The following is a 144,179-nucleotide window of genomic DNA, read 5'->3' on the forward strand; positions in this document are numbered from 1 at the left end:
GTGACTCACCAGTTTGTATTCCCACCAACAGTGCAAGAGGGTTCCCCTTTCTCCACATCCTTGCCAACACTTGTTGTTTCTTGTGTTGTTAATTTTAGCCATTCTGACAAGTGTGAGTTAGTATTTCATTGTGGTTCCGAGATTTGTGTCTCCCTGATGATGAGTGATGTTGAGCATCTTTTCATGTATCTGTTCAGATGTCTTCTTTGGCAAAGTGTATAAGACAAGATTTTTAAATGTTCATGCTTATGACTTAAAAAAGTAACTAGATTCTTACTAAATAACATTTCAGCTAAACATTTCAGGATTAATGGATGTTCATACCAATATTAATTACTCAGTCTATTTTACCAGTATTAGTCCTGAGAAATCTGTATACTTTCCCTTTGTTTCTTTAGTTCAACAGGATTTTACTTCATATTTCCTAATATGTTTGACACATAGGTCCCTTAGCCAAACTTGCCGAAATGAAAACAAAATCTCCTTTAGACATAGTTCGTCTCATTGCATGAACAACATTTGCATATATTTCCTGTATCAATAGGCTTTTGGGAGAGTTCTAAAAGCAAGAATATGTAGAGAAGTTTGCCTTTTGTGTCCTCTGTTTCATCTAGTAATTTATAATGAATCTATTTCACAATCTCATAACAAGTCAGGTATTTTGTAAAGCTAGACTCATCTAAAATCTGGATTTAAACCATATATCTGGTAAAGGATTGATACCCAAAATATATAAAGAAGATATATACCTCAATAGTAAAACAAAAACAAAAACAGCCCCATTTATTTTTTTTAATTTTTTTTTAACGTTTATTTATTTTTGAGACAGAGAGAGACAGAGCATGAACGGGGGAGGATCAGAGAGAGAGAGGGAGAGACAGAATCAGAAGCAGGCTCCAGGCTCTGAGCTGTCAGCCCAGAGCCCGACGCGGGGCTCGAACTCACGGACCGCCAGATCGTGACCTGAGTCGAAGTTGGACGCTTAACCGACTGAGCCACCCAGGCGCCCCAAAACAGCCCTATTTAAAAATGGGCAGGGGCACCTGGATGGCTCATTGGTTAAGCATCTGACTTTGGCTAGGTCATGATCTCACAGTTCATGAGTTCAAGTCCAATGTCAGGCTCTGGGCTAACAGCTTCGAGCCTGGAACCTGCTTTCGATTCTGTGTCTCCCTCTCTCTCTGTTCCTCCCTTGCTCATGCTCTGTTTCTTTCTCTCAAAAATTAATAAATTTAATAAAGTTTTTAAATGGGCAAAGGACCTGAATAGATATTTTTTCCAAGGAAGATATTATTTGCTAACAGGTACATGAGAAAGTGTTCAACATCATTAATAATCAGGAAAATGCGAATCAAAAGCACAACAAGCTATTACCTTACACCTGTTAGAATGGCTGTTATCAAGATGACAAGAGATAACATGTATTGCCAAGAATGTGGAGAAAAGACATACCTTGTATACCTTTGGTGGAAATGTAAACTGGTACAGCCACTATGAAGAACAGTATGGAACTTCCTCAAAAAATTAAAAATGGAACTACTATATGATTCAGAGATCCCACTTCAGGGTGTATTTCCAAAGGACATTAAGTCACTCTCTCAAAGACATATCTGTATCTTCATATTCATTGCAGCATTATTTATATTAGCCAAGATAAGGAAACAACCTAAGTGCCCACTGAAAGACGAATGGAGATAGAAAAGGTGGCATATATACACAATGGAATATTATTCAGCCATACGAAGGAGAAACTCCTGCCATTTGCAACAACATGGATGAAACTTGAGGGCATTATGCTAAGTGAAATAAGTCAGAGAGAGACAAATACCATACAATCTCATTTATATATGGAGTCCAAAATAAATAAACAAACAAAAAACAAAAACATACTCATAGAAACAGAGAACAGATTGTTACGTTCCAGATGTGGAGGTGGGGGAAATGGGTGAAGAGGGTCAAAAGGTGCAAACTTCCAGTCATATTATAAATAAGTCCTGGAGATATAATGTGCAGCAGAATAACTATAATTAATAATACTCTGTCATATACTTGAAAGTTGCTCAGAGAATAGACTTTAAATTGTTCTCATCACAAGAAAAAAATTTAACTGTGGGGTGATGGATGTGCGAACAGAAGTTGTTGTGGTAATCATTTTGCAATACAAACTTAGATCATCATGCTGTACACCTTAAAGTTATACAGTGTTGTATGCGATTATATCCCAATAAAGCTGGAAACAAAATCAGGATGATAATAATAAGACACAGGATGTTGGAGGATGAAACAAGACTTTAATTGAATTAACATGTTGTAAAGAAACGCAAAATGACATTATTTATTATTACTCCTGTTGTTATTATTATTCCGATATTTTTCATTACTCTGGAAGAACCTGATTTAAACAGTATAAATCATTCACATGAGGTCTCGTGATGCTGTATATAGGCTAGAAAGCACACCAGTAGAAAGTTGGAGAAAAGCTCTAAAAACAATTTATTTCACTTGTTATGACAATGGACCTGACTGATCCTATAAAACTTAACAGCTCTTGACTTGCGTGAGGGTAACTATAATCATTCCTACTGATTTTTGGAGAAAGAGTAACAAATGAGATCTGGTAGGTTTTACAGGAACGCATGCAAGACATTTTTAAATCTTAAAACTTTTCATTCAGAAAGGCAGGGCTACACAGTCAAAGCGAAGGCAGTACAAAAGGCAGCACAATCTCCCCTTTACAAAATACGTGCCTGGAGGAAAAACATACCCTTGAAATTTAAGAGTTGGTTGCATCTTAAGTAGCATTAGATTGTGTTAGTAGTCTAACAGGTAGTTTGCCCAAGGACATTTTGGCATTCCTTCCATGCTTTGCACAGGCTTCTAAGTACTCTTGAGAAATCAAAGTTATGTTCAGTATTTAATGTTTGTAGTTGACTCTGTATAAAAGATAAAGGGAAACCATTCGTCTGACTGCCCTTCCTTATAGTTTTACAACATTCGCTTTTGAAGAGTGATAATGCTATGCACAGTATATTATTGCCTTAATTTCAAGAAGTGAATTTCCAGAAGGTTGAGACCTCTTTCATCTTCAGCCATCCTCCCTTTCCAGCCCACTTTCACACGTTGTCTTTACTTCTGTGACAGGAACTGCCATGCTCCTTCCTGAAATTTTTATTATTTTATTTTTTGAGAAATTTATTTATGTATTTAAAGCAGGCTCAACATCCAATGTGGGGCTTGAACTCACGACCCTGAGAGCAAGAGTCCCATGCGCTAGTGACTAAGCCAGCCAGGTGTCCCTCCGTTCTGAAATTTTTAGAGGTAGAGATAATTAGGAGTAGTGTGGACCAGCTCTAGAAATGGCCTAGAGAAATGAAGCATCAATCTCCAGCATCAGCTGGTTTCTGGCTGCACTGGCAATGTGCCAGAAATCAAAAGCAGGATTGGATCTTAGTGTCCAAACTGTCACTATATAACTGTCACCATAGAATGCTCTTTTCCTTTTCTTTTTTTTAAATTAATTTATTTATTTCTGAGAGAGAGAGAGAGAGAGAGAGAGCGAGTGAGGTGGGGAGGGACAGTGAGAGGAAGAGACAGAATCCCAAGCAGGCTCTGCGTTGTCAGCTGCAGAGTCAGATGCGGGGCTCGAATCCACAAAAGGCGAGATCATGACCTGAACTGAGATCAAGAGTTGGACACTTAACTCACTGAGCCACCCAGGCACCACTAGAATGTTCTTTTTCATGCCGATGTTTTGAGTACCTACCTATCTGCCCATAGGTTTGGCCTTCTCTAGTTGTTTCAATTTCAGTACAGAGAATAAAATCTTACTCCTACAAAGTTTTACTATATATTTTATTGGTCAAGGGGTGTGAGTAGGAGAGTAGAATGCAATGTCTGTATAGTAATACCTTTGTTAATAAATAGGACTCACTGATAAAATTTGGGGGGGGGGGGGGAGAAACGTAACAGAAATCAAAATGTGAGTGTGCCTGCCAAGATATCAGAACTCCTGAAGAGGGGAGGAAGGATACTTTGCTGTCAGCTTCAGAGACAGCACAAGTGTCTCCATTTTGGGCAATTGGAGGTTAGCTGGCCCAGGGAGAGTGGGTGGGTTTGGGAGTGAATGGTATATGTTGCTTGAGAAACAGTAGAGTAAATGGGAGAAGTCCTTGAAAGATGCAAATCAGGTCTCCACTCCAGCTGGAGATGCTGAAAAGCTTCAGTTAGACTTGCCTTAGGCTCCCTTCCAAATCCTATGGAACCACTGGCAAGCAACGTAAGCAACCAAACACAAGCATTTCTGTCCCTCTGCTTGAGGGTACCCTGCCCATCAGTGTCGGTTAAGTCCTTGCTGTAATCATTCTGTGGCATTCGCAAGTCTGGTACCAAATAAGTCTCAGCTGAGTCAGTGTAGAAGGAATGTTTTAAAGAGCTCAATCAACACACTCTTTGAAAAGTAACCCAGTTTATCCTTGTTTAATTGGGAAACAGGATTAAAAATATAAGAAAATAGAAGTCTTCCCTAGGTGAGTAAAGACTTCAGGTAAAGAATACTGTGCCTTGAAGACAAATGGAGGCAAATTATGAGACCTCATGACCTCCTCAGGACCCACCTATTTATCTCAACCAATCTATGCTCAGACGTGTGTTTTGTCAAACAGCTAAAATTTCAAACAACATTTTACGCGACATGAGTTTTTGGCTTTTTTTTTTAACACTGGATTTCTTATATATTTTCTCAGCTCATAGACAATTTTTTAAATATTTACTTATTTATATTGTGAGAGAGAGATAGAAAGCAAGTGGTGGGAGGGGCAGAGAAAGAGGGAGACAGAGGATCCCAAGCAGGCCCAGCAACTGTCAGCACAGAGCCTGAGCCTGGGGCTTGATTCCACAAACAATGAGGTCTTGACCTGAGCCAAAACCAAAAGGCAGGCGCTTAGCTGAGTCACCAAGGCACCCCTCTCACAGGTAAATTTTAAATTAAACTATCATTATATAGCAACACTCAAATCCTTATCAGAAATAATAAGCCGTTGTAATAGAAATAAAATAGAGCAAAACAGAGAGAGAGTAATACAATTCTATTCATATTATTGAATGGTAATTGCTGCTCTTTACTTAAAAATTTGCATCAAATTAGAAGTTGACTTTAATGATAAATGCTCCCTTGGATGACTCAGATGTTACTTATTTTAAAAGTTTCAAGGTTATCAGTGGAGAAGTCAGGTTGCTAAAAAACACAGTTAATGTATCCTTGAATAAGACTGAAAACTTGTCTGATAAGTCAGATAAGGGACCCTTTGAACAAGATGAAGCTGTCTGGGAGGCTAGTATGTAAGTTTGTGTTTAAAAAGTGAATAAAATGTAAAAATAAAATCTGGTGATTTCAGGACTTAACTACATTCATAATTAATGTTCTTACTCTTGCAATTAAGGTTTAAAATTTATTTAAAAATGCATGTGTGACCATAGTTTATACATATTTTAATGTTTCAAGAGCAATTTCTTTTAACATATGCTTGGTTTTTTAAACGTGAAGATAAATGTGATAGGGAGGAACTGGAAAGAGGAAGACAAATGTAAGTTTGTTTCAGAATATTTTATTTTCACTATGACTATGAAATATTCCAAAGGGAATTACATCAGTATGTTCATTCTATTACTTAGGAACCACAATTAATTTCCCTAAAATGTAATTTTTCTTTGTAATACATTTTCCAGTACATTGCCTTTTAATCTCAAAAATACATTTTACATGTAAATCAAAATGGTGACACAGTTTGCTTTTCTTTTGCTGGGACGATTCAGAGACTGGAAATTACCTGATGATGGGTCTGGCAACAAAGAGACAAAGAGGTGAATAAGATCACAGTTTCGTTTTCTGAAGTTTGCTTTCCTGATGTGTACTCCGATGCTCCTAGTTGTTAAGTCCACTTTATGGCTCTAGAGGGGTGGCTGTTTCCAGTGGGTGGCCGTTGGTGAAAGTACACTGTTTTGTGACAGGACAGTATTTTCTAGAAAAGTCAGTAGGTGGAGAGACGGCTTCATGTATTGGTCTATTTATAGTTTTCAGTGGAAAAAAATTGTGGGCACCTGTTTAATAATCTGCATTAGGAAATGTAGAGTCATTGGAGGTTTAATAAAATTTTCATTGATGGTAATTGTGAGTATGAAAGAAGCCAGGGAAGCCTCCAGTTATATCTTCTTATATTTATTAGTATTATCATCTTACAGTTGTTGATATGTATCTTCAGGTCGCTGACAGGAGGAGGACCCTTACAAGGATGGGGAGATAGTATCCCACAGAGGGGAGTTTATTTGACACTCAGCAATAACAATTCTATTTTAAGTTCTATGGAGAAAAATGTTCAGGTATTGATCCAGCTTGTATTTTTCAGAATACTAATAAAAAAAAAAAAACAGTAACAAAAAACAAAAAAAAACCCTCTAAAACTGAATACAGAATTCAACTTTTGACTGTAACGAGTAAAATGCTGCTACTTGGAACAAGTTATTATTATTTTTTTAAACAGTGGATTAATTTAAGTAAAAAACAACCCTCACAGAATCTCTTTGTTCTACACGGAGAATTAGTCATTGTGTTTCGCCTTTTGATGTACTGTGGCACTAAGGATCCTCACATAGATTCTATTCAGCTTTGCTAATGTTCTATCAACTCTGGGACCTACGGATGAAACCTAAAGAGATAATGTGGCTCTCGCTGCCAAAATCAAGTTTTCCCTCAAAGCACACAGCATGTTCCCATCTTCCACTCTTGGGCATTTCCTTTTCACAACAGGTCCCCTAATGGATATTAGACCAAAATAATAATAGCATGGCAGTCAAAAATATATTGTCTCTTTTCAAATGTTGCCCTACAGAGACAAAGAGAGTGTGCTAATTTCCCTCCTTTTATTCTCACTCAAAAAAGTTAATAGTAGCTGAATCCCTGACAATCAGCACTCAATCAAATAAACAAATAAATCAACAACAAAATTATTTTTAAGATATATGTGATCTAATCTGTAACTGAGAAAGGCCAAAACAGCATTCGTTTTATGCAGACCTCAAGCAACTCAATTTCTGAAGGATGATTTTAATGGTAGCCTTCACTAAAATGCATATTTTAACAAGGCATATTTACAGTACATAATAAATGTTTAAATTAGATTAATTAGTATGTATGGTTGAGGCCTTCCTAGTGTTTAGAATTATTTGCCTTGCTAAAGTAGTAAATCTAGATGAGCTGAGCACTCAAATGATTCCAATAACAACACTTGGCATTTGTGTAGTACATTATATTTTCTAAGTACTTTATAATTACAGTATTAATTAGTTAAGTGACACAGTGATCTTGTGAAGAGGTCTACACCATTATTCCCTTTCACAAATGAGGAAACTTTAAATGCAAAGGACACAGTAATTCACATAGCAAGTAAATAAGGTTAAAACTGAAAAACCTTTGGTGTGACTTGTCCGGGTCTGATGTTCCATTTTACTAAGAATAATTTGTTTTGATGTCATGTCCTTTTTGCTTAATCCCAAATACACATTTTATGAAAGCTAAAAGACTAAGAATAGAAAAGGTGGTCCTTAGTTTCAGCGCACTTTGTCTCCCAAAATAAACTTGCATTGGTCCTGGAGTCTGAGTTGTTTTCCACATTTCTTTTTTGGCTAGTTTGTTGTTAGCTCATACAGATGCAACTGACTTTTTGTAGGTTGATTTTGAATCCTGCAAATGTACAATTTATTTGTTAGTGCTAATAGCTTCTTTTTTTTTCTTTTTGTGTGTGAAGTTTTAGGTTTTTGTCCCTTTTTTTTAATGTATAAGACCATGTCGTCTACAAACAGAGAAAATTTTGCTTTTTTCTTTCCCATTTGGATGCCTTTTATCTCTTTTTGCCTAATTCTTACCTCATACCATATAAAAGTAACTAAAAGTGAACCCTAGACTTAAATATAAGAGATAAGACTATAACATTCCAGAAGAAAACATGCAATAAAATGGTTGCATCTTGAGTTAGGCAAAGATCTCATATGCAGGGCACAAAAGGCACAAGCCATAAAAGAAAAAAATGAAAAGTTGGCCTTTATCAAAATAAAATAAATTTTTCTTTTTGAAAGCCACTACTAAGAAAATATAAAGCAAGTCACTGACATGATGAATGTGTTTCCACAAAACATTTCTGAACAAGGATTAGCATGTTTAATACAGAAAAATTTTACAACTCAATACTTAGAAAGTAAAAGCTATATTTAAAAATGAGCAAAAATTTGAGCAGGTACTTTTATAACAAAAGATATGCCAATGGAAAATAATTATGGAAATGCAAATTAAAACCACAATAATTTAACACTCATGAGTGGCTCAAAAAAAATTTTTTTTTTAATTTTTTTAAGGTTTATTTATTTTTGAGACAGAGAGAGACAGAGTATGAACCGGGGAGGGTCAGAGAGAGAGGGAGACACAGAATCTGAAACAGGCTCCAGGCTCTGAGCCATCAGCACAGATGCCTGACGCGGGGCTTGAACTCATGAACTGCGAGATCATGACCTGAGCTGAAGTCGGCCGCTTAACCGACTGGGCCACCCAGGCGCCCCTCAAAAAATTTTTTTAAAGACATGCCCGAAACTGGTGAGCATGTAGAGGAACAGGATATCTCACATGTTGCTAATGGGAATGCCAGTAGTTTGGAGAAAAATTAATTTCTAATATGGTTAAACATGCAGTTAACTATGATCCTGCAACCCAGTTCCAGAAAAAAATGAAAACTCTTGTCCACACAAGAAACTATATGTGAATTTTCATAAGACCTTTATTTATCATTGACCAAAACTGGAAACAAGCTGAATGCCTATCAGGAAAAACAAACTGTGGCACATTCATGAAATGGAACGACTCATCAGTGAAAAGGAGTGAAATGCATGCAACGTCGTAACAGAATCTTGTAAAAACACTTTTTGCTAAATGTAAAGAAAAAAACATAAAAGTCTGGGATCTATTTATGTGGCTCTATGGAAAAGGTAATACTATAGGAACAGAAAACATTATCGGTGGTTCCCTAGGGGAAGAAAACAACTAAAAAACGGCACAAGGGAACTTTTGGGGGCATTGGAAATGTTCTATATCTTGATTGTGGACATGATCACACAATTGTATATTATCTGTGAAAATTTATTAAACTTTATGCTTAAGAAGAGTGAATTTTATTGCATGCAAATTATTATCTCGATCAACCTTACTAAAAAAATGAATTTAAAGGCCAATGAAAGAGGACTTAAGGAATTGGTTTAGAGTAGTAAATTATAGTTAAAAATGTGGCATTCTGTGTAGCTATCAAAAAGAACAAAGTGATTTGTGTATACATTTTTGATGAATTTACTTAAGCATATCATTAAGTTAGTGGAAAAAAAAGGTGCATACCAAGAGTGTATTATGAAGAAATAGAAAATCTGAATGGACCTAAAAACTGATAAAAGACTGAATCAGGTATCAGAAACCTAACAAAGAAAGCCCAAGACTAGATGGTTTCACTGATGGAGTCTATCAAATATTAATTAATTAATTAATTTCTCTAGCAAACACTTGAAGAAGAGTTAACATCAATCCTCCTCAAACTCTTCCAAAAAATTGAAGAGAGGGAAACACAAACTTATTCAGTGAGGTCAGCATTACTCTGATTGATACTAAGCCAGACAAAGAAACTACTGGAAAACAAAACTGAAGACCAGTATTTTTTATTAATATGCAAAAATGTTCAACAAAATCTTATCAATCAATATTCAGCAGTATACTAAAAGTATTATGCATACTTTTAGTATATACCAAGTGGAATGTATTCCTGTAATGCAAAATGGTTTGACGTATAGAAATCAATGTAATAGACTGTATTAACAGAATGAAGGCAAAAATGTAACATTATCATCTCTATTGATGGAGAAAAAGCATTTGACAAAATACAATGCTCTTGTATGAAAAAACACCCAACAAACAAGAAACAGAAGGAAACTACATCAATTTAGTAAAAATCAATATCAAAATTCCACAACTAACATCATACTCAATGGTAAAAGACAAAACTTTCCCAAGGTCAGGAACAAGGCAAGGATGCTCACTTTCACCACTTCTTTCAACATAATACTAGAAATATGGGCTAGAGAAATTAGGCAAGAAAAAATAAAAGCTATCCAAACTGGAAAGGAAGAAGTAAAATTGTCTTTGTTAGAGATCTAATATTTACAAAACACTAAAGATTCCACACATGAATACACAAAACTGTTAGAAATCAGAAAAAAAATAATGTTAAGTTACTGGATACAAATCAACACATAAAAAGCAGTTGCACTTTTTAAATTTTTTTTTACTGATTATTTATTTTTTAATTTACATCCAAGTTAGGATATGGTGCAACAATGATTTCAGTAGATTCTTTAATACCCCTCACCCATTTAGCCCATCCCCCTCCCACACCCCCTTCAGCAACCCTCTGTTGTTTTCTATATTTGAGGATCTCTTATGTTTTTCCCCCCTCCCTGTTTTTATATTATTTTTGTTTCCCTTCCCTTGTGTTCATCTGTTCTGTGTCTTAAAGTCCTCATATGAGTGAAATCATATATTTGTCTTTCTCTAACTGACTAATTTCGCTTAGCCTAATACCCTCTAGTTCCATCCATGTAGTTGCAAATGGCAAGATTTCATTCTTTTTCATTGTGGAGTAATACTCCATTGTATATATATACCACATCTTCTTTATCCATTCATCCATTGATGGACATTTGGGCTCTTTCCACACTTTGGCTGTTGTTGATAGTGCCGCTATAAACATTGGGGTGCATGTGCCCCTTCAAAACAGCACCCCTGTATCCCTTGGGTAAATACCTAGTAGTGCAATTTCTGGGTTGTAGGGTATTTCTATTTTTAATGTTTTGAGGAACTTCCATACTGTTTTCCAGAGTGGCTGCAGCAGTTAAAAAGCAGTTGCATTTCCTTTTTTTTTTTTTTTTTTAAATTTTTTTTTTAACGTTTATTTATTTTTGAGACAGAGAGAGCATGAATGGGGGAGGGGCAGAGAGAGAGGGAGACACAGAATCGGAAGCAGGCTCCAGGCTCTGAGCGGTCAGCCCAGAGCCTGACACAGGGCTCGAACTCACAGACCGTGAGATCATGACCTGAGCTGAAGTCGGACGCTCAACCGACTGAGCCACCCAGGCGCCCCAGCAGTTGCATTTCTATACACTAACAATAAACAATTTGAAAAGAAAATAATTTTACCTTTAAGAGTATCAAAAAGAATAAAATACTTAGGAATAAACTTAGCCAGGACACCAACATTTGTTTATTGAATATTATAAAATATACTGCTGAAATAAACAAATAAATGAGAAGACATTCCATATTCATGTTTCAGGAGATTTAATATTATTAAAATTTCAACATTATCCAAAATGATATACAGACCTCATGAAATCTCTATAAAAATCCCAAAGGCATTTTTTGCAGAAATAGAAAAATCCATTCTCATATGTATATGGAATCTCAAAGGGTCCTGAATAGCCAAAATAATCTTGAAAAGAACAAATTTGGAAGTCTCAAACTTCCTGATTCCAAAACTTATTGCTAAGCTATGATAATAAAAAACAGTATGGTATGGGCATAAAGATAGACATACAGACCAATGGAATAAAATTTCAAGCCCAGAAATAAACCTTTGCATATATGGTCAAGTGACTTTTTAAAGAAGGGCCAAGGCATTCAAAGGAGAGAGGACAATCTTTTTAACAAATGATATTGGGAAAACTGGATATCCACATGCAAAAGAATGAAGTTGGATTTTTACCTTATACTACATGCAAGAATTAACTCAAATGAATCAAAGACTTAAATGTAAGAACTAAAACTATAAAACTCAGAATAAAACATGGGGAAAAGCTCCATGATATTGGATTTCCTGGATATTATACCAAAGCACAAGTTACAAAAGTAAAAATAGATAAATTATCTATCAAAATTAAAAATGTTATACCTCAAAAGACATAACCAACACAGCAAAAGGTAACCTATGGGATGGGAGAAAATATTTGCAACTCATATACTTGATAAAGAATTAATATTCAAAGTATATAGAGAACTAATAAGGCTCAACAATAGCAAAAAACAAAACAAACAAAAACCTCAATTAAAAATGGGCAAAGGGCTTGAGCAGATATTTCTCCAAAGAAGATATACAAATAGCTAAAAAGCATATGAAAATACAGTCAATAGTACTAATCATTACAGAAATGCAAACCAAAACCATAATGAGATACCATCTCATACCCGGTAGGATGATGATTATCAAAAACCAAACCAAAGCAAAACAAAACAAAACAAAACAAAACAGAAAGTACCAAGTTTTGGTGAGGTTGGTGGAGCATGTGGAATGATTGTGCACTGTTGGTGTTAATGTTAAATGATGCAATCACTGTGGGAAACAATGTGGCTCTTCCTCGAAAAATTGAAAAATAGAATTTATCATATGATCCAGCAACTCCACTTTTAGGTATATAACCAAAGAATTGAAAGCAGGTGTCAAAGAGATATTTGTACTGCTCATGGCAGCATCATTCAAAATAACCAAAAGGTGGAAGCAACCCAAGTGTTCATGGGTGGATAATGGACCAACAAAATGTGATATATGCATGCAATAGAATATTATTCAACCATAAAAAGGAAGGAAATTCTGACATATGCTACACTGTAGATGAACCCTGAGGATGTTATGCTAAGCGAAAAAAGACAACCACAAAGAGACAAATGCTCTATGATTCCACATATATGAGGTACCTAGAATAGTCAAATTCATAGAGAGAGAAAGTAGAATGGTGGTTTCCAGAGACTGTAGGTAGGGAGGAATAGGAAATTGTTTAGTAAGTATAGAGTTTCAGTTTTTCAAGATGAAAAGAATTCTGGAGGTTGCACAACAATGTGAATATACTCAACATTATCACACTGTACACTTAAAAATGGTTAAGATGGCAATTTTATGTTATGTAACCACAACTTAAAAAGTATTTAAAAGGTGATAAAAAAAAGCAAAGTGCAGAATAACAGTCATTTGTATGCACCATTTATACAAATAAATTATAATTAAAAAATTGAATTAGGGCAAAAGAACTAAGAGTAAGAGAAAAATGGAAAAAAATTAATCTTGCTTTATTTTTTAAGTTTATTTATTTTGAGAGAGAAGGAGCTTGAGCAGGGGAAGGGCAGAGAGAGAGGGAGAGAGGATCCCAAGCAGGCTCCACATTGTCAGCACGGAGCCCGATGCGGGGGTCAGTCCCACGAACCCTGATATCATGACCTGAGCTGAAATCAAGAGTCTGACACTTAACTGACTGAGCCACCGAGGCATCTCACAATTGTGTGTTTTATTTTCACCTTTGGTGTGTTTTGGAATTTTGTACCTGAGCATGTATTATCTCTACTTCGATAAAAACACTTAGAAATATAGATTGATGTAGGTATGTAGATAGATGGACTGACAGGAGACAGAGAAATAGATGGGTAGATGGATATGTAATTGGGACGGACCATATGAAATTGCTATTTGATCAATTTTGACGCGCAAAGAAGGCACTCTCATACAATTCAATGAAATACAGGAATTAGCAGATGAAAACAAAAGTAGCTTAGTTAATATTTAAAATCATTTCCAATTTTGATTTTATGAATCCAAAAAAGATAGCTTCAAAATATAAGTCTCAATTTAGTGTTAAAAAGTTAGAAGTCTATTCAGTTTTTGATGTTATATCCCAAATTGCTTCATTTGCAATTCTGGTTGCAAGTATTGGTTTTTGTGGAGCATTTTAGCTCATAGAATTTCTAAGATTAGAATTTAGGCTTTACTGCGTAGTTTATTTACAGCACATTTATTGAGACTTAAACAATACAGACATATGTAGCTTCTTAAAGAATATTTCTAGACAAGTCAACTTTGTTGATTATCCTAGAGTGTTTTCCATGTACTAAATATATCAAGGGAGATAATTTGAATGTTATAGAAGTCGACTTGCCCTTTTTGGATCCACATCAGTTTAAAAGATGCAGAGCAGAAAAACCATGATTGTAAAATGGGAAGAAGCTTAGAGTGTTTGGTTCAAAAATCTTTCTTTGCCTGTCATGGAGCTCATGTTCCTTAGGCAGATAATGTATAGTAATAGTTGAAGGCTATAATAAATATCCTTTCTTACTAATGTATTACATTTTATTAGCTAGATCAATATTGCTGTAATTTCCACCCATTAGCATCTCATTGCTGTAAAGTACATAAAAATATTTACATTAACACTGATCAAAATTGCAACGGCGTATATTAAAATATGAATGACATATAATCAGAATTTTCTGTTTCTACTGCCTCCAGTTATTTGTGACCCCAGATATGAAGTTCAAGTTTATACTTAATAGCACAATTATGTAAATCTGTAATTCTAACACTGAATTACAGCTGGTAATGATCAATAATTATATTTATGTATGATGGGAAGTTAATACTGCCACCATAGATTAATGTAAACAACAAAATTATTTCTGTAGTCGAGAGCTAACAAATCATCATAAACAAAGAGAACTGAAACAATCTCTTTAGAGCCTAATTTCTCCAGCAGAGTAAACAGATTTTTTATTCCCAATGAATGTAAAGCCTCCAATGAAAGAGAACACAACTCTACCAAAATATCATGATGGTTGAATGTTTCACTACACTTATTGATTCTTATTTCAGTCTTCAGAAAAGGGACAGTATTCGGAAATATCTACAACCAGTGATTTATAAAATCCAATTTGGAAAACATACACATATTTCTGTACATTATAGACTTCAGAGTCTTTCCAACAAAAACAGACGGTTTTGCAAATACATCAGAAAATTGTACATAGTTATTTTGTTGTCTGACCCTATCTTGAATTACAACCACAGTTGTAAGAAACAGATGCTTGAAATATTCCAAATAAGAGAGATTTTAAGTGTCAATAATTATGAATTTCTGAATCAGGGGGAAGACCTAGGAATCATGCTACAAATCTTTGTGTTCTTAGTGCTGTGTAAATAGTGTGTACTTGATAAACACACATAGATACAGAAGAGTCCTACTGAAATACAATGAAAACTGAAGAACAGTGGCAAGACTGTAAAACTATTATACTCCTCGCTAAGACTCAATTCAATGCCTTATTTCTGATTTCACTAATGAGGTTAAAGGAGGCGGGATTGGGATTGTCTATAGGAGGGTTGGTATTTTACATCTGTTTTATTCATTCATCAATCACTTATTTTTAGCTAATGTTTATATAATGCTCCCTAAGGGCCAGGACCTGTTCTAGTTTGCACATAAGAACTTATTATTTCTCACAATCACTCTGTGCAGTAGGTACTACCAATATCTCCATTTTACAGATGAGAAACCTGAGGCACAGGGGCTTTCTAAGCTCATACAGTTAATAAGTGGAGGAGGTAGGATTTAAACCTGTTTTTCCTGAAATGAAAATCATGTTCATTGTTTCATACTATGGTGCAAACACCGAATTATTGGTGTTATGCAGTAGAACACTAGTAAAATACAATTTTAGCTTCTTAATTTAGGCCAAGCTAGATTATTACACATCACTGCACTCTGCTTAAGTGTGCCTGATTTTCAGCCCTATTGACACTTGGGAGTCACACAGTAGTTTGTTTGGAAGGTTGTCCTGTGTGTTATAGGATGCATGGCATGTCCCTGATTTCTTCCCATTAGATGCTGGTAGCAGCTCCCCACTTAGTTGTGACAACCAAAATGTCCCCTGGGGGCTAAATCACCCCCAGTTGAGAACCATTAAATCTTAGCCACATCCTAACAACTGCATATGGTAAAATGAATTTTTAATAAATGCTTTTCAATAACATAGAACACTTACTCAATAAAAGTCAGATATTATCTCTATCCTCAAGCTACCTAGGAAATGTCACATCTTGATACTATCAAGAATGAGTCTGGAAAATGAACATTGATAACAAGAATTAGTCATTTCCATGTAACAACTTCTCATGATGTTACCAGTGATGAGTGGTCTTCCTGTCTTCTATGGATTCTAATCTCTGACATAGCTTGTATTTCACTGTGACTGTATTGACTATACAAATAGACATTGGAAGGAGATCATTTCTATTCCTCCTAAATCATTGACACAAGTGTCTTATTGATCCAAAGACCAACTATTTCTGAATTAGTAAGTTAAAACGTTGTTTATGAATGTATTCCTGTCTTAATTTATTTTAATTTAAAAAATTTTTTTTAACGTTTATTTATTTTTGAGACAGAGAGAGACAGAGCATGAACAGGGGAGGGGCAGAGAGAGAGGGAGACACAGAATCAGAAGCAGGCTCCAGGCTCTGAGCCATCAGCCCAGAGCCCGACGCGGGGCTCGAACTCACGGACCGCGAGATCGTGACCTGAGCTGAAGTCGGACGCCCAACAGACTGAGCCACCCAGGCGCCCCATATTCCTGTTTTAATTTAAATAAAGTTCTAGTTTCTTTTAATGGTCACCTTAACAAAATAATTCCATTCACTCTCATGCTATAGAAACTTTTCTTGGGTTGGCAGTAAGGAATTATTGGCTGATAGGCCAATTTTCTCTGAACAATCCTAGCCACTATTTTAGAAAGGGGGAAAAAAGCAGAATAATTCTACTCCTCTTGCAGAAGTTCTTTGTGACATGGTGTTTTCCTCACACCGTAGATGTTCACCTAGTGATTTCAGATTATAGACTTACATTTCTTACCTGGTCCCTGTGGGACTTCTCAGGCAGCTTAACCAATGTTAAACTGGTTTATTCTCCCTTTTCTGTACAAAAATGTTTCTGAGACAATACATTTATGTGACATTTATTTATTTGAAAAAAACATACATATAAAATTTGTTATTTGCCAGTCACTGGTCTAGGAGAGTCAAAAGAATTAGCTAATTTAACTCTCACAGTACTATGAGGTAGGCACTATTTCTAAAATGGTCTCAACTTCAAAAACAAAGAAACTGTGGGACAGAAGGCTTAAATAACTTGCCCAACATCCTTGGCTAATAAGTAGCAGAACCAGGATTTAGACCTAGGTGGTGTGGTTCCAGAACAGGCACACTTGGCTCTTGGCCACCCTCCAGAACATTCTGAATCATTTTTTAAGGGAGTCCATTTCTTTTTTAACTTGAAAACACCTCTACATTTCTGCAAAGAAAGATTTGCTATTATTCATACTTTTATTAATATAAAGATTCCCATTTAGCAGATAGCTGAGGTTTTTGAGTTGAAGCTCGAATCCTAAATTTGCAAATGGAGATGTGTGTGTGTGTGTGTGTGTGTGTGTGTGTGTGTGTGTGTGTCTGTGTTTTGGACCAAACAAAGTTGTTATAATTACATTATTTGCCAACATTTAAAGCTCTGGGAAATTTCTCAGAAAAATATGGATATTGGGTTTTCCTTGAAATAATTAGAAGATAAGAAAATAACAGATTTAATTTTCCTATATGGCAACAATCTGTCACAGCTAAGCAGCTGTCCTTTTTATATAGGACCTGTAAGCCCCAGCACTTGTATCTTGCTAGTCAGTCACGCTCATGATGTTTCTTGATGGTTTCTGTGGAACTTTAAGACCCCTGATCTAGTCGCTGGAAAAACCAAAAAGAAGCAAGACATCTTAGTTCTCAGAGGACATAGGACTCCTGGGAGGTATCATTTCTAGAACTTGAGAATAAGATGAGATATTAGGCTCAGAAAAATGTTCAGAGCTCAATGATTACATCTGGGTTACAAATTACAATATTGTGATTATTAAGAAAACCCTGAATTCAACTGAATAAAAAGTAAAAATCTTACTGGCTTTATTCAATAATTCCTGAATTGGGCAGCATCCAATCTAGCAGATCAAAAGGAGCTCCAAGGGGCTGTGCATAATGAAAGACTTCTACAGGCACAAGGGAGCAAGAACAAGGAAGTTGTGCTAGTAAACTTGGTTGTGGCAAGGTCACCTTGCTTTAGGGTTCTACCAGGAAGATTACTTCACTAATGCTGATCAAGTAATTCCTGATTTGACTAGTTTAAGATTCCATTTCCGGGAGAGCTGAAAGTGCAATTAAGTCTCAGTTTGGTGATGTGGGGGTTAGCATTAATGACTCCATTTTGGGCCTGTTGTCTTGCTTTTAACATGGTTTGTAAAAATATATATTTGGTTATTCACATGACCCAAATATACTTCTTATATATTCAATCTTTGTCCATAGGTCCTGACTCACAGCTCCCCAAACCCTTGGGATCTCCTGATTGATAAGGGCAACAGAGACATCTTATGTCATAGTATTTAGTTCCTGAAAATGCTTCAGAGCCAAAGGGTGAAATCGGTAGCTTGTTATGAGTAACAAGCCCCTTTCCACCACAACAGGCTTTATGTTAACGAAGTAACTTTTGGAAAGCACCTGGGCTGGTTGCCAGTGGGACTAACCACTAACAAAGGGGTGGGACTTTCCGGCCCAACCCCCTGATTTACAGGAAAGAAAGAGGGCTAAATGCTGAATCATCACCAATGGTCAATGATTTAATCAATCGTGCTTGTGTAATGAAGTCTCCATAACAACCCACGAGGAGAGAGTTCTGAGTGCTTTCAAGTTGGTGGAGGTCCTGGAGAGGGCATGGAAGCTCCCTGTGCTTTCCTTATACTTCACAGCTCTTCTTCTCTTCCATCTGGTGGTTCCTGAGCTTTATCCTTTTATAACAAACCAGTGATCAAGTAAGTAATTGAGTTTCCTAAGTTCTGTGAACCTTTCTAGCAAATTAATCAACCCAAGGAAGAGGCTGTGGGAACCTGTGATTTATAGCCCTTTGGCTGGAAGTGCAGGTAACAACGTTGGTTTGAGACTGGCATCTGAAGTGGGTGGAGGTGGGGGAGAGTTGGGAGGGGTCTCGGAAGGTTGTAGATGAGAACAGTTTTGTGGGGCTAAGTCCTCACCCTGTGGAATAGGATGCTGTCGCTGGACAGTGTCTGAATTGAGTCAAATTTTAAGACTCTAAGCTGGTGTTGAGCATTGTTTGTTGGTGCAGGAAATTCCTAGCCCTGCCTGTGGAAATTGGGTCCCAGAACCCTATTAAATAGGAAAACCGGTAAGTCTGACCATGTAAAATTTACCATGCCATTACCTTATGTAGGCACCATATCCTCCCCTTGATAAGAAATAGGAACTAAATTAGCTAGTGGGGCAGCAGTGATTGTTAAGTTGGACCAGATGTGCAAGGGAGATTTGCAGACGGCTTTAATTTTATCTTTCCACTATTGAACATGCAAAATGTCCACTATTTAGATGTAATTATCACTGTATTCCTTGCCTTTGTATATTACCTGGGCTTCATTTTTGTCAAAGAATTCTATAAGAATGTAAGTTCTATGTGATTCTCTGGAAACATATATTAACGCTTTTTCTCTGAATTCCATGAAAGGAGAACATATATAAGAATTTACTAAAGAGGAGAGGAGAAGGCTATTAAAAATGTCTTTGACTTCACTTAGCTAGACCCTGGAATTTCACAAAACTTAACAGTGGTTAATTGGTTTACTATTGAATGATGGACAGTTAAGGGAAGAAGCTGATAGCTGGGAGACCGTAAAGAGTCTGCAAGTGGGCGGAAGTATTTATGTGACAAAATCTTAGTAGAGCGGTCAGTGGAAGGCTTTAAACCTGAATCCAAGGGTACTTGATTATAGATAAAAAGTGAGAGTTAAGAAAGAAAGGACTTGTGAGTGAAGGAAAGAATCTCTAATGCCACAATCAGCCTGTTAGCATTGTCTCCCTAGCAAACCAGAAACTGAGAGACCTTTAGTATCATAGTTGTGTCAGTCGCTTCATGGATCCCATTTTCAAGGAAACGTTTTGCAGGAACTTTAATGCCTTACAGAAGAAGTTGTTGTAATTGCATGGGTGTACTCACAGGTACTCAGCTTTAGAAATAGTTTATACCAGGGGTGCCTGGGTGGCTCACTCGGTTGAGCATCAGATTTTGGCTCAGGTCATGATCTTGCGGTTCATGATTTCAAGCCCCACACCCAGCTCTGTGCTGACAGCTCAGGGCCTGGAGCCTGCTTCAGGTTCTGTGTCTCCCTCTCTGTCTGCCCCTCCTCCACTTGTGCTCTGTCTTTCTCTCCATCTCAAAATTAAATAAACATTAAAAAAGTAAAAAAAGAAATAGTTTATACCATAGTATTTTTATTAATGATATTTATGAAGCAAGATGAGGCATTGAGAAATTACAGGTAAGCCAGGCCTATTCTGCCAGAAGCAGATCAATTTGAGAACTAGAGATTAAAATATATTTAGAGATTAAAATCAATGTGTGCAATAAGGGAAGATGAGCCAAAGCAGAATGAATGAGGAGAAAGTATTTGCAGACTTCTGGTTAAAGACATCATCAATACTCAAATGAAGAAAGCTTGGTCATTAGCTTCCAATTTGCAGGACATTTATAATTAAAGATTTTATACTTGGTGATAAGTCAGCAATTATATATTCTTAAATATATTCATTTAAGAATTCTGTTTCATAAATTCTCTATATCTTAAAGTGTGAATTTTGTTCTTGTTTATTCACCTTCCTATGGCCATTTTAAAGTACAGAATTAAAAGGTTTTTTTTTTTTTTTTTTTTTTTTAAGAATCAAAGAGAAACCATACTGGGTTAATCTGCCTGGTATCTAGAGACTCTATTCTTGTGCAAAGACAGAGCAGACCAGGTCAGTGGCATCCCAGATAAGGAGGTTAGACCAAAAATATGACTGACTAGGTAGAGTTCCACGGCCTGGGCAGGATGGAGAGAATAGTTGTTTGGAGACCTTATATCTTTGCCATGGCAACATGATGATGGTGAAAAAATATTCCTCAGGTTGTATTTTAATAGTCGATATTTGAAAAAAGTCAGACCTAAGTTAGATGGTTCAAACCCAAGTCATCAATCTAAGGCCTCCTGGGAGAGAGGAAGATTAGGCACTACATCAGTTATCTATTGCTGCACAACAAGCCAACCCCAAATTCTGAGGCTTGAAACCATAACAATTTACTGTCTATCATGAGTTTGGGCAATCTTTGGATGATCTTGACTCTTGGTTTCTCATGTGATTACATTTTACTGGAGAATCTGCTGGGCTAGAATATCCAAGATGGCAGGTGTTGCACATTGTTGGCTGGTGAATCTCATCTCTCCACGGACTGCTACCCTTCAGGGGTCTAAATTGACTACTTACCTAGCAGTCTTAGGGCAACCTAGTCTTAGGGCAACCTAGCCAGAGGTTGAAGACTGAAGGGGCAAAGTGTCCTGAGACCCAGAGTCTGGTACTTGAAAAACTTTAATTCAGTCATATTTATTTATTAAAACAAATCCTAAGATTGGCTCAAATTCACTGGGTGGGGAAATAAATGCCATCTCCTTCTGGGAGGAGCTAAAAAGAATCTGGACATGGAATAGAGACCTTGAATCAATAGTAGGCTTAAAAACCAGGGACCCAAGAAAATTTTTATGAGTTAGAAGACAAGAAGTCTAGAGCAATCTTAAAGGCAAAGTGTGAGTGCTCATAGCAAATACTGAAGTGTTATTCCTGTGCTTACTTACTAGTGTTTTGGGTATACTTGAAGATGTTTAGAGGGCGTGAATACCTGCAGAATGTGGTCTAAGCAGGGATTTTTCTGGGGTAACACGGTAACTTAATTATATACTTAAATATTTGGTTGGGATATGTACCATCTTCATGAAGTAATGTCTTCATGTCTTTCACTCTAACAGTATAACAAAGTTTCAAGTGTTTTGGCTACAAAATAACTTTTCATTCATACCAAAGCTATCTGAATGGGTGTTTCCTACCACACAGTTACATGCTTTTCATTGAAAAATGATACTGTAATAGCATTCTTTGGAGCAGATGGTAGCTACATTTGTGGTGAGCATAGCATCACATATAGAGAAGTTGAGTCACTATGCTGTATACCCTCAACTAATGTAACATTGTGTCAACTGCTAGAAGGAAAGAAAGAAAGAAAGAAAGAAAGAAAGAGAAAGAAAAACTCGGGAGGATTGTTTTCTCAGGATCAGAAGACAATTATACATGGATCTCAGAACGCCAGGAATTTTTTTCTTATATCTTGGAGTTGTGTGATTATATGATTTCTGTTTTCTAGTTGCTACTCAGTGGTACTGAACGCAGAGGACCCAACATTACTCTGGTGGTGATTTCAATAAAATAATCTCAGCTCTAAGCCTTTCTTATTTTAAGTTAGTCTTAAGTACAGCTTTGTATAACCACATGAATTGAGGAATGCCTGGTTTGGTATTTTGTGTTGTCTACAACTTACTAGGTTTATCCATACATTAATCATTATATTATGATATAATGATCAAACATCCCCAGCTACACAGAGCCCTGAATATATTTTATGAATGACAACGATAATCTAAGTTCACTCTTCAAATGTCTAGTGTATTCTTAGAGTGGTCTAGTTATTTATCCCAATGAGATCTTAACTTATTTTAGTTTTATTCTTCATTTGACTTCCTAATCATGGCAGATAATAGGTCTAAATTACCTTCCTTAAATTAGATGAGAAAGATAGGATTAAATTGCACTTGTGCCCAAAGTATCATTTTTCACTTAAGAAACAGCATCAATGATGTCTATACTTCCACTCGTGTTAAATTCTCAGTTTCCCACCATTGTGCAAAGGTAAGCTTTTTTTTTTTTTTTTTTTTGCATTTCTTGGAAAAACAAGGACACACCGCTTCCCATATTTAGCATGCACGTATGCACTTATATCAGGTTTAGGTGTGACTGCATATTACATTTCCCCTATAATAGTAGGCTAAAATGTTAATTTTTCTCCAGCGTTTAAAGTTAGGTAGGCAGAACAGGGTGGTCTGGCAGTCCCAAATGCTACTTCAGGTTATAAGTTTCTTTTAGATCATCTTTCTATCATTCCTAGACTGAGCCCACGGAACCCATGTGGTTAGTGGAACTCCGATTGTCACATGCATGTTCTAGAAAGCAGGAGAAAGGGAAAAGCGATAAAAGATAACTCCCTCCTTAAGTATATGATACTTTATTTTAATCTTACTGACTCAATCTTAGTCATATATATACATCTGCCAAGAAAGCTGGGAAAGGCAGTCTTTTAGCTGGATGCATGACTTCTGTTAAAAAAGAAGAGGAGAATGGATATTGAGAAGCAACCATCAATTTTTTCCATGGTACTTAGTAAGAATTAATGGAATTAAATTGAATAGAAATCAGAGATTTCTGATATGTGCTTTAAGAATCATTACCTGACGAGGTGTTTGAAATCATTCTCATTATTTGGTGTTCATGTTGTTGAACGTGTAACCTGAATTTAGATTACCAGAAGTTGCTGTAACCTCTTAAAGTATGAATCTGTTTATCTTCAATTTCTGTGCTGAAGGCAACAGCTGCATCTTACCAATGAACCCCCATCTGATAGAAACATGTGTCTGATTTCTATTTTAGTCTTGGCATAGTAACTGTGAAAGATTTTGGTTGGCACTTAGTTATATTGCTAATATGTCACTGACTATTATTGCTACGAAACCAGCTTTTCTGTCACATCTCTTATCATGTAGCATATCTATAATCCTTATAAATAAGCTAGAATTCTACCCTTTTATAAAAATATATATCTTAATTCTGTGTCTAAACATATACACTCCCTCTGACTTGTGCATTTCACATTGTCTGCTATTTTCACTTAAATTCTAATACCATTATTTAAAAATTGTCAAACAGCCAAGAAAGACTGAAAAGAAGGAAATCAACTAGAAAATTACTGAGTTGGCAGCACTGTGTAAAAATGATCAAACTGTATATGTGTATTATTTTACACACAAGAGATGATTGTTTTGTTTCCTTTCTTTTGGTTTCTCATAACATTAAAGCTTAAAATTTGTATATACTCAAAATTTTGTTCTACACCCCCTGTAGTTAAAATATTATCAATATCCTGAAATCAGAATTACAAGATGTTTAAATTGTTTTTCTTTTCCTTAAACAAAATGCCCTTCACAGTCTTCTGTGGCTAATATGCTATTGACATCATTGAATATGTTCTTTATTTCAGATACTTTATTTTTCATTTCTAAAATTTCCATTTCATTCTCTTGAAAGGTTTAATTTAGTATTAAATGTTTTGTTCATTTCCTTCATTCTCATAAATACATTTATCACAATTATTTCATAACCTGTTAACTCTAATAATTTGGTGATTTGTGGACCTATCTGTTTGTTTTTACACTTTTTGGTTTTTAGGCATGTGGTTCTGTCTTTGTTGTGCCAAGTGACTTTTGATGGAATGTCAGATATTATATATAAAAATCACGGGGGCTGCAGATATTATCTTCAGAGAGAGTACACCCTTTATTTTTGATAGGTAGAAGGAATCAAAGATAATCATCCAAATAAATGAAGGAGAAGGCTGCTTTGATGAGGTGTGGCAACCGTGATGTGGCTTGGCTGATCCTGGGTTCACCCTGGACTCCTAGAATCTCCAGTGGATGGGCTTCCCCTTTAGGGGCCCCATTCTCTTGACAGGTCTCATATTCTGATTTTTATGTTCTGAGGCAATATAGACCTCCAGCTACTTTTCAGGTATTTTATTTTTTAGCTTTTTTAAAAAATTATTTATTTTTTATTGTTTTTATTTTACAGATACAGAGCAAGTGAATGGGGGGGGGGGAAGGAAGAGGGAGAGAGAGAATCTTAAGCAGGCTCCACACACAGCACAGAGCCTGACATGTAGTCTGATATGGGGCTCAGTCCCATGACCCCGGGATCATGACCTAAGCTGAAATCAAGAGTTGGGTGCTCAGCCTACTGAGCCACTCAGGTGCCCCTGTGTGTTAGCTTTTAACCATCTACTCTGCATAGTCCCAGAATTTGGGTTAAACCCATTCATATTCTTGAACCTCCTTTCCAAATATTTATCAAAAGCTCTGTTGGTTTTTCTTTTCCCAGGAGTAACACTCTATTAGTTTAAAATCCAATTCTCAGGCTCCTGCTTAAGCCCAGGATAGGCACAGGCCTCATGGTAAAGGCAGCTGCAAAGGTCAGCTTACTCACTCATGATTTTCCCCTCTCTAGAGTTTTAGACCTTCCAGTCCTTGGTGCCTCATCAGTTTTCCAGCATCTTCAAACAGATGATTTGCATGTTGTGTCATTTTTTTCCTCCAATTGTTCTCTGAGAGAGCTTTACTCTGCCCAAATCTACTCAATTCCATCTGGTATGATCTATGTTTTTGTACTGTTTGTTCATTTTATTTTAAACAGTATACCATATGGACATCTTGGAAATATACCTACCTTTGTAGTGTATTATTGATACACAAAATATCAATCAATGGTCTGAATGTATACATTTTTTTTTTAAGTTTATTTATTTTGAGATTGGGGAGCAGAGAGAGAGGGAGAGAGAATCCCAAGCAGGTTTTGCACTGTCAGCGTGGAGTCTGACACAGGGCTCAAACCCATGAACCATGAGATCCTGAGCTGAGATCAAAAATGGGATGCTTAACTGACTGAGCCACCCAGGCACCCCTGAATGTACACTTACATATAGGGAGGTATATTACTTCATGAATGGAAGCATAAAAAAATATTGTCACAAAATATATAGTCTTAATAAAATTCTTTCAAAATTCTTAAGCTTTGTTAAATCTGTGCGTGATATGAAGTCTTTAAAATGAGTACTTCAATCTAAAAAGCATATTCATGCATTCATAAAAATTTACTGTTTGAAATGTTTCTCTGGCAGAATTGGGAGAGAGGAAGAAGGTACACTTTGTGCGCTTTGCTCTCCCCTGAAATCTAATGTTACCCTATTTTTAAAAAGTTTATCTGGTTAACATCCAACTTTTACACCTGTATAATAAAATAGGTTTTTGGAAATTGACAGATCTAAAATTTTGAATTCTATCTGTAGCTTTTTCTCTTTGAGAAATCTCCTCTATGCCTATTACTTGAAGCACCAGTTATACAGTAGTGATGATTCTCAACCCATGTAACTCTTTGGGGCTCCAAATTTGTACATAAAAAGTCACCAAGTTACTGTGACTTAAATGTCACCTGGGTATGTCAGACTCCAGTTGCTGAAACTTTATTTCTACCCTGACTCTCATGGTACCTAATGTGCGGTAAGCGCACATACTCTATGTTGACCGATTGAATGAATGAATGACACACCCATCCTTCTCCAATCTAGAATCCTCTTCTTTATTCCTTCCTTTGGCAAACACAGGAAAACCAATCACCACTTGTAATTAGCCCAGGTTCCACATATCACTTTCTGTTACTCATTTAAGATGAAAAATATCTCTCCTTTTTTCTGTTTCTTTGTTCTAATTTCTGTCTTTTCCATGAGAGGTGTTCTCAAATATCTGAAACTACTGGTCTTTCCATATGTATTAAGAATAAAGCAAAAAATCTGGAAGCTCTGTATCTGTTGTCAGGGATTAATGAGTGGGTGATTTCATACCAGGATTTGGGAGCAGAGACCTGTCATTTATATTGGAGAAACCCTCATATAACAGCCTGTCTTTACTGGTCATTCAGTTTCATCAGAAATGAATCCTCAGGGCTCCTTTCTGTGACCTATAGACCCATAGACTTGATGGAATATATTCTGGGAGTGATTTTCTCTCTGTCTCTCTCTGTCTCTCTCTCTCCGTGTGTGTGTGTGTGTGTGTGTGTGTGTGTGTGTGTGTGTGTGTGTGTTAGGGATGGGGGTGAGCTCACCATATAAACTTTTAGTTAACAGTATCATAAGTCAGTCTCACCCTTTGCTGTTTCTAATGTCCCTAAATCTACAGGTTGTTTAAATTTCTCCAGAGACTAAATCTCCAGCCTCTGTCACATGGAGAGACAACTAAGTGGCCTTGCTAGTTGGTGAAGTCCTCAGCAGGTTTTTCATGTTCCCATAATACCCCATGTATAACTCTATTACAGCTGTCATAGTATACTATACTATGCTAAACATTAGTTTCCCCTTCTGTTTTCTGAGTATGGATTCCTTAAAACTAGACTATTATCAAATGGACAGTATTTAATAAATATTTAAAGAAATGAAATGATTAGAGATATATTTATATTATATCATTTATTTATTACTACTTGATTATATTTATTTAATTCCTGATATATTTTTAAACCATACTCCTTCACCAAATGTTTATTAGTAAGTGTCCCACATGGTTTTAAGGAGTGGTGATTGATCAGTCGACAAAACAGTGCCTTATGAAACTTAGAGTCTAGGGATAAGAGAAAAAAAAGAAAAGAAATGTAATAAATATTTAAGTTATATGATGAATAGATAGAATTTGATAAGTGCTATGAAAAAGACCTACTAGAGCAAGTTGAGAAGGACTGAGAGTGTTGGAAGAGGAAGTTTAGTTTGTGGTATTAAAGTTGTTCCTTAGGCAATGTTGATGAAATTAGAGCAAAGCTTGGAAGAAAAGTATTAGCTAAGAGAATATCTGTAGGAAGAATAGTCCAGATAAAGAAAATAAATAGAGCATTGGCCCCAAAGGAGAAAAGGTTAGTGTGGCTGGAGTGGAATGAGCAAGAAAGAGGGAGAGTGATGGAAAATGTGGTAACAGAGGAGCAGGACCCAGTTCATGCTGGGATTTTTAGGCCATCACAAGGATCTTGGCTTTTATTCTAAGGGAAATGGTGAGTCATTGCTGAATATTGACAGTGATGTTTCATGATCACAAGTACATTTTATAGGAAGACTCTGTTTGCTATGGTAAGAGTGGACTGTAGCAGGGAAGGGTGGACACAGGGTGACCTGGTAGAAAGGTACTGCAATAAAAATGAGACAACATGGTCATTCTAACCAGGATGGTAATGTAGAAGTGAGAAATGGTTAGATCTTCGATATTTGAAGGTGGATCTGATGAGGTTTGCAGATGGATTCAACATGGCTTTTGGCCCAAATAACTGAAAGATAAAACTGTCATCATCTGGGGCACAAAAAGGCTGTAAGTAAAACAGATATGGGGTGGGGAGAAGATCAGATTTGAACACATATTGGATTTGGCTCTTAAACATTTACATGGGTATGTCAGGTCATCAAGTCAGGACAGATATTTAAATTGGAAACATATTGGAGAGTTTAAGCACCCAGATGCTCTTCAAAGCCATAGGACTACATGAGATCACCAAGTAATGGGACATAGTTGGAAAAGAGAAGATAGAGGAGTGCACTCTGGGGAACATTCAGATTAATAGGCCTGGGAGAAAAGGAAGAACCAATAAAGGAAACAGAGGAAGAGGCATTCATCAGGTAGGAGGAAAACCAACAGACTGTCACCTAGGAACCAGGTACAGACAGGAAGTGTCTCAAGGAAGAAGGACTAATCAACTCTGTCAATTGTTGGTAAGTCACATAGGGAAGGAACTTGGAATTGATCAATGGATTTACAATTAGGGAATTGTGATTGAAAAGCAGAATTTGGTGGAAGCGGTCATGCTGTGGTGATGATCTAGACTAGGTTAAGAAACCCACTCTTGATTTCAGCTCAGGTCATGATCTCACAGTTGCTGGGATCGAGCCCCATGTCGGACTCTGCACTGACAGTGAGGAGCCTACTTGGGATTCTCTCTCCCTTTCTCTCTCCCCCTCTCCCACTCATGCTCTCTCTCTCTCTCTCTCTCTCTCTCTCTCTCTCCTTCTCAAAATAAATAAATAAACATTAAAAAAAGAAAAGTGTGTTGAGAAGTTTTCCTGAAAAGGGAACAAAAAAAAAACAACAAAAAAGAAGTTTGTCTAAAGATGTAAGTCATAGTGGTGTAATAATCAGAATATGATTTCCTGTGTGCTGATGGGGAAAGTCTAGCAAAGAGTGAACAATTGATATGACAGGAGAAAGTGAGGAGCACATTCCTGGGGCTCTGTCCATGAGGAGGGGGGAAAGATGGGAACTAGTGTGAAAGTCAGACTTGAATTGAGAAAGGAGCCTGGGAGTGGCATGAGTCCCGCCAGGCAGGAAGGCAGAGTATGTGAGCACATGTAATGGTAATGTGGGGAGTAGACTCTTCGGAGGTTCTTTTCTGATTGCTTCAGTTTTTTTCAGTAAAGGAAAACAAAAATGTCATCAGCTGAGAGTACGGACAAGAAAGGGGGTGTTGAGGTTTGAAGAGTGAGAAGCCATGAAATACATGTGTAGGAGAATAGAAGTATAAACATACTGGAGACATATTTACTGACTACATGATATTATTAAGGGCCCACTGTAGTCAGTAAACAGGAATATGAGACCAGTCAGCATGATGGAATGTGACTCTCTAGACAGACAGATTCAGCTGCGTAGTTGTGGGATTTAACCAAAATCAAGAGAGGGGCAAAATCATTAAGGGTATATGTAAGGAAATGCTTTTAATGCTTGACCATGGAGATTTTTTATGTTTGTTTTGTTTGGATTCCAAGTTAAATTTAGAGAAATCATACAAAATTCTTCTTTTTGTAAACCAAGACAATATTCCCTGGAAATGGAATGATAATAATAATGGATCCAAACAAAAACCCAATTTTAATATTTAAAGTTTAAATACATCCTTGAAGTTTCTTCATCTCTTTTTAGATCTTCAATGAGATATCAGTATTGATATTTCAACAATTGATTATTTTGTGTCTATTCTCTAAGTGGAAGCATTATTAACAACCATGGCTAGTAAAGTAATGATGTTTAAAAACAAGGACTGTGACTGTCCAGTCATTTGAAGCATCTCTTCTGGAGCGGATAATTAAGGAAATGTTGGAATAGGAGAGAATAATGGGTACCACACTGAAGAGCATTGGATTTACTTTCAAATCTCATTTTCAGAATTGTTATTAGGACTATATATCTGTACATTTGACCCTCAGACAACATGACTTTGAACTGCATGAGCCCACTTATGTGGATTTTTTTTTCAATAAATATAGCACAGTACTGTAAACGTATTTTCACTTCCTTATGATTTTCTTAATATCAGCACCCCTAACCCCTGCATTGTTCAAGGGTCAACTGTGTATCCATTATTTAGTTGACCATTGAAATTATGCTGAAAATCTAGAAAAAAATGAAAACCGCATATTTATTGAAGTGAGACATCTTCCGTCTTTCAATGATCCTGATTCTATAAGAGGCAATGCAAATGAATGTGTATATTCTTTATGCCAATGAATGTTTTTTTTTTGTTGTCTATGCAGTATGGCCCAGTTTTTGACAGGAACATGTAACTGATCTTTATAACCTGGTACTTAATTGCTTCTTTCCTATAAGATTAAGTAGAAACCTTTTAATCTGTAAAACAGCATTCTCCTTGGCACTAAAGGAAGTCTATTTCAAAACAATTCTATTGAAAGGGCTCTTAACCTAATGCATAGGAATTATTGTTTACATGACATATTGTTGGCAAAATGTGTGTGTGTACACTTAAACATACACTTGTGGGTAGAGATTGCTACCTTTCATAAACCTTTCAAAGGGATCTTTGACCTCCCCCCCAAAAAAAATAAGTGATATAACTGACAATTCCATGATAAAGGGCTTTTTCCCTATGTTCTAAAGATGAGTAATTCTGTTGCATCCTTACGTCCATTACACAGAGTAAAAATGTGTATGTAGTAGTTTTAATTTGCATGTAATGAAGCTGGATTACTAAAGGGACAAATGTATGTACCCAAATCACCCAAAAGGCAACAGTGTCCAACACAAAAGCCACATTAAAAAATTCCCTCTCCAATGGACTAACCAGGAGCATGCAGTTTTTCAGCTGTGAGCAATTGGCTACTGATAACCTTGTTCATTAACAAATCAAGCAGCTGTTCAGATCTGCAGAAAAGCCCCCATGTTGTCCCTAAATACTCCAGTACAAAATCAGTGTAAACCAATTAAGTTACACAATGGGAAAAGCATCAGATGTGTAACTGATGCTTCACTTAGCCTCAGCCTACTCTTCTTTTAGATTTCAATAATCCTCAACCTCCAGAAAATGATAAATTTCACATCAATCTTGAGTAAATATTCCAGAGTCGATTCTACTGTGTACAGAGAAACATATTTTAGAAATCTTCTAAATATTTGGTGGCTACCTGAACTGGAATTATTTTTGTCCACTGAAAAAAATAATTTAAATCAGTGACTAGAAGTAATCTGTGGTCCAAAAGGTTATTATTTATGTTAAGAAATACTGTTTGTACTTACAAAGTTGTCAATTATCTGTGGAAGAAATGGTGGAGGTATTTATTATTCTGAAATTATATTGTAATTGAATCAAACTGTCAATATGTACTCGGCACACTTAAGATACGTCAAAAAGAAATCTTAATTAGGATTTTGGGGGTGTGGAAAATTTAGCACACAAAAGTATACACATTATATTTTTCACACCAATGGAATCAATAAAACATATGGCCTACCTTCGTCTTTGTGGCTAGCAGTATTTTGAAGTAATTCATCTCAAATCTCAGTGTGCAAGAGCTGAAATAATTTTACCTATCGCTTTTTAGTTCATCTTTATAATCTGTTATTTATTCTCTTTTGTTTGGGTAGTATCAAAATTGTGGTAAATATTAATCTTAAAAATCACAGCATTTTTAGAACTTCAAAGGATTGTCAAGGTTCTTAGGTCCAACTCCTTTATTATACTTCCTCAATAAAAAACTCATTAGGAAAATAATCCTATTTTTCACAATCATTTCTAAAAGGAACACAGATTTCTATGCTCTGTCACCCAGCCCAGCTCTTTCAGTGAAAGGAATGACCTTGAATTGAACTGTAGAAAGTACATGGAAGAAAAGTTTACTGAAGAAGTTTAGTAAGGATACAGGAGATTAATGCATATATTTGTGTTGGACACCCTTGCCTGTGCTGCATATTCAAAGTGATGGGATCATGTTATTTATTATATTTTTCAGATCATTTGCAATGTTAATTTACATGAGTTTGATATCGCTTTTGTCTTTTAGTTATGTGTTATTCTGAGAAATCCCTAGGGAAGCAGAGGATTTATATGCTTTGTGTACATGTTCCGCAGACTAAGCGCTCTGGCATAATTATTTTTGGCACTCGCTAACTGATTAAAACATCCAATTTAACTCATGATCAGTAAGATTAAACCTTTTTAATATACCTCAAAAGTAAATTATCATTTACTACTCAAACATCCCTTTCTGCACATGTCCTCAATAAAGCTTTTCTTTTTTCGTTAATGTACCTTTTAACGAGGATTCCCTTTTATTTCTTCCTTTGGGCAAAACTGCCTTACCCTTTATAGAGAGGTAGGAACAAAGATGAGATGGAGGCTGACTAGATAAATACATGGATTTTTAATGTTACACCAATTACAAGCCCTCGTTCTTGTTGTATTTTGTAAAGAATTTGCTATTCAAGAAGACATGCCCCTGCTTTGGGTTTATTTGATGTACAGACAAATGAGAACAGTTAGAAAGAAATAATATTTGAAAAAAAAATCATTTATACGACTTGGTGAAAAAACTGCCTTTTGTTTAATTTTAAATCAGTTGCTTTTCAAAACTTGAGGTTACATTTCAGTTTTGCAGTGAAACCCATTTAATGGAATATCCAAAGCGCATAGCAATATTACAACAATTTGAAGGGAAGAAAATGTTCCCAAGGATGACTAAGTATGATCTAATCTTAAATTAGAATATTGGCAGTTTGCTGGTCCTCTCCTTGCCGAGGACTCTTGCACTGGATCATCACTGTAGGGAGAGATGAGGAAAGTAAAATGCCCTACATAACGTGTGCTGGTTAAGTCAGGAGCTCATGGAGCTTTAAAGCAATCACAGGTGTAAGCCCCTCACACACACACCTCACACGCTGAGGGAGGTAGGGGGCAGTCAGATTAGGAGAATCCTCCTGTGTGGATGTTAGAGTGTTATTGTGTACAAATGTTGTGGTTACTGCCTTTTATGCATAGGATTAACATCAAATGAAACAAGAATTATGGAGTAGGGCTTTAGATAGAAAATAGGTCAAGTCAATGCAATAAATATCCTGTCAGAATTTTGATCCAGATTTACAAATACTTCACCAGATTGCTAATAAGCTTGTAGCCCAGCATGTAAATATTTGAACAGTATGAAAAATGCATCTGAGTTAAACAACACGACTATGCCCCAAATAGGTTGAACTACTGTAATGTTGTAAACCAGGCAGAAGGGAGACTTTTCTGGAATACGTGGTAGATAGACCAAAAACATTGCCAAAGTGGTTTCCTAAATTGTCAGGAAATCAAAATCTCAAAATAAGTAAATCTAGTAGTTGGTTACACAAATTCTAAGAGCTAGAAGAAACAAGCTTACAAACTTTGTGTAGATTTCCCATTCTTGGATCTAGAAGTGTTGGAGTCTTCTGAAAAAAATTGGCCACGCATAAAACTATCTTTGAAATTGCCATATCCATGCAGTGGTCTCCCCTCCAAGACAGATTCTGGATGTGAGAATAATTTGAAGACCCACTAACAAATGTGATTTTTTATTAGGTGTGTTTGTGCCAGCCCTTTGGATGTTAGGGGTTGCACATAGGCAAACATTTTGGTGGGCATTTTCTCCCTCTCTCCATTTCACATAAAATTAAAGAGTAATTTAGTGTTGAAGTCCAACATATGAATCCCTAGGTTAGCATATTAGTTTCAGCAGTTATTAAAGCTTGCATAAGACCAATCACATTTCCATTGTACCATTGTAACTAATTTATGGTCTTGATTTCCACCCCCTCCCCGAACTTTCTGACCAAGCATGACATTAAAGGCTCCAAGGAAAACATTTGTTTAAAAGGTGAAAACAATAGTAGTAAATGTTCTGCTTTTTCTCCTCTGGTTCCAGCAGCAATCATACCAAATTTCTAGTATATTTACTTGTTGCTAATTGATGAAATGTCATTCTTTTCTATTAAGAAGCGAGTTCAATTATTGATCCCATCATCTGTAAAAAGGCAATTTGCTATAAGTTTCCAAGTGTGTGATTTGTTTTTAACTAAGAAAGAAAAAACTTTGAACATGGGAGAGGGTAAGCTTGTTGTGCTTAAATTTTCATAAATTGGCAACTTTTGGCACAGATGCCAAAGAGAGAACAAGAATAAATGTCTCAAGCCTTGGTTGTTAGGGTCTGATCACAAGCGTTGTGGTGTAGAATTCATGGATTATTCATGTGTAATTACAGATAGCTATTGTGCTCCTTTAAATCATCCCTATGGCCCATTATGGCCCATAACAACTGAAATAGCAATTGTCATAGTAAGGTTTGGGCTCTGTCACAGAGTGTGGACTCTAATCAATAATGATGAATGGTAAAATTTTACATCAAGCGGTCCAAAGTCTGGTTGGCCTCCTCCATAAATCTGTACAAACACTAAGCAGAGCAGCTGCAGGGTCTGGAAATTTAAAAGCCAACACTCGCCTTACCCCCTACATGCATTTACCTCTGTAAAAGTAAAAAAAAAAAAAAAAAAAAAAAAAAAAAAAAAGGGAGGGGGGGAGAAAAGGAAATGCTCAATATATCAATTCTAATAATTCACATGCTGTTAGAAGCATTTCCCCCCTATTTAAATGGGAGTGAACCCTAGGTTGTTTTCAAGGTCAATTTCAGGTGAAAGGGGGGTCATCTAAAGGTCACTTGAGCTCCCATGCAGGTCAATAACACCTCTTCACTTCCACAGCAGACAAGCGCTCACACCCAATCAATCCACCAGCGCTGCGGCTGCACCCAGTGTAATGAACAGTGAATAAATGTAGCCTATCATCACAAAACATGCTTTTTAAGTACCTTTCCTTTTCATGTAAAACCTCTCGCTGTCAAATTCTACATTCACTCATCCAGCAGTGAGTAGCAAAAGTGAGAAATCAGACTCTCATTGGGGTTGGTAAAAGGTCACAGCTGACAGACACGGAGGTTAAACTGCCGAGTTAAAATACTGTTCATTACCCACTGCAGCTTTTTGCTAACTACACTTCTTTGTGTTATAGTCAAGCAGTACATCAATATGCCCCTCCTCTTAATTTATTAGCAATTGTTGAATTGTGTGGGGTAGGGGCTAAAGGAGAAATTAATGTCTTATATGTGGCATATCTTTATATACGCATATATATTTTGCTTTTGAATATTCCAATTCCCTGTTTTAATACTCAATACCCTGTACAGCATGGTGTCTACTTGAGATGTGCCCTAATTATTAGGGAAACATAATTCCTAAGATCATAAGAGACTGGGTAATCTGAATTCCAAAGGCCCAGGGTTGGTTGTTTGGAGACCATTTTTATTCAGATATTTTTTCTTAAATGAATTGTATATGAGACCTTTTGATGTTTTTCAGTCAAAAAAAAAAAAAAACCTGGTTAAATATATGGGAACTTGTAATTTCCACCAAAACATGTAAAAAATACGTGTTAAATGTACACAGTGTTTCAAAATAATTCATTTTATCAAAAAGTGTGATAGTCTTATGTTGACAAGGGTAGCACCTATCAAACACATTGTCAACCCAGAATATAATCTATTATTTTTCCAGAGAAGTGCGTCATACCTGTATTCCCCCCTCCCCCAATTCTGATGGAGTCAAAGGAGCCTTTAATAGTGGTGAGTAATCACTGGAGTTTAAGAGGAAACAGTACTTTTAATGAATTCAGTTGACTAAATGAAACGGTTTGGTGTGAAATCTGAATGGATTAGTACAATTTTCCAAAAATGAAATTTCATTCTTTGATTAATTAACACGTAGGTGGAAGTCCCTTTATTGAAACACAGAGGCTTTGTATTTAAAGATACCAATATGAAAACAAGTTGTAGAGTGTTCCAGCACAAAATCACAAATCATGAATAAAATAAAGGTTTATTTACATGCTCTCTCCAACAATAATTTGACTCAACAAAATTACCATTATCTATTTACATCTTTAAAAAATGCATTCTGAGATTTATTCTAGAAAAATATATCTTTTTCCCCCTCCTGTATGCCTTCTCTCTCAGTGGGACTGAAAATAAAATGTTATGACTTAAATCACAAGAGGCTAACATCATTTTTAGCAACAAGGGCTGCATAATTTCAAGACTATGAGTGAGTGGCTGACTTTAACTAAAATGTTTCAGTTCTCTGCGTATATAGGTACATAAATAATTCAGAATTAATCCCTGCAGAGGGGACAATGGGAATCGTAAATTATCCATGTGCCGTCCTCAACATTAGAGGCAATGAACCTATAGTAACAAACTATGAGTGTTACTCATTACATACATTTCACAGACACCTTAACCTTTTGAATATTAATTTCCCTCTGCAGCTTGTAGCTAGGCAGTATCATTTTTTTATTTTTCCTTCCCACTCCTCTTGCCTTCATTTCGTTCTCTCACGAAATCTCCCAAACCGTAGTTAAGCCACAGCTACTGAGTGGATGTATTGGAATACATTGATTTGTTATAGAAAGGAGTTTTTTTTAAGCTGAATATTTTTTGTTTTGTAAAAACCCCTCAATATCAGAGGTAGCCTTTCTGTAGAATGCAAGGTGAGGTGTATCAGTCAGGCTGTCTTTATAAAAATAAATGGGCTTGCAAATCTGGACAAATCTGACTCCACTGTGGTTGATAGTGTCCTTCAAATTTCACAAATATATATCATACTTTTATTTTTAACTAAAAATATATTGAACAGTTGTCACAATTTTCATCTAAAGATGAAAATAAAGTAAAAAAGAGAGGTATGATAGTTCCTAATTATAAAATCAATTAAATTACAAAATTTAACTGTTAAATTAGGGAGTTTATTTTTTTTAAGACTTAATGAGATATAATTGTGGGTATTCTTATTTTTGTCTCTAAATTCCCCTCCCAGGTAAAAATATCCTGATTAGCTTTAGAACTCTTATTTTGAATGACAGAGTAAAGAAAAGATTCTTTCTAGTCTAATTCATTATGCCCATTCCTGTCTATTAGATAAGATAAATCGAAATGCTTATCCTAAAAAATTATGAGAAGTAACATTTATAAAATAAATATAAATATTTGTAAGGATATATATAAATATAGACAAACATGCATGTATTAGACATGTATGTAGATGAACTGATATGAACCCTATTATAAATCTCTACGTTTAACTGAACTATACATCATATGAAGGTTGTCTAGACACAGCTGGAGTGAAATTCAACAAAATTGTTTGTGCATCAGGCTTTTCAGAGATTTCAACATGCCCTTCCCCAGCATAGTTGCATGACTTACTCCTCCATCTTGTTAAGATCTTTAATTACCTCTCTGTACCTTCTGTCAGTGCCTAGTTTAAAATTACAAATCTACCAGGGGTCCCTGGGTGGCTCAGTCAGTTAAGTGCCTGACTCCTGATTTTGGCTCAGGTCATGATCTCAGGGTTCTTGGGATGGAGCCCTGAGTCGGGCTCTGTGCTGAGAGCTTGGGATTCTCCCTCTACCTCTCTCTCTGGCCCTCCGCACTGTCTCTCTCTCAAAATAAATAAATTTAAAAAATGAAACAAAATAAAACCCACTAATATCCAAGATGTCTCTTAGTTTCCTTTCCTTGCTTTATCTCTGCAACTCCTGTAACTCTGACATAATGCTGGAAAATTTTTGAGGACAGGAAGTTTTGTTGATTTTGTTCTTTGCTGTATCCTGAATGCCTAAGAGATAGTAGGAGCTCATTAAATACGCTAAAGAAATGAAACATGGTAGTAAATTTGAGGTGTCAAGAACTATTTGAAAATCACTCTAGTCCCAGCATGGCTGACTAATGGGGCAAATCGTGATATGAATTTAAGGCAACACTGCCTTATTTCTTGGGCATCTCCCACAACTTGCACAAAACCTTCCCTTTGGGCAGGCATTGCCCTTGGACTCTCCCTGCAACTGCTTTTATTGAAATTAAAACTTGTTCTCACTAAAAGTCCGTTATCATTCATTGACAAATTGCACTGTACATGTTAATTTTGTTCCATAGAATGCATTTGCACTTTAGGCCTTATCTCATACAGTCAAAGGATTTGTTTTCTATGAAAGAAATTTCCAATAGAGACAATTAAGTTAGGCAAAATACTTTGGTTTTCCTTTTGGTTTGTTGCAATCTTGATTTTAGGTCTTCAATTCATGTTATGTAAATTTCCATCTTTTTCACCACAATTCTGCATATGGTTCATTTAAATTAACCAGAAATAGCCTTAGTACCAGTGCCTGAGGTGTGGTCAACAGTTGGCTCATTCATTGGTGTGCGCGCGCACACACACACATAGACACACACACACACACATATACTTTTTCATGGGAGGCAAGTAACTAATTCTTTGTATTTTAAATTCTTTGTAACAAATTGTAGTTTCTTTTTAAAAAGCAGACATTTTTTCCCTAAAGGTCAAAGAGTTCTTTGAAATTACATTATACCTGGATTTAGATTTTATTTTGGAAATGGTATTTGTAGATGTGAAGAAAATCAAAGAAAGAACTTTACCTCAAACACTCAGGCCATCCGTCCCCAATTTTACCCCAGGAGAGTGTTGGCTGTTTTTTTTTAGGACTGAGTTATAAATTTTATCCTATCATTTTGACATCAATGATATTGGTGTAAAATAATGATTAGGAAATAATTCATAAAAAACAAAATATGAATTCTTTTAAAATTCAATTTTTATGAACTAACCACTGGTGAAGCTATACTGTCTAATTAAACTGTTATTCCAACATTAATGTGGGATTATGAAAGCAAGGACCCAATACGTAAGTAAATCGCAGCTTTTTTATAGCAGGTAGTGACTGTGTTGTTTGAATATGTGTTTTGAGACACAACCTCTTTTGTAACCCGGTCTTTCATGTGTTGAGCAGGAGTGCTCATCATTTAGTCTGCTCTAAAGACTGTATTGTGGCAGGAATGAATCTCATTACTTGATTACAGCTTCGTGAGGAGTATAACATTTTAATTTTCTATAGGTTCTACTTCAGGTCTAAACTTGGAAGATAATATTAGCCATTCAGGATGTTTCCTATCCATTCCTATGGATGGAAATCTATGCCTCTGGGGTTGTGCAGTGGTTGACCCCCCCATTGGGGTCACAATTGTTATCTTGCTCCCTGCCTTTGCTATTACCTAAACTGGCATTTGCAGAGGGCATCTATTTACCTAAAGAATTAGGCTTTGGGACCAACCACATCCCTCCTGTATTCTTCTGGACCTACAGGGCCTCTCCTTTTCTTCCAGCTCTTTGAATGGCCTCATTAATGCACAAGACATTGCAATTGTTTTGCCTCTCTCTTGGGTCACAGGAAACTTGAAGCTTTCCCCCTGACTTACTGGATCATGTTTTGTGTCAGAACTATATGGCTAGACACCTCACTGAGCCATCCTTCTGCTCCATCTCCTGGACCATCCATGCTGGTTGAGAGGGTAGCACTAGGGTGATAGAGCTTTTCTGACCACTACGTTAAATGGTGAGGGTTAAGCACCAGTCCTCTTTGTCCTTTGGTTTTCCCAAACACATTTTTACAAAACGAATTATGTTCTCCTCTTCTCTTATTAATCTTTTAAGGAGCAGGACAATGGATCCTAAGTGTAAAACAGATATTTAGGGTGGAATTACTTTGAGTACTTGTAATTATACTTCATGATGCCATCCAAATTTTTAGAAAAGACTATTACAGAATAGGCATGTTTACATATCTAATCAGCTATCAAGTTAAGGGTCATTACTATTGAAACTGTGTTACCCTGCAATGAGATAGGTGGTATTGGGGCAGTTACTTCTGTTTGGAGCAGAGGAGAACAGAGCACATTCTTGTTCTATAGGAAGTCTTGATAGCATGGGAAAAAGCAGACTTCTCTGTGACTTATCCCAGAGTAATCTTGAAGAGTACCGAGTAGTGTCAGTTGATTTCAAAGTGAGAAAACCAACTCAGTAGGGTTCTGAGTTGTAACTGATGAGGAGTCAGGTATCCCTTAGTGTAGAGGAAAGTAGTTTCCTTAATTCCCTGTTTTCTTCAGGGCACCATTTCTAATAGTAGCCAGACTAAGATTTAGCAGGCAGATATCTTCTTTTGAAACATGAATGTTTACATTCTCATAATTTTATCCTCTTCAGGGAAGGAACAGGATTAGTGAACGCATGTCCTAGTTATTCACGTTCATCACTTTTATTCCCTAGACCCAAAATATATGAATATAGTGCTGAGGGGCTAGCAGTTTACTTTCCTTTAAAATTTAAGAGCAAAACAGAGAAAACAAAGAGTTATAGGAAAACCTGCAATTTAGTGACATTCCATAAGCAAAAGATTCAATAATACTGTTGAAATAACTTCATAGTGAATTCAAACTGAATAATCCTGGGTGGCTCATCCAGTTAAGCATCTGACTCTTGAGTTTGGCTCAGGTCATGATCTTACAGTTCGAGGACTGAGCCCCACATTGAGCTCTGTGCTGACAGCATGAAGCCTGCTTGGGATTTCTCTCTCTCCATCTCTCTGCCCCTATCCTGCTCAGACATGTGCTATGTCTCTTTCTCTCTCTCCTTCTCTCTCTCTCCAAATAAATAAACATTAAAAACAAAAACAACAAAAATCTGAATGATCCTATTCAATCAGGTAAGTCTTGTAAATGGACTCAAAGGGGTGAAAAATTGCAATGTCTTTGTCAAAATTTAAGTTGGCTAAGATACAAGATAGATGAACACAGGGCAAGGGAAAATAAAAAGAGAGGGAAGCAAGAGACTCAACTATAGAGAACATACTGAGGCTTGGTGGAGGGAGGTGGGTGGAGGATGGACTAAATGGGTGATGGATATTAAGAAGGACACTTGTTGGGATGAGCACTGGGTGTTATATGTAAATCATGAATCACTAAATTCTACACCCAAAACCAATTTTACTATATTTGTTAACTAACTAGAATGTAAATAAAAACTTGAAAAGAAGTTGAGGTGTATAGTATTATCACACTATTAAAATTTATGTTCACATTTAAATCAATTCCATTTCTATGAAAGGAGAATCAGGATAATTTAGAATATAAAATTAAATCACATTGCCAAAGAACTCTTTCTGTATGGTTTGGAATGAATACACCAAACATCTAGCCTTTTTTTAAAAAATTATTTTGCATACAGTAAATGCTAAATAAATGCTTGAATCACTTTAGAAAACCATCTCTCCTCATATCCGTAAGTGCCCACAAATTATTTCTTCCTGAAGGATTTTAGATGAGTCTGTGAGGACATACTATCCTTAACAATAGAATTTATTGGTTTAAAACATGTCAATGTAGTAATATGATAAATAAAATTATGTAATCTGCAAATATCTGGCAGAGAGCTACATAAATAGTTAAACATTAGTTTGTCTGAAAGTTACATGAATAGAAACAAGAAAGTGTGTAATGAGATCAGGAAGCTTCTAAGCATCTGAAAATAAAGGTGCTGCCACAGAGACGAAAAAAATTTTTGAAAATGCAGTCTGATGACATCAAAGGAGGTATTTACTTCTTCATTTTGGGGTTCCCAGTTTTTACTGTTCCCATTTAGAGGCTACACAGTAGCTCCTATCATCTACTTAAAACCTAAATGTTCATCCTGTGAAAATAAATATCTGAATTATGCTATTGTAGGGAAATTTATATATAAATCAACATAATACTGACTTCAATAGCAAAAGAATAGTTACTGAATCATTAATTGTAGCCATGAAAAATCTAGGCATTGATAATAGTACCCTTTTCTTTACTTATATAATTGTTAAAATAAGCTCTATTCAGAAATGCAAATTATTTTTCAATGCAAATACAAAGCAAATGTAGATGTTTTTCCAATGTATCAATGCTTTTTTAATATAGCAGAAATAAAGATGTTATGTATAATATTATAATGATATATTTTGTGACAATGTTACATGAACACTTCTTAGTGAAATTGATGAAAACATGCATGCTATTAAAAATCAACTTAAAAAAACAAGCTAAACTTAAAAAAATGTTATAGTTGTGACATATAACCACTAGGATATTTCTAGAAGTGGTATCATACTTAACACCCAACTTTGCCTTTTTTCACTTTCACACTTATAATCTTGTGTTCTGCCATGATCAAACAGTGTGCCCAAGGCTACTGCTTCTCTGAGATGGTATTTCTGGAAATGACCTTATAATACTATCAGAAATACTGCTGCCAACTTTGATAATAGTGGGCACAGAAAGGTCTAGGACTTTATTGTAGAGACAAGGCAAAACTACCAGAAAATGTTAAAATTTAGAGTCTCTGAAGTTTTACCCCCCCAAAAAACGTACACACAGTCACATACATGACTTCAAAAAAACTAACTTCCAGAGGTCAAGTTTGTATTATATATATGACAGTACAATTTGTTGAATGATGTAAAAAGTTCTCTATGCCTTGTATGTGCCTCAGGTACTCAGAACCCAGAAGTTTCTCTGGAAATTTAAGACCAATAATCCACCAATATTGATATTTTGGGGTATCTGCATTATAATTTTTTTTTCAGTGCATGATTTCTGAAGGGCACCATAAATGCTTCTGAATTCTTTCTTAAAGTTTATGGATAAACTGAATGGTTGAAAATATCTTAAAAGTTGGTGAGTCAACTAGAGAGAACCTGGTGAAGAATGTTCATCTACTCAACATTTTCCATAACCAACCTTAAGTCAAAAATTTGAAAAAGCAAACACAATAGCTATTTGAGTCATTCTTCAGCGTGTCAATCAGTGATAGAAGAAACCAATGCCAATAAAGGACCCAAGATTAGTTGAGATTTCACTGAAACATTTGGATTATAACAAATCCTTCAGGCTTAAATTAGGTAACAGTAACTGTCCCTTTCCATCATGGATTTAGACTACACGTTCCTTTATAGCAGGCATTTTATTTTCTTAATGATTACATCCCTGGCATCTAAGACACAGACATTCGATTCATATCAACTGAATTGATGAATGAGTGAATGAGTGAATGATTGAAGAAAGCAATTGAAATACTTTTTCAGCACGTCATCAAATTATAAGTACTTTACAGTTCTGCCTAGCAAAGCACGTTCTACTATAGAACATAATGTGAGAATAGAATGGGTAAAGATATAATAAATGGGATATTTGTTAAGAGATGCTCATTCAAAACAAATCTTTGCCTGAGAGGCAAATATGAGTCAAATTAGTTTTATCTTTTCACAGTGTTATAATTCAGATGTTGACTCTCAAGTGTTTCATTCTATTAAGGGAGCCCTCTTTATTTTTCTTAATCTTGCTGTAAATTTATATTGAAATTAAATAGTATACTTTTATTGAAAAAAACTCTTGAGTAGAAAGCTATTGTGTGGATATTTTAGTAAAAGAGTGAAGAAATCTGTGCTTGATTATTTATTTGTAGCTCTGTTAAATTATGTTAAAATAAAGCAAGTAAGCCCACATAACTAGGCCTTAAAGATTACATGATTTTTATTTTTAGAGGAAAAACCCCTCATAAACCACAGTCCAATTATTCAATTTTGCTTACTAATTATGGAAACTTCTCATTTCTTGGCCTCAAGCAGTAGATGATACATCTCTGAAGGGTGACACAAAATCTGTCACCATCTATGGCTCATTTTATTCAATGTAAATATTTTTGGAAAACAAAATAAATAGTTTAGAAATTCCTACATTCAGTATGGTTGATATATGCATCATTTCTGATATGTGAGCCTTCGTTCATACTGTCCTTTGGATAAGGTTGTGGGCTGTGCTTTTTCTCCCCTAGGACAGTGAAAAACACAGAAAGGCATCAGTTGGAACATAATTATAAACATGTTTTCTCATAATAAAAGCTGGTGTTTAAGCTATCAATAAAATTAGAATTAAATTGGGCCAATAGCTCATATTTTTAGAACCATCATGTGAGAAATTGTATCTCTTTCTTTCCTACATGGCACAAAAGGAATATTGCAGCATAACAAGTTGATATAAAGCTCCTTCTATGCTTTCTCAAGTGTCCTCTGAAGCAGCTCAAAATTCAGAGCCAAATTAGAATCTTCAAAAAAATGTTTTAAATGTTTAAGATTATAGAGAGGATTGATGAGACCGTGTGTATGGAATTTTCTATGCATTCATAGAATCCTGTACTAACTAGAAGTGTTAAAACTTCAAACAAGTTTCATAGCAAACATCACTTATAGGATGTGGAGCTCACACAGTTATTTGATTGGAGATAAAGACTTGAGGAAGTGTTTTCACTTTAACTTAAATACTAACCTAGGAAGACTGGCCCTATATTTATGGAGTAGTTATTCTTGCCATTTTGAATTTTTTCAGAAGTCCTCACTGCATTGTTTTAAGAGCTTTATGAGAAGTTAGGAGCTTGCTAACTTAGGTCTTGAGAATATATTCGTGTACTCTAAACGCACTTTTCGTGAAATCATACTTTTTATTTAACTATGTAGACTACTTAACAAGTATGAATTTAAAAGAAACTGATGATAGTGATTCCTTGTTTATTGTTATTGGTGGATAATATTGAAAACAATTTAAAATAAGTAAATTACTAGAATTTTTATCACCCTTCACGTCATGTATTACTTAAAAAAACAAAACGAAACAAAACATTATTTTTAACTTTTTGAGGAACCTCCGTAATGTGTTCCAGAGTGGCTGCACCAGTTTGCATTCCACCAACAGTGCAAGAGGGTTCCTCTTTCTCCATATCCTCGCCAATACCTGCTGTTTCTTGTGTTGTTGATTTTAGCCATTATGACAGGTGTGAGGTGATATCTGATTGTAGTTTTGATTTGTATTCCCTGGTGATGAGTGATGTTGAGCGTCTTTTCCTGTGTCTGTTGATGATATGGATGTCTTCTTTGGAAAAATGTTGATTCATGTCTTCTACCCATTTTTTAACTGGATTATTTGGTTATTATGGGTGGTGAGCTTGCTAAATTCTTTATAGATTTTGGATACTAACCCTTTATCAGCTATCTCATTTGCAAATAACTTCTCTCACTCCTTAGGTTGTCTTTTAGTTTCATTAATTGTTTCCTTCACTGTGCAGAAGCTTTTTTATTTTGATGTAGTATCAGTAGTTTATTTTTGCTTTTGTTTCCTGTGCCTCAGGAGATGTATGTATCTAGTAAGAAATTATCATGGCCATTGTCAAAGAGGTTCCTGCCTGTGTTCTCTTCCAGGATTTTTATGATTTCATGTCTCACATTTAGGTGTTTAATCCATCTTAAATATTATATGTATGTTAACTAGCTGGAATTTAAATGAAAAATTTAAAAACCATTTAATTATTTTGTGAAATCAAGGTGGGGAATATTTTGAGAATCGTGTTTAACTTGAAACAATAAATAATTTAAAAGATATAAATGTGAGACAAAATTAATAATATTTAATTAAAAGTCAGAAACAACTTCCTGACTGGGCATTTTTAAAAGAAGAATCATATATAAATATTTACAAGTTTAGATATTACTAAAGAGAGGACCTGGATAAATACCAGTCTAATAATGTGTTGCCTTATAATGATGTATTCTACAATACAGCAATAGAAGAGATTCAAGGGCTAGAATATTAACTTGTCAGATCCCATGTTTTGTAGAGTATAAACTACAATGCTTATGTAAGTAAGTATATTAAGCATCAAAATGACTAGACAAATCTTAAATAAAGGGTTATATATATGTGAATGAAGTCAATATAATTCTGCCTACTGCATGTTAGTTGAATTGGATGTTGAATGTTTTAACTTTAGGGAATATTTTAGACCATTTCAAGTCTTATAAAACTGATAGAACATCAGCTAGATTTCCTGTATATAATTTCCCTTGTTAAATATAAAAAATATAAATATAAATATAAATATAAATATAAATATAAATATAAATATTTTTTTCAGGATAAACAAAAGTTATTGAGCTGGAGGTGTCATGATAGGGGAAAGATCATACTATTAATATCAGCTGGATTATAAAATAAATGGGTACACATGGATACATCTCAGTGTCTTGTTATTTTTGTGCCTTGACTTCGTTTTATCTGTAGCATCTGTTACTACATAACATATTCTCTTTCCTCTCACTAGACCGTGTACTTTGTGAAAATAAGAACCCCATCTTGTTTGTTCATTTCTGGATCCTCAGAACCTGGTATGTAGTAGGATTTGAAAAATATTTGTGGAATGAAATAATTGACATTAAAATTTATATAGATGCATTTATCAAAACATCTATGGTCTTACATAAATAGAAAAGATAGTGACACATATTACTTCCAATGTTTGCCATAGTATTTCTCCCTTATGGTTCCTCTTGTTAGTTTATATTTATTGGTATATGTGGATGACTTCATAGATCTTTTCATTTTTTGTTGTTGTTTTCTTTTTTTTTTTGCATTTATAAAATACTTTAATCTTTCTTTTTTTTAATATGAAATTTATTGTCAAATTGGTTTCCATACAACACCCAGTGCTCATCCCAAAAGGTGCCCTCCTCAATACCCATCACCCACCCTCCCCGCCCTCCCACCCCCCCCATCAACCCTCAGTTTGTTCTCAGTTTTTAAGAGTCTCTTATGCTTTGGCTCTCTCGCTCTCTAACCTTTTTTTTTTTTTTTTTTCCTTCTTCCCCTCCCCCATGGACTTCTGTTAAGTTTCTCAGGATCCACATAAGAGTGAAAACATATGGTATCTGTCTTAGATCTTTTCAAAGAAAACATAGATATTAGGAAACTCACAGAACATTAAATTTATAACTAGCTATTTAAAGACTAGAGTAGGGAACAAGAAAAGATATCCCAAGCTAAAAGGAATGTGTTTTATTTTCCACTGAATTTTAGTTAGCTAATAATAATTTATGAACAAAATTATAGACTCATCTCTAGGGTATGCGGTTCCTGGGTGTGGTGGTTCTATAAAGAGCAGCAGAATGACTTTCTTTTCAATATGCAGTCAAGGATTACCTTTAGTCTAGGTATTTCAATGAAGAATAAAATAATTCTTTAGTTTTGAAGAGGAAAGAGAAATGGTTAAAGAGACAGGCAGGTTTGGGACACTAGGTGATAAAATTTACTTTGATTTAAAAACTTACACAAAAAACATTTTCATGATTTTAGCTCACTACTGCATCATTGATATTTAACACTTATTTATAAACAACCAAAGACTACATACTAATAAATATATTTCTGATAGATGAATTTCTTTTACCTTTTGGTATAATCATGTATTATTTGCGAGTATTTCAGATGCCATAAGATAATTTTTTTAAACCTTGTGAATTTGTTTTATGGATGAGACTAAAATCACATATTCTAATCTCACTTCATTTAATAATTTAAAACAAACTTCTGCTCCTCAGAACATATGGGTTCCTTAAGAATTCCTCAAGAATTGGTTTCACAAAATAGATAACTTAGGTAACAAATAGTGGGTCATATTGATTTTATTGTATGAGAGTTTTCAGTTTCTTAGAATTATGCTCCAGTTAAAGAACTTTGAAAGTACCCACAAAATGAAACAACACAGTTTTATAAAACATAAAGTTTTAATTAATGTTCTATGGAAAAGACATTAGGCTATTTTTTTCCACTAAATTTACCTAATTCTTTACATTGAATTAATCAGGATTAATCAGATATTTTTGTGTCATGAAATATTTCCAGAATTATACATTGGAGGTAATGATAATCCTGGAAGTAGACATGGAATTCTGTGTTTTATAATGATATTTAGCATTAAAAATTGAAGTGGTAATTATTAGCTCTTTCCTTCAATTGCCTGAGCATCTAGACTAAAAGTGACATTTTTACCATAGTTATTTTGACAAATAACTCAATTCTTTTATTCATTTTGAACATAATTTTTACATAAGCAAATTTCTAAAACTTTCGGAGCCATAATTCAATTGTAATTTACTGGAGAGAGATGTCATTTTAGAATAGACATTCTCATGTTGCATCCATTTATTCATAACTTTTCAATCCCCCACATGGCTAATATCCTTGTTCTAGATTATTTTTCTTCTTGTCCTTTATAAGTGAACTGGACATCTATGGAACTCAAGCTTACACCCCTTTTGTCAACACACACGTTCTAGCTTAAAATATCTGTATGAGATCTTTAATTCCCTGATCATTATTATTATTATTTGTTTGGAGATTGTTTTTATCACACTTAGACTTAATATTCCATACATAGCTACTTGGGCATCAATTTCAACCTTTAGAACTGTTAGCAGAAATACATAGGTCTTTGAAAACATGGGAAGCATTAAAGCAATGGGGACATTCTGGGCTGATATTTTAGTATTTGCCACAAATTTAGCTGGCAGTTACTTTAATTAAAAAAAAAAAAAAAGCTAGAGTAGAAAGTTATTCACCGGGAGGTAAGTGAAGACCACCAGGAATCGGCTAATAACTTATTCTTACATTAGACTGAACCTAGGTCAAAAAGGTAAGCATCTAGCTATTACACAGCCAACTTTATATCATTCAAGTCAAGCTTGAAAAAGCAGGTTTCAGATGTTGACTTTTGCTTTCCCCTGATATATGTGATCTTTGGAGGAGAAAAGGACAGCTTTAGGCTCTTGGTGCTGGCATTTTCATGTCTTTCTCAATACCGCAACCATGCTGTGTCCTTTGGAGATGTTCTTTTACTGGACTGCTCCCCAATGAAACTGGGTCTTGAAGTGTCAATGGTATCAAGAGAGATCATAGGATACCCCTCTAAATCTGCCTCTGGTTGATGTCAGTCCTGCTAGCCCTGTGGATTCTGGTCATAGCTGCCAACTTTCTCTTTGAAACTTCTTCCTTTTCATTATGTTTAGGTGCCTCTCAAGTCACCGAGCTTTGGTCCAGACTCAAAATCAAATTTCTTTTTTCTCGTCTCTCCCTGACTGATCTCAGAGATATTACAAAGCACATTAAATCTCCAAAGAGAGACAGCACTTAAAAGTGCTATTTCACTTTTGTGTTAACTCACAAAAGTCAGTATCTCTGACTGATCACCTATGAAAGAACCCTTAAAAAGAACAGTATCACATTAAAAATTTTTTAAAGCATTTTAAACTGCTCTTTGGGGTCTATCTTCTTTTAGACACTTCCACCTGATATAATGGTGGGGGTCGGTGGGTGGAAACTTGGTCTAAAAAATAATGATTAGCAAATTTAGGAAATTCTTTAAGTTTGGCTGGATACTTTTTGCTTTGTCAGAACTGTCAGTGCGTGCATTTCACCCTTCATTTGACCAGGTCCAATTACTTTATAAGAGTTTCTGTTTTTGAAAAACTGATTTCTTTTGTTGTTTTTTTGTCTCCAACAAAAGAAGTCATGGTAATACTAAAGGTAGACACAGAATTCTTTTTTTGTAAATGTAAAATTAAGAGTATTAATTTATAACAGTTATACCATCTTGAAAAATGTTAAGAAAACTAAAAATTACATGATGGTGAGATTTTATCGAAGAATGGGAGTCAGGTTAATCAGCTTGGCCAGAACATGGAAATGATCTAATAGTTGTTATAACTTACTTTGCTCTCAAAGAAGAAGATATTAACTTGAACATATTACCAAGAGGACTGAACATCTTGCCGAGTAGATAGAGCAAAGCTCAGAAAAATTAAGCTGGTCCAACCTTTCCAAAATCGTTTTTTTTTAAATACTTATATGTAAAAGTGGAATCTATAAGGCTTTAACTAGATCTTATGGCACAGCGTGAAATACCAAGCAAAGGTACGAGATTAACAATCGTTTTTATTATGTCAAGGGAAAAACAATAATTCTCAGTCTCACATACCAGTAAGAATTGTCCATTTATATGTGGAATCTAAAATAAACAAAGCAAACCAACAAAGGGACACCTTGTAGAAAAAGAGATCACACCTGCGACCACCAGAAGCAGGGAGTGGAGGAAGGAGGAAGGGAAGGAAGGTCGTGAAAGGCACAAACTTCCACTAATAAGATAAATTAGTACCAAGGATGGAATGAGCAACATGATGATTCTGGTTACCACTGCTCTTTGATATACCTGAAAGTTGGTAAGAGAGTAAATCCTAGGAGTTTTCATTCCAAGGAGAAAATCCCGCCCCTGCCCAATTTCTTGTATCTATATAAGATGATAGATGTTAACTTCCTGTGCTAATCGGTTTATAATATATATAAGTGAAATGTGTATGCTATATACTTGAAACTTATTCAGTAATGTATGTCAGTTGTAGCTCAATAAAACTGGGAAAAATTTTTGCTGAACTAAATTGGATAGAGTGCACCTGACATTACTTTTCTCTGCAATTTGATTGCTGTAGTCCGAGGTTGCTCCACTAGACACTGGGACTGACTCTCCAAATAAAGTGTTAGATGAATTCTTGATCTACCCAGTGAGTAATATTAGAAGCTTTTTGAAGAGTGCAACTGTCTTATACTCTTTGGGCTTATATTTTATATCAGAAATCCATCAGATATTACATCTACATAAACTCAGTTGATAGCTTCTGTAAAGGAATTTCATGTAGAAATGCATGGAATGTGAGAAAATGTTTGTTTTTGTAAATAAATGATAGGAAATCAGATGTTTGATCTGTGTTGTCATGTGGGATCCATGAGCATATATATGAAACCATATGTTTGGTGTCTAGAATTAGGACTATGATTATAGGTGCTCAATAAATATTTGCTGAATGCTTGAATAAGAAAAAAAAAATCATAAAGGGCTGGGAAGTCACATATAGGTTTGACTTCCATAGAGTGTTTCTTATGACTGAAATTTCCCAAACTAGGCATGAGAATTTTAGGAACATTTATTTGATTTTAATTTTTGCAAATGGTGTGTATGTGTGTGTGTGTATGTGTGATCTTCATTTTCTTATCTTTGTAAAGTGAACCTACTAAGAGGAGGAGGTCTAGAAACCAAATTTTGAAGTACCTGGTACATTTAATGTGAAAAATCGCTACAAAGTATGATTTCCCCTCAACTAAGATTTTACCTATTGTCTTCCACATGGGAAAAGCAAACTATTAACTACAAAATATTCTTTCTTCGGTAGTTTTTATTACTGGCATCAAATTGATATTTCTTTTTCTTCCCCCTTGGGTTTTAAGCAACTGCTAGAACCCTTTATATCTTAAACCTTGAGGCAAATTGCATATAAGTATTTATATCCTGAAGAATAACTTTCAAACTTTTTGTACTTTTGGATGGAAGAGATACTACATGTGAATCTAAGAACACTCTTGGAACTTACTAAGTTCTCATACATTGATATAGTACGAGGGTTTAGTTTATGATTCGATTTGCTCCAAGTCAGAGCATTTGACATTTTGATTTCAGATTTTACAAGTGTTGTTACAAATTCTACTTTCTAGCTTGTTCATTTGCACTACTTTTTTTAAGTGAACAGGAGTGCACATCATTGACAGATTTTCCACATTTTGAGATAAGGTAAATTCAAAATCAAACTTAAATCTATATTCTTAATTTTTTAAAATCTATCGGGAGAGAGCACAATGGAGCACAAGCATTAGTATATCATATTGTAGACCAATTATAAATCGGTGCCCATTAAATAAATAGTTAACATCATTGGACAAATAATTTAAAAGGCTTATAAATGCAAAAGGAATGCTTATCTAGTATGCTATTTAAAACTTAGAGGTGACTTGTATGATGACCATAATGTCAGAGGAAGATAGAAATAGCTGTCACATAAACTTATATAATTCCTAACTGGCAGACTGTTTGCTAAGTCCTCAATTTGAAAGAGTCATAAAATTAGATGTATTCTTATAATGTTGTCCTCTTGGTTTTTCTAAAAGGGAATATACCGACATACCATCTAATAGTCTTCTTAAATATTTTACATTGTATGTGTATTTTAAGTTTTGAAAAAGTAATAGTTACTTTTTTCAGATATATTGAGTGAACTAATGCGAACTTATGTTTCTAGCAAAAGAGCTGTCTTCACTAAAATTAGCGTGGTAATAGCCAACATTTTTTGAGCAAATGTTACGCGTTAGATACTGCTTTATGCATCCACAGGTATAAACTTATTTAATACTTACAACAGTTCTGTGGGGTAAATACCATCATAAGATCATTTTGAACCTAAGGAAGTTGAGGTATAAAGTTGTAGAGAAAATTCCCACGGTTACACAGCTCCTATAGGTTGGATTCAAAACCAATGCCCTTAATCAATGATTTATATTACCTATAAAATATTTGCAGGACTTCTCATCTCTGTCCTGATCTGTATGGCTTTAGTTGGCGTTGCTTTTCCGGAGGACAAACATTAAGATGAAACCGAAAATTTAGTTTATCATTTGGGATTTCTATTATTTTCTTATTACAAGATACAGGAAAATGTAAAGTCATTTCATAATTTTCTTGTTGTTTTTTGTGGTTTATTTAATTGCATCGAGATTTTTGGTCCTACACTGACCTAACTTAACAACTTAAATGGAGGCAAGCATACCCGAGAGAGGAGAGAAAGATTGATTGTACACACCTCATGACTACATGTATCTGTTCCCTAAAAAGTTGGTTTAAAGAAATGAAAATCCCAAATCTTAAGATATCTCTTAAAAACATTATAAGACATTTCAGTTGAAAAGCTATGTTAAAACATGAAAATTTGGGGTTATCAAATTATTACTTAGATTCTTAATAGTCACTGTCACAGATGCATAGTGTGACACACACTATAAGATCAAAAGGAAAAAAAAAAAGCATTGTTTCATTATTTCCGTTTCGAAATCTACAAAGGAAGAAGTTGGGCTTGATGGGAGCTGAAGATGAACATCAGCTGTAGAGGGGAAAAGTGCTGAAATAAACAGAAGTTTTTTATCAGGTAGTGCATTAAGTTTCATGCAATAAACTAATTAACTAAAAAAAAAAAAAAAAGCAATTTACACAGATGCCCCGTCAAACACTACAGGGGAAGCACAGATGGGGCACTATCAAGTAGCATAATGCTCCAGTACTCATTTATAAAATCTGCATAATTCTTCCAAACATCTGAAGCCCTGTAAAGAAACACATGCTAAATTTAAAAAAAATATATATTGCTCTAAATTCAAACACTCTTTTACATACTGCAATATATTTGAGTGGGTGAAGTTCTATTTGTGGGTAGTATTTGCCTCACATGCAGTAAAGTTTGGAGATGGAAACAAATGTACAGATACAGGGAATTCCCTGGAATAAGCAATATATCTGCCCGGTACCACAACACACACTGTTTTCAGCAGTCGTGCTCTACCTGGTTGAATCATTATAGGATATCTTGAGGAGTTGAGCCATTCACTTGTTCGAAGACAGGTGTAAAATTCAGGAAATTTTATCTATGCTGTAGGAGAGATTTATTTTCTCCTTTTAAATGATATTGTTTTTCAGGCTTCAAAAGCCCATTTTATTTAATTCATATGGATGTTCCTTGTGTTATAATGCCTTTTGGACTGATGTTCAAAGCGAAAGCACCTAAATTTAATAATCACTGCTAAGTGCACCCGTGCATTTTCCTCTAATGATATTAGTGAGCAAATTTATATTGTTTTGCTTTATGCTTATCTTTTAAGGGTGTATTTTTGAAAATGACTCTAGTGCCCTGAGCGGTGTGTGGACCAAACATTAACTAAGTGCCTGACTCTTGTTTCTCTGACTTATGCCTTATCTTTTCTATGAAGATTCTTGATAGTCCTTTATGATTTTCTCGTTTTGCTTTTTTATTTTCACAATGGTGTAAGCCAACACATAAAATGCGAGAAGTGAAGTTTTGGGTTAAGGTTGGGGGCAGGGCACGAAAGCCTCTGTAAGCATTGTTTTCTTTTCCCCCCAATCTCTCTGCTACCTCTATTATAAAACATACAATATGCAATCTCATTGCCTTTGACCTTATTGGTTTCTCTTTCGCATGGGCACTAATAATTAATACAGAGCCACTGAGTGATACGAATATATTCTCTGTTGCATTGTCGAACATGCTAAATAATTTAAAACGCACAGAAGACTCTCTAATGCTTGGTGGGGGAGGTAAAACCATACCCATTTGGAAGGGGCAGGGGGTTGGGGGGTCTTTGCTTTTTTGTTTCTATTGAATGCTTTTCGGCTGTACAGCTGGAAAGGGCATTCCTATAGGACTTTAAAGGCAAAGTAGAAAAATGACATAAAAGCCTTGCTTGGATTTGATTGATGCACTCTCATATTTGAAGTTCACTCAGAGCTTTGTGCTAGAAGGCCTGGGTCACTCTATCCAGCACTCTAATGAGACTGTGTGTGAACACTTCCAGCTTTGTGGGCCTTGCTTTAATCAGAGATTGGAAAACACTCCTGACTGATAGGCTCCAGAATCAGATCTAAACAGAAAATAACATGCTCGATTTGGCCTCTGAAGGTGGGTTGAGCAAATCTTTGTGATGTATTGGAGCATTTGCTGAGTGCAAGTGCACGTGGGGTGGTTCCTATTTCTGTCGGCAAATACAAATTTTTCACTCAGCAGGCGTAATCAGAGCTAACTCGAGAGGAGAAATAACAAAAACTCAACAGCCCTTAGCAACTCAGCATGGCATAGAGGGATTTAAGACTTTAGCATTTTATCTCCATCAGTATGAAAATGTATGAGGAAATCTGAACTTTGAAAGTACAAATAAACACATTTAACACATTGCAAGCCACTGAAACCACTGGCTCTAGCTGGGCACTTTTAATTCTCCTTCTTTTGTTTAATCAATTGTTTATCAATTTCACTTAGGATTTTCAACTCTCGTAAAACTTCTTTCCTAATTTGCACCGCGATAGTTTGGATGAGCAAGGAATAATGCAAGTAGTACCTCCTAATGAGTTACTGGTGCTTAGTGATAATCTGACGTTTAAAATGTTGTGCTAGATGCCAAAAGAGAGTGTCATTCACTGAGAGGCAGAAATTATCCTCATGTGTCATGAGAGATACTAGAAATCCCTGACAGTCACCATTCAAAGTCACCAGGGTCAGAGGTGCTTTTAGAACTCAGTTATAGAACTTATAATTGTTTAAAAATAATGCAATCATGAAAATAACCACAAAGGGTGCATACTCGATGACTTGTTTACACAATTTTGATACAAATTCTCATTATTTTGTGATTTTCTTATCTTTGTTAATGTCATTTCTTGGAAGCAGTGATATAGCAGAACTTATATCAACGTTTAATATTGAACCTTATGTGCCTTTGAAATCATGTCTGATATATGAGATCTTTCTTAGATAATGTTGATCTCAATCAACATTCTAATTACCAATGTTGCCCAAGCATTGATGGTGCTAAAGTTCTACCAGAAAAGTAGTCATGTGTTTTATTATCCGAAGTTAGACACTTCTAAAATGAAAGAGCTCTATTATTAATGAGGCCAAGGGAACAAGTATACAACGGACCATACTGGGAAAACCAGGATGTATGGCACCTTACCTCCAGGAAACTTCTTACCTATAGGCCAACTCCTACAGGAAACTTTGTTTGAGTGATGTTAAATTCTTCTTGGTAAATCTTAGAAGAATAATTTTTCCATAATGAAAATTTTACGTTTCATTTTTCTTTGTGTACCTAGTCTTGAGTCAATTGGGTTTCCAACAGCACTCTAAAGATACTTGATTCCACATTTTATAGATTCGTTAGCACTTAAGATTTTAGATATAGTCTTGTTTGAAAATTCTAAGGAAATGTTAGCAAGTGGCAAATACATGCTACATTACTTTTAATTACTATTCAGTCTAACTCCTGGAAGGACCAGAGTGATATAAGTGGTTAAAGGGATATTTTTTCTCTGACTTCAAGACAATGAAAACATCATCTTCATCATAGAAGTGGGCATTAGACATCCAAATGAAGAGTGGGAAATTAACCTAATTCCATAGAACACAACCTGACTTGTTTTTTTTCAAGTTTATTTATTATTTTGAGAGACAGAGAGCACAAATGGGAGAAGGGCAGAGAGAGAGGGGGAGAGAGAATCTCAAGAAGGCTCCAAACCGTCAGTACAGAGCCCAATGTGAGGCTTGAACACACTAACAGCAAGATCACAACCTGAGCTGAAATCAAGAGTTGGATGCTTTATTGACTGAGCTCCTGAGGAGCCCCACACATCCTGACTTATGTTCTAACCTCAATCTACCTTTTTCCTTAACCACTGGGGGTGTCTATTATGAACCCAAAGAAATTGCCAGATCAAAGGATTCTACCCCCATAAAGGAGCCAAGGATGTACTGATGTCACAATTGTAAATTCTGGCATCAAATATTCTAGGAAAATCTTTACTTTCACTACTGCCTAGATACCCTCACCTACTCCCTGGGTCTGTTTTTCAGAATGCAAATGAATTCCTTGGCTTAGACTAAACTGCCCTCTTTCTCTCTCTCTCTTTCTCTCTCTCTCTCTCTCTCTCTCTCTCTCTCTCTCTCTGCAGCGGTGTTTAAAAATAATAAACCTGAAACAAGAGAATCTTGTAAACCATCTAATCCCTTTGGCTTTCTTATTGTACAATTTGCGTAAATATTTGCATGCATATGATAAAATAGTTTGTTGAATGAGTAAATAAATAGAACTAAATTAAAAGGTTAATGCAAACATTTCTATATATACCTAAATGAATAATTATACAAACACGTTTTTAAATATTTTACTATTTCTTCCTAAAGAACGTTTAAAACTTTTTTATTTATTTTTGAGAGAGAGAGACAGAGAGACAGAGAGAGAGAGAGAGAGAGAGAGAATCTAAAGCAGGCTCCAGGCTCTGAGCCGTCAACACAGAGTCCAATGTGGGGCTCAAACCCACAAACCAAGGGATCATGAGCCGAAGTCGGATGCTTAACTTACTGAAGCACCCAGGCACCCCATAAATAACTTTTTAAATTCAAATTGTCATTTATTCTAAAGTTGGAAAAAAGATTATAAGTTATTAAGTACACTTGCTGCAGTTCACTAGTTGGCAAGTATCTATGATTCTACATATGCCACAGTTGTTCTTATTTTTGGACTTTTTTGTTTTAAATAATTTTATGTAAAGTGTATGTAATTTCCTTGTAACTTGGAAAGAGTTAGTAAAATGAAAATGGTTACCAAAGAATCATGCTGTCAATAAAATGAGGAAAATTTGATTACGTGTTGAGATATCATGGTATTTAAGATTATAGAAGGTATATAGATGGGTAGACTTGTTTCTGTCATGTGCTTTTTTATGGTATAATTTCAGTATATTTGGGGTTGTTGTCATGTGACATAAATGCTTTAAAAGTAGCAGGCAATAATCTGGTACGATTATTTTTGGTATAATATTATAATATTGTTTATATCCTTAACTACTCCTTTTTTCTTTTCTCTACCTCTAATCTAAGACTAATTTCTGTCCACTCTACTTTCTAAATAGCTGTCAGATAGAGCTGCTTCTCTCTGAATGCCTGTCACTGATTTCCATAGTCTCCTACATGAACCGCTTGCCTCCAGCTTTGTCACTTTTCAATCCATTCTCCACATTGTGAGGATAAGCTTTCTAAAATTCAAATTTTTGACCATTCCCTGCTTACAGCTCTTTGAAAGCTCTCCACTACTCGGAGATAAAGCTAAACTCTTAAAGTTACTGACAACTTCCTCTCCACCATGGTCCTTGCTGACCTATCACTCACACCATTCTGTCGTTCCTCCAGTGCGCACCCCTGCTCATTTTCCCCCAAAACTCTTTCTTTTTAATGCCTTCCCTTTTCCTTCTACATTAATTTAATTATTTCCATCTTTGAGGCTTGTTTTGCCACTCCTCCTGAAAACTTTCCATGATTTTTGAAGTCTGGATAAGGTGTTCCTCTTTTGTGTGCCAGTAGTAACCTACCCTTGATTTATGATACTCATCCATTTATTTATTTGAACTCCTGCTGCATTGTAAGTTTCATAATGTTATTCACCTTTCTTTTCTTGTTCACAATAATAAACCAGGTTTAAGCGTAGTATCTGGTACATAGTAGGTGTTCAGCATTTGTTTGTTTATTTAATATGTGAGGCATCAGCCTCTATGAGAGCAAATTGATATTAAAGACATATACATTTCCATCTTGTTAACCACACTTCCTTACACACTTCTAGGTAGAGATCTGGCTTCAAATACATGAAGTGATTTATAAACAAATTCATTATTTGATTTTGAGTGTTGAGCCACCCATTCTTGTTATTTGTCTCCTTTATAAATATATTCTTACCTCTTTCTCACTTTCTCTCTCTGTCTCTTTCTCTCTTTGTCTCTGTCTCTGTCTCTCTGGTCCTGGCTGTGTTTCACAGTAAAACGAGTCACCAGTGAGTCACAGAACAAACAGTACGCTTTTTCCATGAAATGTTGAGAATAAATTCCAAAGTCTTTGAAAGAAGAATGTTGACATGGATTCTCACCCCATGTTGGTAGTCATTAACAGGTACATTTTCATTAATGCAGACTTCTCCGTAAAGAAAAAAAACATACTTCATGTAAGTTTATTGCTACTTCACTGTGAAGTGAATGTATACTCACCTAGCTATTAATTTTCTTTTACACCATTTTTAAGACCAGACAGCATTCTTTTTCTTCTCCCTCTCACACTTCTGGGTCTGAATCTTATGTGTCTGAACAATGGTTAGACATTTAACGTTGTTAACATTTAACGTTAGTGATTTGATTGTAATGTTTTCCTCTCTGCAACTGTGACGTGATAAAGTTTATAATAGGAAAATACTTAATATATAATAAATAAATTTCTTCCTTTTTATTTGAATTATTTTCAAATTCCTAAAATAAAGTGGAAATGGAAGAAATGAAACAGGAATAAATCTACTTATCTTAAAAAGGACGAAGTTAGAAGTAAAGAAAATCTCTAAATTCAGGTCAGTTTAAGAATTAAGAGAAAAAATCCTAAGGATTAAATAAGTTAATTGAAATATACATGAATAAATTGGCTAATATATTTAATCAGAAAGATCAAGTACCAAACATGTCCAGAGCCTTGAGACTAGTCTGGTTCATGTTGGACATACAGTTGACGCTGAACAAACACAGGAGGTGCGGCAACGCCGCCCCCGCCCCCCACAAGATAGTCAGAAGTTATGTATACCTTTTGACTCCCTAAAACTTAAATATCAGTAGCTTACTGTTGACTGGAAGCCTTATGATAACATAAGCAGTTGATTAACACATATTTAGTACGTTATATGCGGTCTATATTCTTGCAATAAAGTAAGCTAGAGAAAAGACAGTGTTACTGAGAAAATCATAAAGAAGAGAAAATACATTTGCAGTACTCTGTATATTTATTGAAAAAAAATCCACATGTAGGTGCATCCGCGCAATTCACATATGTGTTGTTCAAGGGTGGACTGTAATTTCCGAGCGTTTTATGTTTACTCACAGACCCAGTTCCCTTTCTCTTAATTTTTTATGGATTTGATGAATGGGAATGTTTCAGTAAAGTTTAATTAATATTCACATACGACTTGTCATTTTCTAACACATGACATCCTTTTTTCTGTGATGGGCACAGATGATAAGTGAAACATGTATCTTGAGTGAACAAAATGGTGCTGGTTCCCACAGTACAAGGGGGAAGCTACATTTACTCGACCAGCTCATATTCCCCTCAAAATTGCATAACTGCACGACTGTGCCCTCTGAGTTCCAGGTAAATGTGTCTACTGCATTGGCACTTACACAGTTTGCACTATTACCCGCAGGTAGAATCTCAAGGATCCATTAGAGGGCCAGACTAATAACTTTAAGATAGATTTTACTGAGTAGCCCAACAGTTGGTTTCTATCACAGGAAACAAAGAAACAGAGTTAATATACTCAACTCAACTCAAGCTCCCTCCGCTCTATTATTTAATTATATAAATACAAAATGTTTCACTACTGCCTCTGTTTGTATGAATGAAATCATACAAACTTGGGAAAAGTCAGGTGTTGATTACTTACTACAACATCTACACGGAGTTTACTTGCTGAGAACAAGTGCATCTTTCCACTTCACTTTAACTTGTGGAAATCTGACAAAATGAAACTCATTTTAACTAATGGTTTTAAAAGCGTTTTATGTTTCTTTGTACTTTTTATAAAGAATTATCAGCTTTCTTTTTTTATTTACATTTTTTAATGTTTATTTATTTTTGAGAGAGAGATAGAAACAGAGCACCAGTTGAGAAGGAGCAGAAAGAGAGGGAGGCACAGAATCCAAAGCAGGCTCCAGGCTTTGAGCTGTCAGCACAGTGACTATGGGGCTTGAACCCACCAGCTGCAAGATCATGACCTGAGTGGAAGTCAAGCTTAACCGACTGAGCCACCTAGGGCCCCCAAAATATCAGCTTTCTAGTAGCACTAATAGACATGTAATTTAAAAATGTCCCAAACTGGTTTAGTTTTCAACTAAAAGTTCAAGATGTTTCCAGAGGTCAGACTAATTGTGACTGAATCATCTCCCTCCCTCCCCTAGACCCTCCCTTTTAAAAAAGTGGCACTCTTCAGTAAATAATGTCATCATCATGATAGAAGTTGCTCATGTGGGTTGAGAATAGTTTATTACAAAGAGAACTTGATATTTGGTTGGTAAAGGAGTAGAGATTGGAATCAGAGGAAATCAATTTTGGTTTTCAGTACTTTGGTTCATGTCTTCTTAATGTTTTCTTTTTGTAAAATACAATTTGTTCTTAAAATCAGTATGCCTTATCTACCGTGTTGCACGTAAGGTGATACAGAAAAAACAAGCTAATAACAAATGAAAGAGCTGCTTTTGTTTTTTTTCTTCTAAAATTCTAAATATTCCTACTTAAATATTATGCTGGCTTTTAAGATACATTTTAAGTTCTCTCAATTTCAGGCAAATTGTGGAACGGATTTAGATTATGGTTACAAGATATAAAAATATAGAAGAGGTAAAATAGAACTTCTAATCATTCAACTACCAAGAAGTCAAACTGAAAAAAGCCATTTCCTTTCCAAAGAAAAGAATCTCAATGTTTTTAAATCAAGGAGGAAAAAAAAGCAAAGGTCTAACTGCCATGTAAACTCATTTTAAATGTCATGTCTTATTAGAACCTAATGATCAGAATGCCTATTTCCCCCTTTTGCTTGAGCTATCAAATTTGTCAAAATTTTATGATAATTCATCCCATCATTCCTTAGACATTTAAATGACAGACAGTCATGGTAAAGGGGGAAAAAGCCTCTGTAATCCTACTCCTCATGTTAAAACTGCCTCCAGAGAGGTTTTAAAAATATTCCATATTATAGCATGTGGAGCCGCTCAACTTCTCAGTTCCACTTATGATTCCCTGCCTTTTTGGAAAATGACAATAAATTGGCTATCTACTATTCTTGACCTTGTGACTTCTGAACCATGGCTGACCAAATCTTTGCTGACTTGTTTAAGTCAGTAGCTCTAGTATCTCTTAGATCCTTTCCCAAAGGGTCCGAAGCTTTCTCTCTCCTGAACGGGTAAGCTCCCCCTCTAGTGTTCAGTGCTCATCAGATTATTCCTCCAACAAATAAGGGAACTGCCCGGTTTGGGGCTCCCTCTAGACAGACATAGCTTGGAGTGACATTTATAAGTGTTTAATAGCACAAAGAGGAAAAGGTATGCGTGAATTCTACATTTTGAAATATGTTCTTTCCTTTTTAAAGCGTCCCAACTGTTTGCTTCTGGAACTCTAGGAAGTGCTGTTTTGTGCGCCTTGCAGGCAGAATGTAGGCTGAAGAGATAGGATGATTTTGGAAACTATAAGATGACCTAGTAAAAGTGATCCTTTCTGTTGAGAAATTTGAAGCCTTGTTACAAATAAGGGACTTCTTACTGAAAGCTGACAACCCAGGAGCTCTTTATTTGCAGACCAACTACCAATAGAGGACCAAGATTGGGGAGTATGGAGGGTTGGAGCCTCCAGCATGTTTTTTTTTTCTTTTATATAAGAATTTTGAGAAGGGCCAGTTAAAGAATTAAAACCCCTCTATTTGCTGTGAAAAAGAGCTTGGGTAAACAAGCTCCTGTACTCTACACGGCTTATTCTTCCTCTATCTGGAACAGAACCACTGGGCGGCAGGGCGGGGGTGGGGGGGGGGGAAGTACAATGGATATTGGTGATAGTTTTAAAGTATGTTGGTCTCAGAGGTTAAAAGTTCAGCCACTTCATTAAATCTAGTGTTGAAACTTCAGTGAGACATAATCCAGAATTTATCATGAAGTTGAAAGTAAGAGAAAGAGAAAACAAAGAAGGAAAGATCAAACAAAAGAAGGGAAAAAGTAAAAAATCTGAAATAGTCCCATGAGGTTAAAATTCCACAGTTGGTTACCAAACTAAAACTTAGTAGGTTTATTTGTTTTTAATCGTGGTACATAATTTTCAATTAAACAGAACAAAATTAGTCAGCAAATATACACCAACATTTTTAAAGAAGGCCTAAAGAATTCTATTATTTAAGTAATTGCTTCGAAGTATGTTTCAGAGGATAGGATATAAATTGGAATAGATCATATAATTCATTTAAAATTCAGGTTGGAAATAACATGAAAACATCAAATTAGCTTTGGCACTAATTGTCTGAATTTTGGGGAATAATGTAAGTCCTCAAGCAGTATTTTTCTTAATATAAGTGATTTCAAAAACATGTGTGGTTAATTTTATTCTTGTGTTATAAGTTAACATACATTTTTTAATGAAAGTACTAAGACCTTAAAAAGTGGTGATAAATAAAGATGACCTCCCAAAGTCGAGAGAGGAATTTTCTTTTAAAGTGTTCCATTTTAATATTCATGATCAAATGATCACTATTATCCTCATTATCACTAAGCATGTATCAAGTACCTACAAATCATATAAAACATATATCCTGTGAGACCCCAACTTACATTTTGTTTTGGTGTTGAATTATTATATTTTGGTGTAAGAAGTACATTAAGATATTTTCTAAAGTAAAATAAAGTACTCCTTAATAGTATTCCTTACTTTGTTGTTTTTCTCTTTACTGGATCATTTTAAGTAGATTATTTAATATAGCAAAAGAATAATGTCTGCAGGGCCTGAAATGTTAGACCGTCCTAAATTTTGGCTATTTTCATTTTTTTTGCTTCTGTGTTTTACTAAATTTCATTTTAGTGCTCTCTTTTAAAGTTGACTAAAGGGCCTTCTTAAAAAATCACCCTTCTTTCGTAAACTGATAGGATCAGGTGACTAGGGCCTATCTTTGGTCCACAGGAGTCCCTTTGAAGGTTTAAAGTCCTAATATGTTCCATAGTCCGTTTAGTTTTGAACTTCTTAGATCAGACTGACAACTCATAGGATGACCATTTCCACCAGGTTTTCCAGGTGGACAGTCTGCTCTGAACTGGACTGAGATCACACACATTTGTCTCTGAGTAGTTGTTTGACAGGAATATCCATCTATCACATGTCTCATACTAGATTGCATTATAAGACACACAGGATTAACAGGAAGCCAGTACAAATATATTACCACCTTTATTTTTGCTCTCGTTGTTGTTTAGTTGGTGCTCCAAGTCACTGGTTTAGGTAAAGTTCAAACCATCAGTAAAATTCTAAAGTAAGTAGAATTACAAAGTAAATATAATACTATATAACAGGAAAGCTGACTTAAAAAAAATTTTTTAAGTGTTGATTTATTTTTGAGAGAGAGAGAGAGAGAGAGCCCCAAGGGTGGGGGCAGAGAGAGAGGAAGACACAGAATCCAAAGCAGACTCCAGGCTCCAAGCTGTCAGCACAGAGCCTGACTCGGGGCCCAAACTCACGAACCAAGGGATCATGGTCTGGGCTGAAGTTGGATGCTTAACTGACCGAGCCACCCAGGTGCCCCGGGAAAGCTGACTTTTATGCAATTTTTATACTTCAAATTTAGTTGTACAAAAGTCACATCAAAATTTCTAGCATGGTGGAGGTCATGAGTTGGCTTGAATAACTTTTAATTGCTAAGATTGTATAGCATCGTGAAGAACAGATGAAGGGGCTCCTATGTATCAAAGTGGTTATAGAATAACAAATACACACAGAAAAACTGCGGAAAATCACAAAAATAAAAGCATGAAATAAAGTTAACTACACAGAACCCTGAGGGTCCTGGTAATTTGGAGTGACTTACAATAAGATTATACAATATACAAACTATAAGGGACCTTATGGATGATCACATCTACTTTTCTCATTTGCCAAATCTCAGACCCAGGAAATGTAGAAAAATAAGTTCCTTACTTAATACCATGTGGCTACAAAATGGAGGAAAAAGCATTGGATCTCCGTCGTTGGGTCTCAGTGGCACTGCACCTTTTACCAAGTAAGCTTCGGTCATGCCCTGAAGGTAGGCAGGGGTGGTTTCATAGAAATAGAAAGTCATAGTTTTGGAAAGTTTAGAATAGATGTGATTTAGTCAAGGAGTTAGTAAATATTTAGAGACGGGTTAAGTTAAATGTTTGTTGGGAGTAAAAAGGTACTTGTTAAGCTCTTGAAACTCTTCATCTTGGAATTTACCCTCATTAACGTAACAACAAGTAAGATACAATTTGTTATTGAGATTAGGTATTAAAGAATAAATGATGGTTGATTGGAGTGTATTCTTTTTAACAAATACATTAGAAAAGTTTATCAACTTAAGTACTTACTGGTTAGGTCTCTGTAATGAATCCACAGTCCTGGGCCCTGGCAGAGGCATAAAAATGGTTCTTATGAGTTATGGTGAAAACTTTGATCAATTGTGCTCATTTAGTTTCGGAAGAAATTGTGTATTCTTTGATTAACCAGCAGTCATCGGGGGGGATGGTGAAGAGAGAAAACTGTCACAGGTCTCTTTAACAAAAGAAAGAAAAAAAAGGTGGTGGTTTTGAAAGTAGTTTAAGTAGGAAAAAGTCTAGATACAGTTAAAATGGTCACAAGGGAGTATAGACGGCACCTTTCAGAGTTTGACTTCAGTAAGGAAATAAAAAGGGACGTTTATTTGCAGGGGCCAGTGACTTCAAAATGTGCTTCACTGTTCTTATTGGGCTACTGAAATATTTGAACTGAATAAGAAACAAGAGTGTTGTTGGCATTTACATTTAAGACAAAACTCACGAATTGCAGATTGTTCTTTAGTGTAAGAGCAAAGAACACATTCATTAAACGTGAATCAGATTGCTGAGAATCAATTTTAATTAGTGGAAATTGCTAGTCCACACAGTAAACAAGTTATTGTGGACATGTTGGAATGTGATTATTTTGATCATCCTATGTAACTTGTCTTCATTTACAAGAACTCACATCATTAATTGTCTCCATTTGGAGGGCTGCTTTGTTACCCTTGTCCTCCCTTGCTCCTTTCCTCCTCTCTCTGTTAGGAGCCTAATTCTTTGCTTTATTTAGATACTAGCTCTTCCTACACTGACTGTACTGTAGATTTCCTCATCCTGGGTAGCCAGAAAATGTTCAAGCGTAATGGTTATATCTTGCTTTTCTGCATTTACAGTGCCCCCTTCTCACTGTCTGGCAAATAGTAGACACTCATAGAAAATTGTTTCATGAATGATATCTTTGCTGTAAGATTAGAATGAAAGAAAACTTTGATTTCCCAGTGTTCATTCTACACTTGACTCCTTATTTTGTAGAAACAGCAAGAAAGTTTCCATGATACTCAACAGTTCTTTTTGCAAGGTAAAATGATGTATTCAAAATTGGAGCCATACTTGGAAATCATGACTTTAACTCTAAAAAATTGTACAATAATTGTAAAACTGCTTTGCTGTAAAAATATCAAAATTATGTCACTTTTAACAAGTATCTCTTTATATATTATATACCTATGCAAGCATTTTAATCTCCTTATATCTTCAGTGACATATTAACCATTTCATGGCATTCATTCAGTGAGTGTTTAAGGAATGTGCTGGAAGCACAGTAGTAATTAATTTTTTTTCTTCATGAATTTACATACCACGGCAAGAGGCAGATGATAAATAAATGTGACAACATACAATGGATGGAAAGAATAGCAGAATATTGGAGTTATGGGAAGCTAAAAAAAGGTCCATACTTGAAGTTGCTGTATGTCATATGTATGCTGTATTGTGGTGGCAGGTCCCCAAGAGTCTGCCTTTGTTCGTATAAATATCATTCTATACAGACAACAGTGTGTCAGGTTGTTCTTCCTTAACTTTTTCTAGAGATTCTATCCAAGAATATCATGGCTGAGGCTCCAGTGTGGTTTCAAGTGTATATTGAATGCTCCTCACATTGCAACAGCTTGAACATTCGGCTCTTGGTTATTCTCCAGACATATTCAGGCCAATGTAATTTGTGGCAGAAATTATTACTTTAATAATATTTGAGAGATACGGGGGAAATGCCCAGAAAAAAAAACAATAGCAATAATAAAGAGAGAAGAAAAGGGGCAATAGTAGGTCCCCAGAAATCATTAAGAAAAACAGAGCCGACGATCTCTTACAAAACTTAAACTTGCAGGTAAATTGGACAGGATTTAAAACAGATACTATGTACACATTTGTACAAATTGGACCTAATAGAAGGAGCAAAAAGTGATACAGATTACAAATTAGTCATTCTACCTTCAGTAAATTCCATGAACCTTAGACTGGAAATATAGTTGGTGGAATTTAAGTAGGAATTAAAAGAGAGAAGACCCACATGACATGATTTTAGAAGCATAACATTTCAGAGATAAAAGAGATCTTAGAGGGATGTTTAGATAAAATTTTTAACTTCATAGATGAAACTAAATTGAAGAGCACTGTTGAGTACAGACCATCTTGCAAAAGAGAAGATGTGGATATTGATGTCATAATAAAAATGTTATAACATAAGCTTATTTCCTTTGCTTCCTTCTCTCGTACCTTTTATCATATCAATAATATGAATGTAAATTTCTAGAGTGTAGGAACTTTCTCTCCCATACCACTGAAATCCTGCTAGTGAGCACAGAGCGTGGTATGATAGTTCTATACATCTTTATAAATAGTTGTTATAAATGCTCAATTACTGCATTGCTTGCTGAATAAATGAGTGAATGAAGGATGAATAAATATATGGCCAACTGTGCAGACTGTGATAAGTCAGAAAGTCAGCACCATACCATCTGACAAAACTTGACTTAACGTTTGGAAAATTTTCTCTCAAACTTTTAAGAAATACTGAAAAGAATTGCCTCTTCAATCTTCATCCTAATAAAAATAAAATCAAAATTAGGGAGTGTGAAGTGTGTGCCAAACCACTTTGCTTGTTTTGATTCACGCCACAACCCCCTAAGACATATACTCTCGGCAGTGAGAAGGTAGAGAAACTGAAGTCTAAGAGAAATTAAGCAAATCACCCCAAAAAACATCTATCTTTGCGAATAGCATAGATTTGAATCCAATTGGCTGGCTGTACAGCCAATGCCTGATGCCCTTCTGTGCTTCCAAGCTCCCTTCTATTGAAACGGGTTTTGGAAAAGTGGTGTTTAAAAACCTGTGAGGGTGTGATATTATTAACTTAGAATTTATGAAAGCATGGAATATAATGTAACCTAGCCCCTAGACTTTAGGGAAATAGATTTAAAAAATGTTGAGAGAGGGGCGCCTGGGTGGCTCAGCGGGTTAAGCATCTGACTTTGGCTCAGGTCATGATTTCAGGTCATAATTTCAAGGTTTGGGAGTTTGAGCCCCATGTTGGGCTCTGTGCTGTCAGTTTGGGGCCTGGAGCCTGCTTCAGATTCTGTGTCTCCCTTTCTCTCTGTCCCTACCCTTCTCGTGCTCTCTCTCTCTCTCTTTCTCTCTCAAAAATAAAAAACATTAAAAACATTTCTAAAATGTTGAAAGAAAAGAGACTTGATTCCAAGACCATCCATTTTATTTATTTATTTATTTGTTTATTATTTTTTATTTACTTTTTAATTTTTTTATGTTTATTTTTGAAGGAGAGAGAGAGAAAATGTGAGGGGGGAGGGGCAGAGAGAGAGGGAGACACAGAATCCGAAGTAGGCTCCAGGCTCTGAGCTGTCAGCACAGAGCCCGATGCAGGGCTCGAACCTGTAAACCAGGAGATCATGACCTGAGCCAAAGTCGGAGGCTTAACTGACTGAGCCACCCAGGTGCCCCCCAAGACCATCCATTTTAAAATGGAATATGGCTCCAGTGTTATAGAAGACTCTGAAACATGAAATTATCAGTAACATCATTGACCTCCATTCTTCTAAATCCTGGCTTTGTCACTTACTAGTGTATAATTCTGGGGACATGGCTTGTCTGCGCCTCATTTTCCTAATTTACAAAATGGTGGTAACAGTAATACTTTTCCTTACAAAGAAATTGGAGAGTTCCATGAGATGTAATTGTAAAGAAAATTCAGAATAAATGATTGGCACATAGTAGACACTTAATGGATGTTAGCTATTATACTGAAGATGGAGACACCCAAGTATCAAATTGGTTCTATGATAAAAGATACAGGATCAAACAAGGGGCAACAGAGAGAAGGGAGTAAGTAAAGACAGTATGGAACAAAGGTCAGCGGAACCACTGGGACTGAAAAGTCAAGTCTCTTTAGGGAGAGGGTTGCAATAGCAGTCTGCATTTCTTAAGAATAAAGTGAATCTGGCAAAATTGAAAACGATTTGCCATGGCTCTGGGCACCAGGAGCGGTGTGGTCTGCGTGGCCATCAGCATTGCAGAGAATAAAAATACCAGGAATCAAAAAGAAGTTAAAACCTGGGGAAAAGGGACTAAAATTTACACGATTAAAACAATGAGAAATAAATATAAAGATCTGCATTTAGGTCAAAAGTTCAAAAATTATGTGGAAAAATCAGCATTACCTTGGAGACAAATTTGTTTTTTGATTATTGAATCATATCTTTATAATTCTTCTCACTAATATCACGTATTTTTTTTTACACACCCAGCTACATGTGTACTTACTAGAACATATGTTTCCAGATAGCAGGGAGCTCATACATCTTGTCCACAGAAACCTACGATGCGTTTAGTACAGGGACGAGCACAGGGCACGCACTCCAGAAATACTTTTCAACAAAGGCACTGCTTTCATCTTATCCTGGGGGGGGGGGGGGGGGGGTGTTACTTAACCTAAGTTCCCGAATCTTTATCTCCAAAATTGTTGTAATAAATGAGATAATATACGTAAAGCACTTGGCCTGATGTCTGGCCCACGGCAGCTTCTCATAAATGCTAATTTGATTCTTCCTGCATAGGGCTGCTGTGTAGGAGATAAATTCTGTGCTTTGTAGAGGTGTTCTTTAAATGCCATGCCTCACAAAGTACATAACATTTTAGGTATTTTATCTTTTCTAGAAACTCCTAAATTATTTTACAATGAAAGTTGCTATTTACACTATATCTTTAGTACAATGTTGGTCAAAATATCAAAGAAATTCATGTACATTAAGTTTAGTAAACATTTATTGATTTTTATTACACTACATAGAGATAATACCACCTCTGTTTTCAAAGACTGCATATGGCCCAGGTGGGTGGACTTAGATTAAATAGCTGTATTTCAAAAATTATATTTTTAGGGGCACCTGGGTGGTTCAGTCGGTTAAGCATCTGACTTTAGCTCAGGTCATGATCTCATGGTTTATGGGTTTGAGTCCTGCATCAAGCTCTGTGCTGACAGCTCAGAGCCTAGAGCCTGCTTCGGATTCTGTGTCTTCCTCTGTCTCTACCCTTTTCTCACTGGTGCTCTGTCTCTCTCTCTCTCTCTCAAAAATAAATGAATATTAAAATTTAAAAAAAAAGAAATATATTTTTAAAATTGTAAAGAGGAACCAAGCCACCTGATATATATATATATATATCATATATATATATATATATATATATTTTTTTTTTTTTTTTTTTTTTTTTTTTGGTTTTATAAAGTTGGTATTGAACTCTTGGAGATATCAACTTTAATACTAATAATTGTATACGTAGAGTTTCCTCTGGTTAGACAAAAGCACTGCGAAGCAGTAAAACAAATTATAAAGGATTATTTAGCTATTTTTTTTAACTTCAACTCCAAATGAAAACAATTATATTGGAGACATGCATTTAAGAAATGGGTGAATCATAAGGTCAAATTATCTTTAAAACAGAATCAAATGACCATTGAAATCTCTTACAAAAGACATTTGGCTTAGGAAAATTATTTCTTTTACTTGAGACTCAGCATTTATACATTTGCTGTTTTAAAATTACTTCTTAAGATTATCTTTGTATTATAATGGAATTGTTGTGCAAATATGGCTTAATACATAAAATGAGAGCTATTATGGTCTCCCTTATGGTTCCATCACAATCCATAAAGCGTCCTCCCAGGTCTCTGTAGAGTCTGCCCTCTGGTGCCCTAGGTCTGTGCTGCCACAGTCACATTCTCCAGCTTATCAGCTCTGAAATAAAAAGCAAATTCTGACCTCAAAAAGAGACTGGAAAGATGTAGCCTGAATGCAATTTAAGAAAATCAAATACTATCAAAGGCTGATTTTGAAAGAAGGCTTTCCACCATTAAAAAACAAAACAAAACAAAAAATAATAGATCTTAAAATGCCAGCTGAGTGTAGTTTCTAATCAAGGAAAAAGGCATGATACAGCAGAAACTTTCAATATGCCACATTTGACTTTCTTCAAGGATTATAAATTAATTTTAGAATTTCTAGAAGAGCATTTCTATTAGAAAAATCATCCATACAGTAATATGCCTAGCTATGAATTCAGCCTTCATTATTTCAAAGATTCCTTCTTGAGAAAAAAAAAATTATAGCCAGAAAAAGTTAACAATTTATCTTCTTAGAGATATTTTGAAAAATTAAGCAGAGATTCAAATAAATGTACTTACTGATCATATGCTACTTGTAAGATTTCTTCTTTTAAGCTTGGTGCCAAAACTCTTATCCTTTAAATAAACATAGGAAATAAATTCTAGGAGAGGAAAAGCATGTTCTGAAACTCTAAAATATGGTTTAGAGTTCATAAATCACGTGATGAAAATTTATTTCATTAATTTAAACAAGCTGCCAGACTTTATGAAAGACATCTTCATATTCCAAATTGGTAGTTAAAATGTGATAGGTCTATAGTCTTGTTTTAACCTGAAATGATCAAAATCAGGCTACTTAATACTTCGTTAATTATAATCCATTAAAGAAGATGACTAAATTCAGAATCCACCAGTTGAATATGTGATAATAGCTGACACTTTGTGGTATTAACAGTTTATAATAATTGTCTTTTCACATATGGAATATTATTGATATGATTAGCACTGTACAAAATGAATAGCAAAGGGAAGTTATGTGTCTTCTGGAGGAATAGCTGACATTCTTTTTTTAAAAAAATGTATATATAGCATTGGAAAACCCACAAATCTGAGAACTGTGCATTAATTGAAGTATTATGAATTAATTTGTTAGGGGTGGAAAGCAGACTTATGGGTGATTTTAATGATGAGTTACATTGAATTTCTTGCACAATAGTATGCATGTCTTTGATGATATCAACCTCAGAAATAGATCATTTTAAACAGCAAAGGCAGCAATTATAGAAGGTTGTCAGATTACAAAAATTCAGCGATTAGACATGAATTTTATCAGGGCATGATGCACTGTAGATATGTTTTTTTTCATATTGATTTCTGTTATATCTCTTTAATAATAAAATATTTTTAATCTCTCTCAAGATCTCTCTGTTTAACAAAATCCTCCCACCAGATATGCAAACTAGAGCCAGGCTAGTCATTTTGGAATTGTGAAAAAAAAAAAAGGGTAATAATGTGTTGTGTTAAACTCTACTGTTCCAATTCATTTCAATGAGAATCAGTCAATAAAAAGTCTCTGTTTCAGCAAAGGCGGGAGGAGAAACAAAAGGACTTAATGAAATGATCTGTTTACAAAATGCTAAGTGAGGGTTCTATGAGAAAACAGCATTAAATCCAATTTTCCTCTCCTAATGCAATTTAGGAAATCTCATATTCTCCCAGTTTTTGCTTGTCATTTTTTTTTTTTTTTGTAAATGGACTGAGGCATGTGGCCTTTTTTCTTAATGTTAATTTTTTTTTAAAGCTATTTAACTTTCTTTCTCTTCAACTTTGCTACAGTATTTCTAAATAGCCCAGAAGAGATAAATCAACGCCTGAACTGTAACCTTACACTTATATACTTGTTAAATGACTTTTTTACAGTCTGTTATTGCTAGAAATTGGATTGCTTTTAAACTAATGCTGTCTGGCGGGCAAAAGTGAGTGAAACCGCAAAGCCTGGAGGAACACTAATTACTTGTTTTAATTAGCAGCAACTTTCACTAGAGTATAATCTCCCTACAGGCCACTTTTCGGTAGGTGTGGAAAAAAAAATCATGTAGGAACAAACTGATAATCTCTGACTTGCGCCTAAATGAGAGCAGAACTCTGCGTCTAGTGTAGACATATTCTGTACAAGCCTCTAAACCCGCCGGGAACAGGGCCTACCAGGCTCGGCTACCCAATTCAAAGATCTTTAGCAATCAGTTACACAATAGAGCCCCCTATTTTATGCTGCTACATCATAAAAGTGGTCCTTTTGTTACATTTCCATCCTGAAAAGGGTCTTAATCCCTTTCTTTTCAGGCCAGTCTATGGCAAATTCCATTGGGACATCCCATTCGCCACAAGGACTGAAATGACCCACTCCGAAAGCAGCATGTGAAGCTTTGAGCCTTTTTTTTCCCCCTGCCACTCTCCAGAGAACATTAAATCGTACTTTTCATTCCCCTCACCATAGGGGGAACCCCCTTAATGATGACAGAGAAAGAAAAATTCCATCACACTGTCCTATGATACCATTCTGTTGTCAAGCAGGCGTTTCCCTGGTCAGAGAATCAAACATGGCTTCCAGCAGGTGGATGGTGCTGAAGGTCACAGGCAGCCAAATGCAGAGGTTACACACGGAGGAAGCGCAGGTTCCCACAGCAAATTAAGTCATCTGTGAAGCCTTCTCATTTCCCAGCGACTAAATTTATGACTGCTCTAAAGGGTCATCATCGCTTGCATGCACATGTGCTTTAATGAAAGTATTTGAGTTTAGAAGAGTGGGATAGTCCCAATTAAAAACACATACATGAGCTACATGTTTAAAGGGATGAGTGAAATATTCAAATCTGCATATATAACTCTTTTATTCCTAAGGAGGTAAACACTTCATAACTTTTAATAATTTAAAAATAAAGTTGTAAATACTAGATTGAACATGGGTGTATTTCCAAGGTAAGGTGGAAATTAAATGTTAAATGTGAAAGTGGAAGTAAAATGTTACTCTTGGTAAATAGTAACATTTTTTTCTTTGTTATAAAAAACTTTTAATTTTTACATTAAAGATACTGAATAAAATCCCGCAATATTATAGTTTTGTTATGCTATTATAAATCTTGATTATTGTGCTATTATTTCATATAGAACATGAAATATGCATTTCATTTTTTAAAACTCAAAGCTGACTTCAAATGTTTTTTTATAAAGTAAAAATATGGAGTAGTAAATTAGTAGTTTTCATTTGATTTAATAACCTGAACTTGATTGATTTTATTCAAATTAAAAGTAAAGTTTTCTCATAGATTTTACCATATTTAAATTTTTATTTAAAATACCTTTTAAATTATACTGTAATTCCTGCTCAAAAGATGAGATTGAATAAGACTTTTATTCTGTTTTACACATATGACTTAGAGAATTGGCTAATAAACTTTCACAGTGGTTAACATGTCCAACTGTAAATGGCGATACCATTGTAAATATTCCCTTGACCAGATTATGATATTTTTTTAATGTAGATATTTTTTGAAAAATTTTGTTCATTCTCTTAATAACTTAGAAGGGGCCTTATCCCTCCTCTCTACAGGTATAATTTCTTGCAAAGTTTATTTATATATAATCACATATCATAGGGAGCTATATATATATATATATATATAACTTCATATGGTCATATCATATACATACTTATTTATCTCATACTCCAGGATTTAAAATTTTCTGAATTACAAAAATAACCTAAAAAATCAAAGCAAACTCAAAACTAAGCATATTAATTCAGAATACAACAGATATTTTATTCTGCCATTTTTATATTACTCAGGTGATAATGTTTTCACATGCTTTGTTGTTTGAAATATCAAGGAAACCAACCCTCCAAAATGCTTGTACTGTAACTTCCCTGTGTTGCTGCGCAATGCTTCTTCCCAGAAATCTATTTTAGCTTGCATTAAGGTACCTATAGTTACTGTTTTGTAAATACTGAAAACTCACCATGCATTTCTACAAATTATCAAATCTTGGGCTTGAGATTCGTTTTCTTCAATGGCAAGCTTGTGCTTTGGTTGTGTGCAGCTTGCTGGAGGGTGGGGTATGCTGTGCATGAGATAGCAAAAAGAGATCTGAATGAGTAAAAGTAAACATCCAGAATAAAGGAGCAGTTGAAAGGAGCTTTTTGAACAAGGGGTGTTGCAGCAGAGGAGAATGGGTGAGGGGGGGCTGCCCCAAACCCTTTGTTTCCCTTCACAGTGGTGCCTCTGAGGGACCTGCATTGTGCCATGAATGAACGGACCATCTCTCAAACAGGCTAATAGTCACCCCTTGCAAGCGCATTTAAATCATGTAGCCTAAATATTTAGAGTTATTTGGGGCTCTTTTTTTCATTAATTAGTGGCTACCTACCTACCACTCCTCAATTTTCTGTACGCTCTTTCCCTGATACTTTCCACAAGGCACATGCTGAAATCCCTGGCTAAAAGTTATGCCTAGGACTGGTGTTGTTTCATTGAGCCTGAAGAAAAATCATTTATTTTGTAAGATTTCTGTGCTATAGAGAGAACCTGTATTTCACATGAGATGCAAACTAAAACATAATTTATTCCTATTTTCCAGTTTTAATTTCTGGGCAGAAAGGCTTTTTGAGCACAATTTTAGTTTCTTTGCTTGTAAGTGGGAAAAGAAAACCCATGTCTGAAGAATTATCTTTCAGAATCTATACACCCCAGAGGGAAGTTGACTAAGTACAGGTTGCAAAAAGAAAAAGCAAAAAAAGAAACAAAGGTGTTTTTTTTTTTATCCTTTTGCTAAATATCAAGGTGTTTGTGATTTATATTTCTGAAGATTCTCCAGGTAGGTGTCTTGATGGGAAATAGAACTTTAATGTCCATGAAGGACTCAACCACAGTTTCCAAGTGCCATCTAAATTCCATTATTAACTTTTTCAGTATTTTGACTAGTGATTAGCCTCCTAGGGATTTCCCACCAGTAAAATCACTTCATTTAATTACCGAAAGTCCAAGTATAGAAGCTACGAGCATATATACATACATGTATTCTATAGCTGATAGCTTATTTGATAGGGCTTTATGAAAAAGGTAAATTTTTCTTCTGGAATAACCAGTCATAAAACTATAAAAGATTTTAATTATTGACCTTTGAAGCAAATATTCCTGACTTAAAATACCTTCCCCAGTTATGTATGAAGCAAAATTTGAAGGTGTGGGCATAATTACCGTTTTGGTAATATAATTCTTTTTATCTTTGGAGAACATTTGTCTTTGATTTTAACATATAAATGCTGAAACAAAGATAATGTTATATTTGAGAAGATGTGATAATATAAACAAATATTTTAATTATAAAAAATTATAACTTTATCAGTACTTATGTATGGGTTCTGGTTACATGGCTGTGTTCAAATTGTGAAAATTAATTAGGCTGCTGTTTATTATCCTTATAGTATGTGTATTTTAAATTCTAAATTCTAAATGATTTAAAATTCTAAATGATTTCCAGAATCATAGAACTTCAGGAGTTACCTTACAAATTGTCTAATATAGATTCCCCAACAGGTCTTTCTTTTTTGAATGGACAGTTTTATACCCAGACTGTCTTGACAGAGCAGAAGTCCCTGACCACATATTTATGGCATGTTTAAAAAGGGTATAAATAATAAACATGACAGAATTATGCAAACCAAAATACAAATTCTTAATTACAAAGTATTGTTAAAGTTTCTAAGGGATAGCAAGTTGCATGAGACAAGTTTGCTTACCTCCAAGAATTCAAAATATAGAAAGGAGGAAGTTAGACATATTCATAAGTGTGACAGTTCTTCTTTATTTTTTTTTTTTAATTTTTAATATTTATTTTTGAGACAGAGAGAGACACAGTGTGAGCAGGGGAGGGGCAGAGAGAGAGGGAGACAGAATCCAAAGCAGGCCCCAGGCTCCGAGCTGTCAGCACAGAGCCCTATGCGGGGCTCAAACTCACAAACTGTGAGCTCATGACCTGAGCTGAAGTCGGACGCTTAACTGACTGAGCCACCCAGGCGCCCCAAGTGTGACAGTTCTTCTGATTGAAATACAAAGCGTTATGGAGTATTTTTTTTTAACCTTTATTTATTTTTGAGAGACAGAGAGAGACAGAGAACGAGCAGGGGAGGAACAGAGAGAGAGGGAGACACAGAATCCGAAGCAGGCTCCAGGCTCTGAGCTGTCAGCACAGAGCCAGACACGGGGCTCGAACCCATGAACCACGAGATCATAACCTGAGCTGAAGTCAGTTACTTCACTGACTGAGCCATCCAGATGCCCCTGGAGTATCTTTGATAAATGCTGACAATGTGCCAGTTATGGCTCTAAGGGTTTTACCTGAATACTGTTTATTTTTCACAAGAGCCCTGTGAAATGGTTACTAGTATTTCCCCTCTACAGATGGAGAAACTACAACTTTAAAAACATCAAAAACATAGTGTTAGTAAGTGTTGAAGAATGAATTTCAGTGAAGGAAGTCTGACTCTGCAATCTATGTTCTTCTCTTCTACTATTTGAGACTAATATACTTCTTAGGTCTCCTCAAAGTCCCAAGAGGGAGCAAGTAAATGTCGATTTCCTGACTTCTTCAGATGAAATGCATATTCAGTATGAATTAGACAATGACAGAATTCGAAATATTTGTTTTCCAACTTATTAATTTAGATGCTAAAGTGGATTTACGCACAGAAATGCTATTATAAATATATTCCCCAGTTTACGAATATCTGGTTAATTCCTTCCTGGTTACGATTTTTTGTGCTAATCTTATGGATGAAATTGCTGCATTGTAAGTTTTATGAAGTACTCATTGCTTAATAGATATTCATTATGGACTCTGTACCACATCAAAACATTGAACTATGATTATTAGGCCCACATATTCTAACAGAAGAAACATGGAATTATTGAATGCATTGTGATAAATCCTATAGTAAATATACTTTCATAGTATTCTAGGAATACAACAGAAGGTAGATTTGTTCGGGCTAATGGATTTGGGGAAGACTTTTTTTAAGTTTATATATTTATTATTTAAGAGAGAGAGAGAGAGTGAGAGCGCCTGAGTGGGGCAGGGGCAGAGAGAGAGAGGGAGGGTGAGAATCCCAAGCAGGCTCCATGGTGACAGCACAGAGCCTGTGCCTTCCCCACTCATGCACACTTGTGCATTCTCTCAAGATAAATAACATTTCAAAAAAACATTAGGGGCTTTAACACTAAGTAAACAAACACATAAATATATTATGATAAGTTGTGATCAATGGTATAAAGAAAATTAAGACAGTGTTGTGAAGGGCAGCTATGAGGGGAATCTACTTCATATTAGGTGCTCAGGAAAATTACTCTGGAGAAGTGAGATGAAGAATGGGAAGGAGTAGGTGGGAGAAAATGAAAATAGTGAATGTTCTAAGAAGAAAGAGCAGCTATGTGGCAAGTCCACAAAATAGGAAAGAGCTTGGAATATTCTGGAAACTGAAGTAAAAAAGAAATAAGCACTATAACTGAACCATAAAAAGCAAAGAGGAGAACAGTTCAAAATGATTTGGGGGATGTGGCTCAAGAGCCGGATTTTAGAGGCAAACTCCTTTAAAAACATGTTTATTTACTTTGAGAGAGAAAGAGAGAGAGCCAGCAGGGGAAGGTCAGAGAGAGAGGGAGAGAGAATTTCAGGAAGGCTCTGGGCTTCAGGACAGATCCCAATGTGTGGCTCAGTGTCACAAACCACCATATCATGAACTGAGCTGAAGTCAAGAGTCCAATGCTCAACTGACTGAGCCACCCAAGTGCCCTGAGGAAAACTTTTAAAGAGCCTGGATTTAATCCCAGATTCAAGGGAAGCCATGCAAATTCTTTATAAGTGTTAGCTACTATTATTTCTACTTATGTTGTAAAGTATTCGCCAGCTCTCTTTCTAATAAAACATTATATTCATAATACTAACATAGCATTGAACTTTTAATATTTTTCTTTGTAGAAATTTGAAGTCCTCTCAAGCCAAAAGCATGTTCTCTGCAGAAAAAAATAATGCCATTTCTTCCTATAATTTGTCCCCACATGGTAAGTGCTAGGCAGCTTCTTAAAGCTACTTACAGTAGCACAGGAATTAACAAACAAAGAAAAAGGGCCCAGGGGGACTAGAGAATTGAAGTTCCATCCGATGTCAACATTGAAAAAAACAAAAAACAAAAAAAACCCTTTCCCAATGGCCATAGTGAGGGCCAAAATAGGACTTAGGGTACTTGTGAGGCTTAAATAAAATAATCCATATATTTCACTCAGGATATGATGTGCCACATATTGGTGTTTCAGTAAACATTCATTATTATTGTTATATTCAATGTATAATAAGCATTCAGAAACTCAATATTTCTTTTCAGTAGTTCTCATTTATAGAGGCTAGCTTTTCTGCCATAAGTTACATGCAACATACCAACCTATCACTGAATAGAGTCATTACTTTAAGGACAAGTGAATTGACTAATTTTATACATAAGTCCAGACAGAAGTTCAGTTGCTTCAAAGGGAAGTTTTCACTCCTTTCTTGCATATCTCACAATACACTGAGGTCATTTAGGATCATGTCACCCAAATTTGGATAGTTGATGTGACCTAAGACCAAGGAGGTATAGACACTACTTCCTTTTTCTTTGTCACTTGAACATGCCACAGGTGTAAGAATGTGGTCATTACCCCACCCCCCCGAACCAGTTTTCTTTCTCTGTGTCTCCCCGTCTGCATCTAGATGCAGATGCTCCTGCAGAGGACTCCCAGGGGAAAGGTACATCCATGAGATGGAGGGAGCTTGAGTCCCTAAGTCACCACGTGAGTGTTCTCCAACCAAACCCTGGGCTTGAACTGCTGTGTGAGCGAGAAACAGGCATTTTTCCCAGTAAGCCATTTGTTGAGATCTTTGGATTTTCTGTTTTAGCTATTGGGGTAACTTGATTAAAACTGAGATACTCCAGGGGCGCCTGGGTGGCGCAGTCGGTTAAGCGTCCGACTTCAGCCAGGTCACGATCTCGCGGTCCGTGAGTTCAAGCCCCGTGTCAGGCTCTGGGCTGATGGCTCGGAGCCTGGAGCCTGTTTCCGATTCTGTGTCTCCCTCTCTCTCTCTGCCCCTCCCCCATTCATGCTCTGTCTCTCTCTCTGTCCCAAAAATAAATAAAAAACGTTGAAAAAAAAAATTAAAAAAAAAAACAAAAACAAAAACTGAGATACTCCAGAAAATGCCATTCTCTTAAGATATAAACATGTTTTTTAAAAATCACTTAAAATTCCCAATTTTTTCTCTGCTTTAATTGTCTGTTTCTCCTAATAGTACCATCATGTTCCCAGGCTCTCCATTTCAAAATCTTGGTGTTATCATTGGCTCTGTTTCATTCCTCATACATTATTGGTTGCCATCTTTGGTAAAGTTTGAATCTTCAGTGATTCTTACATCTAGTCTTCCTTTAGCTAAAATAGCAGTTTATATCTTTGGCTTCTTTCCTTGATTATTATTTTCGTAATTCATCCACAATATATTTGCTTGTCAATATGCGCCGAGCATTGTGCTAGGGAGTTATCAGTCAGAGTCCAGCAAGGAGACAGAAACCATACAGTAATTTGAATCAGGAAAATTCAGTATAAAGAATTAACTAGCATAAAGCGTAAAAAAAGGACTGTAAGGCTAAAGAAGTAGAAAATGCAAAAAGCAGCTACTCGTATCTAAGGCCAAGGGAGAGTGAACAAGAAGTAACTAAGAATTTAGAACAGGAATTATTCCCTGCCCCTAAAATGCAGAGATTCTTATGGGAGAAATTAGCACTCCCAAAGAAACAATGTTTTGACACATAAGAAATTTGCAGAAGTAAAAAGGGCACCAACTGGCCCCTAAGAATTACCCGCGGAGAAGCTGAGAAATCTGTTCAAGGATGGTGTAGTTGTACTTCATTCTTAGGAATGTCTCACTGAATGTCTGAGAAACCTGTTGGAGGGTGCAGTCAGGCCAGAGCTGGTCCCTAGAAAACCTACAAAAGGTTTGTCAAGTGGCCACATAAACTGCTAGAAGGTCTGGGTGGACTGGTCCCTAAAAATGGACTTGTTTTTACTTTTACTTGTGTTCCTCCAGTTCCCTCTCTTAACAAAGCCTCACATCAAGTCAACTGGTGAAGGAGAAATGTTTGCTGGGTCCATTTATAGTATTAAGATTAGAGCATAGAAAATGGATTTTGAGCTGAGAAATATTAATGTAATAATTAGCACAGGGAATCAGAGAATAACAACAAAGTCCCCACATTCTATTAGCTCAGAAACTACTTGGACCATGATTCAGAAGTATTTATGATAGATTTGAATAAGTGCTATGGTAGGGGTATATAAAATGTTGATAGGAATATAGAGAAGCTGACTGAATCCATACTGGGAAATGGGAGATGATTATGGAAGAGCTGACGTCTTGGGTGAGTTTCAAAAAGTCAACGGGCACTAGCTGGATGGGGCATGGGTGAAGAGGAGGAAATTTTCCAGATAGAGGAAAGAGCAAGGGCAAAGGCTGCAGGTGAGCTGGAGCATTGTTTATATGGTAAATCATAAATTATGTAAATTGTAAACTATGGGAAAAAAGTGACCCTAATCTGTCAGCATGGGCTAGATCATAAATTTTTCTGTTTTTTTAATTTTTAAATGTTTTACATCAGAGACTAACCTAAGGATTAGAAATAGTTGGTTAAGGGCAGGGGGAGGTTCAGAATCACAACACTGAATATCTGTTGCCAGAGTGAACTTGATAAAAGTTCTGCAAGGGTTGATATCTGTATTTGCTGGTGAAGTTCACATGCCTCTGTACCCGGTACACAGCATAGGCTCAAACACCATTTGCCGAATAGATGAATGAATGAGTGAATTATAGTTCATTGTCAAGATGGTGTCTAATTTGACCTGAGTTAGAAGTAATTGATTATTCAGTTGTAGAAGCTGAGGAGCCAGGTGGATATAAATCACCAGCTCAAGGCAGAATTCTACAAAGAAATTTAGTTTGGGAGTTGCCAAGATATGGGCAGGATTTCAGCTCTTGAGTCTAAATAAAATCATTTAAAGAGAATGTAATGGAATGATATGAAATGAGGGGTATAACAGAATTTGGAGGCATCAGTAGTTACTATAGAATTAGAGAAAAAAGAATCAGAAATGAGATAGAGAAATACCCAAAGATTTTGGACAAGATCTTGAGAGAGGTAATTTGAATACAAAGGAGGAGAGGGATCAAGAAAGAAGCAGCAGTCAACGGATTCAGCATAAGAATCAAGTTAAGATTAAAAAAAAAAAAAAAAAAAGTAATGTTAATATCTTTTAATCAGCTTTTTCTCCCTAACCTAATACTACAACCTAGGTACTGTTCTCTGTGGAGCCTTGCTAAAGTCTAGTTCTCATCATTTAACTTCCCCTTTAAAAACTTTCGATGATTCCTCATGGTTCTCGAAATCATAATCAAGAACCAATCAACCAGACCTCAGGACCAGTGTGACCTCTGCTTTGAATCCCATTGCGTTTCTCTGGGACTTGGCTACACTCAGCCTTTTGATTAGTATTTGTGTACTGTCTTATCACATCTGTAATGCCTCTTGACTGGACTGTAAGTTTTCTGAGAGCAGGAACTGAGTCTTACTCTTTGTATCTCTACAGATTTAGCATGATGCTTATTTTTTTCTTTTAATGCATTAAACACCATATTGTGAAAATTGAAATACATTGCCTTTCCTGATAATGCTTTTAGTTAACATTGAAACTCATAAATTGGGTATCATAGTCCCATTTTCCCTATTCAGTGGAACAAATGTTCCTTTCTACATTACTGTTCTGTGGAAAATTGGAGCTTCAGACTAGGACTGCGTGCCTAACAAGACTGAAATGTTTTACCACATTGTACCACACTGCCAATGGAAAGACACCAATAAATATTCATTTAACAAAATTGGTTTGAATTGATATGGGCCTTGGAAATGGCTTTCAGTTGTGTTGGTAGAGCTCCTTGCCTGGTCTTTTTTGCGTGTTATTTTAATTGTACAGCATGGGTGATGATATCGAAAGTGAGGGTGGGGGATAGAAGGATAATAAGTTGTAGAGGACAGAATTTGGATTTTGAATGATACTGACAGGGTTGAAATGATGGGTTAAAGCGAATGAGTTGAAATTCAACCAGGAAGGATTCTGGAGGACGCATTAGCCGCGGGGGGGCACAAAAGGTGAAAGAGAAGTTAGGAGGGTTTTAAACAGTCCAGGAGAGAAGAAATGAGGACCTGAACTCTGTTAACGGGAATGGATGTGAGTGACACGGAGCATTTCAAGTCCATATACCTTGACAAGTGAATGGATGCAAGCGTGAGGGAGAAAGATTCAAATGGGACTTTAAATAGTTGACCGTGAATAACCCAGAAAAGGTGAAGACATTGGCAGAGACAGTGAGGTCAGAAGAGGGACCCAGATGGGGAGCAGAATGAGAAGAGCAGTGATTTCAGCTTTGGGCATGCAAGTTATTCAAGTGGACGTAAAGTCATTTTTTTTTTTTTTTTAATTGGGACACTGTTGATTCATCTCATTTATTTTAGGCAAGGTATTCAACCTATTCATAAGTTTTAAAGCTGTATAGTATTGAACATACATACGTTGTGCCAGCAACAAAGCAGAGTGCTTTATATGCATCTTCTTACTTAGTTGCCTTAACTTGCCTTGGAAATCCATTTACAGCTGAGAAAGTTGAACCTGGCAACTAGAAAAGACAACTTAAGATACCCAGAGACATTTTTTAAGACATCCAAAGATATCTGTGGAAATCACAAAAGCTCATATTAAATTCATTATTAAAGCTCATATTAAGTGAAATTGCTTTCTTTTGGTAATATTTCTGCCTAATATAAACTATTATTTAAACCATGTTCATCTCGGTGAACTTGATATGTACCTCTGTTTCCCATTTTGTCACCATTTTGGCACTTACTCATAGGCTGAATCTGTCTGATCCTGACCTTGCTTAGGAGGAGCTCTAACACCCCAAACTACGATTGTGAGTCTCATCCATCTGGCTACCCTTAGCTGGCCATATCCCCTACCTCTGAGGAAAGGAACTTCGATATCCTCTGCCAGATATGTCTTGAAACTGTCCTACTCTCTCTGGGCTTTCTACGTTTATAGTTTGAACTAGCTTTTGAAGTTTGAGGGAGAGTTTCATGAGTGAATAGGAGAAGAAAGAAATTCCAGATGGTGGAAACAGTATGTGCAAAGCACAATGCAAGAAAGGCACAGCAGACTGAGGTGATTGTGTTAATGATTTGTTACACGCTTCTCAGTATAAAGAGTCTTTACCCTGAAGGCTGAAGATGAAGACCAAGAGATGGGTAGTTTTGTGTTTCACTTTCATCTTCTAAGAACAAGTGATGTTCCCTTTTTGTTCATTTTTGTACACCAAGCATAGATAAAGTGGACTTTCCTGTTCCAGTCTTATCCCTAAAACTTTATCTCATCTTTGACTTTCTCTTCTTGGTGATGGTCACAAAGGTCCATGACATTTTTTTACTTCTAAATCTTAGGTCATCAAAACTCTGTGGTTTCTTAGGATAGTCCTTCTTTATTTCTTCATGGGTTTTGCTTTCATTTTTGTTTCGCTTAACTGTTCTGCCCTTAAGAATCTTCTTTGGGGAGCTGAGAGAGAGTTCTAGAAACCAGATGCCTACACTTTTGCTTTATTTTATATATGGCTTTCTTAAAAACCTAAGGCATATGTTTAGGAATCTCCAATAGACAATTTTTACATTTTTATGAACTCATAGTTGACATATGGCAATTAACTATTAGTTGTTCCTCCCAATATTTAGTTTTTCTTTATTTTCTGAGTGAATTCCACAAGCTTTACTGGGGTACAGAATAAAGACCACACATCTCATGTTCATGGGCCTAAATTATGGCCAGTTGGATGTAAGTAGAGATTATGTGTACACAGGAAGTGTCCTTAAAGGAAGGTGACATAACTTTCTTTTGGTAAGGATGAAATTATTGGAATTCTAGCCGCCATCTTGGACTGATTAAGAGGGCCACATCAGAAAAGTAGTAGCAATGATAGTGGCTGGCAGTATATGTAGCATTTGCCATCTCCCAGGAATTATTCTTTGCAATTTGCATATGTTAACTCATATGCAACTCATATGCACATAACAGTCATATGAGATGGAGATCTCAGTTTCTTCATAGAGCTTAAGCACAGGGTTCTACATTGCCTGGGTTATGTTTGATATGGCCTTTTATCATCTGCATCTTACTTAGCAGGTAAAGAGTTAAAAACAGTACCTGGACGTGAGAAGCACTCATTAAATGTTAGCTACTGTTATGTTTGAGTACTTATTACAAATTATTACCCACAGTTTCAATTAGAAATTTCCATTAAAGTAATTTATAGTTAGTAATTATAAATCTATTTACAGATGTAGATACGGAGGCACAGAGAGATGAATTGACTTGCCAAAGATTGAACAACTAGGAAGTGGTGAAGTTGGATTCTGTGTCAATGTTCTTAACCTGTTCCATTTTGAATGAAAGGCGGAGAGGCAACTGGAATCTGCACTAATTTGTTATGTTGCTACCCTAACCCTAGAGAGCTGACCTCGGGACTTTTTCAACAGAGAATGAAATCTTATGCACTAGGCCAGTTAATTTGGATTTTCTGTTGCATGCAGCTAAACTGAATTCTAACTGTATAGTGTCTTAATTCCTCCCAAGGTCATTGCCACTTTCAGATCATTACACAATTCTTTCTTTTTGATCAAAGTGAAGTTCAGAATAACAGTTCTTGTTCCCTTTGTATCGTCTGTGAGATAAAATTATCAGCAACATTAGTGAAGCATTTTAAATAGGAAATTCAAGTTAATGGAGTTGATGTTCCCATAGATATGTGGATAGATGTAGGCCCCAGAGCTCTGTCAGCATCTTCTCCCTGGCCTGTATCATTTATTTCATGTATTAGGAGATCGTCATTCATATCCCCTGTATGTTTGGGCATCCAATAATACACTTCCACCGGCAAAATACTAGAATCTCTCTCTTTTTAAATTTTCATCCAGTATCAAGCATGCTTTTACCTTCATGGCCATGGATTTTAATAGAAATACATATCTGACGAATTTATCTCCAAGACTTATTATAGCTAAATTCATGATTTTAAGAACAAGAAAGTATTGAGAAATAGTGGACCTCTTTGTTTAACACAAACACTTATTTTGTTGTTTCTGCTGGGCATGTCGAATGGAAATATGGAAATATAGTGTTTAATGGAAATATGGTGTCTAAAAAAAGTCTTGCTGTCTAATTTTGGCTCTTAGGAATTATTAAAATTGTTTAGTATACAATGGCAGAAGTTAAAAAGCAAGACAATATGGTGAGCAAATTATTAACATTTAAGCTAACAAATTTAGAAGCATAGTTGAATCTAATATTTTCTATTTGTTTTATTTGATGCTGCTATTAGGTAATAGCTGTAGTATAGAAATTCATCTATAGATCTTATTTTCTACAATTTCAGTGATCTGGCTAGATGTAGAAATTCACATTAGCACATTTTAATAATTTGCTTTTTCACCTTATTTTGTTTTTACTAATTCACAGAAGTGAGAACTGGGAAATCCATGTGTTTGAACATGAGGAGAAAAAAAATAATGTTGTGTAAATTTTACCAGAATATCCAAATGGAATATCTTTTGAAAACTGATCCATCTTTTGTTACTGCCGCCTAAGTAGTCAACCACAGGATGTTTTGATTTAACCTCAAATCTTCTCAGATACACTCAGAGGTGTAACACTAACACACTAAAGTAAATACCACAAAACATCCTTTGCCTTTGAAACATAACTGCTGTCATAATGACCATCTGCTGGCTGTAGGTTTCGAACATTCAGTGACCTCTGACATTTATGACAAATTATGTACCAAAGTGCTAGTGACGCCTTGTTAAAATGAAGCCAGAGGCCCTCAAGTTCCCAACCCCTCTTGTCTTTAAAAGCATGGGTTAAACGGCAGCAAGAGGCAGCCTGGACAGAAAACAGACATGGCGACAGCTAAAAGGAAATGAAATCCTAATCCTCTACCCTTTGACTTTTGTAGCTAGCTTCACTGCAATGTGCTTTCAACCATTAAACAACCTTAACCTTCCGAAGAGCCAAACCAGTTAAAATTGACTGAAAATTTGCACATCACCACCCAGGACTTGATTGATTCTTATTTGAAAATTGCGGGGAGGACAGTCGCTTACTGCAATATTTTTAACCAACAAAATGTTTCTCAGTCACCTCCGGTGCACAGTGAAATTGATGTCATATAAAAAGCAATGTGAAGAGCACTTTTCAAAGTCACAAAGTTAGTCTAGCTGAAAAATACAGTTGTGTCAGTTGGATTTAGACAGAGTAGACTATATTGTGTAAATGGTTTTTAAAAATACATAAAAAACAACTTTACTTTTTGATTCAATTTCCGAAGATACATACTCATTTTACATATATGGGATAAACAAGGTTAGATAGTTTTTATTATAAAAATCTAGTGGTATATTTTTGTAAGCAATAGTTATGTTATTACTATTGTCATGAAAAATGGTGAAAATAATATACACAAAATAAATTTATACAATGCAACTTCTTCACACAATAAACAACCTGAGGTATTTTTAATTTATGATTTCGTGACACAAGGTAATGGTCTGAAGACCAGAATCTTCAAATAAGTTAACATTGTAATTGATAAGCTTATGAGGCAAGCCATATAAAAGAAATGCATATAACTCCACATGATGGGATGACACAAAAATGTTGACATACTGTGAAATAGTAAGACATTTCTTAAGCAAAACCTTTAGGAAAATTGGAGCTCCCAAGCATCCAATTTCTCACCTATGTTTTCTTGACTGATCAATGTAAAATAGATTATGTGGTCTTTGGCATGACAAAAAAAAAAAAAAAAACAACCGAGCCAGGGGACCATAGAGCACTAAGGCATGTACTGAAACAATGCAAAAACTTACATTGTATCTCCATGCTTACCTAAAAAGGAGTTTACCTATACATTTTCAAAGAAATTACAAAGTTTTCATAACTTTGCTTTGTTGGAACTATTATCTGCAGTTTCTTTTTTCTTTTAATGTTTTATTTATTTTTGAGACAGGGAGAGAGACAGAGCATGAGCAGGGGAGAGGCAGAGAGAGAGGGAGACACAGAATTGGAAGCAGGCTCCAGGCTCTGAGCTGTCAGCACAGAGCCTGATGCGGGGCTCGAACTCACGGACTGTGAGATCATGACCTGAGCCGAAGTCAGATGCTCAACCGACTGAGCCACCCAGGCGCCCCTTATCTGCAGTTTCAAGAATTACTTTAGATAGACAAGATTCTAACTTGTCCAAAGGAGAATTTATGACCCCTGCAAAACCAGCTTCAAATGAAGCTAAATTCTTTGTGTGAGGGGATGTGAGGTGTTCATTGAACAGGTTTGAATTTCAAAATTGGATTAAATAATAGACAAAAAGAATTCTAGAAATACCCCATCATCATGTTTCTTCTTTGTGGGTTTTATAAACTCTATCAGGCAATTATTTCCTTAGCTTTTTTCTGGACTACTTTTGTTTTATTTAATTTGTTTAATGTTTATTTATTTTGAGAAAGAAAGAAAGAAAGAGAGTGTGTACACGTGAGCAGGAGACAGGCAGAGAGGGGAGGAGAGAGAATCTCAAGCAGGCTCTGCATTGAAAGCACAGAGTTCAACTGGGGGTTATATGTCACAAATCGTGAGATCATGACCTGAGCTGAAATCAAGAATCTGACACTTAACTGACTGAGCCGTCCAGGCACATCTGGACTACTTTTATTTAATTAAAAAAAAAAAAACTTTATGTTTATTCATTTTTGAAAGACAGAGAGAGACAGAGCACAAACAGGAGTGGGGCCGGGGGTGGGGCACAGAATCCGAAGCAGGCTCCAGGCTCCAAGCTGTCAGCACAGAGCTCAACGTGGGGCTCGAACTCACCAACCGTGAGATCATGACCTGAGCCGAAGTTGGATGCTCAACCAACTCAACCACCCAGGTTCCCCACCTCTGGACTACTTTTAGAGGGCATGGGTCACAGATTTAGATATTACACTTTCTCTCCTATTAGAATTTTATAAATTGTCGGTGCCTGTATAAAATATGCCCACAAATGTATGAATATGTTTGCATATATGTATATACATTTTATAATTATAATTTTATCATTTTTTATTTTAATATTTAAATTGACACTTCAGGAGTAAAATCTAGTTAAGCAAAGTTTGTAATATATTTCCAGTTCCTTTGTGCCTTTGCATTTCAGCAGATTCTTTCTCCTTCATCCAGTGCCTTTCTTTGTCCTTTTTGCCCCTACGTGGACAAACACTTCCTTTTCCCCCTCAAAATTAGCAGCTATGTTGCAGTCCCCAGGGCATGTGTTCTTTTCTAGAAAGTAACAAAATAGTAACAATGAACACAGAAGCACTCACCAAATTTTTCCATGGAACATTAGCACTAAAACCTTATAAATCATAAGACCCAGAGGTTTTTCATAAATATATTTTTTTCATTAATGGGATTCCTTTTACTTTTTCTGAAGATATCTGTATTTGACGTGGAACTTAGAAGCCAAGGGCCCTCATTGCTAATCTTGACTTCTGCCTCCTGGAGCTTCTCTCCAGTTGCTATGGCGTATGACAGACTCCATGGATAGAGTTTAAAAAGCTTTATGTAGCTCAACTCTACAGACAGGTAACTAAGTCCAGAAGTGAAGTGACTTTGGCCCTGTGTCAGAAATGTTCTTCCTTACTCTGTCTTCATTTCTAAAACCCCTTTTCATAGGACTCCTATTCTGTCATAACCTGACTTCTCCTAGAAAAGTCATTTTATACGATTTTGTGGTTACATGCTTTTTCTTGCAGTTTTTGGATAATACTCTGCTGCAATTGTTTGTATACTTTATAGGGACAGAGACTGTTTGACTCATTTTCATCCATGGCTTCTACCAGGGTCTGACCATAGCAGGTACTCATTAAATGTTAACATATATCAGTACTGTCTTTAGAGTTGACAAGAGTTATGTACAGCTTGACGCTGGCAGGAAAAACCAAACTAAACCGAAACTAGCCCCAGTTTTCCAATCTTTATTACAATGCTTTATCTACTGCGTGACTTTTGTTTTAGATTCTTTTCTAATAAGGCTATATAGTAAGACCTTTATCCAGGCACTCAACTCAAAACAATTAAGTATGAGAATTTCAGATATAAAATAAAATACTACTGATATACCTATGCTAAAGAAGTTACATTATATATTTTTTGGTAGCTAAATTTTTCTGTTAACACTTGTGGCTCCCAAAACTATTTTTTTTTCACTGCATGAATACTTCTGGCTGCTTCTCATTTTGCAGCAGGTATGTTTCTCCTACCCATACCCAGGACTTTACAGTTTCACTACATACTCATTGGCTCAGTCTCATGGGAAGAAATTTTGCTACTTTAGGACTGTCTGAAATGGAAGCGGTTATAATAAAATATAAATATTCAATGTCGTTGCTGGGTTCAAGTAGAAGACGGACTCTCGGTTTTCTAGATGTTCAGGAGTGAATTTATTTGTCAAGTCATGGACTAAACATGTGTCCACACTATTCAATGCACTAGTAAATTCATATCTGTGTCCAAAAGCTCTGCCTTCCCCTATTAAAACAGATAAAAGTCTGTGCTTCTAAGGTAAAATCCTGTACTTGTCCCTAATCAAATCCCTCCTCATCTACTCAAAAACATCACCCCAGCAATTCTACCTCTGTCTTCTGCGTCTTCATTGTTTCCACTAGACAAACACAATGTAATACTCTCCATCTTTAAAACAAATTCCTCCCTTGAGGAAGAATAAACTCTCTGACTGCTTATCTCTGTCTACTTACCACTACTCTTCTCTACTCTGCCTTGCAGCAAAACTCTTGGAAATAGATCTTATATACATCTCAATTTCCTCCCTTTTCTTTGCTTTGATTTTCTGTTGATTCAACACTAGTCAGCTTTTTTGTTATTCTGAAACTCAGAATTACTTCGCCGAAGGAGAGAAGATGGGGGCATTTATAACCCTGAGTCCCATCTTCTCATTAGTGTGAATTGCCTGTGGGGTCCTTAATTGCATACATGACCACAGGGACTGAGTGACTGGTTTTCACTTTGGAAAAAACCTTGAGAAGTTAAGCAGAAAATCTTGGAGGTTCTTAGCATGAACTGAAACTGTCTACCACAGTTTCGGCTGAGCTTGGAGACTGACCAAAGGGATGTGATGCACAGGACACAAACAAATGTCTGCTTTGAACTTTTCCGTGTTTGGTTCATCTTATTCTCTTTTTACAAAACCTCCTCACGTTTGTAACCTTTAAACTGGCATGCCCCAGGAGTTAATCTTTGGCCTTTTTCTTTTCTAACTACATTGACTACTTACCAGACCTTATGCGATCCAATCACGTTGAAATAATGTTTATAATGTTAAATTCCAATTTTGTACCTACCTCTTTCCTAAATTCTAGACCAAGACATCAGGTACCTACACAACATCTCTCCTTGGAAACTAACTCAAAACCAAACTCTTCACATAATTTTACCATCCAAACCAGCAATTTTCCTCCACATACTCTACCCATGAGAAATAAAAACATGACTTGGATGTGAATAGTCAATGCTACATTATTTGTAATAGCCCCAAGCTGGGGAAAAACAAAAACAAAAACAAAATAACTGATAACATATCCATTCAGTGAAATATTATTCAGCAATAAAAAGGAAAGAAGTACTGACTCTTGCTATAATATAAATGAATCTGAAAGCATAGCATTAAGAGAAAGAAGCCAGATACCAAAACCAACACATGTATGATTCTGTTTCTATGAAATGTCAGAATAGGGAAATCTGCCAATACGGAAAATAGGTTAGTGATTGCCAGGGGCTTGAGATGTATATGAGGAGTTACTACAAATGGGTACCAAACATCTTTTTGAGGTTGATAAAAATATTCTGAAATGAGGTCAGATTGATGGCTGCATAACTCTAAATTCACCAAAACTTACTAAATTCTATACCCTCAATGGGTGAAATTTATGGAATGGCATGTATACTTCAGAAATGTTAAAAATAACCCGAATTTTGATCTTCTGCCTTGAACTTTCTTCTTTCTTTCCCATTTTTGGACACATCAGCTCTGTTTTACCAGCTCCTTAAGTGAGAAACCTTGGAATCATTTTTGACTTGCTCAGAGTAAAATCCAAAGATGTCATCACTGTAGGGTTTCCAGAGAAAATACAGGACACCCCGTTCAACATGAATTAGAAATGAACAGCAAATGTCCTATACAATATTTAGGACATATGTCCTATTTAAATTTAAATTACATATGTCCTATACAATATTTAGGACATACATATATTCGAACCATTTGTTGTTTATCTAAAACTCAAACTTAGCATTCTGTATCTTTATTTGCTAAATCTAGCAACGCCACATCAAAAAGTGCCCGATGACCTGGGCTCTCACTCTCTCTCTCTCATGTCACCTTCTTCCTCATCCTTTTTTCTCAAATTACTGAGGCCTTTTCACCACTTTCAAGCAAGTTACAAATGTTCTAACCATAGTGACTTTGAGTTTGTTCTTCCCTGTATCTAGAAACATTTTTCTCCCAATATCTGCCTGGTTTGTTTTCCCGTTTTACTTACCTTTATGTCTAAATGACAGATCTACATAGAGACCTCCCTGATCAACCAGTCAATAACAGCTCTTGCCGTGCACTTTCTCATTTCTTTCATGTGGCTTTCCTTATTTTCTTAGCACTTATCACAAAATGGGCATATAATACATTTGTTTTGTCAATCTCTAATATGAAGTAGAGGCAGAAAACTTGCCTCTGGACACTTCTGTATATAAAAGGACTAGAATAATATTTGGCAGATAATAAGTGATCAGTAAATTCAGTCACACACTCATCCATCCACCCATTGATAGATCTATTCATCCATTCAACATTTTTTTCCTTTTCTACGTTCTAGGTGTCAAATCGCATGTAGTGCTACTGTCAATGTCTCAAGTAGTGTATTTTTAGAAGGCAAGTGGAAAAAGAGAAGCAAGAGTGTGGTGAAGCTAACAGGGACAAATTGACAGGCAGAAATAGATATGTGTCTGTAGGCTAATGATAGCACGATAAGTTGGATGGTAGCATGGTCACTGCACTTGTATTCCTGAGTGACAAGCCCACCCACCCAACTGGAGTTCAGGGGAAAGGTTAAATCGAGAGACAGTATTTGGGACTCATCTGCCTGGGGTGATAGTTAAAACTGACGTATCCTGAGTTCCTGTCAGCAGCTGTTCCTATGCACTTGAGAACTCTCCATTAACATTTAAACTGACTGTCAAGTCCATGATTTTGTCCTCTGTCTTCCATCAATTACTTTCTTCCTTTTAAAACGTTGAAGTCTTCCCTGTCCATTGGCACATTCACCATTGCCTCCCCAGTTCTCCAGGATTTTCTATTCTCAGGATGCTTTTGCTTTACTTTCGAACCTTGCTCCATCTTATTTCTCCTTTCCTTCATTTCTCTACTTCCTCATTATCTCACTTCAACCATTGAATTGAAATTGAATCCTTCAAAGTCACCAATCCCTAATCCATTTTTATTTTTCCAATCTTCATTCTCCTGGACTTGTCAGGGGAATCTGAGACTATTGGCCATAAACACACACACACACACACACACATTCATTCATATATATATTACATAATATATGTATATATATAAAATACATGAATATATATATATATATATATATATATATAAATATATACATAATATATATTATGTATATGCTTGCTTTGGTTTTTCCACTATTACTCAACAAAGTCTTCTTTCTTTATGTTTTTGCCCTCAGGAGTAAATAATCCTCAACATTCTGTTATCAACTCTCTGTTGTTCCTTCTATAGTCTCTTGACTATGGAAGCTATGTGTAGCCTTATGACTTTGAATTTCAACACTAGATATATGTCTCCAAAACTGCCTGGTTTCTTATTGCTCCATCTCTGGTAATGTATCACTATTTGTTTTGTGTATTAATTTTAACATACTAAAGATATATACATTGCAACATGTTGCAATATAACTTAATGATTGATATGTCCTGTTGTCCCAAATAGATTTTTATATTATTTAGCAGAATAAGCCCTGGCATATACTTCTTTCCAAAAATTGTTTTTATATATATGATAACTGAAGAAATATTGTTTTAGATGAAAAGGAAAATGAAAAGTTGTATTTATTTATACAGATTAAGGACCATACATAACTGTGTACCAAGTGTTTTCTGTTTTCCATTATCTTACTCTTAACCAGTTCGGGTCTTAAAGTATCAGTGGTACTTAGGAGAGCAGGATGGGAAAAATTGTAGATGCATGCACGTTTATGTTCCTACTCACATCTTTCTGTTGCCTTTAATCATGTTAAACTTCATATCATCTTCATTTATACCAACTATAGCCAATAAGTCCTGCTCTAGACCTGTGTTCAGTGCTTTCTTCTGATTCCGTTCAACTCCAAAGTCAGTGATTAAGCAGTCAGCTCTGTTGGGAGAACTCTGATCATGATCTCTGGTTGAAACCAACCTCCCTCATTTCTAGTGAACCCCCTTTGTGTCTCAGTGTCTAATAAGCTGCTCAGTGGGTAGTAGGATTGCCATGCAAGAGGATTTTGCTAGAATTGACATTCTATCTCTTTAAAGATATTTAGAGTTTGTACTTAAAATTTTTTGAATTAGAAAAAAAAAATTTTGAACTTGAGAGAATTGTACTGAAAAACTTTTATTTACAGAACTTAGTAAAGAATCAACAAAGATAAAGTAAGCCTGGATATGGACATAATTAATCTTCTAACCATTACATATGTTTTGGTTCTTAACTATTTAAAGAAAACAAGGTTAGATATAAATATATACCTGTTGACTTTACAGTCTGATCAGAACAAGAGAAAAATTGGGAATTGGAAGAGGGATGATGAAAAGGTGAGAAGGAACTTCTAATTTAATTAAAAAAAAAGATAAAGACAAGCTAGGGAGAATAAAGAAGGAAAGGAAAATAGCAATTTAGAAAAGGCAAGAAAAATCAGAGAAATGTATAAATCAACAGACACAAAAGGTCTGTTGGTCTCTTTGTAGGAGTGTACTATTACCAAAGCAACACAGATTTTAACTTATTAAAAAAGCACCATGATCAAATCTTTAAAAATATATCGATGGTTACAATATTAATTTCAGTCATGTGAGAAAAAAATAAAAGAATTTCAAATAATTGGCATTAAGTGAAAGAGCAGTTACATAACTGCCTGGACCTTTAGGTAAGTAATTTTGTTATGTACATAAGAATATCTAAACAATACATACAAAGTTAGGAAGCAAATTGTCAAGAATAACACCTAGAAATTTATGGTAGAGTTAGTAGAGCTTGAACGTTTAATGCTACTTAGGCCCAATTTGATAATTAAAAAACAAACAAACTTTTTTTAATGTTTATTTATTTTAGAGAGAGAGGGCAACACAGAATCTGGAGCAGGCTCCAGGCTCTGAGCTGTCAGCACAGAGCCTGACGCATGACACGAATTCACAAACCTAGAGATCATGATCTGAGCCGAAGTTGGATGCTTAACCAACTGAGCCCCCAGGTGCCCCCCAATTTGATAATTTGATTAAGGTGTCAGCAGTATACTATTATATGTAGTCTGTTTCTATCAAATAATATATAACTATATGACTACATATTATATCATATTGCTAGAAATTTTCTTACACAATTTATATTTATCTTATTAATTTTAATAAAATTTATGAAATGTATTTATCATTATTTTTAATTCATTGATGAGAAAATGAGAGTAAGAAATATTAAGCAACTTCTGGATTACATAGGAGCTATTAAAACAGTGTCTTAGTAAACCCCAGACTTCATGCTTTTTCTACCACAGTATATTGCCTCCCTCCACATGTGAATCAAAATGTGGCTATAATTTACATGAATTAACTGTCTTTATATCTCAAAATATAACCTGAAATTATGCTTCAAAATCTACTGTAGGTGATTGAGTTATTTGGGCTAAAATTTGTGAGTCAAGGAGTTCACCATTAAAATGCAAATATTATTAAAATGGTATCATGTAGTTATCTTTGATTATCAAATTCCCTAGCTCAAAGTAATCTGTAAGACCAATTTCTGACAGTGACAAGAAGAAGAGAGGGAATTGGAAGGAAGAATGTGGAGTATTGGCTCTCTCTGGAAAGCAAAACTCAGGGAAAGGACTCACTGCTGGCAGGGACATTTATGTGGGTGGAGAAGGGTTTAGAAGGGGACAAAATGAGCACCGAGCTCCTTAGCTAAGGGAACAGGCACCAAATGGGAAAGGAAGTGTGAAAAACAAATTTCTTACTATGCCTTGGATTCAGTGCTGAATAGTAGGACATCATGCCAAAATTCAAGTTGGTATAACTAGCATGCTTCATTGATTTGAACATGGATAGATTTTCATATTTTAAACTCTGAAAATCAAGAGAGTATTAGATCATTGTTAAGTTGGCAGCATTTTTATTTCTTAGTAATGGTGTATCTTACAATTGATGATGACACCTTAGATTTGATGAAGGACAGTGAGTGAGGTTCATCTGAAATTTAAAAGCTAATGTATATGAGTCTATTCTGAGGTCCTCTAGTGATGCTCGACATCACTTCTGATGCTAATTCTCTTCTTGTGTTAATTCTCTTAATCTGTAATGATAAGACTAATGTCTCATAAGTGTGCCATTCATGTTCCCTGTCTGATGGATTCCTCTATGAAGATGGAGTGATGTCAATTGAGAAAAGGAGTTAAAACTCCATTTATATAAGCAGTGTATAGAAAAGCTATGAAGTCTTCATGGCATTTAAAATAGAATTTAAAAAATCTCTTAGGACTAAAGATATTTTTACTTTTTAAGGAATTTTCAAATTTTCCAAGCTGTGTGATTTTTGTAATCTTCTGTAGTCAAAAAAAATATTTTAACTAAGTTAAAATTTTAAGCTACTCTGTGATGTTAAGATTGAGTTCAGTGTAAAAGTCTTCAGTCTAATAAATTGAGTAGTGGTTAAGCTCAGAAAGCAAGAGCTCTGAGCTGTATGTTTCTAGCTGGGTTCTCAGTTTTTGTTTTGTTTTTTAATAAGGCATAGTTTCCCATGCAGTAACATATGGTTTCAATATTTGAGCATTCTCAGCCATTTTCCCCATATGTTTGTTGTAATCAACTAACCACACATGGCCAAATTCTGCCCTTAGATGAGTGTGGAGAATGTTCACTGGGGTCGAGGAAAGCAAGCACACTTCTTGCAGCAACCTATGGCAGATAAACCAGATTTCCATCACTATTTGTACAACAATGAATAGCAAATGAATGATTATTAATACATTTTAGAAGTGACTTTGATTGCAGAAGCTCTTTTGTTCTGAGAATGTCTGAGATTAGCTGTTTCACGGAGTTATTGAAAGACTTGGGGAAAGTTAAGTGTGAAGGTATGTATGCATTGGGTAGGGGAATGGGGAGCATTAAAAATCACTTGGGGTGTGGCATGCAGAGATATCCAAGGAATTATTTACTTATTTCATTCACTCCACAAGTCAGCATGCATCTAAGTGCTGAGTATACATTATCTGCTCTCATAGAGCTCCCATTCTAGATGCCATACGGACAATAAACAGATAAACTAGTAAATAAACCAGGAAATGTATATAAGTGTAATGAAGGTGATAAAACAGGATAATATTATTTAGAGAGATATGAATTTTTTTGCTAGGGTAGTTAGAGAAAGTCCTCTCTGTCTAGAAGTGATATTTGACATGAGGCCACAATGGTGAGAAGGAGCCACCCATGTGAAATCGCAAGTGGAAGTAAGAATTTACTACGCAAGAGGAAGCCCCTAAGGCTTGAACAATCTATCTGATGGTTCTGGAGAGAGGTGGGATTGTATAGGCAGACCAGATCATGCAGGTTCGGATAGACCATAGTAAGTTTTGTGGATATTAATCTAACCACAATGCAGTGTTTTAAGCAAGAGAGTGAAGCAAGCTCATTTATTTATACATTTATATTGAAATATACCATTACAACTGCTTTGCCCCATGAATGACCACAATGATAATCATTAGGATAGTAATGGAAGGTATAGAAAATACCACTATTTGATGGGGATGAAAATTGTGACCCTGGCAAGCGCATATCAAGACATCTTGAACATAATTTTGATTTTCTGGGATATGGTGTCTTTAGGCATAGAGTCCTTGTCTACCTACATACAATCTGAGAAGACATCTTCCTGTGAGTTTTAGGGGAGAAATTTAAGACATGGAATGGTCAACATGTGAACATCATATAATTAACATAAACACACTTACATCTATGATAATTTTAGGAAAATTGGAAGGAAAAGTATTGTAAAGATAGACTTCCTTTTGACTGATAAAGATTTTTGAAAATAGGAAACAATGGATATATTAGAAATCATAAAGTGATTTCCAAAATTGAAGTTTGGCAGATGCACATACAGTAACTCTTCATCACCCCTGTGCAATTTCAATTTGGACCAATTTTTATTCACTTTAAATGTGATAAAGTGACATTTATACATCAATATTAAGGATATTAGAATTCTTTAAAAGAAGTTTAATTTTCAAAATAGCAAAAGGAATTTTTTTGACATATGAGAACATAATTACCCAATGTCTAATCTTTCCTCTTTTCCTTTCTAAGATAATGATAAAAGTAAATTCAAAGAAAAAAACCCCTAAATGTTTGAAAATGTTTAACAAATATTTGCAGATAGATTTATTTTCCAGATATTGCTATGTATTTTCATGTTTTAAGGTCATCACTAGTTTTCATGGCACTTTCAAATAGCTATATATGTTCAGTGACATACAGAAATTTATATCAAACCAAGATTGTCTTGCTACAGAAATATGTAATCCAATAAATTTGGGATGATTGAACTTTGTCTTGAGATTCTGAGAGGGTATGGATTTTCTAACTTAATTGGTAGTTAAATACAGGAATTCTTTATTGGCCGTATCATTAAGACAGGCTAGTGTATGCTGTGGTAACAATCACAAATTTCAGTGGATCAGAACAACAAAATTCATTTCTCCCTTATGCTCTGTGTGGTTTACAGGAAAGTTTTGATTTTCATGGTCACTTGGCAATCCAGGTTGAAGGAGGTGTCATGATTCTTTTTTTAATATTTTTTTTCTTTTTCAATCTTTTTGAGAAAAAAAATCACATAATGTGGAATTCACTGTGTAAAGTATACACTTGAGTGGTTTTTAGTATATATGTAGTGACGTACAACCATCACCACTATCTCATTCCAGAACATTGCCACTACCCTTAAAAGATATACTGTATCTGTTAACAGTGACCCCTGACTCATATTTCCTTTTCACCCCTGGGCAAACATTAATCTACATTCTATCTTTATGGATTTGCCCAATCTGGAAATTTCGTATAAGAAGAATCATACAGTAGTCAATCTTTTGAGTCTGGCTTCTTTCATTAGCATAATATTTTTAAGGTTCATCCATTTTGTAGCATCTTTCTACTGCCAAATAATATTCCACTGTAAGGATATAACACGTTTGTTTATCAATTCATTAGTTGATGCACATTGGAATTGTTTCCAGTTTGGGGATATTATGAATAATACTGCTATGAAAATTTGTGTACAAGTTCTTGTGTAAATATGTTTTCAATTCTCTTAGCTGTAGACCTAAAGGTGGAATAGCTGTGGCTTGCCGTAACCCTATATTTAGCTTTTCGAGGAATTGCCAAACTGTTTCCACAGCTGCACCATTTTATATTTCTACCAGCATTATATGTGGTTCCAATTTCTCCACATCCTCACCAAGTCTTGTTATTTTACCTTCTCTCTCTCTGTATATATATATATTTTAAATGGACATCCTTCTGGGCATGAAGTGGCATTTCACTGTGGTTTTGATTTGCATTTGCCTAATGATGAATAATTTTGGGAATCTTCTTACCTGTTTTTTGGCCATTTGTATACCTTCAATGGGGTAATGGTCTGTTCAAGTCTTTTGCCAGTTTTGTATTTCTCTTTATAATTCTTTAATTATATTATATTAATTAGTTAATTATATTAATCTATAATATTCTTTATAATATAAAGAATTATCTTTATATTCTAGGTAACTAGATCCTTATCAGATACATGATTTGCAAGTATTTTTTATCAATTATGTAGCTGTCTTTCTATTTTATTGATAGTGTCCTCTGAAGCACAACATTTTTATATTTAGATAAAGTTCATATTATCTATTTTTTGTTTCCTTTGCTTTTGGTGTCATATTTAAGAAACACCTGATAAATCCAACTTCATGCAGATTTATACCTATGAATCCTTCTAAGACTTTTATAGCATTAGCTCTTACGTTTGTTTATGATTCTTTCTGAGTTAATTTGTGTACCTTGTGTGAGCAGTCCAAATTCATTCTTTTGCATGTGAATATCCATTACTATTTGTAGAAAATACTATATTTTTCCATTGAATACTCTTGGTATATCTGTAAAAAAATTGACTGTAAAAAAATGGATTGACCGTAGATGAATGGGTTTATTTCTCAGCTCTCAATTTTATCCCCTTGATCTATATATTTAGCTTTTGCCAGTACCACATTGTATCAATCACTGTAGTTTTGTAGTAACTTTTAAAATGGAAGAATGTAAGTCCTCCAACCTTATACTTATTATTCAAGATGGTTGTTGCTCTCTGAAGTCCCTTTCATTTCATTATAAATTTTAGGGTCAGCATATCCTTTTCTTAAAAAAAAATCAACCTGAAATTCTGATAGGGATAACACTGAAGCTGTACATCAATTTGAGGAGTATTGCCATCTTATTGATATTAAGTCTTCTAACCCATTAACCAAGGATATATTTCCATTCTTTTAAATCCTCTTTGATTTATTTCATCCTTTGTTTCATAGTTTTTAGCATACAAATCTTACACTTCATTGGTTAATTTTTTTTACTAAGTATATTATTTTGTGATACTATTAAGATTAGAATTGTTTTTAATTTCATTTGCAAATTATTTACGACTAATATATAGAAATGTAGTTGAAATTTTGTATGTTAATTTGATAACTTGTAACTTTGCTGAACTCATTTGCCAGCTCTGAGTGTGTGTGTGTGTGTGTGTGTGTATTATTTAGTGTTTTTTAAAGTTTAAAAAAATTTTTTTAAATTCCAGTATAACTAACATACAGAGTTATATAGTTATATAGTTTCAGGTGTACAATATAGTGATTCAACAATTCTATCCATTACTTATTGCTCATCACCGTACCTGTACTCTTAATCCCCTTTACCTATTTTACCCATCCCCCACTCACCTCCCCTCTGATAATCATCAGTTCTCTATATTTAACAATCCTGTTTTTTTTGGCTTGACTCTTTTTTCCTTTGACAGTTCATTTGTTTCTTAGATTCCACATGTGAGTGACATCATGTAGTATTTGTCTTTCTCTAACTTACTTCTCTTAGCATTATACTCTCTACATCCATCCATGTTGTTGTAAATGGCAAGACTTCATTCTTTTTTATGGCTGAGTAATATTCTATTGTGCACATAGCCACATTTTCCTATCCATTTATCTATAGATGGACCCTTGGGTTGTTTCCATATTTTGGCTATTGTAAATAATGCTGTGATAAACATAGTAGTGCACGTATCTTTTTTGAATTAGAGTTTTAATATTCTTTGGGTTAACACCCAGTAGTGGAATTACTGGATCATATGATAATTCTAGTTATTTTGTTTTTTAGAAAACTCCATATTGTTTCCTATAGTGACTACAGCATTTGGCATTACCACCAACAGTGCACTAGGGTTCCTTTTTCTTTACATTCTTGTCAAAATTTATTTCTTATGTTTTTGATTTTAGCCATTGTGACAAATGAGATGCCATCTCATTATGGTTCTGATTTTCATTTCTCTGATGATGAGTGATGTTGAGCATCGTTTCATGTGTCTGTTGGTCATTTCCTTGGAGAAATGTTTGTTCATGTCTTCTGCCCATGTTTTAATTGGATTATTTGCTTTTTGGGTGTTGAGGTATATAAGTTCTTCATATATTTTGGATAATAACCCCTTTTAGTGTCTTTTATATATGAGATTATTCCATGTGCAAATAAATGGTTTTACTTCTTTCTTTCCAACCTGGATGATTTCATTTTTTTCCCTTACCTAAATGCCCTAGACAGAAATTCTGTACAGTATTGAAAAAAGTGATGAAAATACATATCCTTGTCTGTGTCCTTACCTTAGAGGGAAAGTTTACAGTCCTTTATCATTAAGTATGATGTTAGCTGTGGGTTTTCCATAGATATGTTTTATCAGGTTAAGGATATATCTTTGTATTCCTAATTTGTTGAGTATTTTATTCTGAATTTGTGTTGGGTTTTGTCAAATGCTTTTTCTTTCTGTGTCTATTGAGATGATTGTGTGTGTGTGTGTGAGTGTGTGTGTGTGTGTGTGTGTTTATTCTTTTAGTATGGTATATGATATTGCTTAATTTTAATATGTTCAAAAAATCTTGCATTCCTGGGATATACCCCACTTAGTAATGTTATATCATCCTTTTTATATACTGCTGAATTCTACTTATTAGTATTTTACCTATATTCATAAAACTATTGGTTGGTAGTTCTCTTGTGATACCTTTGTCTGACTTTAGAATTAGTGTAACACTGCCCTCACAGAATCAGTTCAGTAACATTTTTTTCTTTTATTTTTTGGAGGAGTTTGAAAAGAATTGATGTCAATTATTTTTAAAGTCTTTGGTATAATACACCAGTGAAATTATTTGGCTCTGGGTTTTTGTGGTTGTTGTTGTTAGTAAATTTTTGATTACTAAATCTTTTTGTTTGTAGTAGTTCTACCCAGGTTCTCTATTTCTTCTTGAATCAGTTTTGGTAGGTTCTGTGTTTCTAAGAATTTGTGCATTTCATCCAAGTTACCTAATTGGTTGAAATACATTCATTCATAGTAGTTTCTTGTAACTGTTTCTATTTCTGTGAAGTAAGAAGTAATGTTACCACTGTCATTTCTGATATTAGAAATCTTCTCTGTTCTTCATCAGTAAGCATATTCATAGGTTTGTCTGTTTGTTTTCATTGATTTCTAAATTTTAAATTTCTTATTTCAGTTATTTCCACTCTAGTCTTTATTATTTCCTTCCTGCTTGTTTTGAGTCTAGTTTTTCTCCTTTTTTTTCCCAGTTTCCTAAGATGGAAGATTGATTTGAAATCTTTCTTTTTTATTAATGTAGGTATGTAAAGTTACTTATTTTTCTTGAAGGACTGTTCTGCATCCCATAAGTTTTGTATTTTGTATTTTTATTGTCATTAATCTCAAGTATTTTCTGATTTCTCTTGTGATTTCTTCTTGGACTCATTTGTTATTTGAGAACATGTTGTTTAATTTCCACATAATTATGAATTTTTCATTTTCCATTTTGTTACTGATTTTTGGTTTAATTTCATTGTGATTGTAGAACATACTTCTACAATTTCAATCATATTACATTTATTGAATTTTGTTTTGTGCCCTACCTTATCGTCATTCATGGAAAATGCTCCATGTGCTCTTGAGAAGAATGTGAATTCTGCCTTTGTTGGGTAGAATGTTCTATAGATGTCTACTCGTCTATTAGGTTGGATCTGTTTGGTTTTCACCAATAGGTCTATTAAGCTTACACTATTGTTAAAGTCCTTTATTTACTTATTGATCGTATGTCTAGTTCTAGCTTTCTTTGAAAGTTAAATGTGAACATCTCGAACTATTACTATTATTATTTTTTTTAACATTTATTTGTTTTTGCAAGTAAAGGTGGGTCAGAGACAGGGGGAGACACAGAAGCTGAAGCAGGTTCCAGGCTCTGAGCTGTCCACACAGAGCCCACCGTGGGGCTCAAACCGTGATCTCACAAACCGTGAGATCATGATCTGAGATGAAGTCAGAAGCTTAACTGACTGAGCCATCTAGGTGCTCCTCCAAGTCATTTTTTTGTTTTGTATATTTTGGGGTTTGGTTGTTAGGTGCATATATATTTATTATTGTTATATCTTCTCAATGGATTGACCTTTATATCATTATATGATACCCTTCTTTGTTTCTATTGACATTTTTAAAAAATTTTTTAATGTTTATTTATTTCTGAGACAGAGAGAGAGACAGAACACGAGCAGGGGAGGAGCAGAGAGAGAGGGAGACACAGAATCTGAAACAGGCCTCAGGCTCTGAGCTGTCAGCACAGAGCCTGACGTGGGGTTCAAAATCACAAACCATGAGATCATGACCTGAGCTGAAGCCGGATGCTCAACCGACTGAGCCACCCAGGCACTCCTCTACTGACAAATTTTATCTTACAGTCCGTTTTTTCTTTTATTTGTTTAGCCACTCCAGCTTGCTTTATTTATTTATTTATTTATTTATTTATTTAATTTTTTTTTTTTTGGTTACTGTATGCATGGAATATTTTTCATCTTTTACTTTTCAACATATTTTATTGTACCATTTTAATTCCTTTGTCATATCTTTAATATGTATTTTAGTTATTTTCTTTTTGTTGCCCTAGTGATTACAATAAACATTTTAATTTGTAATAATCAGTTCATATTAATACTACATTAATTTCATTAGTATACAATTTGCTCCTATATGACTCTGTTCTCCTGTCCCCTTTAAGTTGTTATTGTTACAAATTATCCCTTTATATATTTTTGTGCCAAAGAAGACAGATGTAAAATTATGATCTATGCAGTTCTGTTTTAAGTCACATAGGTAAAAGAAAGATTTACAAACAAAAAATATCATTATGTCTTTTATATTTACCTGAGTTATTTCCTTTATCAGTTTATAAAATTTCTTTTCTTTTTTTTAATTTATTTCTGGATTCAAGTTACTGTCTATTGTCCTTTCATTTCAGTCTGAAGACTTCCTTGTAGCATAGATATGTTAGCAATGAATTCAATTTTAGTTTATCTGAGAGTGTCTAAATTCCTATATCATTTTTGAAAAAGAGTTTTGCTGGGTATAGAATTATTTATCATCAGGATGTTTGAATTTATGTTTCTTTTAGCACTTTGCTATGTCATTCCATTTTTTTCTAGACTCTATAGTCTCAGGTGAGAAATCAGCTTTTAATCTTACTGAGGATCCTTCTATGTGATATCACTTTTATCTTACTATCAAGATATCAAGATTCTCTTTTTGTTTTTGTCTTTTATCAGTTTGCTTGTGCTGTATATAGATTTGGCTTTCTTTGAATTTCTCCTACTTGCAGTTTGTTGAAACTTTTGGATGTGTAGATTAATGTTTTCATCAGATTTGAGTTTTCAGACATTATTTTTTCAAATATTCTGTGTATTCCCTTTTCTCTCCCTCCGTTTTTGAGATTTGAATTATGTGTTTATTGTTATGCTTGATGGTGTCCCACAGATATCTTAGACCCAATTCATTTTTAATGTTTATTTTTTCTTGAGAGAGAGAGAGGGGGTAGAGAGAGAGAGAGAGAGAGAGAGAGAGAGAGAGAAAGAAAGTGCAAGCCAGGGAGGGGCAGAGAGAGGGAGACACAGAATCTGAAGCAGGCTCCAGGCTCTGAGCTGTCAGCACAGAGCCTGGCACAGGGCTTAAATGCACAAACCACGAGATCATGACCTGAGCCTACGTCAGATGCTTAACCAACTGAGCCACCCAGGTGCTCTGACTCAATTCTTTTTAAAAATTCTTTCCTCAGTTCCTGAAATGGTGTAATTTCAACTGGCATAATTTCAACTGACCTGTCTTCAATTTCACTGATTAATTTTTCATCAGGCTTCAGTCTGTATTCAGATACTCTCGTGAATTTTTCATTTCACTTGTACTTTTTAACTCTATAAAGAAAATTCTCTCTCTCTTTCTCCCTCTGTGTGTGTGTGTGTGTGTGTGTGTGTGTGTGTGTATTCATTTTTAATATCTCTAATTGCTGAGATGGCATCTCATACTTTGTTTTTTTTTTATTTTTTAGTGTTTTATTTTATTTTTGAAAGAGAGACAGAGACAGAGTACAAGTGGTGGAGGGGCAGAGGGACAGAGATAATCAATCCAAAGCAGGCTCCAGGCTCTGAGCTGTCAGCACAGAGCCTGACATAGGGCTCAAACTCATAAACTGTAAGATCATGCCCTGAGCCGAAGTTGGACACTTAACTAATTGAGCCACCCAGGTGCCCCTAACTCTTTAGACATGATTTCCTTTAGGTTTTGAACATATTTAAAATACCCTATGTAAAATCTTTTTGTCTCGGGAATCTAATGTTTCAGCTTCTTTAGGGCAATTTCCATTGATTGTCTTTTCCTCTTATGAGCCACACTTTCCTGTTTTCTTTGCATGTCTCTTAATTTTATTGTTGTTGTTGTTGAAAACTGGACATTTTCAATATTATTTGGCAATTCTAGGAATGAGAGAGCCCCATTTTTTTGTTTTTGTTTTGTTTTGTTTTGTTTTGTTCCTGAATTACTTATGGTACACTTACTATACATATAGAGTACCTTCGAAGTAAAAAATTAATTTTTTTCCAAATTCAAAACTCTTTCTAATTAACACAGAAGTACCCTATATAACAAAGTAAATTATTTCTGGTTTCTGTTTTGCTTTCAAAAGTCGCTTGGTAATGTTTAGGGGATTTAAGACTCTAAGTAACTAATTTCTGAAAGCATTAAACTTTAGAAAAATAACTCATTAACAGGTTCAAAAAAATTAAATGTATTGTGGAATGCATTATTATTGATATTTTATTTAACATCTAACATGGTTAAATTTTCATTCCAAAACAAAGGTCATTATTTTGACCCAAACCAGGCAATACAGAGTAAAGTATACAAATAGATACTATGATGTGGTGGACTAAGCTTTAGGATAGGTAGTGCAGTTTGTTGGGGCGGCTCAGTCTGTTAAGTGACCCACTTTGGCTCAGGTCATGATCTCGCAGTTGGTGATTTTCAGCCCCACGCTGGGCTCTGTGCTGACAGCTCAGAGCCTGGAGACTGCTTCAGATTCTGTGTCCGCCCCCTCTCTCTGCCCCTCCCCTGCTCACACTCTGTGTGTGTCTTTCTGTCCCAAAAGTAAATAAACGTTAAAAAAATTAAAAATAGGATAGGTGGTGCAGTAAGTATTTTCAACTCTGGTACTGCCTCATTACAGGACTGTGTTTCCTTGGGCTCAATTTCTTTGTTTGAGTAATGGACCCAGTTGGATCATTTGTAACATTCTATAATTTAAATCCACAAATCTCTAAATTTTCCAGAGTGCTGTCTATTTGTCACATTATGCTTCACAATCTGTTTCTGTTAGGTTTTTCTGTTTACAATAGAATTTGTTAAATAGCTAACCACATCTCCAATTTGTAGTTATTAAAATAAAGTCCTCATATTCCTGGTATTTTTTCTTTCATGTCCTTATTTCTAACTCTGATGATCAATTAAAACTGCCTATTCTATATGAGTTTCCCTCTAAACATATTTACTATGTCTCCCTATGTACAGTAAAACCTTGGACTGTGAGTAACTTGTTCTTTGAGTGTTCCACAGGAGGAGCAAACATTTATAATTAATTTTAACTTGATAAATGAGCAATGTCTTGCAATATGGGTAGTACATGATGCCGAATGTCATATGATCATGACAGAGCCAATGGTTTCTGAAATTCACTTTGTTATGTATACAAGTGCTTTGGATTGCAAGCATATTTCCAGAGCAAATTATGCTCACAATCCAAGGTTTTACTGGATATAGCATGCTTTGTTTTTGTTCACGGTGGTGATTCAGCAGTGAAGGAAGATATCTCTTAAATGGTAAGGTTTAAATGACTAACCTAGTTGTTATCAGGGATACTGACTAGTCTTGAACAATAGAGATCTTAAAAGGGGGCAAAGGAGCAAGCTCTTTGAAGCTGATATCTTGACCCCCAGCAAAATCTTGTCCAACCTCCATTACTACCATCCTGCATTCTCTTTAATTCGTCCCTCTGCCCTGTGAAGATAGATTGACAAAAGTTATTTGAGGGACAGATAAAAATGAAGGTGTTGCCTGCTCTATTTTCTCTGCCAGTGTCATTACAGGCAAGAAAATACATCCTCTACTGTCTGTACCTCCAAGCATCTTTACTGATCTGTTTTTCCCCACTTCCCCATCTGCATCTTCTGCTATCAGGCCCTGGTAGATGAAGAGAATACAACGTAGGTACTGGCTGTAAAAAGGTAGAGTGATTGAAGAGAAGGATTCTGATTGAGTCTTCCTTTCTCTTCTTCATCATTCCATGTGATTGTAAAACCCTCCATCATTAACTAGTGCAGACCATAAAAAGAAATTATGTCCCATTTCTAAAGGTTTTCAAAAGATAAAATTCCAAATTTATTTTTAAATTATCTTTTATTGTTTCATCCTTTAATATGGAAATGGAAAGTTAGCTCCTCCCTTATTTTTCTTAGGAAAAACAATTCAAAGAACATCAGTTCTACAAAGGAACGAGCCATCAATTCTATGTTCTCTTCAACGTATGTTCTTTCCACTAATACTGATGGTTCAATATTTTTCTGTCACAAAGCAACATAAATAACCCTGATGATGAGTCTTTTGAAAAGTTCCAGGGACGCCTGGGTGGCTCAGTCGGTTAAGCAACCGACTTCAGCTCAGTTCATGATCTCTCAGTCCGTGAGTTCGAGCTACGCGTCAGGCTCTGTGCTGACAGCTCAGAGCCTGGAGCCTGCTTCAGATTCTGTGTCTCCCTCTCTTTCTGCCCCTCCTCTGTTCATGCTCTGTTTCTCTCTGTCTCAAAAATAAATAAAAACATTTAAAAAATTAAAAAATAAAAGTTCCAGAGTGCAAGAGTAAAACCTAACTAATTCAGCAAACCAGTATGGGTGCCACACATGCCCTGAGCATATAGTTAGCAAATTATTCAGAATCTGTACTTTCCTGTCCTAAAACTTGAATATAGGTGAGATGTGTCTGTCTGTGTGTATATGTGTGTATTTTAAAGAAATTCCTGTCTCCATGAGTGAAGTAAAAAACCAACAGCAACCTAGGACACCTCACAATCTATGATGCTAATATTTTTATTAAAACTTTTATTATAGTTTCTTTGCTACAAGATTCCAAGCTCAGGTCTAACCGACCCTGCAGTATGCCTCTAGCATGAAACACTGAAGTGACATCTTCAATATCCACCCTAAGGAAAGGGGTCAGGCATGTGAAAAGTGCCATTCTTAACATATACTTAGTATATTTTTTAGGCTAAGTTACTTTACAGATGAAATTAACTGATTAAATGGAGTAAAGTTGTATTTCAGTTTTTATAGGAAACCTTGGGGGTCAATAGTTTCCAGAGTTCACACAAATTCTTGAAGTAGGAACCTTGGTACTCATGGGTGTGGATATACCCACGTCATAAGACTTGGGAGGGGTTATTAAAAAGTTCACAGAGAGAGCACAAATTCTGCCCCATTAATTGTACTAAATCAAAAGTCGATGGGCTGCACAACATGTAGGGACTCCCACATGCTAGTAATGATTGCAAAGGCTTAGTGTGAGCCTGACATAATGAACATAAGAGAGCCAATTCTGTAGACATGGCAGAAAGCCTCCATAACTTTCTTAAGTACATAGTATGATGCTTTGTACACAATGAACATTAACTGAATATTGTGTTTGACTACAAAAGAAATTGAAGTATAATGAAGAATAACATGAGACAAAATAATGAGATTTCCTTTTTTATCTCTTTAGCCACTAACAAACAAAAATCTTCATCGGTCTCGTTATACTAGACTTTGTAATAATGTTTTCATATTTTTTAAAGATGGAACCACATCAAACATCTGTACTTAAGAGATAGACAAGGGAAAATAACCAGGCAAAGTTCTGAGAGAAGGAATGACCAAAGTTTGAGAAAACGGCAGTGTTGAAACAAGCCAAGGGGTGGGGTAAGGAGAAGGCAGTAGTGAGAAATACTTTCTAAGAATGATGAAGTTCTTTCTAGTGTCAACTTACACTGAGGTTAAGTAAGAGAATGACTGAAGCCTACCCACGTGCAGCACTTTTGGCAACAATTTTGGTAGAATGATACAAACACGAGGAGAGAGGGGAAAAAGAACTCAGGATAGGTGTCTGCTGGATGTCAGCAAGTTGGGTTGACTCTCAAAGATTTCTATGTTCCTTGCTGAATGGGAGGTAAGGTGATTCTCTAGGAGTGATAGATTGGGGTTATGGTACATGTTTTGGAAAGATGGGACTGAGGTGAAATAGTTTCTGTGAAAAATAGGTGAGGGAGCTGACCAGGCAGCCCTATGGACCTCGCTGGGGCTGCAGACCATGACTGTAGAGGGTCACAGATGTTTTAGTGAGGATCCAGGAATTGCCATGAATTGTCCTCTTAAACTCTGGGTTTCTCTTGAAGATGAGGACTATATCGTAGCTCTCTAACCTCAGCAGATAACATAATGCCTGAACTCTGCATGCGGGCGTACCTCAGAAATATTGCGGATTCAGTTCTGGGCCACCACAATAAAGTGAATATTATAGTAAGGTAAGCAAAATGCGCTAACATTATGCTCCAAAACACAATGTACATACCTTAATTAAAAGTACTTAATTGCTGGGCACCTGGGTGGCTCAGTCGACTGAGCATCTGACTTCGGCTCAGGTCATGATCTCACAGTTCCGCGTTTGAGCCCCACCTCTGTGCTGACAGCTCAGAGCCTGGAGCCTGTTTCGATTCTGTGTCTCCCTCTTTCTCTGCCACTTCCCCGCTCTCTCTCTCTCTCTCTCTCTCTCTCTTTCTCAAAAATAAATAAACGTTAAATTTTTTTTAAAGTACTTCAATGCTAAAAAAAATGCTCTCCATCATCTGAGATTTCAGTGGGATGTAATTACTGACCACAGATCACCATGACAATTGTAGCAATAGTGAAAAGATTGGAAATATTGCAAGAATTACCAAAATGTGACACAGAGACAAGAACTGAACAACTGTTGTTGGAAAAATGATGCCAACAGGCTTTTTCTATGCAGAGTTGCTATGACTTTATATAAAACAACAACATCAACAACAAACACACAGTATCTGTGAAGTGCAGTAAAGCAAAATGCAATAAACAAGGTATGTCTGTAATTATCTACAATTATTTACTGTATAACAAAATGCTGACCTATGTCATAAGATGACAACAGCAATTATTGACTCTTATTCATGAGCATGATCAGATTCAGAAACTTCCTTGTTATCTGACTATGCCAACCATGTCCTCACACTCTAACAATAGTTCTCCCTTCTAATTCTTTCTTTCTCTGTGGCCCATTTTCTCCCCCCAGTCAACTGATGATAATTACAGATTCTTAATCATCTTTCGAATTTAGCAATGGCAGAATCTTTTCAGTGCAGATTCTTGATATTATAGCTATATTAGGGAAATACCCCAAAAAAGACCACAGTCCATTTGTATAATAGACCCTTTTCTTGACCCTCAGTTATCGACTCTACTTTCCATCACAGCAATATACTATTTGTTATTGGGAAGCAATTAGATTCAGTTTCAATTCATAAAATCAACCTTTAGTGCTAGATAAATAGTTTAAAACTCTATATCTCATGCTAAACAAATAGAAAAGCATCCTGTTTGTTTTGATCCATGAAACGCTTGACAGTTAATTCACCACTGAAACTTGAGTTAAAACTCTAAATTGGTGGGGTGTCTGGGTGGCTCAGTCACTTGAGTGTCCAACTCTTGATTTCAGTTCAGGTTGTGATCCCAGGGTCTGGGATTAAGCCCTGCATCAGGCTCTGGGCTGAGCATGGAGCTTGCTTAAGATTCTCTCTCTCTACCTCTTGCCACACCCCCGCTTTAATATGAAAAGAGGAAAACAAAACAAAAACAAAAAACTCTAAGCTAGTTTAGTGAAGTGATCAAGAATATTGTCTCTCATTTTCTGTTTGCTTAGTGCCTTGTGATGACTTTTTTTCCCTCCGTGTGTGGGTAGAAGTAAGCAATGAAGAGTATAAAACAGAAAAAGGGAAGAGCCTGGGCTTGTATTCTGTATAGACTAATACGAAGGAATCAACTTGAACGCATGATGGCCAATGTCAGGCATGTCATAGGACAGCGGGGACAGGGCATATTTCACATCAATTCAAAATAATCTCTGTGCTTTCCAACTCATTTTAGCTATATCAAAGAAGGGGACAGACTGGGACTCAAGAAGATCATACAGCTAGTAGCTTTCAAATTCAGACTGTATGGAATGTATAAGAATATCTGTCCATCATTCTAAATTGTGCAGACGGTACTCTTCATTTAAAAAGTGTACCAAAAAAATTGCCTGATCATAGCCATGTTTTAAGATCTTTAACGCTTGTCTACGATTAGGGGCAAAATGGCTTTAAATTTTTTTTTTATAGAAATTCTGGCTTTTCTGTGAAGATCAGCCTCTTCCTAAGCTGCATCAACTTCAAATATTCTGCTGGCAGTGTCCGCACAAGAGGCTGCTAGGCTTCAGTCTGCCACAGGCCCTGGGATTCTACAGGGTCTAGAATCCTATGGTGTATGTCTATTCATTTCAAATAGTTTTCAAAAATAGAAAAATGTGAGAGGATGAATGCTTAATATTAAATGAAAGGGATCTTGGGCTACAAAGCACACATTCTGCCTCTGTTGTACAGAATCATAATTTGAGGTTGAAATTTATATTCTTAATGTAATTTCAGAGTGGAACATAGCTTTTAAAACAGTAAAACAATAAAGGTGGCCATGCATAGCTTACAGATATCGCTGTGCTGATAATGCCTGCACCGAAAGTGTCAGAGTTCTCCACGCACACGTTACTTTTAAAACTAGTCAAGATACGAAGAGAAGTATTAAAACACTTGAACCATCCTCTGAGAACATAGGGAGTGGGCGAGAGATACCTGTGAGTTTTGCATCAACACTTCCGATATTGAGACGCAAATTCTCATTTGGTTTCTGCCTGGATTGTCCAGGCACACTATAATGTTAATTACATCTTACAACTCCAGAATATCATTAACAATATGTAAAATCCTCATTTATATTGTTTTCAATTTGCATTTATTCTTATATATCTTTAGGGCTTAAATAATTATGGGAGGTAAAAAGTCAAAACGTTGGAAATCTCCTTGTGAACCACAGTGATGAACACGAATATGGCCTTGGTAGTACTTGGTACCCATTTAGTAGAATCTGGTGCTTACTGTTGTCACCAAGTGTTTTACTTTCCAACCACAAGAGAGAAGGCCGTTAATGGATTCCTGGTCTCTAAAGGGGCGTCTTAGAAAATGCAAATGCAAATTGCGGTAAACAGTTCTCCAGCGCAATGCTTACCTTACAAGCAAAAGGTGATTTTTTGGAAATCATTTATATCAACTTTCGCATCCTTACCTTGGCAATATTTTCAACTGCATTAATTTCTAATTTAGGTTATTAAGTATATGACAAATTTGAATATCCATTGTACACTGTACCTCGTATTTTAACATTATCCAATTACCCAAAGAGACAGAGGTAGAATACTTTTATTTTAGGATCAATTATGCCATATTGCTAAATGAAAATGACATCGTCCCTTAGCATTATCATTAATAAACCATTCATTGGGAAACTTGTATCATTTCTCTCAAAGTCTCAAGATTTTTCTTACCAATATATATCATCTGTCTTTACGGAAACAACAAATACATTTAAAAAGCGAAACAGTTGACACTTCAACTTTTACCATTTCCTGCCTCCTCTCTTCCCTGCCCCCGCCCCTCCCCCCCCCCCCCCCCCCAGCAAAAACAACAGAAAATTATTTGAACTCGCTGGAAAGAGTTGGCTGTGATTAATTGCCTTTCTTGGTGTGTGTGTGTGTGTGTGTGTGTGTGTGCGCGCCACAGTTCATTTTATGATGAAGATTTCTGACTCGAGCAAAAGACGATATATCAAAGTTTAAATATCAGTAATAAAACAGTACAGGAGATATTCTGTGACTACTTAGATCTGAAAGCATTTTATTGAAAAAGGTTTGTTTTCTTTGGCAGCCTTCCATGACCTCCTACTGTTGACCAAACTAGCAGCCTGTGTCCTGTTTGAAGAGCTACTGCGGCAGAAGCCGCTGCCTCCAAGCGCTTACGGGATTTATCTCTAAATTAATATTTTCATCGAACACGCTCACGATACACCTTACATAATCTTTAAATTATAGGGAAACGCTAGAAGGGTGTTCTGCAAGTCACTGGCTGGAGTCCTGCGAGAGATTTATGGCTCTCTCAAGTCGACATTTGTGACTGACCTACAGCACACCAGGGCTGCTATTTCCCTTTCCTGATTCATGATAAGTGCAGCTGCCTCCAAATAAGCCTCCCGAGCCCATTAATGCTCAGTCCATTCCCTTCTGGTAAATACGCACATCCCCAGCCTCACTTTTGAATGTTCAGCGGCGACAAAGTTGAATAGAAAATCAGGTTGCCTTTTCCTGTTCGAAACCCTTTGCCAAGTGCCTTGTCACCAGAACGTGGGCGCCCCAGAGTCCAACTTAACCTCTGGCTCTAATTAAGGAGATACTTTCCAATATAGTTTACTCTCGCAAAAATAGCAAGATTGTTTTCCCCTGGCAACACGGGTTTTAAGGTCCTACACTGGGACGCCTTCCGTGTTTTGCTGCCAGCACCATAGCTAATTAACAAAATTGCATAAAGATTGATATGAAGGTAAATATTAAAGGCACAAAAGGGAAGGGAAGGCAAATTATTTAAAATGTCAGAAAAGCCAAGACATTCATCTTCCCTGCCGCAATTTGTTTTTCATTAATAAAATATACATTGTTTTCCGCTCGGAAAAGTTATTAGTGGCAACACGGTCTGCACGAAGCTTTTTCTCTTCTGAAATGAAGTCTTTGTTTAGACATCGGTGATGAGGGTTTTGTGCCATTGTCTAATCTGTCAGATTAGATGAGCAAGTGTATTTAGGGGTGCAAAGATGTGCAGCCACACCTGCTGTGCAAAGCTGTGAATTCACAACTCTTCTGACTATTAAAATGTGTTATCCTGGGAGCTCTTTTGTTGTAATGGAACTGTTGGTGGTTGTGTGTTTGAAGTCGCGCAAGTGTCAGGCCTTATTACAATCATAATAATCACTCCAAAAATAACCTCATATTTCGACCATTTCATGTTAATGCGCAAAAAATTAAAGGCTAAGCACCTAATAGATTTGAAGATGTGAAAGTGATTTTGCACTCAAATCTTTCTAAGCAAAAACGAAAGTCCATTAATGCAGTAATATTCACAACCCAGAAAAACTATAGCCATTTGAGAGAGAGTTTTGAAATAATACAGGACGCGAACAAAGGACACGCAACCAAATGTGAAGCCAATATCGTGAGGATAAAATTATTCTCTGAGCGATATTAACTGTGATCCTTAAAAAACGCTAATTATCATTTCTTTATCTGTTGATGTTTGTCCTTTTCATGGGAACCTATCATGATATTTTATTCCCTCAACTAAATATTGGATTAAGCCTAAACAGAGCTAATATTTTCTACTTATCCCTGATTATATTGGCCACTTTTTTTGTGTGCAATTTCTGTCATTTTACTTTGTTGAAATGTAACTGCCCTTAATAATCTTGAAACAAAACAAGGAAATAGAGCTGCTTCATTTATTAACTCACCATGCAGTTCCTAAAACCTACTTTTCTACCTAATTTATATTTTTGATATTGGAGGTTTTTGTTGAGCATTAGTGTTCTTTAAATAATCGTTGAGTGTCTCATAAATCTATAGGACTTTCTTCATTATAAGTTAGAGCATTTGCTAAGGAATGAGAGAATTTTTTTTTCAGTATTTTAAAAAGCAAGGGAAAAGAGAAAAGAACAAAATGTTAAGCCTCTGTTGTTACTTTTATAACACTAAGCAGCTTGTGGCAGGTTTAATAGACCCTAATCTAGAGAGGCCTTTTTAGGGACCTTAGACCTGTATGGCCTCATTAATTCACATGGTGCGTGACAGTTCAGAGGTGTCCTAAACCAGCCATTACCTGCATAAACAGGCTCTGATGCCAGCGTGGCACGTTCACTGTCCTCAGATCAGAATTCCTCATCCTTGATAGCTGTGATTAGACAAAACCTCCGTAATGGAAGAATATTTTCTTTTTTTTCCTCTGTAAATACCAATGAAATCTGATCACGAACTACAGTGCAGTACCTTGCAAAACAGATTTTTAAATATTTTTAGCTCTATCCCACAAGAAGATAATGCACACTGAACCGAGAAAAGATACTGGCTTAAAATAACGGAAAGATATTGGCCTTCTCCAACTCTCCAGAAATCATCATTTTACTGAGACTCGGGCATACAATTAGGTGGCCCTCATTTGACAATCATTACAATGCTGAGACCCAGATTTCATATTGTGTAACATCTGGATGGTCCTGCACATGTAGCAGGGTGACAGCTTCACACATTCCTTGAAAAGAGGCGTCCACACACTGACAGTTACTCATCATTCAGAACCAGAGGGAAAAAAAAATGAAACGAAAGAAAGATTTTCCTCCTGACTCTTAATTTAGGCTAATCTATGTAAAATACGTTATCTAATAGCAACCAGCACAGGAACAGTTTTCTGGCACATTTGCAAATTGCAGCTGGTCTGAATTAAAGCAAGAAATATTTTACCTTGTGATAGAAAAGGGAAAAAAGTTTTTACCAAAGGCCAAACTGTGTAATAAAGGAAATTAAGAGTAATTGAAGATTTGATTTAATTTAATTAACTTTGTAATAATCTTAAATTACTTCTCTTTTTTATCCTTATATAAATGCCCAGTGAAGACATTGAATATGAAAATGCTAAAATAATATGTAAACCTAGTATTTTAATTAAATCAGTGCCAAGCTAATTTCTAGCTATTACTTGTTGAGAGAAGTCTTCGTGATAACAGGATTGTTCATCTCAAGGCTGTATAAAGTGATGAAAAACATATAAATATGTGAAAATTAATATCTGCATATGTGTTTTTTCTTTTCAAGTACGCTGAAATCTTCACAAACCTTTAATATTTATCATTGCGCTCGGTTCCCCTAACAGTATTGGTGTTTCAGTCTCTTACATTTTCCTCAGAACCCTGTGTCCTTGTTTCCCTGACTAGTTTTGATCTGGATAGGTAAAATACTGATGCTGCTTAAAACTTTCCTGCACAGAAGACATTTAAAGCAAGGCAGATACAAAGATTGGTTTTCCTTTCCTGAAATTAATGAAAGCCACTGTATGCAATGGATATTTAGTAGAGAAAATGCATTATTTTATGGAAGATATTTTTTTTTAAATGTTATGCAGACTTCTCTTGCTTTGCAGTGTATCCACACCAGCTAAAAAGATTCAATAGTCTGACTACACTTTTACGTGCTGGATTAGTCTTTATATTTGTTTTGATAGAAAAGCAGGCAACAGCCTATTTCATGGACAATAAATTCAAGATAGTAATGATGAGATAGTATTGCCTCAGCTAAGTGCACCCAGATTGGAGGGTCACATATTTGACCTCGATCTAGTATGGTCCTTAATGAATCTATATACTTGATTAGAGTTACTGTCTTTTTATGGCTCCAAATAGCTTTGCATGGAAAACTAGCTCATTTTAAGTAGAGTTGAGAGAATTATTTTGCTTCCAACGAATCTCTGAAACTTTTCCAAAGACTTTTGAGTGCTTGCTTTAAAATTTTTGCTTCCCAGAAAGCTACCCTTCTCCTTGCCAATTTTGGTTTTGTTTACAACCTTCATTGCATAGAAAAGATGTGCTCTTCTGCCACATTTTAAAGGTATGAAAAATTTGGGTTTTTCAAATAATCAGCAGAATTACTGAAGTATTGTATGAAAGCCCTGGTCTTGCAGTTATTTAGGAATTTTGCAGATCTTCCTTGCCTAGCGCATTTCTTAGGACAGAGTAGAAGAATTGATGCTGGCGTGTCATATTGAGAGATCAGTGTAAAAGTAGCAGTAAGACAAAACAAAACAAAACAAAACAGAGCCAGGAAGGATTAGAACTCAGAGCCATTGGAGGTCTTCTGTCCTATTTTGCCTGTGCTTTGTTTCTTTTATTCATTTACTTTTATTTGCATTCTGTCAGCTTCTAATAATAAGTGGAATTTTTATAGCGTCTGGTTACAGATATCACCTCTAATGTTCCAGTGTGCGTGCAATGCACCTGCTTTATTATGCAATGGCCTTTTACAGTCTCCCTGCTTCTGTGATGTAGCTCTCTTCTCATCTCTGCTTCCAACTCCATCTCTCTTTCTCTCTGCTTCTCCGGCTGCATCACTCACTCTTAATTCAAGAAAGTGATTTCTTACTTCTTGTCATTCTCTTTCTTTCTACCACTCACTCTCAATCTATCAGAACTCATTTCCTGATTCCGACTACTCTGGGCTCATGTATCTCCCTCACTCCGTTCCTTTTCCAGAAATATGATCGAAATTCTTTCTTTACCTTTTTTTTTTAAATGCAGCTTTCAGAAACTTTTATTTTCCTTCTTTGTCTTTACTACCATTTAGGATTTGGAGGGTAGACAAATTTAGACAGTAAAATCTCAAGGTCACATCACTCTGGGCACTTCTGAAGGGATAAATATTTTCTGAAAGTATCCACAAATATGAAATGGTAGACTCCTGCAGTATTACTCATTAGTAAATATAGTGAAGGTTTTCAATCAAGGACTTTTGGAGATGAAAGAATTAGCTCTCAGGTGTGGGGTATTGTCTCTAATAACAACAAAGAATTAGGGTACAAATAGATGACGTGTGCATATTTCCAGTTGTGGCTCTTAATGTTGGACTGGGGTCTGAATCTGCAAAGACCAAAAACACTCGGATTTTACATTTTTTAGTGTATCACTTCACTCACTTAGATTGCTTTGCTGTTGTTACTTCTTCATGTTCTAAAATGGGTTGGTCATGCATTCTTCTTAACATATGATCTTAAGTGGATGTGTTGATGTCACGATAACAGAGCCAGAATAATTAAGTCATTCTAACAATAACAGGAATTTCATATGTAATTCGATAGTTACACGAGTTTTAAATAGCATTAATACATCCCTAAGCCCACCACAATGAATATAGTATATAATCAATCAGTTTTGCCTAAGTTTAAAGACAAAACAAAAACGCCACTAAAAAGAGATTACTGCATCTATTCTAGAACTTCTTTTTTGCCGGGGTTACAAACGAGGCAATTTTCCATCACATGCCACCAAAAGTAAGCACCTCACAAATAACCATTGTAATAATTTAATTCCATTTCATTCCAATTTTGAGCGGGAATTCTCTAGTAACTCTGTCAGATGAAGTCTTTCCTAAAAACAAACAAAAACCCTCTGTTGGCATAGAGATCTCCAAATAGTAACGAAAGTGACGAAAATTAGAAACAAAACAAACAAACACACATTAGGGGAAAAATAAACCTCACAGTTAAACCTCAATTGAGGACACTGGAGCCATCTCTAACATCTCTGTATAATTTGTAAATTATATATTTTTTCCTTGGTAAGATAATGACACCTGCATCCTTCCAATCATTACTAGGGGAAAAAAACCCCGAATGATATAAGTGTAATTCAAAACAAAATAAATTGATTTGCCTTTGCTCCATGTAACTGTCACTTAAGTAGGCCATAAGCTATGATGTAGGCAACACCCACGGCTTATTGTAAGAGAGCTCACATTCCCATAGTCCAGCTTCACATACCCTAATAAACGGAATAAAATATTTAACATGATGGTAAAGCTCAGTTTTCTTTCACTTCCCCTTGACGATAATTCCATAGCTCGGTATCCTGTACATTTGTGCCTGAAGAGGATGAAGTATTTTTCTTTTTGGATGATATTAATCTATTTTGCTGTCTTAGCAGGGATACATTAACCAGGCCGAACTCTGAACACGTTTTTATTTCTTACCATAGAAAAGACAGCCAGATAGCTCATTAAAATATATCAATGAATAATACCTTCTTCCTTTAAATTAACTAATATCTAAGTTTAATGAAGCTCAGTTTATAGTAATTTTCTGGCTGAAGTGCTCTTCTTTCTGCCTAATTATGTGCACCGTTTTCAGACAACAAGGAGTGTCTTTAGCATTAGATAAGAACCTGGGCTTTTATCTCAATCAATAGTCTTTAGCCTTTGAACTCGTGTCAGTGGAAGACCAGTCCGTCACATTCAGTTCTACCTGATCTCTTTTTCTTCTTGATGCATGCTGCCATTTACAAAAGAAACACACACACACACACGTACGCACGCACTCACGCGCGCGCGCATGCACGCACTCACACATGCTCATACACACCCAGGCACACACCTAAGATACAAGCAGGCAAAGTGTTTAGATTATTTGTGTGTCTGTGTGTATGTGCATGCGCACAAGCATGTGTGGACAGGATCCTTTATAGCTGTAAAGATGTGTGACTGTAATGATGATGTTAAAATTTTCTTGTTTCCTTTCACTGGGCTTTGTGTATCTCAAAGGAGCCCCATATGGTGCTCTTTGTCCGTGTCATTACCTCGTTACAGCCACTGTCTGCCAGCCAAAGGTAGACCGAGCGCTGCAGCTGTAGACAGCGATACAACTGGAATTGTCTAAGGTCAACAGTGCCGTAATTACTTTAAAATGTCAGCGTACAATAAAATACAACAGTTCATCTGGCAGAAAGCAAATTAGCTTTGACCATAGCGTAATTACCCTTTTCTCAGCACCATTAGAAGAGATCAAATCTCCACATTCAGTGTTTGAGGAAAGGCCATCAGAGTACACTCTACCTGACAAGGATGCACATTTGCCATTTTCAGATGTAATTAATTGTCCCTATAATAGAAATTTTTATATTTGACTCTGGAATTGAAATGTGTAATAACCTGGCTTCTTCATTTTAACCATTTTGATGCTGGAAGGAAAGGTATGTTTTGCCTAGTACAAATAAGTCATATCAGTACCGTGCAGAGCGTATTTTTCATTTTGGTAACAATTAGTTCTCCTACAGGAGTGATTTTTCTGAAGTGACTTCCACGTATATTAAGAACGGTACTAATATCTATGTCTATATCCTACATCAGAGGAACCTAATTAAGAAATTAGCATCATTAAAGGCTTCCTTTCATAGCTTCTCTCTCTTTTTTGCCTGTGTACTTCCTATCTGGCTGGGATGATGTGAAGGGGAGTAGCTTTTAGACGGACTTATTAGAGGTTGATTGCTGCCAATGATCTTCATCTACCCCTCTACCTCACATACAAGGGCAATCTAGGTAAACGAGTCCCCCTCCCCCATCTCCCACAGGAGTAATGAGCCATTATGCCAAGACATCCTCTTTTTTTCAAAGACACTCACCATTAATGGCGGAAGGTACAAATGCACCAATGATATAGTAATTTGATTAACTCAGAAACAAACAGCAAGGAGCTGACCAGTGACAGTCCCTGTAGGGCAAAGACTTCACTGCTTGTTGACTTTCATTAATATTTAAGGGTGCCAAGGATGCTTTAAGCTGATTTGAAATGACTTAAGGTGTCTAAGCAGCATTTCTCCGTGTGCCTGGTTGTAGATACACATGAAAAACAGCTGTTTTGTATCAGAAGAGCCTTACACTGTATTTGGGGAATTCTACCACCATAAAGATGTTTACGTTTTCTTGATGTTTCATTCACTGTGTTGTGGGCTTCTTCATATTTTTTCAAATGAAAGCATGTTCTCTTGAGTTCAAAATTCTCCCTTTTGAGCACAGATTTCCTAGGGGGAAAACTATCTATGAAACCAACAAGGAACTTTATAGTTGGCAAGAAAATTCTTAACACAACCCCTTCTTATTGAACCATTGCTAGTTTTAATGTGCTAAAGCCAAAACAATAAACAGGCTTTCTGGTAAAATCACTGTAGCGTATCACTGATCAGTTTATCTCTTCAGAGCAGAAAATTATGGCACATACTGAGCTTTCTCCCCAACTGCTGAGTTGCTTTGTTCCTCTTCAATGTCATTTATAACTCAGATCATTTCACAACGTAAAAAAAAAAAAAAAATAAGGCCAGAGGAATGTTTAAAAAATAAGCAAAATGGTCAGAAAAAGATTTTAAATAGATGTGAACATTTGGGAAGAAAGAGAAAAAAAATTGCTTTTTGAGTTCATCTTGTTCCAGATTAAATCAAGATGCCTGCTAATATATTTAATGGATAATTTGTAGAATTCAGGGAAGTAAATCTCACAGGGTGAGCTTGGTAGGACTTACTTAGGCTAACACTTTTAAATTGGCATGACTGACCAAACTGGAACTTTCAGCTGCTCGTGAATGGCATAAATTAATGACTTGCTATCACTTTGAGAGAGAGTGATTTTTTTTTTTCCCCGCCTAATAATACTTGGAAGAGCCCTTGGCAGGCTAACAAGGCCTCTGAAATAGTCAAAACTTGCAGTTGCCCAGAATATAAGGCCTTTGACAGTTTACCCAAACTCACCCTTATTCTCACCTTTTCCTAATGCAAACTCACCCTCCAACACCCCCACCCCCACCCATGTAACCACAGGTCTCTCCACCTTGGTGCTTCTCCACCTCTGTGTCACCTTCCCTGCTGTCTATTACTGCCCTAAATAAGATTGATATTACGCTGTCTATCTCAGTAGTATGTCCATGATGTTTTGCCCCTTGTCCATTTCACAATTGTATCTTTCTCTTCTGAGTATCTAAAAATTTTATCATCTGATGAAATAATCCACCAATTAGATGGTTTTTAGAGGGTTTTTTAGTTTCCCTCCTCTTATTTGCATCAATCTTGTTTTAATATTAAAAATAAGTTCTTATGAATGGCAGAGATCACATACTACTTGTCATTTTTTTTTACCACTGGTGTGCTATAATATGCACATAAGTAATTTTTTAAATTATTGAATAAATTAATTTGCTAAAAAAATTAGGGAAATGTGGGAAAGATATGAAGGTATCAGTATCTATATAAAATTAGTAACTATGACTTACATATGGTGAAAATGATTAAGAAAAAGTCAAATGCTAGATTCCTAGATCCAAACAGTTCTTCAAATTTTTGTATTAAATCCATCCATGATTCAAAAGCATCACCTTATTCTCATTTGATCCAGTGGCGTAACATGAATAACTCACAGTGAAAACAGTCTACGAATACAAAAAATGACATCAAGTCAGGAAGATGTAAATCAAAGCTACCAGGGGGCACCTGGGTGGCTCAGTCGGTTAAGCATCTGACTTTGGCTCAGGTCATGATCTCACGGTCAGTCTGTGAGTTTGAGCCCCTCGTCCGGCTCTGTGCTGACAGCTTGGAGCCTGGAGCCTGCTTCGGATTCTGTCTCTCTCTCTCTCTCTCTCTCTCTGACCGTCCCCCATTCGTGCTCTCTCTCTGTCTCAAAAAAATTAAATAAACATTAAAAAAAAAGCTACCACTGGTCACTGTGCTACATATTCAGTATCTGGAAAAATAGAAAAAAAAATAAAAGTAAGCATTCTTGAGGAAATCACAAAATAAATTTATCAAAAGATATAAAAAATGTAAAAGAGAGATAAATCTTAGGGGAAAAAGATTAAAATTAACATTATGTACAACATTTAGAGCCAATATGTTCCTTTTGGGATTCAGCCAATATTACAGAAAAGGCAAATAATCTGTATAGAAAACAATGTATCAGTTTTCCTCAATCAACTGAGCAAGCAGTCATTTAAGGGTACCCAAATATACATTTGACATTTTCTTTACTAAGCCCAGATTGCTAAGATTATGTCTTTATAATTAAATATTTGTTAAAACTATCAGCCCACTCTACTTTTTTTTTTTTTAAAGCTTGACATCAGAAAGCATTTCCTTTTCAATTAACTGAAGTCATTAAACTGCAAGTAGAATTGGACATCCAAGACCTAGTAACTGGGTTTCACGTTAAAAATAAAGACAGGTTTTGGGGCTCCTGGGTGGCTCAGTCGCTTAAGCGTCCGACTTCGGCTCAGGTCACGATCTCACGGTCCGTGAGTTCGAGCCCCGCCTCGGGCTCTGGGCTGATGGCTCGGAGCCTGCTTCCGATTCTGTGTCTCCCTCTCTCTCTGCCCCTCCCCCGTTCGTGCTCTGTCTCTCTCTGTCTCAAAAATAAATAAATGTTAAAAAAAAATTAAAAAAAAATAAAGACAGGTTTAACATGAGCAATTAACGATATTTTAATTTATGCACATTTATGTTTCAACCGTTTTCATATAACTCCTTAGTTTAGAACTATCTCATTTTACATATAATGCCTAATCATTTTTACACACTTTCAAGAGGAGATTTGCATTCCTATTCTTTAAGAGAACTATTTCATGCCTTTACTTCTCTCAGAACTCAAATCCCTACACTCATTCTCATTCTCAGTTCATGATTTGCTTTTATTCCACTGACAAAAACAAAACAAAAACAAACAAATAAATGACTTCTACCTCTGGCCAAGATGGGAAAATAGGGATCAGGTTTACCCTCTAGACCCAAGGCATCAAACAGCAGACAAAATATAAAAAATAAAAGTTTTCAGGACAATGGAAATCAAGCAGCTAAGTACAATGACCCCTGAGAGATGGGAAATCAATCAGGTAAGCTCTATTACTGCCACAGTTTACTGCCTTAAGAGAGATTCCAGGTTGTGGGATAGGGAGAGAAAACACGAGGGGACCCAGCACACTTCCTGCACGGAGGAGACAAGAGCTGAAAGTCTGGGTAGATGAAGCTAGGTAGATGTCCCAGAGCGGACTAGCAGAGAAAAGACATCTGCATGAAAAGAGAGCCCCAGAGACCTGCAGAAAATACTAGAGGAGCAGTCAGAGCCTCTATGTGAATGAAGAAACCACCCAAGGCCAGACAAAGAATAATTTAGTAGAGTTAAAGGCAACAGTGCTAAGGCTCGCACAGGATCCAGAATAATGCTTATTCTCACCAACGAGATAGGAAAATTTCATAATTTATGGTATGGTAGGTAGCATATTCAAAGAAGGTTGTGCCTCAGCAGTGGGAAATAATTAGCTCTAGGCTAAGCACTATTCCATATTTGACTTTGAAAAATCATAATCAAATATCTAAAAGGATCAAAATGTTTTTAAGTAATTTAATTACATTTCAAAGCAAAACTCAAGAATATTTATAGGAATACAAAATACCCAGTTTTCAACAAGGTAAAATCAACAATGTGTGGCATCCAATCAAAGAGTACCAGACATACAAAGAAGCAGGAAGAAAAGATACATAATTAATAAGCGATCAAACAGATATTAGAATGAGCAGACAGAATTAAAAGTTATTATAATTTTATTCTATGTGTAAAAAAAAGTTAAAAAGAGACATGAAAGATATGGAATAACAAGTGACAAAACAAACCCCTTTATCATACTTCTAGACAGAAAAGCAATATCTGAGATGAAAAATACACTTGAGGGCGCCTGGGTGGCTTAGTCAAATAAGGGTCCAACTCTTGATTTTAGCTCAGGTCATGATTTCACAGTTCATGAGTTCAAGCCCTCAAGTTCAAGCTTGGGATCCTCTCTCTCCCTCTCTCTTTTCCCCACCTCCACTCTCTCTCTCAAAAATTAATAAATAAACTTTTAAAAAAAGAAAAATACACTGGATGAGATTAGTGGCAAATCAGATTTCTTATAAGCATAGATGTAAAGTTCTAAACATAATTTTAACATATGTCCAACAGTCCATAGAAAAATAATACATGATGATCAAATAGGTTTTGTCCTAGTAATATGGGATTAATTTTAATTAACAATATTAAATTTGCACACTACTGTATTAACAAAAAAGAAAAAAATCATCTCAATAAGTGAAGACAAGTACTTGGCAAAATATGATATCCATTTATGATAAAAACTCAGCAAACTAGGTTTCAAAGGGAACTTCATCAACCTTATATAGGTCATCTACAAAACACCTACAGAAAATAACACATTTAATGGTGAACATTTAATGTTTTCCCCCTAAGAACAACAAGACACGGATCTCACATGCTCATTTCTACTCAGTATTGTTCTATGGTTCTAGATGGTAAAAGCTGGCAAATATAAAAAGCATCCAGATAGGAAAAGAAGAAATATAACTATCTTTATTTTTAAGTGACATGAACACCTAAGTAGAAAATTCAGTGAAAACTGGAAAAAAGCTGTAAGGACTAATAAGAAAGTTTGGTAGGATTGCAGGATATGGAAATAAATATACAAAATTAATTACATTTATATATCCTAGCAATGAATAATCAAAAATTTAAATTAGGAAAATACATTTTAAATAGTCCTCATCCTTCATGCTAAACCTCGTTCAATGTGCTCTAGCCACACTGAGTTATTCCCTATTTCTCAAAATACGAAGTTTATGATGGCTTTAGAAATTGTATACTTTCTTTGTTCTGCCAGAAGCACTTCTTTGTTCCCTATGCTCATGGATAACTCATCGAAGTATCAAGATCTCTGAAGATATATCACTTCCACTGACAAATCATCTCTGACCATCCTATCTGAATAGCCACCACCTTGGAACCTTCAAGCACTGTTGATGGGAATATAGACTGGTACAGCCACTGTGGAAAACAGTATGGAGTTCCTCAAAAATTAAAAATAGAAATACCATATGATCCAGTAATTCTACTACTTGTATTTACACAAAGGAAATGAAAAAAAAAACTAATTTAAAAAGATATATGCACCCCCCAAAAAGATATATGTTTACCAAACCCTTATTTAAAATAGCTAAGATATGGAAGCAAACCAAGTGCCCATTGGTAGATGAATGGATAAAGAAGATACAGCACACCCCCCCCCCCCACACACACACACCCCACACAATGGAATATTACTCAGTTATAAAAAAATAAGATCTTGACATTTGAAACAATATGATGAAACTAGAGGGAATTATGCCAAGTGAAATAAGTCACACAGAGAAAGACAAATGCCATAAGGTTTTACTCATATGTAGAACCTAAAAAAAAACAAACAAACAAAAAGCAGAAACAGACCCATAAACACAGAGAACAGACTGATGGTTGCCAGAGGGAAGGAGGGTGGGAAGATGAGCAAAATGGTGAAGAGGAGTGGGAAATGCAAGCCTTCAGTTGTGGGATGGATAAGTCACGAGAGTACAGACTGTAGGGACTATAGTTAATGGTATTGTAATAGCTTTGTATGGTGACATATGGTAGCTACACTGTGAGCTTAACGAAATGAATAAACTTGTTGAATCACTATGCTGTTCACCTGAAACTAATGTAATATTATGTGCGAACCACACTCCAATTAATAACAAAATGAAAACTCCACTACAACCACCCCAATCACTTCATATCCTCTCACTATATTATTTTCTTCAGAGCTCTGTCACTGTCTACTCATTTGTTTATTTTTGGCCCTCCTATTAGATAGCGAGTTTCATGAGAAGAGAGACGTCACTATCTTGTTTGTATTTATCATCTAGAACAGTGTTTTAGAGATAGTAAACACTTAACATATAACAGACATGTATTGATTGCTATGAAATGAATCCACAAGTTATCTATTTTATATTAGTGGGTAGCATACTTAAACGTGAGCTGTTTTAAAGTATTAGTTTGTTTTTAAAGAGCTTTTGCCTCCTGTCTTGAAACTTTTCTAAAAATAATTAATTTTCTGGAATACAGGGAAACAGTTATGACTTGCCTCTGTGGTATCAGATAATGTGATGGCATTGTAATTCTCCCTGGTTGTTTGATGGCATTGGTGGGATAGGAATAGTGGGCTCCAGATGTACTTTCAGTCAGAATAACTCTATCCTGGGTGTAGACATGGGTGTACATGCTAGTTGCCTTACATATGCTATTCCATTTACTCAAAAAGACAACTATGAGCATTTCCCTTTGTATTGTGCATATGAAGAAATTGAGTCTTGGTAAGGAAAGTTAACTTACCAATTAAAACAGAGAAGCATACCTAGATCAGTTTGGGGTTGGTCAGACCTGAGTTTTCCCTGGGAAATTTCTATTAATCCACATAGGTTTTTGAGAGACAAAATGTTAGATGGATATTGCTCTACATGCTTAGAGATAGGTTGTCTTTACTCAGTCTTCTCTTCTTATGACATTTTTATTGTTTTGTTTTGTTTCGCTGGTTGGTTTCTCTCCCCTTTTTTCACTCATTCACCAAGAAATAAAGAGGTACCCTCTAAAGGCCAATACAAATTTTTATTAAATCATTTGATGAGATTTCTCACTGGTTCACATTTTTAAAAAGTAGAACCAATAAGGGACCACAAAGACCAGGATGACTGTGTAGATTAGAGACTCCAGTTATAAGAAAAGCAAAATTTCTCATTTATTATTACTTTACACAGCACATTTCCTCAGTTTCACTTAGGGCCTGCTTTATTTATATAACCATGTCATCAATACAGGCAATGCTCAAAAAAATATACATTGGGTAAGAAATGGTGGATGTCCCAGAGATACTTATTTTTAAGACAGGTTATTACCTTCATTTATTGCAAAATGCTTTTAAAGTCTATGTGCTGAGTACCACTTTGGAAGGTAGGCACTTTTTTGTTTATGTTGTTTTCAAAATTAGCACACACTAAAAAAATGGAATAATCTTCCCATCCCTCCATCCCCACAAATGTGGAATTACCATCTTCTTCTCATATGGAAACTTAATTACTTTCCCCCCCCCCGAATGACATTACCCTCTTTTTACAAATGGCAATCATTGTACATATCCCTAAATGGAGGCATGTGTTAGCATAGGACCAATGGAAAGGATCAGGTGCATATGCTTAAGTAAAAAACTTTGTCAGAATGAATTTCATATTGATAGAGGGTAATAGAGACAGGCAAGAGAAAGCCAAACACCACATGGAAGCCATTTGTTCCTTCAAAGCATGATGCTGATTCAAACCTTCAGATAAAAATGTACAAGCTGCCGGCTTCAAAGGAGAAGCATTAAAAACTAAAAAAAAAAAAAAAAAAAAAAATTAAAAAAAATTGAGAATTGTACCTTGCATACATAAACACTTAGTGTGCACATGTGTGCTGGTACCTCACATTCATAGAGCATATCTGATGTCAAACCATATTATCTTAATAGCTGAATTAGAAGATAACAGTTAAAACCTCTGAATTCATAATGCTTTGTGTACATAAAAAAAATCATAAGATTCTGTGGAAATCCTGGCATATACAACATTTAACATTATTTACATTTAAGTAGGTAAAATCAAATCTCACAAAGTTGGTTCATTAGATTTCTCCAAGGCCAGTTGTTTATGTAAGCAATGAATCATTAATATGCAGTTTCTCCTGTAATTATAAGGCTATCAGATAAGAAAGCTGCTGCCTAGAACAGATAAAGAAACTTGGAGATAGTCACAGATATAAACCCCAATTCACACTGCTAGAGCATTTAGAAAGATCTTGCATGAAAATGTGAGTCACTTTACAGAGGCAAACAATAGAAACCCAAATGGAGCCAGGTTAATTTGTTTGTTTTTTTTTTTCTTTCCTGTTTAAATGGAAAATCAAGTAAAATAAAATAGTGAAGATATTTGAGTTTGCTTTTTTTTCATTTAAAAATGGATTGCAAAAGTAGAAAACATCTTTTTCTTAACATAGATATGTAGAAGAAGATTGACCCAAGTTATGTTATATCTCCATCCATGATAATTGTTGCAGCCCTGTTTTCTGGCTACTATTCCAAACAGTGAGTTTTGGGTGATTAGAAATAGACGTATCTGCCAGTTTGTTGAATTCTTACAGGAGAAGTTAACTCTACTGACTCAATTTCCTATAGTGTCTTATATATGTCTAACCAAATAGTCATACTCTCAGTGAAATCGTTTTCAGTCCTATTGATTTTCATATAGCATCTTCTCATCCCTCTGCTTCACTATTGATGGACTGTACCTAATTTCCATGTCTGTTGCCTGCTCCTTTACAAACCCACCTCCACCTCTGTAACCCTCAGTGCCTCCTACAGGCAGGACTTCCATTACCTCTTTCTAATCTGCCTAGTGACAAAAAAAATCATGATTCCAGTGCAAAATCTCCACCGTTCCTTCACCCTTTTCTATGTATCTCCCTTTGGCTGAGTGTTGAGCTCCTGGTGGCCCAAGGCACTAAGTCCTTAACTCTCTTCCCTCTAACAGAGGGTGGAGTCCACCTCTCCAAGGCAACAAAAGCAACAATTTACCAGTTTCTTGAGAGGTTCTGAGAGGGGAGAAAAGAGATTACTTTTGTAAAACATGATATACCTTTCCTCTTAGCGTTTCCCAATGTTAATTGATTAAAAATGCCGAAAACAGAGTAGAAAAGAAACTTGGGTTTCTGTTTTTAAATTTCTTTTTTTTTAATTTATTTTTTATGAATATAATTTACTGTTCAGATTGGCTTACATACAACACCCAGTGCTCATCCCAACAAGTGCCCTCCTCAATGCCCATCACCCATTTTGGGTTTCTTTTTTAACCTAGTATTTTTCAATCCATTTGAACACAACCATCTTTACTTTCATATAATATTTCAGAAAATTTTGGGAAATAGATTTTAAAATTATTGATATTACCGTCTTGGATACTCAATGTTTTGTTTAAGAAATAACTTTAGGAAATACATCATGCTTTTATCTTTACTCTGTGTTATCACATCATCCTCAGTGATTTCCAAATATATTCAAATTGCCCATCTAAAACCAAGCCTCATAGTTCACCATTTTCCCTTATTCAACTTTTTTGTATTCTACCTCAACCTTCTCAACATGACCATACCCTTTATTTCTTTACCTCAAAACAGGACTTTAAATTCTAAATCTTTCTATCCACAACTGCAACTTCTTTGTCTGATGCACCCCTTCTCAGTTTTAGCTACTTTAAACACTCTGGTCATGTTACCCCTTTCATTTAGCCCAATCCTTCAGTGTTTCTGCTCTATGCTGCCCACCTTGAGGTTCATGACTAGTTATTTCAGGGCTGCCCAAGCTCTCTCAGGGATGCCATTGTTTCCTTAATCTTTCCTGGCTAATCATCGACCCAACTCTTCTTTCATCTGTCATTTATTTCTTTGCTTCTGTCCCAAATTTGTTCTAGAAAAACTGAAAGAGTCTTCCAGATAGTGGTCGACTTTAACATGACTGAACTAAGTATTACTAGATAGTAACTCCACAGCAGTGAGCACACCATTAGGTACTTAAATATTCTAGGGTTGGCCATAGTTTGCTTGAATAAGTAACGATTTTGGAGAAGAAACATACAACTCAAAGATAGATCCATCAGAGTTCATGGATACAGACCCATCTACCTAAGTAAAAGTACCCCCTTACCTTCTTGAAATTATTTACATTACCATTTCTCTCACTTTTTGGTGATTTAATTTGAAAATCAGATTATTTCCTTCCTCAATTCTTGGACTAGAATGAGGAAAGAGAAAAAAAAAAAAAAAAAAGAGAGGTAACATTTTAGAGTCTGAAGGATAGAAGCAACTCAGGAATCTGTGAAGTTCTAGAGAAGTGATTTGGGTAGTCAGCAGTATCTACAAAATTAGCCTTCTGGAGAGTAAAAGAAATCTGTCTCAGAAATGAAAGCAATCAAAGGGAACTTCAGCTAACCTATAATTCTGATAGAATTATTTTTGCTAGTGACTCCACCCACATGCTATAGAAAAAATCATCTCCTGGATGTTTTGGGGCTACCTGACAGAAACTGCCAATGTTTGCATCTTCTGTACTCCCATTTGTACCTCACTCCTCCCCATTTACTACCAGGGTGTTTTTCCCAGTTCTGGGTCCAATCTTAGAACTCTTCTCCCTCTTTGTCTTGATGAGTTTGTTTAGTATCATGTCTCAGAAAGTACTTTTATGATGATGGTTAATAGTGAATTGGCCTAATCCCTAATTTGTTTGTCCCATGTTTTCAAATGTACCCTTCATTGTTCCTTAACCCATAAGCTTCCTTTCAGCTAATTCCATTTATTTACTGTCCTTCAAGTCTGCCTTGCTCATTTTTATCTTACTATGCCTTTCCTCCTCACTACCCTCACTCAATAGCCTAATCCTCTCCTTTCTTAAATATGCAGCCCGAGATTCAAACTTTTCATGAACCTTCTATGACCTCTCTGGGCCACAGTAGACTCTAGTTCCTCTGAATTCTAAAATACTCATGGCTTGTACCACTGGTGTGACCCTAAATACATGTGACTTTGTATGGTTATTTCATTTTACTTTGGGTATATAAGACCTTTTTTATTATTTTGTATTCACCAAATCTTCTAGCACGTTAGGCGTAAAATAAAGGCCACTTAAATGAATAAATGATGTTTAACATCCAAGACCCTTAAACCAAATCACAAAGGACTTCTGAAACTTCAAATACAAAAGTCATTCAGGACTATTTAGTATGAGTGATATTTTAATAAATTATAATTGTATGAAGCATGATAATCCATGTATAACATAGTAATTCAGTTTATTAGGGTACTCATTCGAGAACAAACTCCTGGCTGATGTGGGGTTCATATTTCCTCATCTCTTCTATAGTTACCATCCAACAAATTTCTATACTAACAAAGTGAATTTCAGTTTCATGAAGAAAAATGCCCCAGTCTTATGAACAGAAAAAAAAAAAAAAACCCAGAACTTTAGCAAAGACACAGGACAAAAATATACATTTTTATTTATTTTTTAAAATGTGTATTTATTTTTGAGGGAGAGAGAGAGCACATGCAGGGGAGAGGCAGAGAGAGAGAAGGAGACGCAGAATCCGCAGGAGGCCTCAGGCTTTGAGCTGTCACCACAGAGCCCCATGTGGGGCTCAAACTCATGAACTGTGAGATCATGACCTTAACTGAAGTTGGACATTTAACCAACTGAGCCACCCAGGCATCCCCAAAATATACATTGTTAAGGAATACATTAGTCTCAGTTAAAACATTGCCCAGGAAGATGAAAATCAATAAAAAACTTTTAAATTATCAATCAAAAGCTTTTTTTTTTATTATCAATCAAAAGCTTTTAAAATACAGGTATATTTTAAAGCAGTGATTATCTTACTATAAAATAAAGAAATAATGAGGTAATTTTTGCATGAGTGTATGTATAAGGATGTTCACTACAAACCTATTTATAATGACTCAAAACAAGAAATGCCCTAACGTGATGATAGAAAATGGATTAAATAAATTAAGGTACATGTAGATATTAGATGTAATGAAATGTGGTCACAGAACATATTAAATTTCTAAGATATTCTATTGTGATCATGTATTACTTGTACAATTTAAAAAATCAACTCCATGTACTATTGAGATAAGGAAAATGATTTATGTCATGTCATACTTTGGAGGTTGCAGGTGTAAGTGAAGAAAAGAAGTAACAATTTTTTATCATTTTTATTTTAATATTGACCCACATATCAGGATTAATTTTATTTATTATGTATATAAACTATTAAATAAATTTATGAACTTATACTTTGCTGAATAGCCATGAAGTTCTAAAAATCAGGTTAATGTATAAAAGACAACATAAATGTTTTCAATTAGAATTCTATTTCTCCTTAGAGAACATAATACAGGTGTACCACATTGACTTCTATATTAAATCTCATTTAGGGATCATGGGATTAGGGTTTAAATAATTTTATTGTGTATAACCCAGATCAATTCATTATAACAAGACAGACTCTACCAAAAAGGTGATTTAAATAAACTACTTTTGAATAGGAATCATCCGTTGATAAAACAAATAAAGAGTATTATTTCATAATAATTAATTTTGTAAGTTATATACACAAATATAATTGTTACTTCTTATCATGGTTATGGTAATAGTAGCATCCGTATCTTGCACTTACTACAGTGGAACTATTATCTTTCAAAGTTTTAGACCAAATAGAAATATCTCATTTTAAAAATTAATATAATTTATTATGAACTCAGTTGAAGGTAACATAGATAAGTAGTGCCTTTATATAGTTATCTGCAATACAATCATTTTATAATTTTTTATACACAATCTTAAAAATTAAATTAAAAACCAAAGCGCAATCTTCAAATTGTTTCTGTCCAGGTTTGTGATTGTCGCCAAATAAAAATATTTATAAGGCTTGAAATGTTTTTTTTGTAACCAAACAATTTTATTCTTTTTACTACTGAAGATTTTAGATACGGTCAGCTGTAATTTGGGCAAGTTAATGTTAAAAATGTTTTCAAGCATTTGCCACATTATGTTAGGTTCTCTACATTTAAAAATCTGATAAGAAAAAGCAAAAAAAAATAGAATTTTTGTGCAAAGATTTGTTCATGAATCAACTGCATCACAATCACCTAGGTATTTGTTAAAGATTTGTAGATTCTTTGGTGACATTCTAAGTTTTGGAAGATGATCTATGTTGTAAAGCCCAGGTGCTACATTTTATTAAAGGTTGTTTTTTTTTAATGTTTATTTATTTTTGAGAGAAAGACACACAGAACATGAACAGGGGTGGGCAGAAAGAGAGGGAGACACAGAATCTGAAGCAGGCTCCAGGCTCTGAACTGTCAGCACAGAGCCCAACGTGGGACTCAAACCCACGAACCGGGAGATCATGACCTGAGCCAAAGTTGGATGCTTAACCGACTGAGCCACCCAGGTGCCCCTGAAGTTTTTATTTAACTTCCAGTTAGTTAAGATGCAGTGTAATATATTTTCGGGTGTACAACATAGTGATTCAACATTTCCATACAACAGTCTGTGCTCCTCACAAATGTACTCCTTAATCCCCATCATCTATATCACCCATTCCCCACCCCCACCTCCCTCCTGGTAATCATCAGTTTGTTTTCCATAGTTAAGAGACTGTTTCTTTGTTTCTCTCTCTCTCTCTCTCTCTCCCTCTCTCTCCCTCTCTCTCCCTAGGCTCATTTGTTTTGTTTCTTAAATTCCACATATGATTGAAATAATATGGTATTTGTCTTTCTGTGACTGGCTTATTCCGCTTAGCATATACTTTCTAGCTACATCCACATGATTACAAATGGCAAGATTTCAATTTTTTATGTCTGAGTAATATTCCATTAAATATATATCTCACTTTTTCTTTGTCCATTCATCAGTTGATGGACACTTGAGTTGTTTCTGTAATTTGGCTATTGTATATAATGCTGCTATAAACATGGAGGTGCATGTATCCCTTTGAATTAGTGTTTTTGTAGTCATTGAAGAAATACCTAGTAAGGTGATTGCTGGATTGTAGGGTAGTTCTATTTGTAACCTTTGAAAAACCTCCATAGTCTTTTCTATAGTGGTTGCATCAATTTACATTTCCTCCAACCGTGCAAGAGGGTTCCGCTTTCTCCACATCCATGCCAACACCTCTTGTTTCTTGTGTTGATTTTAGCCATTCTGACAGGTTTGAGGTGATATCTCATTGTGGTTTTGATTTGTATTTCTCTGATGCTCAATGATGCTGAGCCTTTTTTTCATGTATTTCTTGGCCATGTGGATGTCTTCTTTGGGAAAATATCTATTCATGTTTTCTGCCATTTTTTTAATTGGACTGTTCTTATTGTGGGTGTTGAGTTTCATAAGTTCTTTATATATTTTGAATACTAACCCTTTATCAGATATGTCATTTACAAATACCATCTCCCATTCCAAGATTGCTTTGGCTACTCAGGGTCTGTTGTGGTTCCATACATATTTTAGGATTGTTTGTTCTAGCTCTGTGAAAAATGCTGTTGGTATTTTGATAGGGATTGAACTGAAGGTGTAAATTGCTTTGGGTAGTTTAGACATTTTGATAATAATTGTTCTTCCAACCTATGAGAATGAAATGTCTTTCTATTTCTTTGTGTCCTCTTCAATTTCTTTCATCAGTAGTTTATAATTTACAGAATACATGTCTTTCACCTCTTTGGTTAGGTTTATTCCTAGGTATCTTAATGTTTTTGGTACAGTTGTAAATGGGATTGATTCCTTAATTTCTCTCTCTGCTGCATAAGCTTCCCAAATAACCTTTGATCTACAATTAAATCTGAGAGTCGGTACTCTAAGAAAATGTTCTAACAGGATATCTAATCAGAAACTCAGAGGCTAGTTGTAAAATCTGGAATAGATAATTATGAGTTTAAAAAAAAAGGAGAGTTTAGAGGAAAAATTCTGTTCCTGAATAAAATAACTTACAAGACATAGGCTTCCAACAGGTAGTCCCCTCATTACTTCTTGCCTTCATTTTGTTCCAGGGAATAGTGGAAGCAGAACAGTTTGTGGACTCCCACATCAATGCATTTATAAAGTTATTCAAGTACAATTTTTAATTAAGGTTTGTTGCTTAATACAGTAAACTTTGCTACTAGTTACCTCTGCCCTAAAGATTTACCAGATTATTAGCAGCCTAAGTCTAAAGGGCCTGCTGGGATCCCTGAGTTTTCAAACCTTAAGTGATGGGCAAGAGCCAGTGATAACTTCAGATTCCTTTCAAAGGCAATTGGTTTATTGCTTTAGCCCAAGAATTCTAATTCAATATGTTCTTGTCTGCAAATTAGAAAACAAACGACTGTACGTAAAAGTAGTACAGATAATGTCTACAAGTAAGAAGTTATTTTTAGATTAATTTTATCTTATACAATCATTGCATCCATACTAATGCTATCATTTAGTATAGTACTATATAAGCAGAAATTCTTTTGTTTGCAAGAACCAAATAGAAGCAAAAAAAAAAAAAATGGGTCAGGGTGGCAGGTGCTTGGAGCTTGCAGTAAGGGGACACATGCAAGAACATAGTTGAACAGGAAGACTTAAGAGAACCTAAGCCAGCACTCTGATATTTTTGCTCCTCTATGGACATCTACTTCTCTTCTTTTGTACACTGGCTTCTTTTACTCATCCCAATTTATGTCATAGAGAATTTAGTTACTAACAGCTTCTGAGAGAAATTGATCACTTTTTTTTTCTGAGTCCTACCATCTTCGTAAGTGACAGCTCTGCCCCTGGGCTAGTTAACTTTGTCCAGGTATTAGGGTTTGGGAAAGGGACTCTGATTTGTCACTCTTGGACCTAGTATCCACTTCCATATCTGTGATTGGGGGTATAGGCAGGACACTGAAAGAGGATGGAAAAGGGGAATGGGGAACACATTGTATGAATATGATTACAGGATCTCATGCAGATTGCAAGGAGGGCAATGACCAAAGAGATGGAATTACTGGAAGCTTCCTATCACAGACTTGATTTTTTATAGAAAATCCTAGTGACTTGAAAGTAGCTATTGTGTCTAAATTACCGAAACTGATCCTTAAAGGGGTAACAAAGCAGTACAGTATTAAGAGGAATCTTTTGTTCAAACTGCTATAAGCCAGGGGCTTATGTACATTATTTCTTTTTTTCCCCTGCAACTCAATCATTACTTCCATTTTACAGATTAAAAAACCTGTTGTCCACTAACAAGTAGTAAAATATTAATCCAGATATCTAAACCAGGTCTGTCAAAACTAAAAAGCCATGCTGATTTCACTACATAATTCATATTTTCTGGAGGCAAGGACATATTCTGAATAATTATAACATTATTTTAATAATGAACATTATTGGCCACTATACCTAAAAGAAGGATGATCAGAGAATAGGGTGAACCAGGATGGCATCATCATTGTCATTATCCAGAAATCCTCTCAATGTTTCGGAGGAAAACTTAAACTAAGGCCCATACCACAATCTGCACATTTACTCCTTTAGCTAGTTCCCTGAGTGTAAGGGAAGATAGTTTATTTTGTGGAAGAGGATACAAGAGTAAGTAATCAGAGACTTCTTTCAGGGATAAATCTGGTATTTTGAGAAGATTTGTATGTCAAGGCTGCTTTGCAATGTTCAGTGGCCTAAAAGAATGCAGTGTCCTGAAGTACTTTGTCTTCTTGAGTTACTTGGGTACTAACAAAATTTGTCTTCATTTGTATCCTTACTCTGAGAGCGGGATGTGTGGGTACAAACTTTCCAGGCTGCTATTTTCGGAACATATGGGCAAAGCTGAAATATATGAACATATGTATGTATGTTTGTGTACGTATATGAGCATGTATATTTGTATAAGCAACCACGTTTTTATTCTCCCCCTCATTCTCCCACCCTCTTCTACATTTGGAAGATATTTGAAATATGGAACATGTGCTTGGTGAGCAGGCAGTATTATTTTATAATGATCAAACTATCGTGTGTGTGTGCGTGTGTGTGTGTGTGTGTTGTTTGTGTACGTGTATCTTCCTTAACAAACCTACAAGCAGTTAATCTATTCTGTCGCTAAAAATTATTCTATAGGAGTGATTCCCATTTTTTGGGTGCATACAATGTATACTCTTCATGAAGGCACAGATAATTTGTTCTAATCTTGTGAGAGAAAATTTTATCCTGAATTATTGTATACACACCAGTCAAATAGGAATTTGCTAAAATTTTAAAACACACAAATCTTAAACAGATAATGGCTTGTGGCATTATTTTAGGGCATTCGGTATAAAAGCACAGCCTATAGAAATGGGGCTTTGTGCATGCGTGAATAAATGTGTGTCCATGAGATAAATGGGTCTGTGAGCATACGCATGGGGAGGATCTGTGATCTGGGTCCTTACTCATGCTTGTACTTTCTGTTTGACAAATTTTGGTGGAACACTGATTTTTTAAAAATCTTTTAAGTGCTCAATTATATTAATAATATGTTATATTTGACAGTGTGCCAAATACCAAAGGTATAAAATTGTACAGTCTTCCCTAGTAATGTATTCTTTCTTATAATGATCCATGATTCACCATGCCTTCCTTTTTCTGTTTAGTTTCTCTATCCTTTCCATCTAAAACAACTAAAGAAAAATGACTAAAAATATGGTTGATTTATGCTAACTTTAGGCTCAGATAGTCCATTAAAATCTGCATATCCCAAACAGGATAGTTGGTCAAATATTACCATCATCAGTTTCAGAAAACGGAAAGCTAAAACCAAGATTACAAATAAAAAAGAAAATTGTACCAAATAATTACTGATTAGAAGCTCTTGATGCTGTTTGTGCATTTAAACATAATATGGTATTCTAGTTATTTCATCTGATGTAATAATCTTACTTCTGGTCAGTTGAAAGTTCCAAGGAATTATTTTTTTTCAAAGTTTATTCATTTACTTTCAGAGAGAGAGACAGAGACAGAGAGAGCCTGCACGCGCTTGCGGTGCAGGGGCAGAGAGAGAGGGAGATAGAGAATCGTAAGCAGGTTCCACACTGTCACTGCAGAGCCCAGTGTTGAGCCTGATCTGGTAAACTGGGAGATTATGATGTGAACTGAAATCAAGAGTCTGATGCTGGGGCGCCTGGGTGGCTCAGTTGGTTGAGTGTCCGACTTCAGCTCAGGTCATGATCTCGCGGTCTGTGAGAGTTCAAGCCCCGCGCCAGGCTCTACGCTGACCACTCAGAGCCTGGAGCCTGCTTTGGATTCTGTGTCTCCCTCTCTCTCTGCCCCTCCCCTGCTCATGCTCTGTCTCTCTCTCTCTCTCTCTGTCAAAAACAAGTAAACATTAAAAAAGAAAAGAAACCAGTCGGATGCTTAACTGACTGAGCCACCCCCGTGCCCCAACTGAGGAATATTTGTTAAGGATAATTCTGACCGAATGGACACAGTATCTCATTTTTCATTCAGAATGCAGCCATTCTGTAAATGGGAACTGTGTCTACACACATTGTGGTATGTATAACGTATATGAATGCTTCAAAGAATAATACCTATTTGTTTGTCATGAGTCTTGGGAAAGCGAGGTGAAGAAGAGAGGATAGGAAACACACAGAGCAAGCAACCTTTCACTCAGTACTACTCCCTGCAAGCTGAAGGTGTTTGCGTACAGCTATTTTACTCAAAGCTCCGTTTCTCTTTCAGTAAGTCAACATATTCTCGATAAGGATTTACCCAACCTCAATTACTATTCCTTTACTTTGAAAACATTAACCTGCATCTCTTAAAAACAGCAATCAGAACAAGATTAGTATGTTTTTAACACAGTAATGGCATACGTGTCAGACTGTTACCCAATTTCTATGCTTCCTATTACAGATCTCTTATTACACACTCACAAGCACTGTTTTCCTAAACGCACCTTTCAAGTACCCTGCCTTTCACTGAAATGTGGCTGCTACTGTGTACTTATTTTAAAAATGGCTTGACAGAATTGCTAATGTTCTCATTCCTTCAGGATATTTCCTAATACTTGTAGCCTTTTCATGTTTCTAATTAGGCCAGTAATGGTCCCTGAAGTTAAACCAATTAAAATTATTTACTGTGACACACAGTGTGGAGATAATTATCTGATATCTGAATCCAACTTCTGCTTACTTCGCAACATTACTTAATAGAAAACAGAGAAACTGATGCCCGGGCTTTCATTTTACTTGTCTACCAAATGTGTTTGCCCTATAGCAAACTGTTTAAATAAAGCATTAAAATCTTTGTGGTGCTAATCAAAATGTTTAAAATCCACTCACACTCCCTTTATAGTTCTGAAAAGCATATAAAACTCTTACACATTACCTTTTACATTATAGTTGCTGACCAATGGAGTATTATAGCCACATTATATACAGATAATGCAGCTTCTGCAGTTTCTAGTAACTTTACTTTTCTCCCTTCCTCTACTCGTTTTCTCCAATTATTCTTGTTTCTTTTTAACATTTCTCTTTTTTTTCTCATTTTTTTTTTCTTTTCTCTTTGTCTTGTGCTTTGTTTCAGTATCGTGTGGTTCACCATAAGGAGCACAAATCCAGTGGATTTTGAAATATAAGCTTCATACAACAGAAGGTAATTCTGTATAGTCTAAACAATTATTATAGCATGGAAACACCACACGTTAGGTTTATTACCATTTTATCTTTGCATAGGGTTGGGTGTTTGGAAGATGGGAGATTTAAAAAGAGGTTTTACTCAAAGGCAGAAGTCTTAGTAATAAGTTCAGTTTATATTTAACGTAAAGCCAAAATCCTCTAGAAAAAAAAAATGCACAGAGCAAGTAAATCATGTCACGAAGCAATGCTTTTCATTAAAAGTTGGCTGGCATTGTGTGGAGAATTTGGACAAATGTAAAGACTAAGCCTGCAAGTTAGGCTTGCATATGCTGTAGTTAAATGCCAAAGTGCAGTCTCATAAAGAATTATAGCTTAGACACTTTTAGAACATTTAGCCCATAATCCCAATGCAAATTATTCTAAGAGAAAATTGAGTTTCATGCCAAAATGCCACCTTGAGACTGGCAATGTAAAGTTGGACATTAAGCCTGATCTTAGGATGGATTCCTTTACTGTTTCCTGCTTTCTGTTCAAATATTCATGAAAACCAGCACAGATACAGTACAGACACAGATACATTTTCCAAGTCACCATGTGCTTAACTAGAGCCCCTTGGCTATTTGTAATAACTTTACTTTGGAAAAACAGATTGCAACAGGAAGTTAGGCATGGCATTTAATTCAGAACCATAGCCCAAGAATGTGGTGTTTGGGAACTTCCGGTTCAGGCCCTAGCTTTGGAATGCTAATGGATCAAATTTGAGAATCCCTGTTTCAAGTGGGATGATCTGAGATACCCAGTTATTTTTCCCAGCAGGTGGAAGGGAATGCGGTCTATATAACACCTATGCTCACAAAGGCATCAGGTCAGCAAGGTGCCAGGAAGGGCAGTGAGGACTTCTCAGAGAGCCTTGATCATTCAAGTATGGGGTGGAATCCTTTGCACAAGATGTCTTTCCGGTAGCACTGCGTTCAATCTTTGCAGAACTAACATTTGTTTATGGTGGTTTATAATTGAAGAAATCTGTGCTCCTTTTCTGTATCATCATGTATTTTGCACATACCTTCATCAACACAACACACATTAGCATTCTGATTATTTGTCTTTGTTGGTAAATAAATGTTGCTAAATAAAACTGTAGCCAACAGCATTTCTTCAAGGTTGGTGATTAGAAATCTTTTTGCAATAAGTGGAGAGTTGGTTATGAAAATTTTAAAACCTTAAAATATTAGAAAAGATGACTTTTCCAACTATTTATACTTAAGTCTGCTGTCTCTTATTTTATTTCTTTTGAATTTATTTATGTATAGTATCCTACATTAATATATATGATATCTTAAGTATTTTATCAATACTAGCTTTGTCTTCACAACTAGGTTAGGACTTTGGCCCAAGCACTTGTGACTTGTAAAGTATTTAACACAGAGAACATTGCAGAATAAGTATACTATTATTAAATTTGAATACAATTTCAGAACTATGGATTCTGTGCTATGAATACAGCAAGAGCTCAATAAATGATCTTGTACACTGTGGTCCAGAAATTTGTACCACACCGTTTTGATTAATAATTTGCAAGTGAATTTATCTGGGTTCCATGAGAACACGAGAGTGAAAGGAAGAAATAAATTTACTTTTTTCAAGCTTTAAATATTAATGTGACTCTTCGTCTAAATTTTTGAAGTTTGATATACCATTATAATGGCACCACTCATTTTCTTCTTTTGCCCTATTTATAAGCATGAAGGACACTGTTAGTAATAAAATTATTTCCCACACTCTTGCCCCTTTACTTTTATGTCTTCACATAATATTCATGCGCCTAAACATATGTTGAAATAACATACAATAATAACATAGGCTATAGCTTTGTGTTCACCATAGAGGCTGAAAGCAGGATAGATTAGGGGAAAAATACTTGCAATAGTGAAAATTAAAGTAACTTAAGGAGGAAAGACAAACATGAAGATAGGGTGGTTCTGAACATGTGAATATAAGAAAGAAAGCATTACTAAGACACTGGTACCCACAGTAATAAAAAAAAAAAAAACTTTGGAGGCAATAGTAATGCTATTGTGAGCAAATTTTAAACAATATCCAAGGTTAAGAAATATGTGAACTAATCAAACATTTCTAGACTTTCTTGGGAATGATGCAAGAAAATCATGAAAGATTCAGAATTCAATTTTTCTAAATTCTATAATTTTAATCTCAGAAGAGACTGCATGCTAGAAATTGCCTGGATAATACATGTTATGATGACTTCATTGTTGTAGACTTTCATCTAGCCCAGCCTGACCTATTAGTCAGTGTAGTGGAGGGTGGGGGGAGGGAGGAAAAGGAATGATAATGTTGCTTTGAAGGAAGGTCTAGCCACTATACTTACATTAATAGGCAAAACATGAACATTATAGATAATTAGTCCTATAAGTAGGGAGAAATTAGGCCATCCTGCTCATTTTAGAGTCAGTCAGTCAAAAAATATTGATTGGGCACTTTTTCTGTCTCTCACCACTGGCATGCAGGGATAAATAATAATGACAGTCTCTCTCCTCATGGAGATTAAATTCTAGGGGAGAGAGAAGAACAATAAACACATCAATAAGTAAGATTATATCAGGAATAAATAAATGTGAAAAAAAAAAAGATGAAACAAGGTAATGAGGGAGAACCACCAAAGGTGGAAATTGGAATTTCATGAACTACAGTGGTTGCAACCAAAAGATGGAAGAAAGTTATGTCCCAAGGTCCTGTGAACAGAATAAATTTGGATTATTTGGGCAGTGTGGCTAAATGGGGTAAAGAAAGGAACAAAAGGGAGGATTTGAGTTATTAGAGACATAAGCAATCTCCAGATCATATGGGACACGGGGACCATGGTAAGGAGCTTGAACTCTTAATGTTGTTGTTGCAAAAGCAAGCTACTATAGGATTTGAAACATGGGAGTAAAACAATGTGAATTTGCTTTTAGATGAAAACCTGAAGCTCATAATGGTTAAGTAATACATACGCCTTTTAATGTTGAGCAAAATGATGAAAATTACAGACGGAAAGCTTCCAATCCTTAAATAAAAAATGACCAAAACCACCGAAGTAATAATTAAAACTCAAAGAACCACCTGTAGTAATGAACAGCTGTGTTAGTTTACCAGGGCCCCCCATAGCAAAGTACTACAAACTGGATGGCGTCACAACAGAAATTTATTATCTCACAGTTCAGGGGGTAGATGTCTGAAAGTGAGGTGGGGGCAGGGGTGGTTCCTTGTGAGGGCTGCGAGGGAACATCTGGCTCAGGTCTTTGTCCTTGGTTTGTAGACGACGTGTTTGTTTTCATGCAGTGTTCACCTTGAATGTGTGCCTGTGTCCCAAACCCCCATTTTTATAAGAGCACCAGTCATACTGGTTTAGGGACTCAACCTGGTCCAGAATGTCCTCATTTTTAACTAATTACATCTGCAGCAACTCTGTTTCCAGATAAAATACTGAGACACTGAGGATTAGGGCTTCCATACATGAGTTTGAGGGACACACAATTCAGTTCATAACAATATGTTGTTAACAAGTTGGAACTGTTAAGATACAAATAGAAAAAAAAATTTCCTGTCTTAACCATCCTTTAAATCCACTGTATAAAAATTTCTTCCTTACCTTTCAGATGAAATTTTCACCTATGTTTTCTTTCCTTTTTTTTTTTTTTTTTTTTTTTTTTAAATTTTAGTGTCAAGAATAGCATTATTTCAAAAAGTAAAATGTCCAGTCTGGTAGCACAGTTATATATATAACTCTTTAATATATGCAGTGTAAA

At 35.6% G+C, this 144,179-nt stretch overlaps 1 long non-coding RNA gene across 1 annotated transcript; it reads left to right on the forward strand.

The window, feature by feature from the left end:
* Positions 1-18,643: 18,643 nt before the first annotated feature.
* Positions 18,644-116,076, forward strand: LOC132681172 (uncharacterized). Its single transcript, XR_009610915.3, has 3 exons — positions 18,644-18,793; positions 46,142-46,205; positions 113,602-116,076. It is a non-coding gene; the product is annotated as an uncharacterized LOC132681172 (long non-coding RNA).
* The last annotated feature ends 28,103 nt before the right edge of the window (positions 116,077-144,179 follow it).

Source organism: Panthera onca, chromosome A1, assembly GCF_046562875.1.
Source record: "Panthera onca isolate mPanOnc1 chromosome A1, mPanOnc1 haplotype 2, whole genome shotgun sequence".
Taxonomy (NCBI): domain Eukaryota; kingdom Metazoa; phylum Chordata; class Mammalia; order Carnivora; family Felidae; genus Panthera; species Panthera onca.